This window comes from Sorex fumeus, unplaced genomic scaffold (genome assembly GCF_029834395.1).
Source record: "Sorex fumeus unplaced genomic scaffold, SorFum_2.1 ptg000196l, whole genome shotgun sequence".
In the NCBI taxonomy this organism is placed as follows: Eukaryota; Metazoa; Chordata; class Mammalia; order Eulipotyphla; family Soricidae; genus Sorex; species Sorex fumeus.
The window spans coordinates 1,372-139,529 of record NW_026606253.1 but is presented as its reverse complement, the minus strand read 5'-3'; the positions used below and the strand labels follow the sequence as shown (position 1 = coordinate 139,529).

The window sequence follows — 138,158 nt, the reverse complement described above, 5'->3', positions numbered from 1 at the left end:
ATGACTCTGAAGTCAGTGGGCCCTCATGGGGGGCTGATGAGAAGCAGAGGAGAAGATGTCACTCCCCCGGGACTGGCTGGAGCGCTGGCACTGATGAGCGCGACGAGCCCTACCAGCCACACGACACCCACTAGGCCTTCCCGGGGTCTCGGGCCGGAGTGAGGGGTTGCCCTTTTCAGGGAAAGGGAGTCGATCCTCGACCTCCTCAGGCCCCCGGGCCTTTGTCCTTCTCGCAGAAAATCATTTCAGGAGATGAGCATGAAGCAGGAACATTTTATTTGGAGGCTTTTAGGAAGGGGAAATGAGGGAGGGAGTAACACGCTCGAGAGAGAGTGCGGCTTCTCCAGAGGCGCAGAAAGCCACTGAACACGTTAGGTTGCCTGGTTGCGTTCGGTCCGAAAGTCCACACCTCAGGAGGGGAGAAGCCCGTGACATGACCGACCTCGTAGGCAAGAGCAGTCCCTGGGCTCGGGCACGCATGAGCGCCCTCCCTTGGTTCAAGGGGGCTAATCTCGGGTTTTCCCCAGGCTGCCCCTGGTGGGAGTTTCTAGCTACCTAGAGTCCGTTGCTAGGGTGGTTGCCAAGGGGGTAGAGTTGAGTGGTCCAAGGTCCTCTTAGAAATTCCTTTCCTGGCCTTTGTTCCTATTCCCTCGGGGGGTCCAGCCTGCTCTGGGCCTCCTAATGTGGGTTAATTTTGACCAGACCTTGGGTCCCGTGCCCTCAGGTGGTCTTTTGGTGGCCATGAAGCTATTGTTGACTTCCTCGGAGTTCCATTGCCATGACGACGCTTCCCCCATCCACATGTCTGCCTCAGTTCTGTGGGTTAAGAAATGCAGTTAATACTGGCTTGTGGTTATCAAACTTGGGCACCGTCACAAGGAACGAAGGAAACGCCAAAACCTCCTTCGCTCCCCTTTGGCGCAATTTTTTTTCTTTTTGGGTCGCACCTGGTGATGCACAGGATTTACTCCTGGGTCTGCACTCAGGAATCAGTCCTGGCAGTGCTCAGGGGACCATATGGGATGCTGGGAATCGAACCTGGGTCGGCCACGTGCAAGGCAAACGCCCTACCCACTGTGCTATCGCTCTCCAGCCCCCCTTTGGCGCAGTCTTGCTGGGCCCTTTTCCCTGGCACTTCTCAGCCCATAGAAAAAAGTGTGCCTGTTGCTTGCCTTAGCTTCTGTGTGTAACCCCGGGCCTCTCACACACATACATACGCACACATGCACACACAAGACCAGCCATCACTGCTGAGTCGCCTCCCGGCTAGTCAGTGTCTGGACGGGAAGGTGGTCAGTGGCACTCACAGTGCACAGGGACGATTTCTGGCTCCTGAATGTGTTTGGGGGTGGGTGTGATGCCAGGGAGGGCGTGAGGGTCAGCTGCCCGCAGGGCAAGTACCTGTCCCCTCTGCCCTCTGGCCCTGAATCTGCTGTTGTTTGTTTGTCTGTTTGGGATTGAGTTTTTGTGCAGGAATGGCACTTGGTGGGCTCAGGGGGCTGTGCGGGAGGCTGGGGGTCGCACTCGGGGTGGCGAGTGTCAGACTGGCAGCTCTCTGGGCTCCGGAAGCTGCTGTGGTCACTCCCGTGAGACAGACTCTCTCCTCTGCTCTTCAGAGATTTATCCCTGAGAACGAGTGCGCCTCAGAAGGCCCCACAGTGGGCTCGACAGTCAGGGCCCGGTAGTGGCCGCGGCAGCGTCTGACCACCTGACCATGAGTCTGCTGAGGCCCAGCGGGCTGAAGGCCCCCACCAAGATCCTCAAGCATGGGAGCTGGGCCCTGAAGGTGCCCTCGGCCGGTAAGTGCGCTCAGCCCGGGCCAGGGGAGACTCATTTCCACCCGGGAACCCCCTCCCGAGTCCTCGCCCGGGAAGGGCTCCCTGAGCTGTAGGCACGTTCATGGCTCTGGGGACAGCTCTCACACACGAGTCTCACGTTCTGTGACTTTCGTGTCACGGCAACTGGTGACAGATGAGGCGACCAACACGCTCCCTCCTAACTGCTAGCCCCCTCGCCCGGGCTTGGGGACAGGCTGAGGGAGGTGGACTCACCTGGACTAAAGGGCCTCATTGCCGGCCGTAGCCACAGTACAGTGGGGAGGGCAACCGGCACCCCATGGGACTCTCCAGCCTCAACCTCACATGAGTGACCCTGAGCGCAGAGCCAGAAATAGGCCCTGCGGACTGGCTGGAGTGCTCCCCCCCTAAAAGAAAAAGAAGATGGGCCAGTGGACACAGCAGAAATAAGACACTGTGTTGGAGCTTTCTCCTGGCTTGGTCCGTAGCATCACGGGGTGTGTCCAAAGATTTCCCCTCAGCTGCCCAAATATGACTGTGGCCTGGGATGCTGCAGTAGGTAGGCACGTCCCCTTCACGGCGGGCCCGGCCAGGCTTCACCACAAGCAGCCCCCGGCATTGGCTGGGAGTAGTCCCAAGCACTGCTGGGTGTGGCCACCCCCAACCACACTTTAACTGGACCTGGACAGGCCCTTCCTGACCCTTCTGACCCTTCTGACCCTTTCTGCTGTTCCAGCGGCTGCTCCCGTTGAGAAGTCCGTGCCTGGGGAGAAAACCCCCAGCGCCCCCTCCTCGGAGACGCAGGAGGAGTTTGTGGACGACTTCCAGGTCGGGGAACGAGTCTGGGTGAAGGGGAACAAGCCTGGATTCATCCAGTTCCTCGGGGAGACCCAGTTTGCCCCTGGTCAGTGGGCCGGGATCGTCTTGGACGAGCCCATCGGCAAGAACGACGGCTCGGTGGCGGGTGTGCGCTACTTCCAGTGCGAGCCGCTGAAGGGCATCTTCATCCGGCCGTCCAAGCTGAGCAGGAGCTGGCAGGCCGACGATGAGACCAACGGCCTGCAGCCAGCGCCTGCTGCCCAGGCCACACCGCCCCTGTCGGCCGCCCCGGCCCCTGCGGCCGCCCCGAAGGCACCCCAGCCCTCCGCGAAGGAGGCACCGGCCACCCCTCACATCAGCAACCTGACCAGGACGGCCAGCGAGTCCATCTCCAACCTCTCGGAGGCTGGCTCCCTCAAGAACGGGGAGCAGGAGCTGAAGCTCGGGGACCGGGTGCTGGTGAGTGCCGAGGGCAGCGGTCGCGGGTGGGTGTCCATTCGCCTGTCTGGTCCATCAGCTTTCCCAGACTCGCGGTTTGGGTGGAAGCACGAGCAGCCAGGACACCTGGTCCTGCAGTTTCCAGCGTGATGGATGCGTGCGGGGATGCTGCCAGTTTTACCAGTTTAGCCAAAACAGGGTGGAGGGGTCATGCCGTGGGGAGGCCGTGTGCTTTGGATGCCTCTGACCCGGGGTTTAAGTCTTGGTCCCATGTACAGTCCCCCAAGCACATCCCGGAGTGATCCCTGAGCACCAAGCCAGAAGTAAGCCCTGAGCACTCTGACTGTGACTCAAAAAACAAACCAATGAACAAAGTTGGAAATCGGTTCCATTGCTCTGGTTTGTGATGTTTGTGTTTGGGGCGTCACAGGGCTCACCCCGAGCCGCTCCAGGCCATTCCGTGCGCAAGCCCTGAGCCGTCTCTCCAGACGTGTGTGGTTTGGTGTTTGGGCCACACCTGGCCATGCTCAGGGCTTCCTCCTGGTGCTGAACTCAGGGATCTGGTAGGGCTCAGGGGACCATCTGGGGTGTCGGGGATGGACCCTGGGTAGGCCACGGGTAGGGACCCGTCTCCGGAACATTCTCAAGAGTATGTTTTGCTGTCTTGGTTGCTCGATCTTCAGACTCAGCACCTGCTCTTGGGTTTCTCTGAGCAGCTCCTGGAAGGCCTTCGGTGGGGGCGAGGGGGCACCCTTTGTGAGATGAGTTTCTGGTGGGGGTCACCAGGTCCCTGCACATGGCATCCTCAGTCCACCCCAAGCCCATTCCTCTGCACAGCTCCCCTAAGCAGAGGCGCTTGGCTGTAGACAACTGTTCTCCCCAGCAGAAGCACTCAATAACGCTTTCAGAACCCGTGGGAAGCGGCCGGGAAAAGTCACCTCGGGGACGTCTGAGGCGGGCGGCTCTGACCAGACAGACTGGGGGCTGGCCCGGAGCCAGTGGCTTCCCGGGGACCACAGGGATGGCCATCGCCAGGCCGGTGTCAGAGCTGTGGAGGCCGGAGAGGAGAGCTGTGCAGGCGCAGGGTGGCCCTCGGAGGGTCCTGGAGGGTCACGGTCAGGGTTCAGGGATGGCCAAAGAGTAACACGGGGAGGGAATTGGAGCTGGAGGAGACTCACGGTTTAAAGACTGTTTGGGGGGCTGGAGCAGTAGTACAGCAGAGAGGGCGTTTGCCTTGCACTCAGCAAACTGGGTTCCCCGGTATCCCATAGGGTCCCCTAAGCATCGCAGGAATGATTCCTGAATGCAGAGCCACGACTCACCCCTCAGCATCGCCAGGTGTGACCCAAAGACCCAAAGAAGAAAAAAGACTTTTTTTTTTTAACTTGCATTCACAACCGTCCACACCCGGACATAGGGACACCAGTGTCGTTGGAACAAGGGAGCGGGGACACTGCCACTGGCTCTGCGGTGAATAACTCTGATCAGTTATTCATTTATTGGTGGTGGTGCTCAGGGCTGAGTCCTGGCCCTGTGCTCAGGGACCACATCCGGGCAGGTGTGTGCAAGGCCAACGCCCTGCCCGCTGTGCTGTTCCATCGCTCCATACCTCAGCTCGAGCACGCCTTTCAAAATGAAGTTTTTGAGGGTTTTTTTGGGGGACCACAACCAGCATAATGGCTGTTTTCTGAAAGAAGAAGGGGGAAAAAAGAAAACCCAAACACTTTCTTTGGTCTTTTTCCTAATTCAAGGAAGGTTTGCTTGGCGCTCCACGGCCTAACGCAGCCGTGGTCAGGAGGCCGTGGCGAGTGGGGGCTGGCCTCGGGGCACCGAGGCGAAGCTCCCGTGCAGGGCTGGCGCCCTCCCGGCTCTCCAAAGGGCCTCCTGCCCTTTGCCCCATTCTTCCCTGCGCACAGGAAGTCCAGGTTCTGCGCCAGCTGGCCCCGATGTTTACGTGACTGACCTCGGAGGAGCCCTTCGGAGGCTCTGAGACGGCTGTTCCAGCCTTAGGCCTGTGGAAGGCGGTCCCCTGCCCCTGGCACTCCCTGTCACTGGCAGTGGACAGACTGCCCCCATGCTTGTGCTACTTTGGTTCTCTCTGGAGACTCAGGGACCCTCAGTGGGCTCACTGGAAATGCCCAGCTCTGACCTCAAGTCCCGTCTGTGCTCGCAAGTAGGCAGGGGTCGCAGAGCGGGACAGTCAGTCTTATGGTGTCTCAGAGCGGGAGGTCACTCTGTCCGTCCTGTGGCGTCTCAGAGCCCAACCGTGAAGAGCTTCTCCGGGCTGATGTGCGGTGGTTCTCCTGACCTTGGGAGATCACTTCCCTTCTCTCCAGCTGAGCTCTGACAGAATGTTCTGGAGACAGGCTTGCGGCAGTTTTGGGCAGATGATATTTCCAGGATATGAAGTCAGGGTCTTGAGAGACGTGACTGGCTTCCAGCTGTGCTGTTCCAGGAGGCTGTTTCCGGGTCAGGGACGGCATGTTCTGTGCCAAATTCTTCGCCGATGAACTTTGCAGCCTCTTCTCAGCCCAGGGCCGCCACCCCAGCCACCTGTCTCTTGTTCTTTTATTCCTTGTCACACTCACAGTGCCCAGGGCCCACGCCTGGCCACGGAGGCTGTGCCAGGGCCTTTGCACATGGCACTTCAGGACTCACAGAGACAGTCCTGGGTGACGCTGCTACCCCTCGTGCTGCGAGTGACCCCCGAGCACGTGAACCCAGTCCTGCCCCAGACCCGAAAAAAGAAAACCGCGCTCTCAGGCATTATTAGTTGAGGTCTCTCTCTCTCTCTCTCTCTCTCTCTCTCTCTCTCTCTCTCTCTCTCTCTCTCTCTCTCCCCCCCCCCCTTTCTGTTTTGACTTTTTGGTTTTGGGGCCACTCCTGGCAGTGCTTATGGGTCACTCAGGCTTTGCACTCAGGAATCAGTCTTGGCGGGCTAGGGGGACCATCTTGGGTGCTGAAGATTGAACCCAGGGTGGCCACACACAAAGCCAGTGCCCTTCCCCCGGTGCTCTGGCCCTTTTTGTCAGCATTCCCGTCAGTGTCCAGCGCTGTGATTCTGTTTTGCTCTGCGTCCCGGGGGCCAAGCATCAAGCCAAGGCATAGTGAAGGAGAACTGGAAAATCGAACTCCGCTAAGATATGAGAACAGTCATTTTCCTCTAGCTGGTTTCTGGCTTAATTGTTCTCCAGCGGTGGGGTTGCCACGGCTCTGCTCCCACACCCACGGGGCAGCGACCCCCTCGCCACACCAGGTGGCTGGCCTGGGTCAGAGATTCCCAGGGGTGTGGTCAGCCAGGCCACCGGTGTAAGCGAGTGGGCGTGAACGCCGCTGCCTTGCATGGACACTGAGCAGCAGCGTCTGCTCACCCTGTAGGGGTTGCAGGGGGAAATGGCACCTTGACCTTTGGGGTTTCTTCCGGAAATCCCTACTCTGAAGCCAGAATGTTCCTTCGCGGGGGTGGGGGCGCTTTGCGCAGTCCAGAGTGCCTGACCCGGTCCCTCTGGCAGGTGGGAGGCGTGGAGGCCGGTGTGGTGCGCTTCCTCGGGGAGACGAACTTCGCCAAGGGGGATTGGTGCGGCGTGGAGCTGGACAAGCCGCTGGGCAAGAACGATGGCGCCGTGGCCGGAACGAGGTGGGTCCTCCTGCCCCCCCCAGACAGCCTGGGGCAATGCACGGTGCCCGGGAGGCGCTGAGGAGACTGCAGGCCACTTCACTTGGTTCTTAGGCGGGGCCACTTCCGGTGGCACTCGGGGACCCTGCAGGGATGTGGGGACAGCCTGGGGCTCCCACATGCAGCTGTGCTTGCCCGCAGGAACCCCCGGGCCTGCTGTCGCCCTTCAGATGCCGGGGAGGCTGCTTGGAATCGCCCTTGGTTTGCGCGGTGGGGGTGGGAGGCGTGCGAGGGAGTGTGTGTGTGAATGTATGAATGTGTGTGCTTCGGAGTATGGATATGTATGTAGGAGGGTGTGTGTATGTGAGCGTGTGAGTGTGGGGCTGTGAATGTTGGTGAGGGCATGAGCATGTGAGTGTTGTTGGGGGTGTGAGCATGTTTGTGAGGGAATGAGAGCGTGTCATTGTTGGTTTGAGAGCGTGCAAGTGTTGGTTGGGTGTGCGTGTGTGTGACTGGGGCTGTGGGAGTGTGGGAGTGTTTGTTGGGGTTTGAGTGTAAGTGTGTTTTTGTTGGGGTGTGAGTGTGAGTGTGGGACGTTGGGAGTGTGGGAGTGTTGGTTGGGGTGTGAGTGTGTGGGAGTGTGGGAATATCGGTTGGGGTGTGAGTGTGTGTGTTAGTTGGGGTGTGAGTGTGTGAGTGTGGGGCTGTGGGAGTGTTGGTTGGTGTGTGAGTGTGTAGGAGTGTGGGAATATCGGTTGGGGTGTGAGTGTGTGTGTTAGTTGGGATGTGAGTGTGTGAGTGTGGGGCTGTGGGAGTGTTGGTTGGGGTGTGAGTGTGTAGGAGTGTGGGAATATCGGTTGGGGTGTGAGTGTGTGTGTTAGTTGGGGTGTGAGTGTGTGAGTGTGGGGCTGTGGGAGGGTATGAGTGCTTGTTGGGGAGTGAGTGTGTGTGAGTTTGGGGCTGTGGAAATGTGGGTGTGTTTGTTGTGCTCTGAGTGTGTGTATGTTGGGGTGGGAGTGTGAGAGTGTGGGAGTGTTGGTTGGGGTGTGAGTGTGTGTGTTTCTTGGGGTGAGTGTGGGAGTGTTTATTGGGGTGAGAGTGTTTGGGAGTGTTGGTTGGGGTGTAAGTGTGTGTTAGTTGGGGTTTGAGTATGTGTGAGTGTGGGGCTGTGGGAGGGTATGAGTGTTTGTTGGGGAGTGAGTGTGTGTGAGTGTGGGGCTCTGGAAATGTGGGAGTGTTTGTTGGGGTGTGAGTGTGTGTATTTGTTGGGGTGGAAGTGTGAGAGTGTGGGAGTATTGTTTGCGATGTCAGTGTGTGTGTTCCTTGGGGTGAGTCTGGGAGTGTTTGTTGGGGTGTGAGTGTGTGTTGGTTGGGGTGTGAGTGTGTGGGAGTGTTGGTTGTGTGTGAATGGGTGTTTCTAGGGGAGTGAGTGTGTGCGAGTGTGGGGCGGCTGTGAGCATGTGGGAGTGTTTGTTGGGGTGTGAGTGTGTGTGTGTGTTGGGGTTTGAGTTTGTGGGAGTGTGGGAGTGTTGGTTTGGGTGTGAATGTGAGTGTTTGTTTTGGTGGAAGTGTGAGAGTGTGGGAGTGTTGGTTGCGATGTGAGTGTGTGTGTTTCTTCGGGTGAGTCTGGGAGTGTTTGTTGGGGAGTGAGTGTATGTGAGTGTGGGGCTGTGGAAATGTGGGAGTGTTGGTTGGGGTGCGAGTGTGTTTGTTGGGGTGAGTGGGAGTGTGAGAGTGTGGGAGTGTTTGTTGGGGTGTGAGTGTGTGTGAGTGTGGGGCTGTGGAAATGTGGGAGTCTTGGTTGGGGTGTGAGTGTGAGTGTGTGTTGGTTGGCGTGAGTGTGTGGGAGTGTTGGTTGGGGTGTGTGAGTGTGTGTGTTTGTTGGGGAGTGAGTGTATGTGAGTGTGGGGCTGTGGAAATGTGGGAGTCTTGGTTGGGGTGTGAGTGTGTTTGTTGGGGTGAGTGGGAGTGTGAGAGTGTGGGAGAGTTGGTTGGGGTGTGACTGTGTGGGAGTGTGGGGCTGTGGGAGCGTGTTAGTTTGTGGGGGTGTGAGACTGTGGGACTCAGTGGACTCCGCGGTCGGCGCCTGTCTCTCTTGCCAAAGGTGTCTTTTGTCCCCCCCTCCTCGTTGTCCGCAGGTACTTCCAGTGTCAGCCCAAGTACGGCTTGTTTGCTCCCATTCACAAAGTCACCAAGATCGGCTTCCCCTCCACGACGCCGGCCAAGGCCAAGGCGGCCCCCGCGAGGCGTGTGATGGCCACCACCCCCGCCAGCCTGAAGCGCCGCCCGTCGGCCTCCTCGCTCAGCTCCGTGAGCTCCGTGGCCTCATCCGTGAGCAGCAGGCCCAGCCACACGGGACTAGTAAGCAGCCCCCTCCCCGCCCTGTGCGATACTCAGGCCCCCACAGACTCCCAGGCCCCAGGGGCGAGAGGCGGAACAGGACCGGGTGGGCTGGGCAGCTCCGGGGGGCAGGCGAGTGGCTTCCCAGCCACCACCGGTGACAGGAGCAGGGATGGGCCTTTCCTCCGGTGCTCAGGGCTCGTCTCCGGCCCCAGGCTGCCGTAGCGATGAAGTGGGGAAGCTGAAGGGGGCGTCGGAGGGTCAGAGCGGGACCCAGGGACTCTGGGGAACGCTTGGCGCTTGGCGTTGCTTGTTTGCTCTCTCCGTCCCTCCCTGCTCCCTCCTGTCCCTCTGCACCCCTGTCGACACAGAGGGGCCTCGACTTCTGTCCATTGCGGGGCCGCAAGTCAAAGCTGGGGCCTCGTGGCTTCTCCCCTCACGTCTCTCTGAGTCCTAAACACTAAAGTGTGTCCGACTGTGCAAGGGTGTCCTGAGATATTGTCCACAGGGAAACGGGCCCACGATGGAGACGTGTCCCGGGGGGCTGGCTTTGCTGGGGGCTGCGCTTCCTGCCGCCCCCTCTGCTCCCTGCATTGACCCTCGATGCGGAAGAGGAGGGAGTGAGTGTGTGTGCAACGGAAGATACAAAACAGGTGACACGGAAACGGGAGCCAGGAGGCCGCGCGCCGTGGGCACAGGCCTGGGGCCAGTCCTGTCTTGCTCGACCACCACCAGGTTTCCCTGCCCTGCCTCCATCCTCACTTCCGACTCCTCCTTCCCCTCGCCTCGCCATTCAGGAGGGGAGCAGACTCAGAAGCCCCTCTCCTTCCCTCGCGAGCCAGCCCGTTTGTGGAATTCGGTTTTGTTTTTCTGCTTGACTGTGGGCCACACCCTGCAGTGCTTGAAGGGGCCGTTTGCAGTGCTGGGGTTGAGCCGGGCCTCCCACCTCCGAGCAAGAGCCCCACGCCTGAGCCGTATCTCCAGCCTCCCCCCGCTGTCTTGTTTTGTTCTGTTCTGGGGTCACACCTGGCAGAGCCCAGGGCTTTCTCCCGCCTCTGTGCTCGGGATTATTCCTGGCGGGCCTCCGGGATTGAGCCTGGGCAGCGCTGGGGCTTCGCTCTCCAGCTCTTTGGCCCCTGCCTTGCATATCTTTACGCAGGGTGGAGCTCACTCCTACACTGCACATCACCGTTAGCACATATGACAGGAATATAGAATGAGTCTGTGTGGCTTCATGGAAGTATACACCCACAACGTAATTCCATACGTGCACACACAAGCGTTCACACACACACAGGCACTCATACATGTACACGTAGTGCATACCGTATATACACAGGCTGATGGGTGTATACACACAGGCACGTACCTGCATAGACAGAACGCGCGCACGCACACAGCTGTGTGTAGACATGCCCACAGGAACGTACGTGCACGCATACATACATGCACACAGGTCCGTGCGTGCCCTGGGGGAGCCTCCCGGTTCGCGTGTTGGCTGAGTTGCTCTTCTGAGGTACCAGGCTCCCACAGAGGGTCCGGCCTTGCTGGCATGGAGCCTGGGGCCTCACACACCATGCGCAGGGCAGAGGCTTTGGCATCAACATCCTGAGTTCAGCTCGTGGCCCCGACCTTGCCCAGCCCCTCAGCACTGCCTCCCCCCATACCAGGGGTGCTGCTTTCTCCCTGCTCCGGCGCCTGAACCTCGCAGTCTGGTCTCCACGGTTGGCTGAAAGAAGCCGTTCGCTCCCGTGCTCGTTTCCTCAGGGAGCTGTCTCGGGCCCAGGAAGCGCGTGCGTCCAGCCGGCCCCACCCGCTCAGGCCAGGAGGCTCGGGGAACACCGCCGCCCACCTTTCCTAGTTTATTTTTGCTCTTTGGTTTTGGGGCTCACCTGGCAGTGCTCAGGGACTCCAGGCGTGGTGCTTGGGGGCTGCTCCCGGTGGAGGGGGTTTGAGCCCAGGTCTTGGTGGAGACCCCCAAGGCTGTCAAGCTCTTCCCAGCCACCCCTTGAAATCAGAGTTGACTGCAGTTCCCGGCAGCACTGCACATGGCTGGGCCCGAGAGCTCGTGTGCTCCTAGAAATTTTATTTATTTATTATTTGGTTTTGGGGCCACACTCAGGGGTGCTCAGGGCTTATTCCTGGCTCTCTGCTCTTGGGGTCACTCCTGACAGTGCTGGATCTTGAACCTCTGAAAGCACCTTCCATCCCCCAAAAAAGAAATCTCTTTGGCCCTGGGGAGAGCATTTAATCTGACCAATATACTTTAAGTGTATTGGGGAGTCACGGCCAGATCCTTACGCAGAGGCAAGGATGACCCGCTCCCCGGACAGAACCAGGTAGCTCGAGAGTTCGCAGCAGGCAAAGCAGCAGTGGACAGCCTGGGCCCTGCTGGGCCTGTCAGTCAGCAGGCAATTGGCAGCAGCTCAGATGATGCAGGGAAGCGGCAAGAGCAGGGCGATGGGTCAGGCGTGGCCTGGCAGAAGGAGCAGACGTCCTCGGCCACCCCCGCCCCAGCGCCCGCCACCGTGTGCCTGAAGAATGAAGACCAGGTCCCGCTGTGTCCCCGCCTGCAGGGGCCGTTGTGCCGCAAGGAAACTGGTCTGCAGAGCGACCATGAGTGACCACGAGCCCAGGACAGAACGGACAGGACCCCCGGTCCCCGCGGCCCTCCAGCCCACTCCCCTCCCCTCCTCACTGTCTTTGCCTCTTCTCTCCTTCCCTTTGTGCTTGGTCTTCCCCTGAGCTGCCCTTGCTGTCCTGCTCGCTGGGCGTGAGCCTTCACACATGCTCACCCACCACTTGTTCCTTTTTTTCCTGGATTTTGGGCCACACCCCAGCAATGCTCAGGACTTACTCCGGGCTCTGCACTCAGGAGTCACTCCTGGTGGGCTCGGGACCCTATGGGGTGGGTACCTGGGATCCAGTTCGGGCAGCGGCGTGCAAGGCCAGCGCCTTCCCCGCAACTTTACCATTCTAGCCTCTCATCCCCCCTTTCGAAGGCAGATGGCACAGGGGTCTTTTATGGGGTCACACCCAGTGACCCTCAGGGGCACGGGGCCATTCCCAGAGACAAGAGTCTCTGGTTACTGCTATTCAGGCCTGGGGCGGGTGCTGGGGAGAGCGAGGTGAGCTGGAAGGAAGAGGAAGAGAGAAGGGCCAGGCTGCCCTGGGAGACCCTGACGGACCTGCAAGGCTGAAGATGCTGGAGCCGGCCTCAAGCTCATGCCAAGGGCTCAGCCTTAAGGAAGCTCAGGCCAGAGCGGGCTGTGGAGGGGGCTGCCTCCGGCTCTGCAGAAGAGTCTCTGGATTCCCACGAGGCCCGAGGTCAGTGGAGCCCAGGTCCCGTCCAAGGACCTTCGGGAAGGTTTCAAGACGCTTCTGCTGAGAGTCGCTGGCCCATATGCACGGATGCAGCGCTGCTCCATCTGCTTTGCTGAGGATAGCCGTGTGCATGCCCGCGTCCGCCACCCCCACCCCCTTCACGTCTCTTTTTCCTTTGCAGTTGCCAGAAACCTCCTCTCGCTATGCCTGCAAGATCTCCAGCACAACCGCCCTCCAGGAGGTGCTGAAGGAGAAGCAGCAGCACATTGAGCAGCTGCTGGCCGAGCGAGACCTGGAGCGGGTGGAGGTGGCCAAGGCCACGAGCCATGTGGGGGAGATAGAGCAGGAGCTGGCCCTGGCTGGGACGGGCACGACCAGGTGACGTCTGTGCAGACGGCAGTGCCGGGGCCAAGAGACGCTTGCGGCAAATGCTGGGCGCGACCTTGGTGCAGGCGGTGCAGGGAGAGGCCGTGGGTCCCCGTCTGCCGTCGTTGCGGTGGCATCCGGCGCGTGGTTTGATCGCATGCACCTTCTGCTCACCCCGTGGGGGTTCAGGGAGCGCCGAGTTATCCCCGCTGGTGCTTTCGTGGTGTGGTTCCCCCCCGGCCTTCCAGAAACGCTGCAGCTTAGGTGGGAGACGTGTTCAGCATGCCGCGGTGGCAGGTGGCGGTGCCAGCCCACAGAGGGCTGTCGGGGGCGGGCGAGGACACTCACGCGCAGTTGCCTCCACAGCACGTCCTGGAGCTGGAGGCCAAGATGGACGAGCTGCGGGCCATGCTGGAAGCGACCGACTGGGAGAAGGTGGAGCTGCTGAACCAGCTGGAGGAGGAGAAGAGGTGAGGCCGTGCCAGGAGCTGGGGGGCTGCCTCGGGTGGGGTGCTCCTGGCCTTCCAGGGCTGTGAGAACCACAAACTAGCGGGTGCCCAGTCCTGAGAGTGGCCTCATTGGGGGGGATGGGGGGAGCTCACTGGAGCCCAGCCACCCCCGGCCCTCCCTGCTGTGTCCACGTGGCCTGGTGTTCAGGAGACCTGTGCTGGGTGGCCGGGAACTGTCGTATCCCAGTGGGGCCCTGTGGGAGTCCCTGGGGTTAATCCTGGGCGGGAGGAAACCCGCAGCACCCATGGGGCACGGCAGCAGACAGGCAGGGCTCAGGCCAGGCTGCAGACAGACGGACACGGGGTGCCGGCCAAGACGGTCTTCTCAGATGGGCTCCCGGCAGTGTGGTGCCCAGGGGCACTGCCAGTGCCCGGCTCAGCCCCTCAGCTCCACATGCCGAACTCGCCACGTCCCCTGGGAGCCCCTCCTGCCCCCCCGCCCTGGCCCCGAGTCATTTGCTGCTTCTCCCCCAGGGGCTCAGTTGTTGTCCCGATGCGGGGACAGGCGCTGGCTGGGAGGGACTGGCACGCGCACCTGGTCAGTCTCTAACCACCTCTGTTAGCTGCGAGGCAGAAAAGGCTGATATGACAGTGCGCCTGGCGTTGGCTCGACAGAGCTTCCTCCTGTAGCCTGCGGGTACCACCCAGTGCTCACAGCCGAGGGGACTCGCTGACTTTTTTTTTTTTCTTTTTGGGTCAATCCAGCGATGCTCCCTGCCTCGGCACTCAGGAATTACTCCTGGCATTGCCTAGGGGACCATAATGGGATGCTGGGAATTGAACCCGGGAAGGCCACGTGCCAAGACAAATGCCCTGTCCGCTGTACTCTCGCTCTGGCCCTCGCTGACTCTCTCAGCCCTCCTGTGTGTGGAGGCGGGGGCTGGGTCAGGCGCGCATCTACAGGATGGTGGCCCTCATGGGGGGCAGCAGTGACGCCCCTCACAACTCTCCCTCTCCCCCACAGGAAAGTGGAGGACCTCCAGTTCCGAGTCGAAGAGGAGTCCATCACCAAAGGCGACCTGGAGGTAAAGCCCGGGCAGGTCCCAGAGGCTTGCAGGGTGCAGGCAAGGATGCGGGGTGGCCTGGCCGACCCCGCCGGGACCACTTCTGCTGGAGACTCCGAATCAGACAGGGATACCAGGGGTCATGCACCTGGCAGGGCCCGGCGGAGGCACCTCTGCTCCTTGGGGCCGGAGGCTGCTGTTGATGAGCGTTTTCCTCTCGTTCTGACAGTTGGGTCTACGCCTTTGCCTCAGCTTTGATTTTCAGTCGAGCAGCACAAATCAAATCCTTTAGAACCCCAGTTTATTGGAAGGTATTCCTTAAAACAAGAAAAAGCAAACAGTCAGTTTGCAAAAGAATAATTTCTATTTCTGCTTCTTTTCCTTCCTGTTTTAAGTTCATGGAAATTTTGTTTTCCCACCAGAAGGAGGTGAAGGCCCTGCAGGCGGCCTCCGAGAAGCTCGCCAAGGAGAACGAGGGGCTGAGAACTAAGCTGGACCATGCCAACGAGGAAAACACGGACGTGATCGCCCCGTGGAAGTCCAAGCTGGAGACGGCCATCGCCCCGCACCAACAGGCCATGGGCGAGCCGAAGGCGTCCGTGAGCCGGGGCGTGGGCGCCGAGGCGGCCGAGCTGGCCGAGCTCAAGATGCAGATGGAGAGGCTGCAGTTCGAGTACCAGCAGGAGGTAGAGAACTCGAAGGCCCAGCAGGTGGCTGAGCGTGCAGCGCACGCCTTTGAGCTGCAGACGCTCAGGTCGCGGCTGGTCAGGACAGCCCAGGAGCAGAAGAACAGCCTGGAGGCCGCGCGGGCCAAGCTCGACCAGACCGAGGACCAGCACCTGGTGGAGATGGAGGACGCCCTGAACAAGCTGCAGGAGGCGGAGACGAAGGTAACGCACCTGGAGGGGTTGCGGGCCATGTGTAGGCAGCAAGCCCAGGCCCTGGCCGACGCCACGGCGCAGCTGGAGGCCACCCAGCAGAAGCTCTTGCAGCTCGATGGGCTCCGAAAGGCCAGTTCCGAGGTCAATTGGGAATGGAGAAGCTCAGGCAGCAGCTCCAGGTGGCTGAGCAGCAGATTCAGGAGTTAGAGAATGCAAAGCGGGCCGAGAGTGGCAGGTTGGTACCCGGGTGCCCTCGCCCACTTCCACGCTCGCTCCCTGCATGCTGTGTGTCTGTCTGCTCGCCGCCGTGTTCCGGCTTGGTGCTGACAGGTCTCCCGGTCACGTCCCGTGCGGTTCCCTCTGATGGGACTGAGAACGTGTCGGCACGATTCTGGGACTGTCATTGGTCCCCAGCACCCAGAGGCCGTGCAAGCCTTGGCCCCGGCTAATCGGGCCCGTCTGGGGTCTTTCTGAAACTGAGAACTCTTCACAAGGCCAGTGAGAAAACAAGATAGGAGCCCCCAAAGCAAACCTCTGCCCCCCCCTTAGGCCCCCTGCGTACTCGCCGAGTCCGCCCAGACCCTTGGGCTCAAGTTCAGGCCTTCGTGTTTTCACTTGACTGCTCAAAGGCATTTTTTCATGTATCAAAGAAATGTTAAGGTTCGAAGCTCAGTGGGGAGAAATAAAGCGGCTGGAACTAGTGCAGTGAGAGGGCACTTGCTGTGCACGTGACCCACCGGGGGATCCCCAGCATCCCCCATGGTCCCCCAAGCACCCAGGAGGAAGCCGTGACCTCTGCCGGGTGTGAACCCCAAAACAAGAAGGAAAATAATGTACACACACATATATGTGTGTACATACATAACATGTACATATGTGTACATCTTTATATCCATATAATAAGTGTATTTTAATTCATATGTACATATTTTGATACATTTTCAGTTTTACACACTTGGTCCCATGTATAGTTTATACATATATGTGTATGCCTATACATATATGTGCTTGTATGTATATGTGTGTGTATACATATCTATAAGCCAGTGGAAAGAAAACGGAACCGAGCTTACATCAGAGGAAACCAGGGCTGCTGAGCGGCGGCCATGGCCCGCGTGTGTGTTGGTGCCCGGCCTCTTTCCACCACGCACCAGAGCCAGGGCTACGTCTCCTCCCTGGACCACCTGCACGGCCCAGTTCTGTGGCCAGCAGCCTCGTGTGCATGCTCAGGTCAGTCCCATTCCAGTAACCTGACCGTCAGCGGTCAGCTGCCCAGCGCAGCGCACGCCAGTAGCCTGCTGCGGCTCATGGCTGCTGAGCTGGACAGAGAAGATAGCCCTTGCTGCAGAAAGTTCTGGAAAGTACATGGCGGTTAAACTATGGTGTGCATTGAGACTCAGAAACGAAGACGCACAACCCGTTGCTGACGGGCAGGGAGAGCAGGTGAGGGAGACTCTGGCCCGTGTGCGGCCACTCCTCCTGGAGCCCCTGGGCCCCTCCCAAATTTCTGCAAACACTGCCCTCCCATTGTTCATCGATTTGCTCGAGCGGGCCCACTAATGTCTCCATTTTGAGACTTGTTGTTACTGTGTTTGGCAAGCAAAACCTGTTGGCTTCAGTCTCCAAAGCTTGGTGGATTAGTCTGGATTTTCTATAAAGTGTAAAACTTTTGGGACTAAGTCCATTTCCTGCCTCTGTTTGTCCCTGTGAAAGTCGTTTTGCAAGCAATGGTTGCTTTTCCCTTCCCCTCCTGCACAAAGTTCAACAACAAAATACTTTTTGTAGTTCTTTGAATTGTACTGGAAACTAGTTTTTTAATGCATCCCTTCTATGACAGAGTGATGGATTTTGTAATGGAATAATTGAAGTGGGGGGAAAAATCTTATGCCCCAATGTCAAGATCCAACTGTACTTAAAACTTCCGGGGAGCTGTCAGGAATAATTTCAGACGGCATTTCAAAAATAAAATGGCTGATAGTAGAATGGGTAGTGCTGCCTTGTACTTGGCCAACCCGGGTTGATCCCCAGCATCCCGTATGGTCCTCCGGCCCTGCCAGCAGTGATCCCTGAGCACAGAACCCTGAGCGAGACCCGAACACCACCAGGTGTGGGGCCCCCATCCACAAAATAGGCAGGTAGATATGTTGACCCTGTGAAGCTAACTGCGTTTGAGCCTCTCCATCCTGCGAGTGTGTGTGTGTGTGTGTGTGCGTGTGTGTGCGTTTGTGTGCGCGCACGTGTTTGTGTGTTTGTGTGTGCATGCACGTATGCACGCGTGTGCAGGTAAGACTACTCTGCCATTTTCATTTCTGGTGTTTAGGCCACATTAAGTGCTTGGCTTGCTTGTGCCTGCTTGATCTCATTCTTGTTTCCGTTCTTGCCCGCTTTTGTTTCTGTAGTCATTAACTTACCTAATAACATCAGAGGAAATTGAGCTGATGTCGGAGGATCGCAGGGCCCTGAGGTCAGAGAATCAATTGCTGGCGAAGGAGAAGCTCTCTCTGAAGTCAGAGAGAGAGTCATTGCTATTGAAGTTGAAGGAAGCGGAGGCCAAAAACTCTTCGCTGCGGGAAGAGCAGAGGAAGCTCTGGCTGTTGAACCAAGCGATTCTTTTCGATAAAGAGAAGGTCATCGAGGCCAGGCGGGCCGCAGAGAAGCTCTGGCAGGAGGAGCGGCTCGGCCAAGAAGCCCTCGAGGCAGAGAAAGAGAAAGTGCTGGAAGAAGCCAGGGCGGTGCAGGAGGAGCTCCAGAGGGTGGGCGCGGAGAACGACGCCCTGCAGGTCGCCAAGGTGGGGCTGCAGGCCCTGGTGGAGGAGCTGCAGATGAGCAAGAGCAGCCTGGTGGCTGAGTGTAAGAAGGGCCTGGAGGAGAGGGGCCAGCTGGAGGAGCATGTCAAGAAGCTGGTTCTGGAGAACCTATCCCTGGCCAAGGACAAGGACAACATCATCCAGAAGCTGCAGTGCTCCTATCATGAGCTGGCTTGGGATCAGAAGTCGCTGGCGCAAGAGATCGAGGAGCTCACGGCCGAGAAAGAGTCGGCCCTCGAGAAGCAGTTGGAGCTCGACAGCCTGTGCGTGGCCCTGAAGCTGGAGCGTGACGGCCTGGCTCAGAGGAACAAGGAGCTGCAGCTCGAGAAGGACCTGCTGCGCCAGGAGCAGGAGAAGCTGGGCGCCAGCCTGGAGGCGGCGCTGCAGGCCAAGGAGCTGCTGGGCACCGAGGCCAGCTGCCTGCGCACGCAGCTGGACGAGGCCACCAAGACCGTGCACAAGGCCGAGCTGGAGGCGCTGCAGCAGGAGCTCCAGGGGCTGGCGGCCAGCCAGGGCACCCTCGAGGCGGCGCTGCAGGAGGCCAGGGACGCAGCCCGCAGCCTGGAGAAGACACACGCCAGCGTGCTGCAGGCCAAGGAGGCGCTTGACGCCGAGCGGCAGGAGGAGTGCCGGCGGCTGGCGGAGGACAGGCTCGCGGCACAGCAGGCCCTGGCGCAGGAGCGGGAGGCCCGCGCCAAGGAGACCCAGGCGGCCGCCCACGAGGCCAGCCAGCTGCGAGGCCGCCTGGGGCTGCTGGAGCAGGAGGCGGAGGAGCTGCGGGCGCGTGCCCAGGGGCTGCAGGCCGAGCACCTGGACCTGCTGGAGGAGAAGGCGCGGTCAGAAGAGAAGGTGGCCGAGATCCTGCGGGAGAAGGAGCAGCTGGCCGGCAGTTACTTCCTCCTCCAGAAGGAGGTCAGTCGGCTGGCCCAGACCAGCAGCCACGTCTCGGCCAACCTCCTGGAGGCCCAGAAGGAGAACCGCATACTGAGGAAGGACAAGATCAGGCTCACCTTCAAGATCAGAGAGCTCAAGACGCTGCACTCTTTTACGGTAAAGTGGAGCAGGCCCGACCCCCGTTGGCCCCGGGCACCCCCTTTTAGCGGTTAAGAGGATTGCTCTTCGTCGGCACAAGGAGCGGTGGATCCCCACGGAACCCGTGTGTCACGGGCTGTTTGCTGCGGGCGCAGGGACAGCTCGTCACCACGTGCCTGCTGACCTCTAGGACAAGGCATAAGCTGTGAATAAAACCAAGAAAGGACAGTATGTTCATTTCCGGGGGGAGTTCTCACGGAAGATTGCACTGTGGCTCTTCAAGACGTAAGGGAAGGCATGAGAGAGGCACTAAGTTGTAAAGCAAAGCATTGTCTTCCGGGGGGACTTTGAGCGGTTGCCCTGAGTCTGCTCACTTGGGTCTCGGGGGTGCCCTGTGCCACCAGCAGTGTGCCCGGTGCAGGGCAGCCTGGACTCGAGGGTGCCTGGTGCCGGGCAGGTGTTCTCTCTTCCCACCTCACTCAGGGTTTACCTTTCTCCCATTCCCACACCTGTGCTCACTGCTCACATCTCCTCTCCTTCCCCCCCCCCCCCCCCACGCTTTCCACCCAGGCCTGCTTAGCTGTCCGCTCATGTCATTTTTATTCTGTGTGAGGAATGGAGGCTCTTGGGAGCCCTGGGCTGTTTCTGGGTGTCAGTCTTGCTGCTGAGCGGCTCAGACGTGAGTCCCCGCAGGATGAACCGGCGGCCAGCGGGGCCGGAGCCACTGTGGCAGGTGTGGGTGGTTTGTGGGGCGTTTCGCGCTGTGTTGTGCCACTGTTGCCAACCCCTCCCTGCCCCCCCCCCCCCCCGGCGTGGCTCAACGAGGTTTCTCTCTCCAGGCTGTGCAGACAGCGGAAGATGCCAGGCATTTTATGCAGCAACTGTCCCAGGAGAAGACAGAGACCCTGGCCTCCCTGGAGGACACCAGGAACACCAATGCAAACTTGCAGAATGAGGTGGGTGATGGTGGTGACCAGGGCGTGTAGGCCCGGCCTCAGCCTTGAGAGAAACTATATCCTGGGCCAGAGCGATAGCACAGCGGGGAGGGCGTTTGACTTACACACGCCAGACCCAGGTTCAATCCCCGGCATCCTATCTGGTCCCCTGAGCACTGCCAGGAGTAATTGGTCCCTGGTTCTCGCATGGGACAGGAGGGGAAGTGTACCCCTGCATGACCCCTGTATGACCCCTGGGGAGGTGCTGCGCGGAGTGACCACACAGAATCTGGGGGACATGGGGCGGCCTGGCGAGATCACTGAACAGCTGACCACTCCCAGACTGCTCGGCGGAGCAAGGAGCCCGGCAGGGACTGGACGCCCCAGTTAGCTCGCCCAGAGCCTGGGCCGGGACAGGAAGAGAAGCCACATGTGTTGACATACGCAGCATTTCAAGGCTCTTTGATGACCGTGAGAAGGCGAGCCAGTGCCCTCTGACCACACAGCCCCACTTTCCCGGGCTCGAGTGACTGCTGACGGCCTGGGCTGCTCCTCCCTCGCCAGGAGTGATCCCTGAGCACAGAGCCAGGGCATAGTCCCCACCGCACCAAACAAACCAAACTGACTACCCACAAAGGTTATAGATGAGCGTGTATACATACACAGACATGTACATATGTATATATGTGTGTATGCTTCAAAAGAGTCGGGGAATACCTACCATTTAAAATATCCGAGAGTGGGGCCGGAGCTACAGCACAGCAGGTAGGGTGTTTGCCTTGCACGTGGCCAAGCCAGGTTCCATCTCCGGCATCCCATATGGTCCCTGAGTGCAGAGCCAGGAGTCACTCCTGAGCAACGATGGGTTGTAACCCAAAAGCCCCCCCCCCAAATGAATTGATTAATCACAATAAAAGAAGCCAAAAAGAAGGAAGCTGAGGAAGAAGGGGCGGTGCTCACCTGGCGCACGTGAGAACCAGGGGCTGGGCACACGCTGCCGGAACCCCATCCCCACATGCTCCCAGCACAAGAGGTGATGCTTACGGAGTGAAAGGCCCCATGGACAAGGACACATCCCTTCAGTCAAGGGGTCACGTCCTTGCCAGAGCCGAGAAGCCAGACCCCTCCACAGCCCTTACTCCTGCTGCTCTCCCAGAACCTGGGCTTCGGGCTCCCATAAAATTGGCAAATCTTCACTTTGCCAGAGTCGAACACCACTTTGGAGGGCCTCCTTCCCATCAGGAAGGTCCGGTCGCAAACGGAAACGTCCACCAACATGTGGCTGTCCCGGCCACGTTGTGCATGCTCTGGGCGCAGAGCTGGGGAGTCTGGTCCTCTGGGCCGCCTTCCTGCTTCTTGCTCCTGTCGAGGGAGACAGCTGGGTGGGGTCTTCTGGGGTGTGCACACTTGGCTGCAGACCCCAGTGCCCGCACCTACCATCACCAGGCTTGCGTCTGGCCTGCGGCAGGAGTCAGCCTTGGGGCCTCCTTGATGTCTCTCCTTCCCAAACCCCCTTCCATCCCACCTGGCCTGCAACACTTTATAATTTGAATCCTCTCCAAGGAAGGGGACCATCTGGGTCCCAGTGCCCTGTGGAGTTCCCGCACACCCTCACTTCCTGCACTTCTGTACTTAACAGCCGTTGTCCTGGACGGCACATGTGGGCTGAAGTGAACTTTGCATGTGGGCTGTGGAGGTGGACCCTGCATGGGCTTGTTGGGAACTGAACATTTCCATGTTTTTTTGTGTTTGTTTTCTTCACCTGGAGGAAGAGAGATCTGTGTTTCTTGGCTCCAGTGTGGGAGGGCCTGGGCACTCTCAGAGACTCCTCATCAGAACTTGCCCCGAGGGAGAAAAAGAATCAGTCAGCTTTATGGTTTTCTTTCTTCTTTCTTTGGGGGCCACACCTGGCGATACTCCGGGCTTCCTCCTGGCTCTGCACTCAGGAATCACTCCTGGCTGCTCTCCAGTGGCCCCTATGGGATGCCAGGGATCAAACCTGGGTTGGCTGCGTGCGAGGCAAGCACCTTTCCCGCTGTGCTATCACTCAGACCCAAACCTGCCAGTTTTTAAGTGAAACATGAATGTTTGTGCCTATAGTCATGCTTACCTTTGTAAAGTGGGATTCCCCCCCCCCCGCCCCGTGGATTTTAAAGAAGTGAGTCTGTCTTTGTAGGAGAGGGAAGGCCCTCTTGACTCCCTGCTCTGAGAGGAACCGAGGGGGCCCAGCATGTCCTCCTGGGGTCTTCCCTGGGGCACCCGGGAGCTTGCGCTCAGGAAGGGAAAGGGGAGCTCTGGCTGCCTCCAACCCTGGGGCGGGGACTGGAAGCGGGGCCCAGCCTCCTCTGTGGCGGGCTCCGATGGCTCCCGCAGATGGCTCACCGTCTCACGCTCTCCTTTAACACAGATCGATTTCCTGAATTCCGTGATCGTGGACCTCCAAAGAAAGAATCAGGACCTCAAGATGAAAGTGGAGATGATATCCGAGGTGGCTCTCGACGGGAACGGGGACGACTCAACAATTACGACGACAACTTCGGCCCGGCCACCCCATTCTCTGCACTGTGCAGCAATCACCAGCACTTGAAGGATGACATAACCAGCTATTTGTGAAACACCGAGAATAACCATTTTACTGTCTTTACAAGGTTTACATTTTTCACTGTGGTTTTAGATGAATGTATGATGAGAAATTCAACATTACTAATTTTGGATTTTCTTACCACAAAAAGATTGAATGAAGGACCTCAACCATCAGAAGTTTATCATCCAGTTTCAATCTATTTTTCTTTATTTGAATGTTTTCTAGTTCTGTCAAAAGTGATAATGTACCATCCAGGCTACATGTATAATAAGAACTTCTATAATTATATGTATGATTTTGATGTATTTTCCTCTGGAGATTATCAGCTGTCTGACAAGTGAAAGATCTGGATCCATTGAAATTTTTAGTAATGACCATTATTGAAATTGTTTCACAAACTATGTAAAGCAGTATTAAAATTTGAGCAAACAAGTGTTCTATATCTACTTTAATAAAATTATTTATTTTTTGCCAGTGATAACTGATTATTCTCAGGTTTATTTAGAAAAGATTTTTGGCTAGCAGTGAAGAACTATAGAGTCAAATGAGTCAAACAGTTTCTACAATGGAATTCTGATACACCAATTTCTTTTTGTTTCTTTATGTTTGTGCCACCCCTGGTGATGTCTTAGGGCTTATTCATGGCTCTGCACTCAGGAATCACTCCTGACAGTGCTTGGGCAGACTATATGGAATTACAGGGATTGAAGCCAGATTGGCCAAAGCAAATGCCCTACCAGCTGCACTATTGCTCTGGACCTGTAAACCATTTTCTTAAAAGTGTTTATCTTGGGCTAAAGAGATAGTGCAGTGAGTAGGGTACTTGCATGTGGCTGATCTGGGTTCAATGGCAGGAATCCCATCCAGTCATCAGTGCCCTGGCAGGAGCAATCTCTAAGTGCAGAGGCAGGAGTAAACCCTAAGAAGCACTGGGTTGGGGGTATGGTGCCACCAGCAGGTCAGTCTGTACCTGTGAGGCGAGAGCATCAGCAGCCTGATGGCGCCTTCAGACTTCCAGGTACCCCCAAATTGCTGCCGTGCGTTTGGCCAGACCCCAAAAACTTGAGGCAGAGTTGACCAAGAAAGTAAACAGGTAAAAGATATGTGGGAGATATACCCACAAACCACCTCCAGTTCAGCTATATAATTGGAGACATGGCCTCTCTGGTTCCTGATTGAACTGCTTAACAGCCATGATCCCAGAGACTCAGAAACAAATCTCAAAACCCAATGTTTTTTGGCAGAGATGTGTCCAGTCCCTGCAGTAGGTTAGAGGCGCTGGGCCACCCCAGGTGGGAATAGATTTCGTGCCCTGGCCTGTTCTCCCTGGCAGCCCACTGGTCGCCATCCTCCAGAGGCCACAGGACAATCAGGTTTGGGCCCAAAGTGACAAGACACGTAGAGCCTCATGGGATGGGGGTGGAGCTGGCCCTTTTCTCCCCAACAAGACCCCCAAGTCGTCACCCACAAACGGCCTCTCTGGCTTCTGATCGAGCTGTTTTACGGCCATGATCTCAGAGACTCAGAAACAAATCTCGAAACTCAGCAACTTTTGGCAGAAATGCGTCCAGATCGCACAATAGGTTACTGTTGCCGGGCCACCCCAGGGGGGAAAGGGTGCTCTCCCTCCGCCTGCTCTCCCGTGGTGGCTCATTGGCCACCATCCGCCAGAGGCCATTGGACAGTCAGGTTTGGGCCCACAGTGACGAGACACGTAGGGCCTCATGGGATGGGGGTGGAGCTAGCCCTTTCCTAAACAAAAAGACCCCAAGTTGTCACCCACAAACGGCCTCTCTGGCTTCTGATCAAGCTGTTTAACGGCCATGATCCCAGAGACTTAGACACAAATCTCGGAATCCAGTGGCTTTTGGCAGAAATGCATCTGGACCCTGCCGTAGTTTACTGTCGCTGGGCCATTCCAGGGAGGAAAGGGTGCTGTCCCTCCACCTGCTCCCCCTTGGCGGCTCTGTGGCCACCATCCTCCAGAGGCCATTGGACAGTCAGGTTTGGGCCCTCAGTGATGAGACAAGGGGGACCTCATGGGATGGGGGTGGAGCCAGCCTTTTCCTCCCCGTCTCAACGTGACATCAAGTCGCCGCCCATGAACGGCCTCTCTGGGTCCTGATTAAGGTGCTGAATGACTATGATCCCAGAGACTCAGACACAAATCTCGGAATCCAGTGGCTTTTGGCAGAAATGCATCTGGACCCTGCAGTAGGTTACTGTCGCTGGGCCATTCCAGGGAGGAAAGGGTGCTGTCCCTCCACCTGCTCCCCCTTGGCGGCTCGGTGGCCGCCATCCTCCAGAGGCCATTGGACAGTCAGGTTTGGGCCCTCAGTGATGAGACATGTGGGGCCTCACGGGATGGGGGTGGGACCAGCCCTTTCCTCCCCATCCCAGCAAGACCCCTAGTCACCGCCCACTAATGGCCTTTCTGGCTCCCGATCAATCTACTTAACGGCCATGATCCCACAGACTCAGGAACAAATCTTGGAACCCAGCAGGTTTTGGCAAGAAATCCCTCCAGATTTAATTGTTAAAATTTTGGAATTTCAAAATCGCGCAGCCACTACTACAACCACGCGACATCATATGTTATTCATAACCAGGAATAGAAAACAAATTGTCTACTGTTGCCTTTTCAGCAGCTCTGTGTGTTGGGGTAAAATCCCAAATAATAATGGTGGGTCCAGTGTCAAAATATTGAATGTGATCAAAGTAGAGAGAGTGTAATGTGAAAATCATCTCTCCACAGGTAGGGGGAGGGTGTGGGATGGGGGCATACTGGGGTTTTGGGTGGTGGAGAATGGCACTGGTGAAGGTACGGGTCTTTCATTTTATAACCAAGATTTAAACCCGAAAGCTTCGTAACTGCTCTCATGGTGATTCAATAAATAAAATTATAAAAGATGAAAAATAATAGAACCACTGGGTGAGGTTTAATGGCAAAAAAAAACCCAAAACAAATAAAACCTTTATTGCATTATTGCAAAGCTTCCTAACCAATGTAGCCTAAAATGAATACCTTCAGTGATTCTCCATAGCTATTTGACAAGACGAAAATAAAGGGACACCATGCAGTACAGACACCATCAATCCATAAAGTCTGGGAAAGAAACTGGAAGTTGCTATATTATTAACCCAAAATTAACAGAACCAACGATGTTTATAAGCACCAACTCCTGTACGTTTGAAGCACACGTGTCCTCAGGTTGATTTTTCCTGAAAAAGAGCTTGAGCAAGAACGTTACTTTTAGCCTACATAAGCCCCAATAGCAGTCCTTGACTTTAGAATCTATGGTAGGGAATTCAAACGGTCTATACGTGAATCATGGTTACTTTGCAGGATATCCAAATATTACATCGTACTGTGAATATTCTGTAATACTAGGTTGTAAGTCAGTAAACTGTAGATTGGAGAGAGAGCCCTGGGGCAAGGCTGATGCCTAGCAAGCAGCAAACCCAGAGTCTTTTCCCTGGCACTTCCTATGGTCCCCAGCATCCCCTCCAGGAGTGATGCCTGCGCAGTTAGGAGGAGCCTCAGCACTGCTGGATATGGTTCCCAACTCCCTTGACAAATACAAGCACCCATTTCGTGGAATATAATATGTATGGTCACGGTGCTCCTGTTGTTCATCGATTTGCTCGAGCGGGCCCAGTAACGTCTCCATAGTGAGACTTCTTGTTACTGCGTTGGGCATATCGAAAATGCCACGGGTAGCTTGCCAGGCTTTACGTGCGAGCGAGATACTCTCCGTAGCTTGCCGGGCTCTCCGAGAGGGGCAGAGGAATCGAACTTGGGTCGGCCATGTTGGCTGCGTGCAAGCAAACACCCTACCCGCTGTGCTATTGCTCCAGCCCATAATATACACACACACACACACACACACACACACACACACACACAGATATACAGGGGATTGATATCCAAGGCTAGGAAAATGGAGGCCAGGAGGACTGGTCAATGGTTGGAAGCTCCCACAAGCATTGGGGACAGAGTAGGGACCAGTCTGGCAATAATGCTTGGAAATGGTTGGAAATCACTTTGGACGGGAACTGGGTGTTGAAAGTAGGTAAAGAGATACACATAATAACCTTTCCATATCTGTATTGTAAACCGAAAGGCGTTGTTAGGGCACGGATCGTGATCTCCCTTTAACGACAAAGAAACTCCAGAGACTGCAAACAGCAAGCAAGGTTTATTGTAAGACTGGCTAGCCAGGGTCAAGCCGCCTACACAGACACGCAGGTCAGTTAGGTGAGGCAAGACCCCGAACCTCTTCAAAGGGGATCTTATATAGGCCTTCACTGGCCGTTACAGCAAAGCCCGCGCATTTCATAGCCAATAGATTTGTAACAACATATGCTTTCTTAACCAATCCAATTAAGGGTACATCACTTCTTAGCCTATAGATTCAAAGATCAGCATTTACGTACATAGGCATTGTGACTAGTGGGCATCAGGTAACTTGGACATTTGGTTATCACCTTGCTTCCTCTGATTCTCAGCCCTGCATTCCGGAGGTGGATAAGGGAAGAGTTCTTAAGGGAGGTAACAGATAAGGAGGGCAGGAAAGGGAGAGTTACTAATTTATAGAGTTTTAACTCTGGAATCTCCCTCAGGGTCCCTAGGGACCTAACATTCCTCCCTTTCTCTACTTCATATTGAGGAATCTTCCTCAGTGGGCTCTTCATACAGAGGAGTAATTTCCTCAGTGGGCAGGGTCCAGTATTGTTACCCAGAATTAGGAGGATTTTCAAGACTCAAACCAATTCTCCCAGGCCTCCCTTTCTCTCCGACGTTGTTCAAGGCCCTCCCCGAGCTTGGCCGTGGAGTCTCAGACCATCCCTGTGTGATCAGTATAGAGTAGCAGCATTTTTCTCCCAACACCACACATAAATCCCCATTCTTCATTGCCTTGGGAGGGGGCCTTCCCTATCTACCTGCCTACATCCTATTGCCCCCCCCCCCAGAGATTCCACCACCTTGAATCTTTAAGGGAGAATGGCAGAAGGTCCATCTTCTGGAGCTGCTTCATGCTGACAATGGGGCGCTGGCCCTGCCTACACAAGGGGTGAAATCTCATGCTACCTCAGCTTTTTAGTGGCCCTCAGCAATGAATTGGTTGGGTTCCTGAAGTTATCTGAAAGAAAAGATCAGTTCGATTAGACTGAAGGATATCACTTTGAAATGGTTAGACCCTGGAGGAGTAGAAGTTCCTTTCTGACCCAGTAAGGACAGAGTTCTCTACCCACAGGTTTGGCTGATAGAAAAATGACTTCCTGTGTCCAGATTTTTCTACTGGACACAGAAACACCAAGCCATTCTCTGACTTTCTCAGTGCAGATTGGAAAAGCTTCTGCCCATACACTGAAGCTATCAATAAGAACCAACAGATATTTATACCTTGAACATATGAGCATTTGATCATTTGCATAAAGCCAAGCTGCGATACTCCTCTAAGTTCCTTGATGCTGAACAGGTGTTAGGAGAGAAGGATCAAGATTTCCACTAGGTTCATTAATGGCACAGAAAGCACAGTTCTGAGTTACTTCTACCTTACTTGCTATTGAGTCCCTTTAATAATATTCCACTGCATTGGTCCAGGAGTTAGCAACTTTCCTTGTTGGTAAATCATCCATCATCTTCCTTTTGGAAACCTCCAATGTCCATCGTTCCTCTTCTGCAGAGCATTCTGGCTTAGAGGAAACATTCTCTGGTGTTAATCCCATGATGCATCAAAAATTAAGAGCTGTTAACATCCTTGTTCTCTCCAAATGACTGTTCACAGAAAATGAGATGCAATACAGAAAGTATAGAAAGAAAATTCACAGTATTTTAGAACTAGATATTAATCCACTCTAATTTAACCATTTTAGATGGCCTTTCTTGACACTTTTGCCAATTCACAAACTGGGGGAAAGCAATTCTGCACTTTGAGATGAGCTTCACCCTAGTAAAGCTCTGACTTCCAATGCTCGTATCAGACAAGTGACAGCATGTATAACATTGAGTTCCTTTATAGATTAGGCTGTTTTCCTACAGAGAGTAACCAGGTTTTATCTAAATTTCCCAAAGAGGGTTACCTTTTAGACCAAGATTAAATACATTTATTCAATCACCTTTGTAGAATTAGAATCTGATTCTTACAAAAAGCAAGTTACAGAAACATGGTTTTCTCTCCACCTTCATTTCAAAACGTTGCAAGATAGTTTAACAAACCTGGCTTGTTCTTTTGCATAAACACAGTTAAGCTTAGAGAACTCTCCATTTGGGATACCCCATTATTTACTGAGAAGTCCTGGGGATCGACTAAAGACAGGAGACACACCAATAGTGGCATTAATCTGATTTGGCACATCAGAGCTACCCAGGCCTAGCCAGAAGATGTCCCACGACGAACTGGATGGCCTCGAGCCTTCGGGCCTCATTTTACACAGAGATGTCCTGGCAGAAAGGAGTCCATCCCATCCCTTCTTCAGGGGTGGGAGAAATCCTGGTTTCCAGGTTTTTTTTTTCCTTGACACTGAGAGTAGGCCCAGACTGAGTTAGTCATTGCAGAGTCCTAGATTCCTCATTCTCTATAGCAGTGATAATTTCCAGTTTTTTTCTTGAGCCGGCCTGCCTCTAGGGTCGCCCTGAGGTTTGTAGGGTACTTGAAACAGTACCTGTTTAGTCCCTGCTCCTGTCATTTAGACAGATTCCCTGACTGTTTCCCTGAAAGAGGGCTTTGGGGTCCCATGGCTGGTTTTTCCTGTCTGCATGAGGGGTAGACCCTATTACAGAGAGGAAAGACTTATCTGTATTTATGCAAACCAACGTAGTGCCATAAAGCATCAAAAACATCTGAAGGTACAAAAGAAGAGAAAAGCAAGCTTTTCACCTTACTCACAGTGAGGTGTAATACACCCATTTGCTGTGGGTCCTAGTCAAAATAAGCTTAAATCTGTAGCGATAAAGGGTACAATTTAGCAGCATTTTTAAACCTTGACTAACCATTTAAACCTTGACTTCCCATTTTCTAAGAGCACTGTACCAGGAGTCTGGACAATCTGTCCAATATCTTTTCAATAAGAGCTTACCAAACAGGCACCAGAACAATTCTGCAGGTGTAATTTAAAGTTTCTTATAACAATACAATTTGATCAGTTCCTTTTCTTAAAACACAACCTCAAACCCTCTGCACATTCCTTAACATTCATTCTGTCCTGTTTTCCCACTGACGATATCTCCATCCATTATCTCTCTGACTTATGACATACATCTACAGTAGTACAATGTACAATGTGATCTCCCAAATTTAGACACAAGTTACCAACCATCTCACTTAACATGCTGTACTCTGCATTGCTATTTCAGAAGCATTAGATCAGTTCTATAGATATTCAAAAAGCCTTTAAAATGCTCACAATTAAGGCTCTTACAAGTTATATTCACTGGGCAAAAGATCACTTTACATTAGAAATTAACCAGAAGACATCTTAAAATTCTGATTTACAGGAAAACACAAATACAAAAAGATTAAAACACTCATAGATTATCATGAAACAGAAAGCATTTCACATTTAGGTACAAAGTTCTCAGGTCAGGACTAGTTTGATATCTGGAGACAAAGCTTGGCATGAAATAAAATTATCAAAATAATAGCATGCACTTTTAAGCACTAGACAGGCTGATCAACAACATAGTAAAATTTCCCACATTTTCCATGCAATTCTCCATTCTCAGAAACTATTACAGAAGGCTGACATCTGAGGTGAACCCATTTTATAACTCTTAGTAGTTCTAGAAATTTTAGTTACCAAGAGTCTCAGAGATCATATAGAGCACTGGTAGGACAAACTTTGCAATCAATTTTATAACTCTAGAAACTCAAGTTTAAACTAAACCATTATTTTTTGAACCTGTTTTCATGTGTCATTTTAACTCCTACTATGTCAAATATTCTAATCCAACCCAGATACGAATATGTACATTAACATAACAGCAAAAGACCTATAAGCAATCAATTTTTATAGAACATGATAAAACTTTCTTTGGCTTAATTTCAATAGTTCTTGTACCTTAATTATTTAAAATCATGAGCTCTCTATACCAGACATTTTTAACAATTCCACAAAAATACAAACATGCTTTCAGACACAGAAAAAGCCCTTTGGATTTTTTTTTAACCAAACTTTGATATCAGCATAAGAAATATTTGAATTGCTGTGTGAGCACAAAAAGGATGGCAACAATCTATCTTTCCCACCGCCCGCGTTCGGTAGTTTCCCCCACTCCAGGGAGGTAGATGGAGATGGGCAAGAAAAGGAAGGAAATCTTATGGCCAGGTTGCTTGATCTTAGTTGCAGTTTATTCCAATCCTCTCTCCATTCACTCCCGTATCTCTCCTGCCTCTCCTAGCCACCCATTCTTACAGTCTCATTATATCCCATAAAAGGAACTCAGGTTCTCTCAAGCATGTTTTCCCCTGTTCTCTCAGACCTAGTAGAGAGCCCCAAAATCTCATGGTACTTCTAAAGGGGCAAAAAGGAGAAAGAACATTGAGGCAGCAAAACATACATTGCTTCTTTACATCTGCAGGCCAGTACCAAAGACTAGCCTGGCTAGAGCTGGGAATCTACATCCCAAAGATCAGGCCTGGCTAGCACCTGAGATCTGCTCTGTAAGATAAGGGAAGCTGCCTCTTGCAGTATACTGAAATTATTTACTGAAGGCAGTTTGAAAGGGAAAAATGTTTAACCTCATCCAAACTAGTCAGGACATTCTTCTAGGACAGATTCTTACTTAACAGATCGACTCACAATTTACAATACAAGTTCAGTGTCCTGGAAGGATCTGATCTTACAAAATAACAGATTCTGACTAGGGTGAAAGCTGATTATCTGGTTGGGGAGGAGAGCATAGAGAAGTGGTTACAGAAAAACAAAGGAATGGAAGTGACTCAGGAGCACTGTGATGGGTGTAACATGATAAACCTTAGCTCCTTGTGTCAAGGGAGAATGGACAGATCCAATTGTTATCCTATAAATTGCCACTGTTCGCCCGCTCCTCTCTGGAAAGAAAGATGGCGGCCGCACGGGAGCCTTGTGGAAAGCGGGTTTGAGCCGGGCTCGGGGAAGCGGCGGGGACCTCATGGGAAGGGGGGCTTTGTGGGCCGTCCCCCACGCCCCACCGAGGTCGCCAGCTGCCCCCCACGAGCGGCTCTCCGGCACGGCCACGGCCCCGGAGGCACAAGGACTTAGCACAGAGAACCAGCCGCTTGGAGCAGAAAAGCAAATGGACTTGTGTTGATCCGCGCCACCAAGCCTGCCCGGAGGGGGAAGGGTGTTGACCAGCCCGCCCGCTCCTCTCTGGAAAGAAAGATGGCGGCCGCACGGGAGCCTTGTGGAAAGCGGGTTTGAGCCGGGCTCGGGGGAGCGGCGGGGACCTCATGGGAAGGGGGGCTTTGTGGGCCGTCCCCCACGCCCCACCGAGGTCGCCAGCTGCCCCCCACGAGCGGCTCTCCGGCACGGCCACGGCCCCGGAGGCACAAGGACTTAGCACAGAGAACCAGCCGCTTGGAGCAGAAAAGCAAATGGACTTGTGTTGATCCGCGCCACCAAGCCTGCCCGGAGGGGGAAGGGCGTTGACCGGCCCGCCCGCTCCTCTCTGGAAAGAAAGATGGCGGCCGCACGGGAGCCTTGTGGAAAGCGGGTTTGAGCCGGGCTCGGGGGAGCGGCGGGGACCTCATGGGAAGGGGGGCTTTGTGGGCCGTCCCCCACGCCCCACCGAGGTCGCCAGCTGCCCCCCACGAGCGACTCTCCGGCACGGTCACGGCCCCGGAGGCACAAGGACTTAGCACAGAGAACCAGCCGCTTGGAGCAGAAAAGCAAATGGACTTGTGTTGATCCGCGCCACCAAGCCTGCCCGGAGGGGGAAGGGCGTTGACCGGCCCGCCCGCTCCTCTCTGGAAAGAAAGATGGCGGCCGCACGGGAGCCTTGTGGAAAGCGGGTTTGAGCCGGGCTCGGGGAAGCGGCGGGGACCTCATGGGAAGGGGGGCTTTGTGGGCCGTCCCCCACGCCCCACCGAGGTCGCCAGCTGCCCCCCACGAGCGGCTCTCCGGCACGGCCACGGCCCCGGAGGCACAAGGACTTAGCACAGAGAACCAGCTGCTTGGAGCAGAAAAGCAAATGGACTTGTGTTGATCCGCGCCACCAAGCCTGCCCGGAGGGGGAAGGGCGTTGACCGGCCCGCCCGCTCCTCTCTGGAAAGAAAGATGGCGGCCGCACGGGAGCCTTGTGGAAAGCGGGTTTGAGCCGGGCTCGGGGAAGCGGCGGGGACCTCATGGGAAGGGGGGCTTTGTGGGCCGTCCCCCACGCCCCACCGAGGTCGCCAGCTGCCCCCCACGAGCGGCTCTCCGGCACGGCCACGACTCCAGGGCACAGAAATCAATCTCTTAACTAGCTAACTTTTAATAGAAATTCTTCCAGGGTCAATAAGTAAAATAGCAGAAATTCAAAACCGCGCGGCCGCTATCGCGGTCGCGCGACATCATTTTATTCTTAAACCAAGTTGTAGAAAGCAAATCATTTCACAACGCTGTTTCAGCATGTCTGATTGGGGGGGGGGGGGGGGTCGTAAACTCTAAACAATAATTGTGCATCTTCTATCGAAATAATCTATCTAGTCAAAGTAGATAGAGTATTAACTAGAACTCATCTGCCTCATAAGAATTGGGAGGGGTGGGAGGTGGGGGTCTATTGGGGTTCGGGGTTAAAAATGAGTATTGGTAAAGGGAAATGTGTTCGGTATCTACATGACTGAGACCTAAACCCGAAAGCTCTGTAACTTTTCCCACAGTGATTCAATAAATAAATAAATTATAAAAAAAAAATAAATAAATAAATAAATAAATTGCCACTGTTTAGGAAAATAAGGAAACTTCATTTTAATGGCTTCTGTACCTCTGTAGTTTGTAAAAGCGGCCTAATTTTCCATTAAAGTTAGCTGAGGCTTATAAGATAAGGTCTTGCTTTCTCTGAACTCTTATTTCACTTAAGTTTCAGGCTCTAGTTCCATAGCTCTTCTAGATAGTACAAGATTCTTAAGTTCAAAAGGATTTCAACTGTTAATCACATAATCATTAACGTTCTTCTAATAAGAAATCAAGATTGAGAATTCTGCTTTCTCTGTAGGCTCAAACTTCTGATAAGAAATCTTCGTTTAAACCACCTTCTCTAGCAAGTTCCAAAAACAACTGCATTCCTTAAATCACTGAGTTGCATATCACTGACTTCTCTAGAATTTCTACTTCTGATTTCAGCCTGGTCCCAACACTCTAGCGTTTCACATAGAGAGACAGATAGACAGACACAGACAGACAGACAGACAAACAAGACAATGAACTGACTAAAACACCACACATACATGTGCACATATCTGTAGTTGATCGATCAATCTGACCCTTCAAAAAAATGGCAGGGAGAAACTGATGGACTGAGAAAGGAAGCGACTGTCCCCAGGGCGAAGAAACCTTATCGCTGATTGGGAACTCTGCTCCCCATTTCCCAGTCTCCCGCTTGTTAAAAATGGGTCAAGAAAGCGCTTTTGTTGATATAAGCCGGCAAAATAAACTATGACAAAGATGTTACCATATTTTGGCCAAGGCTAAATCTGAGGCAGGGAGCTAGTATCATGATCTTGCATTTTCCTGCCTCCTCTGCTTTGATAATCCTATTTCTTTTGTTACCTATGAAGATCTGACTGCAGAATGATCTGGTAATGCAAACTGCCATTCACTGTATATCCTTCCCAATATTCTAACTTATACTCAGGCCACGTGGTGTTACAGAGGTCAACAAGATATTCCTTATCTAAACTATCTACTTGGAAGCTCTTCCGGTGTTTTAAGAGCAACCCAAAGGAGAATATTTAGGTACTGATGTAGAATTTCCCATATCTCCTAAGTGTCAGCAATAACCTATGAAAGGGAGGGAAAAGAAAAATCTAGGGTAGGATAAGTCCTTAGCATGCTCTCCTCCTAATAGTTTCTAGTGTTGTGGTTCTAGAGAGAGCACGGACACGACCACAACTGCATGCCAGCCCATCAGAAAAATCTCTCTTTAAAGGATGTCTCCTTTAGAGATTTCTGAGTCACCCTAGGAATCCCTGGGTCCTGCCTCCCGAGCGTCCACACAACCATGGTTTACACGTGTGGAGCCATACCTAGAGTGCCATGGGTTTCCAATAAGCCTATTAAGGGGAGAAGAGAAAAGTTCTGCCTTTCTTAGCTTGCCACATATTCCAATGTTCCCTGCTGACACTTTCTTCCACAAACTTCTTGTCTGTCTTTTTACCTTTTTTTTTCTCTGCTTCACTTTGCCTAGGGCTAAACCTGCTGACTGCCTCCATTAGCATTTGAATTGACCTCTAGCTGATTCTGCTGGTTAGAATGCTTAAGAAAGGGATTTCTAACTAGAAATTGATCTGCCTTAGTTTACCAGGATCTTCTCACTAGTGGGCTCTCCTCCCATAGTGGACAGTGATGCGAGACAGACAAAGGAGGGGTGCCTCTTTGCAGAGACCATTCAGATGCTTGCCTGGCCGGAGGAGAACTTAGCCTTAGTGGTTCAGCGTTGTGACTTGCGACCGGTAGCTATACCAGTGCCACCATTGACCGTATGTTCTCCGTGGAGTCGCAGGCAGCCCACTCGAGCTCCGTGACTTTAGAGGGACTTTAAGAGTGCCAGGTCGTGGAGCTACAAAATCACGCCCGATAGGAGGACCTATCAGGGTGCTCAGACACACACACATTCACACAGAGGTTATCACATTCCTCCCCCAGTCCCCCTAGAGATTTCCAAGGGAGCATACCTTCACAGCAGATCTTCCACAGATTGCCTCCTTTATCCGAGCCACAAGGTTTGGAGAGAAGGAACCTCCTGGGGGCCAATCCACACCAAAGGAAGGCCATTCTGATGAACAATAATTGGCAAACTTACCTTTCTTGATCATCAAGCCCAGATTCTGAGCTTTCCTGTGGATCTCAGAGAAGTGATCAAGAATTAAAGCTTTGGGGGTCGATTGATTCTGACCCATATTAAACAATCTCAATAAACAGAACTAAGAGAAGGATAATAAGACAAATACACACACGAAGGACACACGCACAGATCACACTCCTGCACTCGCTCGGACCGGTCCACTCTCTCACACGGGTGCGCACCACACTCACCAGTCACCCTGGGACTCCCGAATATGCCCAAAGGGCGTGCACGTGATTTTCACCTCCGGAGGGTTCAGCTCTTCCAGGTCTTCTCCCGGCGCCGGATTTTCCAGAACAGATGAGGCCTCCAGAACAGACAGACGAGGACCCGAGGAAACCCTATGTCCCCCCAAGTCCTCCCAGTCAGGGTTGGCCACTTCCCTGCCGCGGTCCAGAACAGACGAGGCCTCCAGAACAGACAGACGAGGACCCGAGGAAACCCTATGTCCCCCCAAGTCCTCACAGGGTTAGCTACTTCCCTGCCGCGGTCCAGAAGGGGACACTGTCCCCCCACAGAACAGACGGAATATTCCCCAGAAATTTTTTTTTTTTTAAGGCCTTTTCAAAACCCGCTCTCTGGGCCCGTTTGCCGTCGGGAGATCTCACTGGGGCCTCCAAATGTTAGGGCACGGATCGTGATCTCCCTTTAACGACAAAGAAACTCCAGAGACTGCAAACAGCAAGCAAGGTTTATTGTAAGACTGGCTAGCCAGGGTCAAGCCGCCTACACAGACACGCAGGTCAGTTAGGTGAGGCAAGACCCCGAACCTCTTCAAAGGGGATCTTATATAGGCCTTCACTGGCCGTTACAGCAAAGCCCGCGCATTTCATAGCCAATAGATTTGTAACAACATATGCTTTCTTAACCAATCCAATTAAGGGTACATCACTTCTTAGCCTATAGATTCAAAGATCAGCATTTACGTACATAGGCATTGTGACTAGTGGGCATCAGGTAACTTGGACATTTGGTTATCACCTTGCTTCCTCTGATTCTCAGCCCTGCATTCCGGAGGTGGATAAGGGAAGAGTTCTTAAGGGAGGTAACAGATAAGGAGGGCAGGAAAGGGAGAGTTACTAATTTATAGAGTTTTAACTCTGGAATCTCCCTCAGGGTCCCTAGGGACCTAACAGCGTGTGTCAGAGAGAGGGGGAGACAGAAAAGAGGGAGAGAGGGAGGAGAGAGAGAGCACTGCAGAAAGGAGGAGGGAGAGAGAAGTGCCTTGCCTGCCTGGGGGAGTAGGGAGACCGGGAAGATTCATGGTGAGCGATGTACACTGGTGAAGGGACAGGTGTTGGGACATGATATGACTGAAATCCAACAATCATGATCAACTCCGTGTATTTCACTAGGATTGAAAAAATTCACAAAGAAAACAACATTTCTAAAAAGACAAAACAAATTTCAGTCGACCTTGAAATTTTGAGCGAGCAGTAGTGCAGTGGGCTGGTGAGCGGTGCTAGCAGAGCCTCACCTGGCAGCGGTGGTGGAGTCAGCTCCCAGGCTCCAGAAGCTTCCGAAGCTGGGCGCCTCTCCCTGGCCAACACTGAGCCTTACTCATCAGCGTTCTTTGGGGGGCTGCAGGGGCTGGAGCACAGGAAGCACATCCCTCCTGCAGGCAAATGCCTGCATCCCGGAGCTATCTCCGGCCCCGAAGGTGAGACTTTCCAGCAGGCCGAGGACCAATTTTGTCCTTAGTCACTTTGCGTCTTTTATTTATTTATTTATTTTGCTTTTGGGGTCACATCGAGGGGTGCTCGGGGGTTCCTCCTGGCTCTGCACTCGGGAACCACGCCTGGCGGTGCTCGGGGGACCCTAGGGGACGCTGGGGATCGAACCCGGGTCGGCCGTGTGCCAGGTGACCGTCCGGACCCCTGCGCTGCCCCTCGGTCCCTTCGCTTTATTTTATCTCGACCAAAGGGACAAACAAAACCAACGTTCTGGCCCCACGCGGCGGTGTCCAGGGGCTGCCCAGGGAGGGGTCGCCCCGACGGCTTAGCACCACCACTGCCGGCTCTAAGGCCAGTCTCGGCGCCCGGGGGCTCCCGGGCCGCGCCGGGGCCACGCGAGACCCTCGGACCCGGGCGGGATGCGCGGGGCTGGGCGGAACCAAGAGGCGGAACCCGGACCGGAAAGAGGCGCGGGGTCCCCGGCCGCTTCGGCTTCCGGCGGCGGCGTGACGTCACGGAGTTCACGTGACCCGCGCGTCACGTGGCGGCGGGCCTGAGCGGCGCCGAGGCCGCAGCTGTCCCCTGCGCCGGAGACCCTGGACGCCCTGCGCGATTCCCGGGCGATTCCCGGGCAGCGAGGGGAGGGCCGGGGCGGGCGGCGGCCTCTGGAGCCGGGGGCGCCCCCAGTGCGGCCCGAGCGAGGGGGCGTTGCGCTCCCGCCCTGCGGCCCGGCCCTGGGAGGGAAACGGGGCGACTCGAGTCCCTCTGGCAGGCCGAGCGCAGCCCCGCGTCCAGGCCCTCCCCGCTGTCCCGCGTGCGGGTGTCGCCGCCTGCGACCCTGGAGCCACTTTCCCAGCTGCCTGCTCCTCCACGGTCTCCTTGGCAGTTCACCCGGGGGTCCATGACCACAGTCTGACCCCAGGACCCTGCAGTCTTTGTGGAGGACAGTGATTGCTTCCGTGGCCAGTCGCACCCCTTGCCCTGATGCTGTTTTTCTTCAGGCCCCGGAATATGAGTGTGTCAGCTGTTGCTCACTGCAAGCTTTGTTTGTCCGGAGTTTGCAAATGACTGTTTGCTGCTGGCCGTTATTGAAATTCCTTTCACTCAAAGGACGGGATGCTTCTCCCTCCCACAGGCAGTAGTTTGGGATGAGCATCTCACAGGACCGTTTGGCTTGCTTGCACAGTGCTCACTTCTAAAGCTAAAAGGGTTTTGGTTATTAGTATTTTTTTGAAACTGTCATTCTGGACTCTAGCAAGAGTAATGTGATGTTCCACTTCTGGAGTAACTGGTGTGCAGAGCTGTCTGGCTTTTAGAATCACTGACGCTGTTAGGAGTGGTAAATGTTTTATCTTCTGTGGACCTTTTGTTTATTTATTTGAAGGAAAAAACCTTTTATTTGGTGACTTTTAGGAAGAGGACGAGCGGAGAGAGAGAAACATTTCAAGAGAGACCGTGGGCTTCTCCAAAGGCAGAGAGAGCCCCTACACACATCCCAAGATTAGGAAAGCACAAAAGCCCCCATGTCAAGGAGAGCTGCGGGCACCGCATTGGCTCGGCTACATGGGCACAGGCAGCTCAGGGGCTCGGGCAGCATAGGAGCCTTCAGTGGACCTTTCAAGGGTGGGTGTGCTCCCCCCTCTTCTCCTCGACGGAGCGGCATGTCTTCTGATTGTTACCTAATGTGGCTCAAAGTTTTTCAGACACAGGATTGGTTACTTCAGCCTGAATTTATAGACCTGGCTTTGGGGAATCTAAATTTTTGTACTAAAGTGGTTTTGAATTTTATTTGGAGGCTCGTGCCAGGCAGTGCTCAGGACTTACTCCTGGCTTTGCACTCAGGATCACTCCTGGCAGTGCTCAGTGGACAGTATGGGGTGCTGGGGATAGAACCCCGGGTCAGCTGAATGCAAAGCAAGCACCTTACACGCTCTACTTTCTCCCTGGCCCCGGGTCTCCTGAGCACTGCCCCAGGGCACCTCCTGGTGGTGATTCTTAGCAGTTCGATGGTGCTTGGTGCTGTGGTGGCAGGGATATCCCAGGCCACTCCAGTGGCCTCTCTTGGGATGCACATGGCAATGCTCGAGACCCTGGTGGTGCCAGGGGGCGAAGTTGGCAGTCATGTGTCAGGCATATACCTTAGCCCCTGCACTCTCTGACTCAACACTAAAGTATACTGTGCTTTGGAGCGGGAGTGTTACAACACCTGAGTTTTTGTTGTTGGTCTGTTTTGTTTGGGCCTCCCCTGGCAGTGCTCAGTCTTACCCCTGGCTCTGCACTCACGATTGACTCCTGGTGGTGTTTGGGGACGGTGTGGGACGCCAGCAGTCCAACCCAGGTTGGCTGCCTGCAGTGATGCCCAAGGTTGGGTCGGCTGGTAAGTTTTAGGGGTTCTGTTCACCATTTGTATGTGTGCTTTCCTAGGAACATGAGGTGGAGAAAATGTTCACACTCAAAGGAAGCCTCTTGCCAGCAGCCGATGTCAAAAATATCAATTTTTTCGTCAGACCCCGGCTAGAACTGATGGATATAATGGCTGAAAATGTGCTTAGGTATCTCAGAGCTGATGCTGGGTCCATACGGAATCATTCCTCTAGTGGTTTGAGTGCTCATCAGGACACCTTTGCTTGCCAGCGCTTTAGGAAGTGGATCTTTGGACAGATGTGAGAGTGTGTCGGAGGAGAATGGGGGGTCAGGAGCAGGATACTCTACAGTCAGCCAAGGATAGATCCTCGGAACCCAGTGCGGTCCCCAAGTCTCCCGGGAGTGACTTCTGAGTGCATAGCCAGGAGTTATCCCTGAGCACCTGCCGGGGTGGCCCAAAAACTATAAATAGAGAATGGGAAACTTTGTGTATTGGGGCTTGGGGAGGCAGGGCAAACCACATAAACCCCCTGTCTCAGGACAGTAGAAAGCTCCGGCCTGTCTCAGTAGAAGGACCCAAATTTCTTTATAAAAAGAAAAACAGCTAATGGTTCTTTTTCAAGTACTGAATACCATATGCTCAAACTTCATAAGCAAAGTCAGGAGAAGCTGATTAAAATTTAATGCTGCAGCATCTATGGAGGAGTGCACCAGTCCAGTCTGCATTACGTTTGATCGACGTGGCCCCTAAGGACTTAAAAGCATGCGAGGTATTTGCGCAAGATCAGGCACGGTGTGGAGCAAACTTTTATTTTCCTAGAGACATCGCTTGATTAAATAGAAACATTATTTTTTCTGCAAGAAACAGATGTTCGTTGCAATAACCCTGAGAGGTTTTTCTTTTTTTCTTTCCTCTTTTTGGGTGACACCCGGCAATGCACAGGGGTTACTCCTGGCTCTGTACTCAGGAATTACCCCCGGTGGTGCTCACGGGACCATATGGGATGTTGGGAACTAGGATTCCAACCCGGGTCGGCCGCGTGCAAGGCAAACGCCCTACCCGCTGTGCTGTTGCTCCAGCCCCAACCCTGAGAGTTTTCATGTCCCATCAATGGCCCATGAGAAAGTAACACTGCCCCTTGGCAGAGCACAGGTCAGCGGTTTCCAGAAAAGGCATCAAAATCAAGAGAGCAAGAAAACTAGAATCTTGGGCCGAGTCAGTGGTGGGGGCTTAGCTCATAAGCGTCTCTTTAGAGCCCACTGTGTGTCAGGCACAGGGGGGGCCCTGGGGAGCAGTCCTCGCCTCGGGGCCTCGGGCTAACGCATGGTCCTTCTCTTGCAGTGAAGAGAGACGTGGCCTCACAAGAGATTTCCACATCTTGTTTGTACCCCAGCGTAGCCTGCTGTGTGAGCAGCGGCTGAAGGACCTGGGCGTCCTGGGCTCCTTCATCCACAGGGAGGAGTACAGCCTGGACCTCTTTCCCTTCGACGGGGACCTTCACTCCATGGAGCCGGAGGGCGCCTTCAGAGTAAGTTCAGTGTTTGCTCTTTGAACTTGACGCTCGTTTCTGCCTCGTTTGTGATGGTGACACTGACACTGGCATTTCAGTGATTCCTGGAAGCCTCCAGTTTCTTCCTTTTGGGGAGAGACGGGAGTTGGGCCACACCCAGCAGTGCTCAAGGTTTACTCCTGGTTCTGTGCTCAAGGATCACTCCTGCCCATGCTCGGGGACCATATGTGCTGCCAGGGATAGAACCCAGGTTGGCTGCGTGCAAGACCAGCGCCTTCCCCTGTGCTGTCTCTCGGGCCTCTGCTCCTCTTGCTTATGGAGACCCTCCTGTTTCAACGAATTTGCTTAAAATTGTTAATGCCGTTAATGAATTCTCAAAACTCAGTTGTCCTTAAATGTGTTTATTTCTGGTGTTTCTCTGCTGCTGGTCGATCTTTGTCCTTGTGCCCGTCCCACCCTGACTTGACTGTGGCTGTGGAGGAAGCTTCGAGAGTGGAAGGCAGGGCCGCTCCAGCCAGAAATAGTCAAGTCTGTCACTGCGTTTTTCCAGTTAGCCACTTGTGAGGGATTTTGTTTTAGTGACCGCCTTTCCCCTTGATTGAGTCTTGGCAAGACCTGAAGACTCTAATCTTACATTCTCATTTTCTAGAAATACAATTGCCTACATTTTTCATTCAAACTCTTGAGGTTCTGCAGTGTGACCTCAGGGCTGGGTGCAGGGTGTGCGGGAAATTCTGTTTCTCCCACACGCCCATCCCAGCCTGTTTCCTACTGGTTATTTTCAGCACATATTTATTTGTTTGCTTTGCTTTGGTTTTTGCTTGGAGCCTCACCTGGTGATGCTCAGGGATTACTCTTGGGGGTCCTCAGGGGTCCATATTTGACTCTTTGATGCCAGGGAAGCACCTTCGCACTGAACTATATATCTGACCACCCGGACTATTTCTTTTTTAAATGTTGTCTTTTTCTGAAAGGTGGTTTTTTGTTTGCAAATATGATTTTATATGTTTTGTTTACTATCTTTATGACAGGGAGCACTTCTGAAATATTTCTCTTTCAAAGTGTCAGCTTGGCTCTTAGGGGCGCCCGGGCCAGATCTCTGGCTCTTTCTTCTGTGCGGTGAGGTTTCTCCATGCTTAGTCCCTTAAGACAATCTGTAGACCCCAAAGCATTGATTTATGTGAGTTTTCAACCAGATGCTTTTCCTATGACGTACTTTTTACTGGAAATAGGGAAAATTGGGCATGGCTGGAGTTCTGGCAGGCCGAGTGAGACCCCCCCCCGCCCCCAAGTGGGTAACCACCACCTAGAGTGTGCGACCCTCAGCCTCAGCGAGAAAGGGAGGGAAAGGGAAAATAAATACTGGAATGAAGGGGAAGATGCAAGGGGAAACACATCAGCTTGATAATGTCCTCTAAAAACGGCGTACCAGGGCCAGAGAGATAGTAAGGTGGGTAGGGCACTTGCCTTGCCCCTGGCCGACCCGGGTTCGTTCCCTGGCACCCCATATGGTCCTCCAAGCCCCGACTGGTGTGACCCCCAGTGCCAAGCCCGGGAGTCAGCTTGAACCTGTGCACGGCCCCAGCGCTCCCGGTGCCTGTCTGCGCCCTCTGCGCCCTCTGCTGTTCGTTGGAAGCTTGTACAGGTGTGTTTGAGACGCGATCACGTTTCCCTGAGTTCTTGGGCATGTGAGTTGATTTGTGGTACTGCTGCTGGTCTCAAGACACGACCTTTCGAGAACGCAGGTGCATCACCAGATTTCCAGGCCCCCTTTCCCCTCAGCATGTTGGTCTCAGCAGCACCTTAAGAGAAAGAACCTGGGGCTCGCTTGGTTTCTGGGCTGCTGTCACCCAGCTCCCCGTGGGTTTGCTCACGTCCCTGGGCTTCGGCCTGTGGAATCCAGAACTTTCCTGGGCTCCCCCGATGGCCTCTCCCCACCCCAGTCTTGGAGCAGGAAAGGGCTTGCATGCCATGTGTGGTGACAGGACAGGGGCCTGCCCGGCCCTGTGTGGTGACAGGACTCGGGGTTCACCTTCCATACGAGTCACTGCGGGTCTGGGAGAGGCCTCTCTGCTCCTTCTGTTCCCAGTCAGCAGTGCATAAGCTTTGAGGAAGCGGCTTGGTCACCCCAGCTGAGGGTAGGGGCCGTCTCGGTCACACCCAGGGTCGCTCCTGGCCCTGTGCGGTCGGGGTGGGGCCATCCCAACAGGCAGACCCGACACAGGTCAGAACCAAGGGCCCCACATCCCCCCACATCCACCCATAATTCCGTATTAAAAAAATACAGAATTATGGGTGGTGGGGATATAGCTTAGAGGGCTAGAGCCCCAGCATCACCTGGGGAGCCCCGAGTTCAGGACAGGAGGGACCCACACACCACCAGATATGACCCTAGGGGCTTTTAAAGAGGAATTACAAGGGCTGGAGCAATATACATTGGGAGGGCATTTGCCTTGCACGCAGCTGACCCAGGTTCAATCCCCGGCATTCCATATGGTTCCCAAAGCACCACCAGAATAATTCCTGAGTGCAGAGCCTATCCCTTGAGCCTCGCCGGGTGGGAGTTGTTAGAGGTGTCTCTGTAGTAATACGCCGTTTTTAAACATGAATGTTTTGTTTGGGTGCTCGGGGCTGGGCAGGGCCGGGCAGGAGCCGGCTTAGCTGTCCGCAGGCAGACACAGTTCCCGCTCTGAACAGTCACCTGGGCCCCTGAGCAGTTCGAAAGAGGACCCCTAATGCTTTCCTTCCCCTGCATCAGCCTCTGTGGTCTGCTCCAATGCAGAGTATTCCGTTCTTTTCTGAGGACTCTTTGGACATCCTGACCAGGGTGGCTTAGACTCAAGTGTGAGGCTGCACCCCAGACCTGGCGGAGCCATCCTACGGGGTCTTTGGGGATGTTATGCTCACTCTGGGCCAGGCTCTCTGGGAGGTCTCCCTCTGCACCCCGCCCCCAGTCTGCACACCTCCACAGTGTTATCTTTTTATTGTTAATTTTTTCACCCGGAGAGGCACGGGGGTTACTCCTGGCTGTGCAGTCAGGATTTACTCCTGGCGGTGCTCAGGGGACCATATGGGATGCCGGGATTTGAACCCAGGTTGGCTGCATGCAAGGCAAATGCCCTCCCCGCTGTACTATCTCGTTCCAGCCCTGACACTAGAAGCTTCGACCTGGGGATCCTTGTTCCTTCAGCTCTTTTGCATGGAAGGGCGGGTGTGAGTCAGACCTGAGCAGCTGTGAGCGTTGGAGGGATTCCATGGCATGTGGGGTGTCCGTGAGTTTTCCGAGGCATGTGGGGTGTCCCCTGGTGGGTTCTGCAGGGCAGCTGGGGCTGGGACCCGGGTTAGGCCAGAGACCGGCCTCACCTCCGCTCACCTTCTCTTAGTCCTGTTTGCCGGCTTGCTCTTCTCTTCGAGCTCTTGCTAACTCTGATTTCCCCCCCTGACACATAAAAATTTCCTCTATCTGGATATTTTGAAGTTGAATGCCAGCATGAGACGGGTGACGGGGCTCGCTGATGACAGTGAATAGATGCCGTTTGCATATGTCCTGTGCCTTCAGGCTGTATATAGTCTTGAACTGTGTCTACAGCTCCTGAAATTTTGTTTCGAACGGAAGACTGATTTTTATGTAACTTCCTGATAGAATGCCGTGCGGCGCTGCCCGAGGGGTAAGGGGTCCTCGGAGTCCTAAGGGGGGAAAATGACCCAAATTGAGGTGCTTCCTGTGTGCCAGTGTCCCATCACGCCACACCTCCCAGGGCTGGTGTTTCCCTGTCCAGAAGACGCTGGACAGACGTGAGCCAAAGCTCTAGCAGGGAGGAAGCATTTGTGCTGCGGGATGAAATAGAACTGCCTTCGGAAACCCCAGCTTTGAGTCCAGCTGACATTTTCAAGAAATCCAAAACAGACTTTTTTCCCCCCATTTTTAGTACCAGAGTAGATAATCCCCTAAGGTTATTTGCTTCCCTGAGAGATATTTAGCTTACCCTTTCAAGGTTCGTTTAGAGCAGATCTTGGCGTTAAATCAGAGTTGGGTGCTAACCGAGTTCAGAGTGTTTGCCTATTTGCGGCCTTCTTTGTCTCTTAAGAGGAGCCGTAGTTAGAGGCCTCCAGAGAAAACAAAACACAAGCACCCACTTCCTCCAGGCTTGGTTCCTCTGTTCTCAACCCCTGGCCACTTGTCTATGCATCGTCCCCAGAGCAGGCGGGGGACAGAGGCAGAGAAGGTCTGAGCAGCCCCTGTATGGTGCTCCCCGAGCAGTGCTCCCCATCTTTGTGGCTTCTGTTGAGGTTCTGAAGTGAGTCATCAGGTTCTAGTGACAAATGTCTCACGTACGGCGTGACACAAAGATGGAGTTTGTGCCATCAGTCCCCGGGGTGGGAGGAGGGAGCGTCGCGTTTTGGGGGCCAGAGGCAGGAGGATGTGACCCATAGCATGTCGGCTTTATCTCGGGTGGGGGAAAATGGATCGTTTGGGGAGGAGTGCGCTTGGGGTACAGATTTGCTGTGTTTTTCTGGATTTCTCTCTCTCTCTTTTTTTTTATTTAGGAGTACTGCTATTTATCCAGCCACTGATTAGCTGATTGAATTGTGCATGAACTCCACCTTACTTTTTTTTCATTTTTTATGATTTTATTTATTGAGTCACCATGAGAGCAGTTACAAAGCTTTCGGGTCTAAATCTCGGTCATACAATGAAACAACCGTACCTTCACCAGTGCCCATTCTCCACCACCAACAACCCCAGTATATCCCCATCCCACACCCTCCCCCTACGTGTGGGGCAGATGATTTCCAAATTATTTTCTCTCGACTTTGATCACATTCGATATTTTGACACCAGACCCACAATTATTGTTTGAGATTTTACCCCAACACTCAGATCTGCTGAAAAGGCAACAGTAGACAGTTTGTTTTCTATTGCTGGTTATGAATAACCTATGATGTTGTGTGGCTGCAGTAGTGGCCACGTGATTTTGAAATTCCAAATTTGAACACTTCAATCTGGAGGGATTTCTGCCCAAACCTGCTGGGTTCCGAGATTTGCTCCTGAGTCTCTGGCATCCTGGTCATTAAGCAGCTTGATCAGGAGTCAGAGAGGCTGTTCATGGACGATGACTTGGGGTCTCGTTGGGACGGGGAGGACAGGACTGGCTCCACCCCCATCCTGTGAGGCCCAACAAGTTTTGTCACTGAGGGCCCAAGCCTGACTGTCCAGTGACCTCTGGAGGATGGCGGCCACCTGGCCGCCAGGGGGAACAGGCCAAGGCATGAACCCATGGGCCCAGCACTGCAGGGACCAGACGCCTTTCTGCCAAAAGCCACTGGGTTTCGAGATGTGTTTCTGAGTCTCTGGGATCATGGCCATTAAGCAGTTCAATCAGGAACCAGAGAGGCCATGCCTCCAAGGATATAGCTGAGCCGGAGGGGGCTTGTGGGTGTGTTTCCCACATACCTAACTTTTGGCCGTTTACTTTCTTGGTAAACTTTGCCCAAGTTTTTGGGGTCTGGCCAAAGGCACAGCAGCAATTTTGGGGTATCTGGAGTCTGAAGGTGCCATCAGGCTGCTGATGCACTCGCCTCACAAGTACAGTGTTTTTCGTTTGTTTGTTTGTTTGTTTGTTTCTTTTTAATGTAGGAGTACTGCTATTTATTCAGCCACTGATTAGCTGATTGAATTGGGCTTGAACTCCACCTTACTTTTTTTGTTTTTCATAATTTTATTTATTTATTTATTTTTTCTTCTTCTATTTATTTATTGAATCACCGTGGGAAAAGTTACAAAGCTTTCAGATTTAAGTCTCGGTCATGCAATGATCAAACACCTTTCCCTTCACCCTTCACCAGTGCTCATTTTTCACCACCAAGAACCCCAATATACCCCAGCTCCCACCCACCCAATGCCTGTGAGGCAGATGATTTCTCCTTAACTATCCTCTACATTGATTGCATTCATTACTTCAACAAAAGATGCACCATGATTGTTTAGAATTTACCCCCCAACAATCAGAATGGCTGAAAAGGCATTGTGAAATACGTTGTTTTCTATATAAAGTTTGGAGTTCCGGGGCTGGAGAGATACACAGTGGGTAGGGCGTGTGTCTTTCACGTGGCCATCCCGGGTTTGAGTCCCAGCATCCATATGGTCTCCTGAGTGCAGAGCCAGGAGTAACCCCTGTGAGTGCAGAGCCAGGAATAACCCTTGTGCATCGCCAGGTGTGATCCAAAAAGCCAAAAAAAAAAAGTTTGGTGTTCCTCCCCTCCAAACACAGGTGTGAGGTGCTGCGTCTCGCTGAGCAAGCAGAAGGAAAGCAGAGAGCTCGGGCCCAGTGGTTGATGCAGATTGCTGGGCCGGGCCGTCGAGCAAGGGAAATTTGGGGATCTCTGGGACCCTTCCTCGGGCCCAGTGCTCTCCGGGGCCCCTAGCTTGGTCGTGTCCTACGAGTTGGGGGCGAGCCTGGCTTTGTGCTTGCTTTGCGTTTGGACGGGCAGGTGGGGTGTTCAGGGCCCAGCTGCTGACACCTGATCCCGCCCTGGCCAGGTGGGAGGACGGAGATTGGCGGCTGGCCCCTGAGATGCCCAAGATAACCAGTCAAGGAGATAACCAGAGTCAATCCCAGTCGAGTTGGGTGATAGGCTGAGATAACGCACCGAGCCGCTGAGGCAGATCCTGTCTGGAGACGCTCGGGCACCTTGATCCCAGGCCGGCCTGGCCTGGCAGGGGGCGGAGGCGAGCGGGCACCAACCAACCTCGGCGTTTCCGTGGCTCAGAGCTTCCGGGCCCTTCCGCTTGCTCTGCTGTTGTTTTGATTTTGGGTCACACCTGGACATGTTCCGGGGTCACTCCTGGCTCTGCACTCAGGACTTACTCCTGGAGGTGCTCTGGGGTCCCTATGGGATGCCGGGATTGAACCCAGGTCAGTTGTGTGCAAGGCAAACGCCCTCCCCGCTGTACTAGAGTTCTGGCCCCGTGGCCCAAAACTTAAAGAAAAATCCTTGCTGGGGTTGCCCCGTCGCTGGCGCCCTGTCAGCCTCGTGGGTCTGCACACGGCCTCGAGTGGCCAGTGACAAGGTGCGCCCTCCTGGCCTCCTGCTCCCCAGGGCTGCTCTCTGCCCGGTGCTCCCGGCCCTGCAGCCCTCAACTCCTGCCCTGTGTTCCCTCCTCCTTTCTGTGGTGTCCCCCTCCTCTCTCGGTGGCCCTCCCCCTGGGGTCACCCCCCTTCCTGCGTGGTGCTGGGACAGCAGAGCTGCCTGGTTTGTGCCGGCTTTGTGCCAGGTGCACATGTGACCCCTGGGACTTGGACTCAGGACCTCATGCTTGTGAGGCAGTGCTCAAAACCCCCTCTCGGACATTCCTCCCCTCCAGGCTGAAGGAACGTACTTGACCCACGTTCAGGCTCACACCTCTGCTTCCTGCCAAATCACTGCCGGCCACTAGCAGGCCAGGACCCGTGTGCCACGCCTGTGTGAAGCAGGGACGTTCTGGGGCGTGAGCCTGCTAGCGTCTTTGTCATGGACACATGTGGTCCCATCACAGGATTTAGGGTCACGGTCCAAACACAGGAGCATGGGGGTGAGGGGGTCGGGGCATGTTTAGGCCGGAGACTCTACTGGGCTCACACACGGCACTGAGTGCTCAAGTCTCAGGGAGACAGTGAGGCTCAAACACATTTTCTTTCGCGCTGTTTTTTTTCTTTTTTTTGGCTTTTTGGGTCACACTCAGGGATGCTCAGGAATTACTCCTGGCAGTGCTCAGGACTGGTGATCGAATCTTGGTCAGCCGTGAGCAAGGCAAACCCCTCCCCACTGTGCTCTCACTTCAGCCCCTCCTTTTGCATCTTTTTGTGTTTTTTTCAGAATTGATTGACTTCCTCGTAGCGTTTGCTGGCCCTGACGTTCTCTGTAGAGTCCCTTGTTGCACACTGTGTTTCGTGGGCACCTTGGCATCAAGACTTGGCGCTTGCCTGGTGCATGGCTCACCCCATAGGTCCCCCTGAGCACCGCCAGGAGTGATTCCCGAGAGCAGACCCAGGAGTAACCCTGAGCACTGCCGGGTGTCCCATAAAACAAAAGGAAAGAAAGAAAATAGGTATCCTTGACCGGAAAGGTAGCCCAGGGCCAAGGAGCCTGCCTTGCCTGCGGCTGACCCCACCCCACCCTGTACGTCACCCCCCCCCCCCCCCCGCCAGGTCCTGCCAGCATGAGCCCCGATGACTGGATCAAAGTCGGCCCTGAGCACGGCCAGGTGTCCCGTCCAAGTGTCCCGACCTGAGCCCCCAGGTTAGGTCACTCCACCCTCCCCACCTCCCCACCACTCCCCCGTTCCTGCTCACTCATCCTCGAGGGGACCCGCACTCATTCAGCTTGTGCTCCCATCCGAGCAGGCCAGGCCAGACTCCTCTGTACAGCTCTCAGGCCTTAGTGGGCTGGGCCACGCCCTGGCCACAGTGCGGCAGGTGTTGCTCACAGCACTGGGGTCACAGAGAGCAGGGCTATCAGGGTCGGGCTCAGGGCCTCTGCCCTGTCACTCTGCCCCTCCGCCCCCGCCCCCGCCCGCCCATAGATTTTATGGCCCAGCTCCTGAGGAGGGCCCTGGGCACAGTCACTGGGTCCAGGTCACACTCGGGGGACGCCGAATGACCTCAGTTGGAGATCTGTAACTGCCAAACATTTGTCAAACGTTTTCTGAAACCACTTTCTCAGGGCCCAGGAGTCCAGAACTGGGCCCCGCAGGGACCAGAGGCACATTGGCCAGCTAGTGCTGGCATCTGCAGGGCAGCCCTCCGGAGCCTCAGCCGGACCCTGGCATCACGAAGGGTGGCGCCTGCCCCTTTAAGAAGGGCCCATGATGCCCTCCTCCTTGCGGAATTCTCATTCTACCTTGGAACATTCTAGACTCCAAGTGCCATTTTCAGTCTCTGTAGGAGACTGGCACGAGCCTGTTTGGCAGAGCTCAGTTCTTTAAGCTGCGAGTGCAGTGTGACACAGGTGAATCTGAGTCTCTGGGCTTTTTGCCCGCGTGCGGGTGGCTTTTTTCTCTAACAGTTCTTTAGTGTATGATAGTTTTTAATCTGTAGTTCGTTTAAGTTTTTTTAGTAGTTATATATATATATATTTTTGGGGGGTGGGGGTGGGGTGGGGTGGGGTGGCCATACCTGGCTGTGCCCAGGGGTCACCCTGGCCGGCTAACGTCCCTGTGCTGACGGAGATCGAGCCCAGGACAACTGGATAGAAGGCAAGTGCCCTCCCCACTGTCCTGCCTCTCTGCCCCCTGCGGACTTTTCTATTAAATACGGAATGACTCTGAAGTCAGTGGGCCCTCATGGGGGGCTGATGAGAAGCAGAGGAGAAGATGTCACTCCCCCGGGACTGGCTGGAGCGCTGGCACTGATGAGCGCGACGAGCCCTACCAGCCACACGACACCCACTAGGCCTTCCCGGGGTCTCGGGCCGGAGTGAGGGGTTGCCCTTTTCAGGGAAAGGGAGTCGATCCTCGACCTCCTCAGGCCCCCGGGCCTTTGTCCTTCTCGCAGAAAATCATTTCAGGAGATGAGCATGAAGCAGGAACATTTTATTTGGAGGCTTTTAGGAAGGGGAAATGAGGGAGGGAGTAACACGCTCGAGAGAGAGTGCGGCTTCTCCAGAGGCGCAGAAAGCCACTGAACACGTTAGGTTGCCTGGTTGCGTTCGGTCCGAAAGTCCACACCTCAGGAGGGGAGAAGCCCGTGACATGACCGACCTCGTAGGCAAGAGCAGTCCCTGGGCTCGGGCACACATGAGCGCCCTCCCTTGGTTCAAGGGGGCTAATCTCGGGTTTTCCCCAGGCTGCCCCTGGTGGGAGTTTCTAGCTACCTAGAGTCCGTTGCTAGGGTGGTTGCCAAGGGGGTAGAGTTGAGTGGTCCAAGGTCCTCTTAGAAATTCCTTTCCTGGCCTTTGTTCCTATTCCCTCGGGGGGTCCAGCCTGCTCTGGGCCTCCTAATGTGGGTTAATTTTGACCAGACCTTGGGTCCCGTGCCCTCAGGTGGTCTTTTGGTGGCCATGAAGCTATTGTTGACTTCCTCGGAGTTCCATTGCCATGGCGATGCTTCCCCCATCCACATGTCTGCCTCAGTTCTGTGGGTTAAGAAATGCAGTTAATACTGGCTTGTGGTTATCAAACTTGGGCACCGTCACAAGGAACGAAGGAAACGCCAAAACCTCCTTCGCTCCCCTTTGGCGCAATTTTTTTTCTTTTTGGGTCGCACCTGGTGATGCACAGGATTTACTCCTGGGTCTGCACTCAGGAATCAGTCCTGGCAGTGCTCAGGGGACCATATGGGATGCTGGGAATCGAACCTGGGTCGGCCACGTGCAAGGCAAACGCCCTACCCACTGTGCTATCGCTCTCCAGCCCCCCTTTGGCGCAGTCTTGCTGGGCCCTTTTCCCTGGCACTTCTCAGCCCATAGAAAAAAGTGTGCCTGTTGCTTGCCTTAGCTTCTGTGTGTAACCCCGGGCCTCTCACACACATACATACGCACACATGCACACACAAGACCAGCCATCACTGCTGAGTCGCCTCCCGGCTAGTCAGTGTCTGGACGGGAAGGTGGTCAGTGGCACTCACAGTGCACAGGGACGATTTCTGGCTCCTGAATGTGTTTGGGGGTGGGTGTGATGCCAGGGAGGGCGTGAGGGTCAGCTGCCCGCAGGGCAAGTACCTGTCCCCTCTGCCCTCTGGCCCTGAATCTGCTGTTGTTTGTTTGTCTGTTTGGGATTGAGTTTTTGTGCAGGAATGACACTTGGTGGGCTCAGGGGGCTGTGCGGGAGGCTGGGGGTCGCACTCGGGGTGGCGAGTCTCAGACTGGCAGCTCTCTGGGCTCCGGAAGCTGCTGTGGTCGCTCCCGTGAGACAGACTCTCTCCTCTGCTCTTCAGAGATTTATCCCTGAGAACGAGTGCGCCTCAGAAGGCCCCACAGTGGGCTCGACAGTCAGGGCCCGGTAGTGGCCGCGGCAGCGTCTGACCACCTGACCATGAGTCTGCTGAGGCCCAGCGGGCTGAAGGCCCCCACCAAGATCCTCAAGCATGGGAGCTGGGCCCTGAAGGCGCCCTCGGCCGGTAAGTGCGCTCAGCCCGGGCCAGGGGAGACTCATTTCCACCCGGGAACCCCCTCCCGAGTCCTCGCCCGGGAAGGGCTCCCTGAGCTGTAGGCACGTTCATGGCTCTGGGGACAGCTCTCACACACGAGTCTCACGTTCTGTGACTTTCGTGTCACGGCAACTGGTGACAGCTGAGGCGACCAACACGCTCCCTCCTAACTGCTAGCCCCCTCGCCCGGGCTTGGGGACAGGCTGAGGGAGGTGGACTCACCTGGACTAAAGGGCCTCATTGCCGGCCGTAGCCACAGTACAGTGGGGAGGGCAACCGGCACCCCATGTGACTCTCCAGCCTCAACCTCACATGAGTGACCCTGAGCGCAGAGCCAGAAATAGGCCCTGCGGACTGGCTGGAGTGCTCCCCCCCTAAAAGAAAAAGAAGATGGGCCAGTGGACACAGCAGAAATAAGACACTGTGTTGGAGCTTTCTCCTGGCTTGGTCCGTAGCATCACGGGGTGTGTCCAAAGATTTCCCCTCAGCTGCCCAAATATGACTGTGGCCTGGGATGCTGCAGTAGGTAGGCACGTCCCCTTCACGGCGGGCCCGGCCAGGCTTCACCACAAGCAGCCCCCGGCATTGGCTGGGAGTAGTCCCAAGCACTGCTGGGTGTGGCCACCCCCAACCACACTTTAACTGGACCTGGACAGGCCCTTCCTGACCCTTCTGACCCTTCTGACCCTTTCTGCTGTTCCAGCGGCTGCTCCCGTTGAGAAGTCCGTGCCTGGGGAGAAAACCCCCAGCGCCCCCTCCTCGGAGACGCAGGAGGAGTTTGTGGACGACTTCCAGGTCGGGGAACGAGTCTGGGTGAAGGGGAACAAGCCTGGATTCATCCAGTTCCTCGGGGAGACCCAGTTTGCCCCTGGTCAGTGGGCCGGGATCGTCTTGGACGAGCCCATCGGCAAGAACGACGGCTCGGTGGCGGGTGTGCGCTACTTCCAGTGCGAGCCGCTGAAGGGCATCTTCATCCGGCCGTCCAAGCTGAGCAGGAGCTGGCAGGCCGACGATGAGACCAACGGCCTGCAGCCAGCGCCTGCTGCCCAGGCCACACCGCCCCTGTCGGCCGCCCCGGCCCCTGCGGCCGCCCCGAAGGCACCCCAGCCCTCCGCGAAGGAGGCACCGGCCACCCCTCACATCAGCAACCTGACCAGGACGGCCAGCGAGTCCATCTCCAACCTCTCGGAGGCTGGCTCCCTCAAGAACGGGGAGCAGGAGCTGAAGCTCGGGGACCGGGTGCTGGTGAGTGCCGAGGGCAGCGGTCGCGGGTGGGTGTCCATTCGCCTGTCTGGTCCATCAGCTTTCCCAGACTCGCGGTTTGGGTGGAAGCACGAGCAGCCAGGACACCTGGTCCTGCAGTTTCCAGCGTGATGGATGCGTGCGGGGATGCTGCCAGTTTTACCAGTTTAGCCAAAACAGGGTGGAGGGGTCATGCCGTGGGGAGGCCGTGTGCTTTGGATGCCTCTGACCCGGGGTTTAAGTCTTGGTCCCATGTACAGTCCCCCAAGCACATCCCGGAGTGATCCCTGAGCACCAAGCCAGAAGTAAGCCCTGAGCACTCTGACTGTGACTCAAAAAACAAACCAACGAACAAAGTTGGAAATCGGTTCCATTGCTCTGGTTTGTGATGTTTGTGTTTGGGGCGTCACAGGGCTCACCCCGAGCCGCTCCAGGCCATTCCGTGCGCAAGCCCTGAGCCGTCTCTCCAGACGTGTGTGGTTTGGTGTTTGGGCCACACCTGGCCATGCTCAGGGCTTCCTCCTGGTGCTGAACTCAGGGATCTGGTAGGGCTCAGGGGACCATCTGGGGTGTCGGGGATGGACCCTGGGTAGGCCACGGGTAGGGACCCGTCTCCGGAACATTCTCAGGAGTATGTTTTGCTGTCTTGGTTGCTCGATCTTCAGACTCAGCACCTGCTCTTGGGTTTCTCTGAGCAGCTCCTGGAAGGCCTTCGGTGGGGGCGAGGGGGCACCCTTTGTGAGATGAGTTTCTGGTGGGGGTCACCAGGTCCCTGCACATGGCATCCTCAGTCCACCCCAAGCCCATTCCTCTGCACAGCTCCCCTAAGCAGAGGCGCTTGGCTATAGACAACTGTTCTCCCCAGCAGAAGCACTCAATAACGCTTTCAGAACCCGTGGGAAGCGGCCGGGAAAAGTCACCTCGGGGACGTCTGAGGCGGGCGGCTCTGACCAGACAGACTGGGGGCTGGCCCGGAGCCAGTGGCTTCCCGGGGACCACAGGGATGGCCATCGCCAGGCCGGTGTCAGAGCTGTGGAGGCCGGAGAGGAGAGCTGTGCAGGCGCAGGGTGGCCCTCGGAGGGTCCTGGAGGGTCACGGTCAGGGTTCAGGGATGGCCAAAGAGTAACACGGGGAGGGAATTGGAGCTGGAGGAGACTCACGGTTTAAAGACTGTTTGGGGGGCTGGAGCAGTAGTACAGCAGAGAGGGCGTTTGCCTTGCACTCAGCAAACTGGGTTCCCCGGTATCCCATAGGGTCCCCTAAGCATCGCAGGAATGATTCCTGAATGCAGAGCCACGACTCACCCCTCAGCATCGCCAGGTGTGACCCAAAGACCCAAAGAAGAAAAAAGACTTTTTTTTTTTAACTTGCATTCACAACCGTCCACACCCGGACATAGGGACACCAGTGTCGTTGGAACAAGGGAGCGGGGACACTGCCACTGGCTCTGCGGTGAATAACTCTGATCAGTTATTCATTTATTGGTGGTGGTGCTCAGGGCTGAGTCCTGGCCCTGTGCTCAGGGACCACATCCGGGCAGGTGTGTGCAAGGCCAACGCCCTGCCCGCTGTGCTGTTCCATCGCTCCATACCTCAGCTCGAGCACGCCTTTCAAAATGAAGTTTTTGAGGGTTTTTTTGGGGGACCACAACCAGCATAATGGCTGTTTTCTGAAAGAAGAAGGGGGAAAAAAGAAAACCCAAACACTTTCTTTGGTCTTTTTCCTAATTCAAGGAAGGTTTGCTTGGCGCTCCACGGCCTAACGCAGCCGTGGTCAGGAGGCCGTGGCGAGTGGGGGCTGGCCTCGGGGCACCGAGGCGAAGCTCCCGTGCAGGGCTGGCGCCCTCCCGGCTCTCCAAAGGGCCTCCTGCCCTTTGCCCCATTCTTCCCTGCGCACAGGAAGTCCAGGTTCTGCGCCAGCTGGCCCCGATGTTTACGTGACTGACCTCGGAGGAGCCCTTCGGAGGCTCTGAGACGGCTGTTCCAGCCTTAGGCCTGTGGAAGGCGGTCCCCTGCCCCTGGCACTCCCTGTCACTGGCAGTGGACAGACTGCCCCCATGCTTGTGCTACTTTGGTTCTCTCTGGAGACTCAGGGACCCTCAGTGGGCTCACTGGAAATGCCCAGCTCTGACCTCAAGTCCCGTCTGTGCTCGCAAGTAGGCAGGGGTCGCAGAGTGGGACAGTCAGTCTTATGGTGTCTCAGAGCGGGAGGTCACTCTGTCCGTCCTGTGGCGTCTCAGAGCCCAACCGTGAAGAGCTTCTCCGGGCTGATGTGCGGTGGTTCTCCTGACCTTGGGAGATCACTTCCCTTCTCTCCAGCTGAGCTCTGACAGAATGTTCTGGAGACAGGCTTGCGGCAGTTTTGGGCAGATGATATTTCCAGGATATGAAGTCAGGGTCTTGAGAGACGTGACTGGCTTCCAGCTGTGCTGTTCCAGGAGGCTGTTTCCGGGTCAGGGACGGCATGTTCTGTGCCAAATTCTTCGCCGATGAACTTTGCAGCCTCTTCTCAGCCCAGGGCCGCCACCCCAGCCACCTGTCTCTTGTTCTTTTATTCCTTGTCACACTCACAGTGCCCAGGGCCCACGCCTGGCCACGGAGGCTGTGCCAGGGCCTTTGCACATGGCACTTCAGGACTCGCAGAGACAGTCCTGGGTGACGCTGCTACCCCTCGTGCTGCGAGTGACCCCCGAGCACGTGAACCCAGTCCTGCCCCAGACCCGAAAAAAGAAAACCGCGCTCTCAGGCATTATTAGTTGAGGTCTCTCTCTCTCTCTCTCTCTCTCTCTCTCTCCCCCCCCTTTCTGTTTTGACTTTTTGGTTTTGGGGCCACTCCTGGCAGTGCTTATGGGTCACTCAGGCTTTGCACTCAGGAATCAGTCTTGGCGGGCTAGGGGGACCATCTTGGGTGCTGAAGATTGAACCCAGGGTGGCCACACACAAAGCCAGTGCCCTTCCCCCGGTGCTCTGGCCCTTTCTGTCAGCATTCCCGTCAGTGTCCAGCGCTGTGATTCTGTTTTGCTCTGCGTCCCGGGGGCCAAGCATCAAGCCAAGGCATAGTGAAGGAGAACTGGAAAATCGAACTCCGCTAAGATATGAGAACAGTCATTTTCCTCTAGCTGGTTTCTGGCTTAATTGTTCTCCAGCGGTGGGGTTGCCACGGCTCTGCTCCCACACCCACGGGGCAGCGACCCCCTCGCCACACCAGGTGGCTGGCCTGGGTCAGAGATTCCCAGGGGTGTGGTCAGCCAGGCCACCGGTGTAAGCGAGTGGGTGTGAACGCCGCTGCCTTGCATGGACACTGAGCAGCAGCGTCTGCTCACCCTGTAGGGGTTGCAGGGGGAAATGGCACCTTGACCTTTGGGGTTTCTTCCGGAAATCCCTACTCTGAAGCCAGAATGTTCCTTCGCGGGGGTGGGGGCGCTTTGCGCAGTCCAGAGTGCCTGACCCGCGTCCCTCTGGCAGGTGGGAGGCGTGGAGGCCGGTGTGGTGCGCTTCCTCGGGGAGACGTACTTCGCCAAGGGGGATTGGTGCGGCGTGGAGCTGGACAAGCCGCTGGGCAAGAACGATGGCGCCGTGGCCGGAACGAGGTGGGTCCTCCTGCCCCCCCCCCCAGACAGCCTGGGGCAATGCACGGTGCCCGGGAGGCGCTGAGGAGACTGCAGGCCACTTCACTTGGTTCTTAGGCGGGGCCACTTCCGGTGGCACTCGGGGACCCTGCAGGGATGTGGGGACAGCCTGGGGCTCCCACATGCAGCTGTGCTTGCCCGCAGGAACCCCCGGGCCTGCTGTCGCCCTTCAGATGCCGGGGAGGCTGCTTGGAATCGCCCTTGGTTTGCGCGGTGGGGGTGGGAGGCGTGCGAGGGAGTGTGTGTGTGAATGTATGAATGTGTGTGCTTCGGAGTGTGGATATGTATGTATGAGGGTGTGTGTATGTGAGCGTGTGAGTGTGGGGCTGTGAATGTTGGTGAGGGCATGAGCATGTGAGTGTTGGTGGGGGTGTGAGCATGTTTGTGAGGGAATGAGAGCGTGTCATTGTTGGTTTGAGAGCGTGCAAGTGTTGGTTGGGTGTGCGTGTGTGTGACTGGGGCTGTGGGAGTGTGGGAGTGTTTGTTGGGGTTTGAGTGTAAGTGTGTTTTTTTTTGGGGTGTGAGTGTGAGTGTGAGTGTGGGACGTTGGGAGTGTGGGAGTGTTGGTTGGGGTGTGAGTGTGTGGGAGCGTGGGAATATCGGTTGGGGTGTGAGTGTGTGTGTTAGTTGGGGTGTGAGTGTGTGAGTGTGGGGCTGTGGGAGTGTTGGTTGGTGTGTGAGTGTGTAGGAGTGTGGGAATATCGGTTGGGGTGTGAGTGTGTGTGTTAGTTGGGATGTGAGTGTGTGAGTGTGGGGCTGTGGGAGTGTTGGTTGGGGTGTGAGTGTGTAGGAGTGCGGGAATATCGGTTGGGGTGTGAGTGTGTGTGTTAGTTGGGGTGTGAGTGTGTGAGTGTGGGGCTGTGGGAGGGTATGAGTGCTTGTTGGGGAGTGAGTGTGTGTGAGTTTGGGGCTGTGGAAATGTGGGTGTGTTTGTTGTGCTCTGAGTGTGTGTATGTTGGGGTGGGAGTGTGAGAGTGTGGGAGTGTTGGTTGGGGTGTGAGTGTGTGTGTTTCTTGGGGTGAGTGTGGGAGTGTTTATTGGGGTGAGAGTGTTTGGGAGTGTTGGTTGGGGTGTAAGTGTGTGTTAGTTGGGGTTTGAGTATGTGTGAGTGTGGGGCTGTGGGAGGGTATGAGTGTTTGTTGGGGAGTGAGTGTGTGTGAGTGTGGGGCTCTGGAAATGTGGGAGTGTTTGTTGGGGTGTGAGTGTGTGTATTTGTTGGGGTGGAAGTGTGAGAGTGTGGGAGTATTGTTTGCGATGTCAGTGTGTGTGTTTCTTGGGGTGAGTCTGGGAGTGTTTGTTGGGGTGTGAGTGTGTGTTGGTTGGGGTGTGAGTGTGTGGGAGTGTTGGTTGTGTGTGAATGGGTGTTTCTAGGGGAGTGAGTGTGTGCGAGTGTGGGGCGGCTGTGAGCATGTGGGAGTGTTTGTTGGGGTGTGAGTGTGTGTGTGTGTTGGGGTTTGAGTTTGTGGGAGTGTGGGAGTGTTGGTTTGGGTGTGAATGTGAGTGTTTGTTTTGGTGGAAGTGTGAGAGTGTGGGAGTGTTGGTTGCGATGTGAGTGTGTGTGTTTCTTCGGGTGAGTCTGGGAGTGTTTGTTGGGGAGTGAGTGTATGTGAGTGTGGGGCTGTGGAAATGTGGGAGTGTTGGTTGGGGTGTGAGTGTGTTTGTTGGGGTGAGTGGGAGTGTGAGAGTGTGGGAGTGTTTGTTGGGGTGTGAGTGTGTGTGAGTGTGGGGCTGTGGAAATGTGGGAGTCTTGGTTGGGGTGTGAGTGTGAGTGTGTGTTGGTTGGCGTGAGTGTGTGGGAGTGTTGGTTGGGGTGTGTGAGTGTGTGTGTTTGTTGGGGAGTGAGTGTATGTGAGTGTGGGGCTGTGGAAATGTGGGAGTCTTGGTTGGGGTGTGAGTGTGTTTGTTGGGGTGAGTGGGAGTGTGAGAGTGTGGGAGAGTTGGTTGGGGTGTGACTGTGTGGGAGTGTGGGGCTGTGGGAGCGTGTTAGTTTGTGGGGGTGTGAGACTGTGGGACTCAGTGGACTCCGCGGTCGGCGCCTGTCTCTCTTGCCAAAGGTGTCTTTTGTCCCCCCCTCCTCGTTGTCCGCAGGTACTTCCAGTGTCAGCCCAAGTACGGCTTGTTTGCTCCCATTCACAAAGTCACCAAGATCGGCTTCCCCTCCACGACGCCGGCCAAGGCCAAGGCGGCCCCCGCGAGGCGTGTGATGGCCACCACCCCCGCCAGCCTGAAGCGCCGCCCGTCGGCCTCCTCGCTCAGCTCCGTGAGCTCCGTGGCCTCATCCGTGAGCAGCAGGCCCAGCCACACGGAACTAGTAAGCAGCCCCCTCCCCCGCCCTGTGCGATACTCAGGCCCCCACAGACTCCCAGGCCCCAGGGGCGAGAGGCGGAACAGGACCGGGTGGGCTGGGCAGCTCCGGGGGGCAGGCGAGTGGCTTCCCAGCCACCACCGGTGACAGGAGCAGGGATGGGCCTTTCCTCCGGTGCTCAGGGCTCGTCTCCGGCCCCAGGCTGCCGTAGCGATGAAGTGGGGAAGCTGAAGGGGGCGTCGGAGGGTCAGAGCGGGACCCGGGACTCTGGGGAACGCTTGGCACTTGGCGTTGCTTGTTTGCTCTCTCCGTCCCTCCCTGCTCCCTCCTGTCCCTCTGCACCCCTGTCGACACAGAGGGGCCTTGACTTCTGTCCATTGCGGGGCCGCAAGTCAAAGCTGGGGCCTCGTGGCTTCTCCCCTCACGTCTCTCTGAGTCCTAAACACTAAAGTGTGTCCGACTGTGCAAGGGTGTCCTGAGATATTGTCCACAGGGAAACGGGCCCACGATGGAGACGTGTCCCGGGGGGCTGGCTTTGCTGGGGGCTGCGGTTCCTGCCGCCCCCTCTGCTCCCTGCATTGACCCTCGATGCGGAAGAGGAGGGAGTGAGTGTGTGTGCAACGGAAGATACAAAACAGGTGACACGGAAACGGGAGCCAGGAGGCCGCGCGCCGTGGGCACAGGCCTGGGGCCAGTCCTGTCTTGCTCGACCACCACCAGGTTTCCCTGCCCTGCCTCCATCCTCACTTCCGACTCCTCCTTCCCCTCGCCTCGCCATTCAGGAGGGGAGCAGACTCAGAAGCCCCTCTCCTTCCCTCGCGAGCCAGCCCGTTTGTGGAATTCGGTTTTGTTTTTCTGCTTGACTGTGGGCCACACCCTGCAGTGCTTGAAGGGGCCGTTTGCAGTGCTGGGGTTGAGCCGGGCCTCCCACCTCCGAGCAAGAGCCCCACGCCTGAGCCGTATCTCCAGCCTCCCCCCGCTGTCTTGTTTTGTTCTGTTCTGGGGTCACACCTGGCAGAGCCCAGGGCTTTCTCCCGCCTCTGTGCTCGGGATTATTCCTGGCGGGCCTCCGGGATTGAGCCTGGGCAGCGCTGGGGCTTCGCTCTCCAGCTCTTTGGCCCCTGCCTTGCATATCTTTACGCAGGGTGGAGCTCACTCCTACACTGCACATCACCGTTAGCACATATGACAGGAATATAGAATGAGTCTGTGTGGCTTCATGGAAGTATACCTCCACAACGTAATTCCATACGTGCACACACAAGCGTTCACACACACACAGGCACTCATACATGTACACGTAGTGCATACCGTATATACACAGGCTGATGGGTGTATACACACAGGCACGTACTGCATAGACACAACGCGCGCACGCACACAGCTGTGTGTAGACATGCCCACAGGAACGTACGTGCACGCATACATACATGCACACAGGTCCGTGCGTGCCCTGGGGGAGCCTCCCGGTTCGCGTGTTGGCTGAGTTGCTCTTCTGAGGTACCAGGCTCCCACAGAGGGTCCGGCCTTGCTGGCATGGAGCCTGGGGCCTCACACACCATGCGCAGGGCAGAGGCTTTGGCATCAACATCCTGAGTTCAGCTCGTGGCCCCGACCTTGCCCAGCCCCTCAGCACCGCCTCCCCCCATACCAGGGGTGCTGCTTTCTCCCTGCTCCGGCGCCTGAACCTCGCAGTCTGGTCTCCACGGTTGGCTGAAAGAAGCCGTTCGCTCCCGTGCTCGTTTCCTCAGGGAGCTGTCTCGGGCCCAGGAAGCGCGTGCGTCCAGCCGGCCCCACCCGCTCAGGCCAGGAGGCTCGGGGAACACCGCCGCCCACCTTTCCTAGTTTATTTTTGCTCTTTGGTTTTGGGGCTCACCTGGCAGTGCTCAGGGACTCCAGGCGTGGTGCTTGGGGGCTGCTCCCGGTGGAGGGGGTTTGAGCCCAGGTCTTGGTGGAGACCCCCAAGGCTGTCAAGCTCTTCCCAGCCACCCCTTGAAATCAGAGTTGACTGCAGTTCCCGGCAGCACTGCACATGGCTGGGCCGGAGAGCTCGTGTGCTCCTAGAAATTTTATTTATTTATTATTTGGTTTTGGGGCCACACTCAGGGGTGCTCAGGGCTTATTCCTGGCTCTCTGCTCTTGGGGTCACTCCTGACAGTGCTGGATCTTGAACCTCTGAAAGCACCTTCCACCCCCCAAAAAAGAAATCTCTTTGGCCCTGGGGAGAGCATTTAATCTGACCAATATACTTTAAGTGTATTGGGGAGTCACGGCCAGATCCTTACGCAGAGGCAAGGATGACCCGCTCCCCGGACAGAACCAGGTAGCTCGAGAGTTCGCAGCAGGCAAAGCAGCAGTGGACAGCCTGGGCCCTGCTGGGCCCGTCAGTCAGCAGGCAATTGGCAGCAGCTCAGATGATGCAGGGAAGCGGCAAGAGCAGGGCGATGGGTCAGGCGTGGCCGGGCAGAAGGAGCGGACGTCCTCGGCCACCCCCGCCCCAGCGCCCGCCACCGTGTGCCTGAAGAATGAAGACCAGGTCCCGCTGTGTCCCCGCCTGCAGGGGCCATTGTGCCGCAAGGAAACTGGTCTGCAGAGCGACCATGAGTGACCACGAGCCCAGGACAGAACGGACAGGACCCCCGGTCCCCGCGGCCCTCCAGCCCACTCCCCTCCCCTCCTCACTGTCTTTGCCTCTTCTCTCCTTCCCTTTGTGCTTGGTCTTCCCCTGAGCTGCCCTTGCTGTCCTGCTCGCTGGGCGTGAACCCTCACACATGCTCACCCACCACTTGTTCCTTTTTTTCCTGGATTTTGGCCCACACCCCAGCAATGCTCAGGACTTCCTCCGGGCTCTGCACTCAGGACTCACTCCTGGTGGGCTCGGGACCCTATGGGGTGGGTACCTGGGATCCAGTTCGGGCAGCGGCGTGCAAGGCCAGCGCCTTCCCCGCAACTTTACCATTCTAGCCTCTCATCCCCCCTTTCGAAGGCAGATGGCACAGGGGTCTTTTATGGGGTCACACCCAGTGACCCTCAGGAGCACGGGGCCATTCCCAGAGACAAGAGTCTCTGGTTACTGCTATTCAGGCCTGGGGCGGGTGCTGGGGAGAGCGAGGTGAGCTGGAAGGAAGAGGAAGAGAGAAGGGCCAGGCTGCCCTGGGAGACCCTGACGGACCTGCAAGGCTGAAGATGCTGGAGCCGGCCTCAAGCTCATGCCAAGGGCTCAGCCTTAAGGAAGCTCAGGCCAGAGCGGGCTGTGGAGGGGGCTGCCTCCGGCTCTGCAGAAGAGTCTCTGGATTCCCACGAGGCCCGAGGTCAGTGGAGCCCAGGTCCCGTCCAAGGACCTTCGGGAAGGTTTCAAGACGCTTCTGCTGAGAGTCGCTGGCCCATATGCACGGATGCAGCGCTGCTCCATCTGCTTTGCTGAGGATAGCCGTGTGCATGCCCGCGTCCGCCACCCCCACCCCCTTCACGTCTCTTTTTCCTTTGCAGTTGCCAGAAACCTCCTCTCGCTATGCCTGCAAGATCTCCAGCACAACCGCCCTCCAGGAGGCGCTGAAGGAGAAGCAGCAGCACATTGAGCAGCTGCTGGCCGAGCGAGACCTGGAGCGGGTGGAGGTGGCCAAGGCCACGAGCCATGTGGGGGAGATAGAGCAGGAGCTGGCCCTGGCTGGGACGGGCACGACCAGGTGACGTCTGTGCAGACGGCAGTGCCGGGGCCAAGAGACGCTTGCGGCAAATGCTGGGCGCGACCTTGGTGCAGGCGGTGCAGGGAGAGGCCGTGGGTCCCCGTCTGCCGTCGTTGCGGTGGCATCCGGCGCGTGGTTTGATCGCATGCACCTTCTGCTCACCCCGTGGGGGTTCAGGGAGCGCCGAGTTATCCCCGCTGGTGCTTTCGTGGTGTGGTTCCCCCCCGGCCTTCCAGAAACGCTGCAGCTTAGGTGGGAGACGTGTTCAGCATGCCGCGGTGGCAGGTGGCGGTGCCAGCCCACAGAGGGCTGTCGGGGGCGGGCGAGGACACTCACGCGCAGTTGCCTCCACAGCACGTCCTGGAGCTGGAGGCCAAGATGGACGAGCTGCGGGCCATGCTGGAAGCGACCGACTGGGAGAAGGTGGAGCTGCTGAACCAGCTGGAGGAGGAGAAGAGGTGAGGCCGTGCCAGGAGCTGGGGGGCTGCCTCGGGTGGGGTGCTCCTGGCCTTCCAGGGCTGTGAGAACCACAAACTAGCGGGTGCCCAGTCCTGAGAGTGGCCTCATTGGGGGGGATGGGGGGAGCTCACTGGAGCCCAGCCACCCCCGGCCCTCCCTGCTGTGTCCACGTGGCCTGGTGTTCAGGAGACCTGTGCTGGGTGGCCGGGAACTGTCGTATCCCAGTGGGGCCCTGTGGGAGTCCCTGGGGTTAATCCTGGGCGGGAGGAAACCCGCAGCACCCATGGGGCACGGCAGCAGACAGGCAGGGCTCAGGCCAGGCTGCAGACAGACGGACACGGGGTGCCGGCCAAGACGGTCTTCTCAGATGGGCTCCCGGCAGTGTGGTGCCCAGGGGCACTGCCAGTGCCCGGCTCAGCCCCTCAGCTCCACATGCCGAACTCGCCACGTCCCCTGGGAGCCCCTCCTGCCCCCCCGCCCTGGCCCCGAGTCATTTGCTGCTTCTCCCCCAGGGGCTCAGTTGTTGTCCCGATGCGGGGACAGGCGCTGGCTGGGAGGGACTGGCACGCGCACCTGGTCAGTCTCTAACCACCTCTGTTAGCTGCGAGGCAGAAAAGGCTGATATGACAGTGCGCCTGGCGTTGGCTCGACAGAGCTTCCTCCTGTAGCCTGCGGGTACCACCCAGTGCTCACAGCCGAGGGGACTCGCTGACTTTTTTTTTTTCTTTTTGGGTCAATCCAGCGATGCTCCCTGCCTCGGCACTCAGGAATTACTCCTGGCATTGCCCAGGGGACCATAATGGGATGCTGGGAATTGAACCCGGGACGGCCACGTGCCAAGACAAATGCCCTGCCCGCTGTACTCTCGCTCTGGCCCTCGCTGACTCTCTCAGCCCTCCTGTGTGTGGAGGCGGGGGCTGGGTCAGGCGTGCATCTACAGGATGGTGGCCCTCAAGGGGGGCAGCAGTGACGCCCCTCACAACTCTCCCTCTCCCCCACAGGAAAGTGGAGGACCTCCAGTTCCGAGTCGAAGAGGAGTCCATCACCAAGGGCGACCTGGAGGTAAAGCCCGGGCAGGTCCCAGAGGCTTGCAGGGTGCAGGCAAGGATGCGGGGTGGCCTGGCCGACCCCGCCGGGACCACTTCTGCTGGAGACTCCGAATCAGACAGGGATACCAGGGGTCATGCACCTGGCAGGGCCCGGCGGAGGCACCTCTGCTCCTTGGGGCCGGAGGCTGCTGTTGATGAGCGTTTTCCTCTCGTTCTGACAGTTGGGTCTACGCCTTTGCCTCAGCTTTGATTTTCAGTCGAGCAGCACAAATCAAATCCTTTAGAACCCCAGTTTATTGGAAGGTATTCCTTAAAACAAGAAAAAGCAAACAGTCAGTTTGCAAAAGAATAATTTCTATTTCTGCTTCTTTTCCTTCCTGTTTTAAGTTCATGGAAATTTTGTTTTCCCACCAGAAGGAGGTGAAGGCCCTGCAGGCGGCCTCCGAGAAGCTCGCCAAGGAGAACGAGGGGCTGAGAACTAAGCTGGACCATGCCAACGAGGAGAACACAGACGTGATCGCCCCGTGGAAGTCCAAGCTGGAGACGGCCATCGCCCCGCACCAACAGGCCATGGGCGAGCCGAAGGCGTCCGTGAGCCGGGGCGTGGGCGCCGAGGCGGCCGAGCTGGCCGAGCTCAAGATGCAGATGGAGAGGCTGCAGTTCGAGTACCAGCAGGAGGTAGAGAACTCGAAGGCCCAGCAGGTGGCTGAGCGTGCAGCGCACGCCTTTGAGCTGCAGACGCTCAGGTCGCGGCTGGTCAGGACAGCCCAGGAGCAGAAGAACAGCCTGGAGGCCGCGCGGGCCAAGCTCGACCAGACCGAGGACCAGCACCTGGTGGAGATGGAGGACGCCCTGAACAAGCTGCAGGAGGCGGAGACGAAGGTAACGCACCTGGAGGGGTTGCGGGCCATGTGTAGGCAGCAAGCCCAGGCCCTGGCCGACGCCACGGCGCAGCTGGAGGCCACCCAGCAGAAGCTCTTGCAGCTCGATGGGCTCCGAAAGGCCAGTTCCGAGGTCAATTGGGAATGGAGAAGCTCAGGCAGCAGCTCCAGGTGGCTGAGCAGCAGATTCAGGAGTTAGAGAATGCAAAGCGGGCCGAGAGTGGCAGGTTGGTACCCGGGTGCCCTCGCCCACTTCCACGCTCGCTCCCTGCATGCTGTGTGTCTGTCTGCTCGCCGCCGTGTTCCGGCTTGGTGCTGACAGGTCTCCCGGTCACGTCCCGTGCGGTTCCCTCTGATGGGACTGAGAACGTGTCGGCACGATTCTGGGACTGTCATTGGTCCCCAGCACCCAGAGGCCGTGCAAGCCTTGGCCCCGGCTAATCGGGCCCGTCTGGGGTCTTTCTGAAACTGAGAACTCTTCACAAGGCCAGTGAGAAAACAAGATAGGAGCCCCCAAAGCAAACCTCTGCCCCCCCCTTAGGCCCCCTGCGTACTCGCCGAGTCCGCCCAGACCCTTGGGCTCAAGTCTGGCCGCAGGGTTCTTTCCCTGACCTTGCTGACCACCTGCTCGTGTGACTGGCTTTGCCAACCTCTCCCCGAGGCGCCTCAGTTTCCAGCTGGTGCTCAATGCCTCTGAGCCTCTGAGCTCCCTCAGGGCTGGTGACGTGGCCCATCTTGGTATTTCTCATTGCCGGCCCCTCCCTGCCTGCAGCACAAGCCCCTGCCCAGCCCTGCAGAGATTTCATCCCTTTCAGCCTCTAAGGGGTGCTTGGGCCAAGTCCGCCTTCCAGCATGGCCTCCTGCTGGCCACGGACATGGACTCTCATGGTAGCCCTGACCCTGGGGAAGGACAAGACAGTGAGATCTGGGCCAAGCCGAGGAAGCTGCAGTTCTCACCCAGGAGCCCCTTGGAAAAATGCCCTTTAACTCCTATAGGATTGTGGTGGCAGGACGCACCCTCCCAGCCGCCCCCCACCGACCCCCATGGCGCTGTGCGCTTTGTTGAAGAAACTTCTCTGTTGGCCAAGATGGAAGGGCTGTGGGATTTGTAGACAGGACTGACAGACATAACAGAAGGACCCAGAGACCCCCGGGAGTTCCTCTCAGGACTCAGGACTCCTTAGCTGACATTCCAGAAACAAACAGAATCAATTCCTAGGACACAGCAGGGCATAGTTGAACCACTTGTTCGCATCAAGATGTAACAAACGTCACGTTCTGCTGTCTAGTGGATTAGAGGTTCTTCAATTTAAATTTCATATTGAAACCCCTCAAACTTTTAAAGTCACAGACAAGAAACTACAAGAAAGTAAATCTTGGGGGCCAGAGTGATAGTACAGTGGGAAGGGCATTTGCCTTGCACACGGCCTACGTGAGTTCGATCTCCAGCATCCCATAGGGTCACTGTCATTGTCACTGTCCTCCCTTTGTTCATCAATTAGCTCAAGCGGGCCAAAAAAAAAAAAAAAGATAACATTTTCTTCCCTCCCTTCCCTCCCTTTCCCTTTCTTCCCTGTTTCCTCCCTCCCTCCTTCGTATCCTTAGCCTCCCTCCTCCCTTGCTTACGTCCTTCTTCCTCGCCAAGCCATGCTCTCGGCTCTGGGGTCCTCCCGCCCAGCAGTAGTGGGTCTTTCAGCTTGTGGACCGATCTCAGGCTCGCCCAGTGGTGCTGCAGTTCCAACTCGGGCCTGGTGTGTACTCCAGCCCTTTGTGCCGTCTCCCCGCCCCTGGAAAGTCAGTCTTTCTCATAGGCTTTCTTATTTTCTGGTCACTCCAAATGTAGGTCTAGAAAACGCCTCTGTTTGAGCCGTTTTCAGTAACCACTAGACAGTCATCACCAGAACTGACGGCGCCAAGGCCTTGGCTTTGAGAACTTCAGGCAATCGCACTCACCTCACGTCTCTGTTTTTCGGGGTTGTGTTGGGTCATGGGCTTCTCATACGTGCTTTCTGTTTTGTTTTCCCCTTCCTGTTCCTGTTCGTCCCCTTGGTCCATTCACTCCATCCTTGTCTCTCTGGTAGGCCGAGAGCCTGGCCGAGGAGCTGCAGGGGAAGGAGCTAGCGCTTCGTAGTCTTCAGGAGAACTTGAACGAAGTCAGTCGAGTGAAGGAGGCTTTGGAGAAAGAGCTTCGGAGTTTGGTGAGTACCAGGGGAGTCGGACGCTGATCTTTACATTGCTGAGGGCAAAGCGAAGCCTCCTCAGGCGAGCTCGGCCCTATCGCCTCTGAGGCTCACATTGTGTGTGTGTGTGTGTGCTGGTGAGCAGAGTCGCCGTGTGTGTGCGGGTATGTTTGTGTGTTTGTGTGTTTGTGTGCATTGTATGCGTTGTGTGTGTGTGTGCGCGCGTGTGTGCTGGGGGCAGGCAGGGGGCCCACAGCTGATGGTGGCCCCCGGCTCCCCGCAGGGGGAGAAGGTGGACGTGAGCCGCAGCCAGTCCCAGGCTCTGCAGGCCGAGCACGCCAAGTCCACCACGGAGAGCCAGGCGCAGCACGAGGAGGCGCTGCAGGCCCTGCAGAAGCTGCGGCTGCAGGCGGAGGAGAAGCTGCAGGCGGTGCAGGCGGAGAACGGGAGCCTGCTGCGGGAGGTGGCCGAGCTGAAGACGCAAGCCGACAAGGCCAAGGTGTGTGGGCGCAGGGCCGCCGTCTCGGGGTCGGGCTCTGTTGGGGGCCTCGGCCTGCAGCCTCAGACACTTCCTCCGTCCGTCGGCGCCTGTGAGAGCCAGAAGGGGGTTGCTCCCGGGGCGCCCGGCAGAGCACATAGAAGCCCAGGGACCCCAGCTTGGGTTGTCTGTTTTGTTTTTAGCTTGCTCAGTAAGTTCAGGCCTTCGTGTTTTCACTTGACTGCTCAAAGGCATTTTTTCATGTATCAAAGAAATGTTAAGGTTCGAAGCTCAGTGGGGAGAAATAAAGCGGCTGGAACTAGTGCAGTGAGAGGGCACTTGCTGTGCACGTGACCCACCGGGGGATCCCCAGCATCCCCCGTGGTCCCCCAAGCACCCAGGAGGAAGCCGTGACCTCTGCCGGGTGTGAACCCCAAAACAAGAAGGAAAATAATGTACACACACATATATGTGTGTACATACATAACATGTACATATGTGTACATCTTTATATCCATATAATAAGTGTATTTTAATTCATATGTACATATTTTGATACATTTTCAGTTTTACACACTTGGTCCCATGTATAGTTTATACATATATGTGTATGCCTATACATATATGTGCTTGTATGTATATGTGTGTGTATACATATCTATAAGCCAGTGGAAAGAAAACGGAACCGAGCTTACATCAGAGGAAACCAGGGCTGCTGAGCGGCGGCCATGGCCCGCGTGTGTGTTGGTGCCCGGCCTCTTTCCACCACGCACCAGAGCCAGGGCTACGTCTCCTCTCTGGACCACCTGCACGGCCCAGTTCTGTGGCCAGCAGCCTCGTGTGCATGCTCAGGTCAGTCCCATTCCAGTAACCTGACCGTCAGCGGTCAGCTGCCCAGCGCACGCCAGTAGCCTGCTGCGGCTCATGGCTGCTGAGCTGGACAGAGAAGATAGCCCTTGCTGCAGAAAGTTCTGGAAAGTACATGGCGGTTAAACTATGGTGTGCATTGAGACTCAGAAACGAAGACGCACAACCCGTTGCTGACGGGCAGGGAGAGCAGGTGAGGGAGACTCTGGCCCGTGTGCGGCCACTCCTCCTGGAGCCCCTGGGCCCCTCCCAAATTTCTGCAAACACTGCCCTCCCATTGTTCATCGATTTGCTCGAGCGGGCCCACTAATGTCTCCATTTTGAGACTTGTTGTTACTGTGTTTGGCAAGCAAAACCTGTTGGCTTCAGTCTCCAAAGCTTGGTGGATTAGTCTGGATTTTCTATAAAGTGTAAAACTTTTGGGACTAAGTCCATTTCCTGCCTCTGTTTGTCCCTGTGAAAATCGTTTTGCAAGCAATGGTTGCTTTTCCCTTCCCCTCCTGCACAAAGTTCAACAACAAAATACTTTTTGTAGTTCTTTGAATTGTACTGGAAACTAGTTTTTTAATGCATCCCTTCTATGACAGAGTGATGGATTTTGTAATGGAATAATTGAAGTGGGGGGAAAAATCTTATGCCCCAATGTCAAGATCCAACTGTACTTAAAACTTCCGGGGAGCTGTCAGGAATAATTTCAGACGGCATTTCAAAAATAAAATGGCTGATAGTAGAATGGGTAGTGCTGCCTTGTACTTGGCCAACCCGGGTTGATCCCCAGCATCCCGTATGGTCCTCCGGCCCTGCCAGCAGTGATCCCTGAGCACAGAACCCTGAGCGAGACCCGAACACCACCAGGTGTGGGGCCCCCATCCACAAAATAGGCAGGTAGATATGTTGACCCTGTGAAGTTAACTGTGTTTGAGCCTCTCCATCCTGCGAGTGTGTGTGTGTGTGCGTGTGTGTGCGTTTGTGTGCGCGCACGTGTTTGTGTGCTTGTGTGTGCATGCACGTATGCACGCGTGTGCAGGTAAGACTACTCTGCCATTTTCATTTCTGGTGTTTAGGCCACATTAAGTGCTTGGCTTGCTTGTGCCTGCTTGATCTCATTCTTGTTTCCGTTCTTCCCCGCTTTTGTTTCTGTAGTCATTAACTTCCCTAATAACATCAGAGGAAATTGAGCTGATGTCGGAGGATCTCAGGGCCCTGAGGTCAGAGAATCAATTGCTGGCGAAGGAGAAGCTCTCTCTGAAGTCAGAGAGAGAGTCATTGCTATTGAAGTTGAAGGAAGCGGAGGCCAAAAACTCTTCGCTGCGGGAAGAGCAGAGGAAACTCTGGCTGTTGAACCAAGCCATACGCTGCGACAAGGAGAAGGTCATCGAGGCCAGGCGGGCCGCAGAGAAGCTCTGGCAGGAGGAGCAGCTCGGCCGAGAAGCCCTCGAGGCGGAGAAAGAGAAAGTGCTGGAAGAAGCCAGGGCGGTGCAGGAGGAGCTCCAGAGGGTGGGCGCGGAGAACGACGCCCTGCAGGTCGCCAAGGTGGGGCTGCAGGCCCTGGTGGAGGAGCTGCAGATGAGCAAGAGCAGCCTGGTGGCTGAGTGTAAGAAGGGCCTGGAGGAGAGGGGCCAGCTGGAGGAGCATGTCAAGAAGCTGGTTCTGGAGAACCTATCCCTGGCCAAGGACAAGGACAACATCATCCAGAAGCTGCAGTGCTCCTATCATGAGCTGGCTTGGGATCAGAAGTCGCTGGTGCAAGAGATCGAGGAGCTCACGGCCGAGAAAGAGTCGGCCCTCGAGAAGCAGTTGGAGCTCGACAGCCTGTGCGTGGCCCTGAAGCTGGAGCGTGACGGCCTGGCTCAGAGGAACAAGGAGCTGCAGCTCGAGAAGGACCTGCTGCGCCAGGAGCAGGAGAAGCTGGGCGCCAGCCTGGAGGCGGCGCTACAGGCCAAGGAGCTGCTGGGCACCGAGGCCAGCTGCCTGCGCACGCAGCTGGACGAGGCCACCAAGACCGTGCACAAGGCCGAGCTGGAGGTGCTGCAGCAGGAGCTCCAGGGGCTGGCGGCCAGCCAGGGCGCCCTCGAGGCGGCGCTGCAGGAGGCCAGGGACGCAGCCCGCAGCCTGGAGAAGACACACGCCAGCGTGCTGCAGGCCAAGGAGGCGCTTGACGCCGAGCGGCAGGAGGAGTGCCTGCGGGAGAAGGAGCAGCTGGCCGGCAGTTACTTCCTCCTCCAGAAGGAGGTCAGTCGGCTGGCCCAGACCAGCAGCCACGTCTCGGCCAACCTCCTGGAGGCCCAGAAGGAGAACCGCATGCTGAAGAAGGACAAGATCAGGCTCACCTTCAAGATCAGAGAGCTCAAGACGCTGCAGTCTTTTACGGTAAAGTGGAGCAGGCCCGACCCCCGTTGGCCCTGGGCACCCCCTTTTAGCGGTTAAGAGGATTGCTCTTCGTCGGCACAAGGAGAGGTGCACCCCCACGGAACCCGTGTGTCACGGGCTGTTTGCTGCGGGCACAGGGACAGCTCGTCACCACGTGCCTGGTGACCTCTAGGACAAGGCATAAGCTGTGAATAAAACCGAGAAAGGACAGTATGTTCATTTCCGGGGGGAGTTCTCACGGAAGATTGCACTGTGGCTCTTCAAGACGTAAGGGAAGGCATGAGAGAGGCACTAAGTTGTAAAGCAAAGCAGTGTCTTCCGGGGGGACTTTGAGCGGTTGCCCTGAGTCTGCTCACTTGGGACTCGGGGGTGCCCTGTGCCACCAGCAGTGTGCCCGGTGCAGGGCAGCCTGGACTCGAGGGTGCCTGGTGCCGGGCAGGTGTTCTCTCTTCCCACCTCACTCAGGGTTTACCTTTCTCCCACTCCCACACCTGTGCTCACTGCTCACATCTCCTCTCCTTCCCCCCCGCCCCCACGCTTTCCACCCAGGCCTGCTTAGCTGTCCGCTCATGTCATTTTTATTCTGTGTGAGGAATGGAGGCTCTTGGGAGCCCTGGGCTGTTTCTGGGTGTCAGTCTTGCTGCTGAGCGGCTCAGACGTGAGTCCCCGCAGGATGAACCGGCGGCCAGCGGGGCCGGAGCCACTGTGGCAGGTGTGGGTGGTTTGTGGGGCATTTCGCGCTGTGTTGTGCCACTGTTGCCAACCCCTCCCTGCCCCCCCCCCCCCGGCCTGGCTCAACGAGGTTTCTCTCTCCAGGCTGTGCAGACAGCGGAAGATGCCAGGCATTTTATGCAGCAACTGTCCCAGGAGAAGACAGAGACCCTGGCCTCCCTGGAGGACACCAGGAACACCAATGCAAACTTGCAGAATGAGGTGGGTGATGGTGGTGACCAGGGCGTGTAGGCCCGGCCTCAGCCTTGAGAGAAACTATATCCTGGGCCAGAGCGATAGCACAGCGGGGAGGGCGTTTGACTTACACACGCCAGACCCAGGTTCAATCCCCGGCATCCTATCTGGTCCCCTGAGCACTGCCAGGAGTAATTGGTCCCTGGTTCTCGCATGGGACAGGAGGGGAAGTGTACCCCTGCATGACCCCTGTATGACCCCTGGGGAGGTGCTGCGTGGAGTGACCACACAGAATCTGGGGGACATGGGGCGGCCTGGCGAGATCACTGAACAGCTGACCACTCCCAGACTGCTCGGCGGAGCAAGGAGCCCGGCAGGGACTGGACGCCCCAGTTAGCTCGCCCAGAGCCTGGGCCGGGACAGGAAGAGAAGCCACATGTGTTGACATACGCAGCATTTCAAGGCTCTTTGATGACCGTGAGAAGGCGAGCCAGTGCCCTCTGACCACACAGCCCCACTTTCCCGGGCTCGAGTGACTGCTGACGGCCTGGGCTGCTCCTCCCTCGCCAGGAGTGATCCCTGAGCACAGAGCCAGGGCATAGTCCCCACCGCACCAAACAAACCAAACTGACGACCCACAAAGGTTATAGATGAGCATGTATACATACACAGACATGTACATATGTATATATGCGTGTATGCTTCAAAAGAGTCGGGGAATACCTACCATTTAAAATATCCGAGAGTGGGGCCGGAGCTACAGCACAGCAGGTAGGGTGTTTGCCTTGCACGTGGCCAAGCCAGGTTCCATCTCCGGCATCCCATATGGTCCCTGAGTGCAGAGCCAGGAGTCACTCCTGAGCAACGATGGGTTGTAACCCAAAAGCCCCCCCCCCCAAATGAATTGATTAATCACAATAAAAGAAGCCAAAAAGAAGGAAGCTGAGGAAGAAGGGGCGGTGCTCACCTGGCGCGCGTGAGAACCAGGGGCTGGGCACACGCTGCCGGAACCCCATCCCCACATGCTCCCAGCACAAGAGGTGATGCTTACGGAGTGAAAGGCCCCATGGACAAGGACACATCCCTTCAGTCAAGGGGTCACGTCCTTGCCAGAGCCGAGAAGCCAGACCCCTCCACAGCCCTTACTCCTGCTGCTCTCCCAGAACCTGGGCTTCGGGCTCCCATAAAATTGGCAAATCTTCACTTTGCCAGAGTCGAACACCACTTTGGAGGGCCTCCTTCCCATCAGGAAGGTCCGGTCGCAAACGGAAACGTCCACCAACATGTGGCTGTCCCGGCCACGTTGTGCATGCTCTGGGCGCAGAGCTGGGGAGTCTGGTCCTCTGGGCCGCCTTCCTGCTTCTTGCTCCTGTCGAGGGAGACAGCTGGGTGGGGTCTTCTGGGGTGTGCACACTTGGCTGCAGACCCCAGTGCCCGCACCTACCATCACCAGGCTTGCGTCTGGCCTGCGGCAGGAGTCAGCCTTGGGGCCTCCTTGATGTCTCTCCTTCCCAAACCCCCTTCCATCCCACCTGGCCTGCAACACTTTATAATTTGAATCCTCTCCAAGGAAGGGGACCATCTGGGTCCCAGTGCCCTGTGGAGTTCCCGCACACCCTCACTTCCTGCACTTCTGTACTTAACAGCCGTTGTCCTGGACGGCACATGTGGGCTGAAGTGAACTTTGCATGTGGGCTGTGGAGGTGGACCCTGCATGGGCTTGTTGGGAACTGAACATTTCCATGTTTTTTTGTGTTTGTTTTCTTCACCTGGAGGAAGAGAGATCTGTGTTTCTTGGCTCCAGTGTGGGAGGGCCTGGGCACTCTCAGAGACTCCTCATCAGAACTTGCCCCGAGGGAGAAAAAGAATCAGTCAGCTTTATGGTTTTCTTTCTTCTTTCTTTGGGGGCCACACCTGGCGATACTCCGGGCTTCCTCCTGGCTCTGCACTCAGGAATCACTCCTGGCTGCTCTCCAGTGGCCCCTATGGGATGCCAGGGATCAAACCTGGGTTGGCTGCGTGCGAGGCAAGCACCTTTCCCGCTGTGCTATCACTCAGACCCAAACCTGCCAGTTTTTAAGTGAAACATGAATGTTTGTGCCGACAGTCATGCTTACCTTTGTAAAGTGGGATTCCCCCCCCCCCCCGCCCCGTGGATTTTAAAGAAGTGAGTCTGTCTTTGTAGGAGAGGGAAGGCCCTCTTGACTCCCTGCTCTGAGAGGAACCGAGGGGGCCCAGCATGTCCTCCTGGGGTCTTCCCTGGGGCACCCGGGAGCTTGCGCTCAGGAAGGGAAAGGGGAGCTCTGGCTGCCTCCAACCCTGGGGCGGGGACTGGAAGCGGGGCCCAGCCTCCTCTGTGGCGGGCTCCGATGGCTCCCGCAGATGGCTCACCGTCTCACGCTCTCCTTTAACACAGATCGATTTCCTGAATTCCGTGATCGTGGACCTCCAAAGAAAGAATCAGGACCTCAAGATGAAAGTGGAGATGATATCCGAGGTGGCTCTCGACGGGAACGGGGACGACTCAACAATTACGACGACAACTTCGGCCCGGCCACCCCATTCTCTGCACTGTGCAGCAATCACCAGCACTTGAAGGATGACATAACCAGCTATTTGTGAAACACCTAGAATAACCATTTTACTGTCTTTACAAGGTTTACATTTTTCACTGTGGTTTTAGATGAATGTATGATGAGAAATTCAACATTACTAATTTTGGATTTTCTTACCACAAAAAGATTGAATGAAGGACCTCAACCATCAGAAGTTTATCATCCAGTTTCAATCTATTTTTCTTTATTTGAATGTTTTCTAGTTCTGTCAAAAGTGATAATGTACCATCCAGGCTACATGTATAATAAGAACTTCTATAATTATATGTATGATTTTGATGTATTTTCCTCTGGAGATTATCAGCTGTCTGACAAGTGAAAGATCTGGATCCATTGAAATTTTTAGTAATGACCATTATTGAAATTGTTTCACAAACTATGTAAAGCAGTATTAAAATTTGAGCAAGCAAGTGTTCTATATCTACTTTAATAAAATTATTTATTTTTTGCCAGTGATAACTGATTATTCTCAGGTTTCTTTAGAAAAGATTTTTGGCTAGCAGTGAAGAACTATAGAGTCAAATGAGTCAAACAGTTTCTACAATGGAATTCTGATACACCAATTTCTTTTTGTTTCTTTATGTTTGTGCCACCCCTGGTGATGTCTTAGGGCTTATTCATGGCTCTGCACTCAGGAATCACTCCTGACAGTGCTTGGGCAGACTATATGGAATTACAGGGATTGAAGCCAGATTGGCCAAAGCAAATGCCCTACCAGCTGCCCAATTGCTCTGGGCCTGTAAACCATTTTCTTAAAAGCGTTTATCTTGGGCTAAAGAGATAGTGCAGTGAGTAGGGTACTTGCATGTGGCTGATCTGGGTTCAATGGCAGGAATCCCATCCAGTCATCTGTGTCCTGGCAGGAGCAATCTCTAAGTGCAGAGGCAGGAGTAAACCCTAAGAAGCACTGGGTTGGGGGTATGGTGCCACCAGCAGGTCAGTCTGTACCTGTGAGGCGAGAGCATCAGCAGCCTGATGGCGCCTTCAGACTTCCAGGTACCCCCAAATTGCTGCCGTGCGTTTGGCCAGACCCCAAAAACTTGAGGCAGAGTTGACCAAGAAAGTAAACAGGTAAAAGATATGTGGGAGATATACCCACAAACCACCTCCAGTTCAGCTATATAATTGGAGACATGGCCTCTCTGGTTCCTGATTGAACTGCTTAACAGCCATGATCCCAGAGACTCAGAAACAAATCTCAAAACCCAATGTTTTTTGGCAGAGATGTGTCCAGTCCCTGCAGTAGGTTAGAGGCGCTGGGCCACCCCAGGTGGGAATAGATTTCGTGCCCTGGCCTGTTCTCCCTGGCAGCCCACTGGTCGCCATCCTCCAGAGGCCACAGGACAATCAGGTTTGGGCCCAAAGTGACAAGACACGAAGAGCCTCATGGGATGGGGGTGGAGCTGGCCCTTTTCTCCCCAACAAGACCCCCAAGTCGTCACCCACAAACGGCCTCTCTGGCTTCTGATCGAGCTGTTTTACGGCCATGATCTCAGAGACTCAGAAACAAATCTCGAAACTCAGCAACTTTTGGCAGAAATGCGTCCAGATCGCACAATAGGTTACTGTTGCCGGGCCACCCCGGGGGGGAAAGGGTGCTCTCCCTCCGCCTGCTCTCCCGTGGTGGCTCATTGGCCACCATCCGCCAGAGGCCAGTGGACAGTCAGGTTTGGGCCCACAGTGACGAGACACGTAGGGCCTCATGGGATGGGGGTGGAGCTAGCCCTTTCCTAAACAAAAAGACCCCAAGTTGTCACCCACAAACGGCCTCTCTGGCTTCTGATCAAGCTGTTTAACGGCCATGATCCCAGAGACTTAGACACAAATCTCGGAATCCAGTGGCTTTTGGCAGAAATGCATCTGGACCCTGCAGTAGTTTACTGTCGCTGGGCCATTCCAGGGAGGAAAGGGTGCTGTCCCTCCACCTGCTCCCCCTTGGCGGCTCTGTGGCCACCATCCTCCAGAGGCCATTGGACAGTCAGGTTTGGGCCCTCAGTGATGAGACAAGGGGGACCTCATGGGATGGGGGTGGAGCCAGCCTTTTCCTCCCCGTCTCAACGTGACATCAAGTCGCCGCCCATGAACAGCCTCTCTGGGTCCTGATTAAGGTGCTGAATGACTATGATCCCAGAGACTCAGACACAAATCTCGGAATCCAGTAGCTTTTGGCAGAAATGCATCTGGACCCTGCAGTAGGTTACTGTCGCTGGGCCATTCCAGGGAGGAAAGGGTGCTGTCCCTCCACCTGCTCCCCCTTGGCGGCTCGGTGGCCGCCATCCTCCAGAGGCCATTGGACAGTCAGGTTTGGGCCCTCAGTGATGAGACATGTGGGGCCTCACGGGATGGGGGTGGGACCAGCCCTTTCCTCCCCATCCCAGCAAGACCCCTAGTCACCGCCCACTAATGGCCTTTCTGGCTCCCGATCAATCTGCTTAACGGCCATGATCCCACAGACTCAGGAACAAATCTTGGAACCCAGCAGGTTTTGGCAAGAAATCCCTCCAGATTTAATTGTTAAAATTTTGGAATTTCAAAATCGCGCAGCCACTACTACAACCACGCGACATCATATGTTATTCATAACCAGGAATAGAAAACAAATTGTCTACTGTTGCCTTTTCAGCAGCTCTGTGTGTTGGGGTAAAATCCCAAATAATAATGGTGGGTCCAGTGTCAAAATATTGAATGTGATCAAAGTAGAGAGAGTGTAATGTGAAAATCATCTCTCCACAGGTAGGGGGAGGGTGTGGGATGGGGGCATACTGGGGTTTTGGGTGGTGGAGAATGGCACTGGTGAAGGTACGGGTCTTTCATTTTATAACCAAGATTTAAACCCGAAAGCTTCGTAACTGCTCTCATGGTGATTCAATAAATAAAATTATAAAAGATGAAAAATAATAGAACCACTGGGTGAGGTTTAATGGCAAAAAAAACCCAAAACAAATAAAACCTTTATTGCATTATTGCAAAGCTTCCTAACCAATGTAGCCTAAAATGAATACCTTCAGTGATTCTCCATAGCTATTTGACAAGACGAAAATAAAGGGACACCATGCAGTACAGACACCATCAATCCATAAAGTCTGGGAAAGAAACTGGAAGTTGCTATATTATTAACCCAAAATTAACAGAACCAACGATGTTTATAAGCACCAACTCCTGTACGTTTGAAGCACACGTGTCCTCAGGTTGATTTTTCCTGAAAAAGAGCTTGAGCAAGAACGTTACTTTTAGCCTACATAAGCCCCAATAGCAGTCCTTGACTTTAGAATCTATGGTAGGGAATTCAAACGGTCTATACGTGAATCATGGTTACTTTGCAGGATATCCAAATATTACATCGTACTGTGAATATTCTGTAATACGAGGTTGTAAGTCAGTAAACTCTAGATTGGAGAGAGAGCCCTGGGGCAAGGCTGATGCCTAGCAAGCAGCAAACCCAGAGTCTTTTCCCTGGCACTTCCTATGGTCCCCAGCATCCCCTCCAGGAGTGATGCCTGCGCAGTTAGGAGGAGCCTCAGCACTGCTGGATATGGTTCCCAACTCCCTTGACAAATACAAGCACCCATTTCGTGGAATATAATATGTATGGTCACGGTCCTCCTGTTGTTCATCGATTTGCTCGAGCGGGCCCAGTAACGTCTCCATAGTGAGACTTCTTGTTACTGCGTTGGGCATATCGAAAATGCCACGGGTAGCTTGCCAGGCTTTACGTGCGAGCGAGATACTCTCCGTAGCTTGCCGGGCTCTCCGAGAGGGGCAGAGGAATCGAACTTGGGTCGGCCATGTTGGCTGCGTGCAAGCAAACACCCTACCCGCTGTGCTATTGCTCCAGCCCATAATACACACACACACACACACACACACACACACACACACACACACACAGATATACAGGGGATTGATATCCAAGGCTAGGAAAATGGAGGCCAGGAGGACTGGTCAATGGTTGGAAGCTCCCACAAGCATTGGGGACAGAGTAGGGACCAGTCTGGCAATAATGCTTGGAAATGGTTGGAAATCACTTTGGACGGGAACTGGGTGTTGAAAGTAGGTAAAGAGATACACATAATAACCTTTCCATATCTGTATTGTAAACCGAAAGGCGTGTGTCAGAGAGAGGGGGAGACAGAAAAGAGGGAGAGAGGGAGGAGAGAGAGAGCACTGCAGAAAGGAGGAGGGAGAGAGAAGTGCCTTGCCTGCCTGGGGGAGTAGGGAGACCGGGAAGATTCATGGTGAGCGATGTACACTGGTGAAGGGACAGGTGTTGGGACATGATATGACTGAAATCCAACAATCATGATCAACTCCGTGTATTTCACTAGGATTGAAAAAATTCACAAAGAAAACAACATTTCTAAAAAGACAAAACAAATTTCAGTCGACCTTGAAATTTTGAGCGAGCAGTAGTGCAGTGGGCTGGTGAGCGGTGCTAGCAGAGCCTCACCTGGCAGCGGTGGTGGAGTCAGCTCCCAGGCTCCAGAAGCTTCCGAAGCTGGGCGCCTCTCCCTGGCCAACACTGAGCCTTACTCATCAGCGTTCTTTGGGGGGCTGCAGGGGCTGGAGCACAGGAAGCACATCCCTCCTGCAGGCAAATGCCTCCATCCCGGAGCTATCTCCGGCCCCGAAGGTGAGACTTTCCAGCAGGCCGAGGACCAATTTTGTCCTTAGTCACTTTGCGTCTTTTATTTATTTATTTATTTTGCTTTTGGGGTCACATCGAGGGGTGCTCGGGGGTTCCTCCTGGCTCTGCACTCGGGAACCACGCCTGGCGGTGCTCGGGGGACCCTAGGGGACGCTGGGGATCGAACCCGGGTCGGCCGTGTGCCAGGTGACCGTCCGGACCCCTGCGCTGCCCCTCGGTCCCTTCGCTTTATTTTATCTCGACCAAAGGGACAAACAAAACCAACGTTCTGGCCCCACGCGGCGGTGTCCAGGGGCTGCCCAGGGAGGGGTCGCCCCGACGGCTTAGCACCACCACTGCCGGCTCTAAGGCCAGTCTCGGCGCCCGGGGGCTCCCGGGCCGCGCCGGGGCCACGCGAGACCCTCGGACCCGGGCGGGATGCGCGGGGCTGGGCGGAACCAAGAGGCGGAACCCGGACCGGAAAGAGGCGCGGGGTCCCCGGCCGCTTCGGCTTCCGGCGGCGGCGTGACGTCACGGAGTTCACGTGACCCGCGCGTCACGTGGCGGCGGGCCTGAGCGGCGCCGAGGCCGCAGCTGTCCCCTGCGCCGGAGACCCTGGACGCCCTGCGCGATTCCCGGGCGATTCCCGGGCAGCGAGGGGAGGGCCGGGGCGGGCGGCGGCCTCTGGAGCCGGGGGCGCCCCCAGTGCGGCCCGAGCGAGGGGGCGTTGCGCTCCCGCCCTGCGGCCCGGCCCTGGGAGGGAAACGGGGCGACTCAAGTCCCTCTGGCAGGCCGAGCGCAGCCCCGCGTCCAGGCCCTCCCCGCTGTCCCGCGTGCGGGTGTCGCCGCCTGCGACCCTGGAGCCACTTTCCCAGCTGCCTGCTCCTCCACTGTCTCCTTGGCAGTTCACCCGGGGGTCCATGACCACAGTCTGACCCCAGGACCCTGCAGTCTTTGTGGAGGACAGTGATTGCTTCCGTGGCCAGTCGCACCCCTTGCCCTGATGCTGTTTTTCTTCAGGCCCCGGAATATGAGTGTGTCAGCTGTTGCTCACTGCAAGCTTTGTTTGTCCGGAGTTTGCAAATGACTGTTTGCTGCTGGCCGTTATTGAAATTCCTTTCACTCAAAGGACGGGATGCTTCTCCCTCCCACAGGCAGTAGTTTGGGATGAGCATCTCACAGGACCGTTTGGCTTGCTTGCACAGTGCTCACTTCTAAAGCTAAAAGGGTTTTGGTTATTAGTATTTTTTTGAAACTGTCATTCTGGACTCTAGCAAGAGTAATGTGATGTTCCACTTCTGGAGTAACTGGTGTGCAGAGCTGTCTGGCTTTTAGAATCACTGACGCTGTTAGGAGTGGTAAATGTTTTATCTTCTGTGGACCTTTTGTTTATTTATTTGAAGGAAAAAACCTTTTATTTGGTGACTTTTAGGAAGAGGACGAGCGGAGAGAGAGAAACATTTCAAGAGAGACCGTGGGCTTCTCCAAAGGCAGAGAGAGCCCCTACACACATCCCAAGATTAGGAAAGCACAAAAGCCCCCATGTCAAGGAGAGCTGCGGGCACCGCATTGGCTCGGCTACATGGGCACAGGCAGCTCAGGGGCTCGGGCAGCATAGGAGCCTTCAGTGGACCTTTCAAGGGTGGGTGTGCTCCCCCCTCTTCTCCTCGACGGAGCGGCATGTCTTCTGATTGTTACCTAATGTGGCTCAAAGTTTTTCAGACACAGGATTGGTTACTTCAGCCTGAATTTATAGACCTGGCTTTGGGGAATCTAAATTTTTGTACTAAAGTGGTTTTGAATTTTATTTGGAGGCTCGTGCCAGGCAGTGCTCAGGACTTACTCCTGGCTTTGCACTCAGGATCACTCCTGGCAGTGCTCAGTGGACAGTATGGGGTGCTGGGGATAGAACCCCGGGTCAGCTGAATGCAAAGCAAGCACCTTACACGCTCTACTTTCTCCCTGGCCCCGGGTCTCCTGAGCACTGCCCCAGGGCACCTCCTGGTGGTGATTCTTAGCAGTTCGATGGTGCTTGGTGCTGTGGTGGCAGGGATATCCCAGGCCACTCCAGTGGCCTCTCTTGGGATGCACATGGCAATGCTCGAGACCCTGGTGGTGCCAGGGGGCGAAGTTGGCAGTCATGTGTCAGGCATATACCTTAGCCCCTGCACTCTCTGACTCAACACTAAAGTATACTGTGCTTTGGAGCGGGAGTGTTACAACACCTGAGTTTTTGTTGTTGGTCTGTTTTGTTTGGGCCTCCCCTGGCAGTGCTCAGTCTTACCCCTGGCTCTGCACTCACGATTGACTCCTGGTGGTGTTTGGGGACGGTGTGGGACGCCAGCAGTCCAACCCAGGTTGGCTGCCTGCAGTGATGCCCAAGGTTGGGTCGGCTGGTAAGTTTTAGGGGTTCTGTTCACCATTTGTATGTGTGCTTTCCTAGGAACATGAGGTGGAGAAAATGTTCACACTCAAAGGAAGCCTCTTGCCAGCAGCCGATGTCAAAAATATCAATTTTTTCGTCAGACCCCGGCTAGAACTGATGGATATAATGGCTGAAAATGTGCTTAGGTATCTCAGAGCTGATGCTGGGTCCATACGGAATCATTCCTCTAGTGGTTTGAGTGCTCATCAGGACACCTTTGCTTGCCAGCGCTTTGGGAAGTGGATCTTTGGACAGATGTGAGAGTGTGTCGGAGGAGGAGAATGGGGGGTCAGGAGCAGGATACTCTGCAGTCACCCAAGGATAGATCCTCGGAACCCAGTGCGGTCCCCAAGTCTCCCGGGAGTGACTTCTGAGTGCATAGCCAGGAGTTATCCCTGAGCACCTGCCGGGGTGGCCCAAAAACTATAAATAGAGAATGGGAAACTTTGTGTATTGGGGCTTGGGGAGGCAGGGCAAACCACATAAACCCCCTGTCTCAGGACAGTAGAAAGCTCCGGCCTGTCTCAGTAGAAGGACCCAAATTTCTTTATAAAAAGAAAAACAGCTAATGGTTCTTTTTCAAGTACTGAATACCATATGCTCAAACTTCATAAGCAAAGTCAGGAGAAGCTGATTAAAATTTAATGCTGCAGCATCTATGGAGGAAGTGCACCAGTCCAGTCTGCATTACGTTTGATCGACGTGGCCCCTAAGGACTTAAAAGCATGCGAGGTATTTGCGCAAGATCAGGCACAGTGTGGAGCAAACTTTTATTTTCCTAGAGACATCGCTTGATTAAATAGAAACATTATTTTTTCTGCAAGAAACAGATGTTCGTTGCAATAACCCTGAGAGGTTTTTCTTTTTTTCTTTCCTCTTTTTGGGTGACACCCGGCAATGCACAGGGGTTACTCCTGGCTCTGTACTCAGGAATTACCCCCGGTGGTGCTCACGGGACCATATGGGATGTTGGGAACTAGGATTCCAACCCGGGTCGGCCGCGTGCAAGGCAAACGCCCTACCCGCTGTGCTGTTGCTCCAGCCCCAACCCTGAGAGTTTTCATGTCCCATCAATGGCCCATGAGAAAGTAACACTGCCCCTTGGCAGAGCACAGGTCAGCGGTTTCCAGAAAAGGCATCAAAATCAAGAGAGCAAGAAAACTAGAATCTTGGGCCGAGTCAGTGGTGGGGGCTTAGCTCATAAGCGTCTCTTTAGAGCCCACTGTGTGTCAGGCACAGGGGGGGCCCTGGGGAGCAGTCCTCGCCTCGGGGCCTCGGGCTAACGCACGGTCCTTCTCTTGCAGTGAAGAGAGACGTGGCCTCACAAGAGATTTCCACATCTTGTTTGTACCCCGGCGTAGCCTGCTGTGTGAGCAGCGGCTGAAGGACCTGGGCGTCCTGGGCTCCTTCATCCACAGGGAGGAGTACAGCCTGGACCTCTTTCCCTTCGACGGGGACCTTCTCTCCATGGAGCCGGAGGGCGCCTTCCGAGTAAGTTCAGTGTTTGCCCTTTGAATTTGACGCTCGTTTCTGCCTCGTTTGTGATGGTGACACTGACACTGGCATTTCAGTGATTCCTGGAAGCCTCCAGTTTCTTCCTTTTGGGGAGAGACGGGAGTTGGGCCACACCCAGCAGTGCTCAAGGTTTACTCCTGGTTCTGTGCTCAAGGATCACTCCTGCCCATGCTCGGGGACCATATGTGCTGCCAGGGATAGAACCCAGGTTGGCTGCGTGCAAGACCAGCGCCTTCCCCTGTGCTGTCTCTCGGGCCTCTGCTCCTCTTGCTTATGGAGACCCTCCTGTTTCAACGAATTTGCTTAAAATTGTTAATGCCGTTAATGAATTCTCAAAACTCAGTTGTCCTTAAATGTGTTTATTTCTGGTGTTTCTCTGCTGCTGGTCGATCTTTGTCCTTGTGCCCGTCCCACCCTGACTTGACTGTGGCTGTGGAGGAAGCTTCGAGAGTGGAAGGCAGGGCCGCTCCAGCCAGAAATAGTCAAGTCTGTCACTGCGTTTTTCCAGTTAGCCACTTGTGAGGGATTTTGTTTTAGTGACCGCCTTTCCCCTTGATTGAGTCTTGGCAAGACCTGAAGACTCTAATCTTACATTCTCATTTTCTAGAAATACAATTGCCTACATTTTTCATTCAAACTCTTGAGGTTCTGCAGTGTGACCTCAGGGCTGGGTGCAGGGTGTGCGGGAAATTCTGTTTCTCCCACACGCCCATCCCAGCCTGTTTCCTACTGGTTATTTTCAGCACATATTTATTTGTTTGCTTTGCTTTGGTTTTTGCTTGGAGCCTCACCTGGTGATGCTCAGGGATTACTCTTGGGGGTCCTCAGGGGTCCATATTTGACTCTTTGATGCCAGGGAAGCACCTTCGCACTGAACTATATATCTGACCACCCGGACTATTTCTTTTTTAAATGTTGTCTTTTTCTGAAAGGTGGTTTTTTGTTTGCAAATATGATTTTATATGTTTTGTTTACTATCTTTATGACAGGGAGCACTTCTGAAATATTTCTCTTTCAAAGTGTCAGCTTGGCTCTTAGGGGCGCCCGGGCCAGATCTCTGGCTCTTTCTTCTGTGCGGTGAGGTTTCTCCATGCTTAGTCCCTTAAGACAATCTGTAGACCCCAAAGCATTGATTTATGTGAGTTTTCAACCAGATGCTTTTCCTATGACGTACTTTTTACTGGAAATAGGGAAAATTGGGCATGGCTGGAGTTCTGGCAGGCCGAGTGAGACCCCCCCCCCGCCCCCAAGTGGGTAACCACCACCTAGAGTGTGCGACCCTCAGCCTCAGCGAGAAAGGGAGGGAAAGGGAAAATAAATACTGGAATGAAGGGGAAGATGCAAGGGGAAACACATCAGCTTGATAATGTCCTCTAAAAACGGCGTACCAGGGCCAGAGAGATAGTAAGGTGGGTAGGGCACTTGCCTTGCCCCTGGCCGACCCGGGTTCGTTCCCTGGCACCCCATATGGTCCTCCAAGCCCCGACTGGTGTGACCCCCAGTGCCAAGCCCGGGAGTCAGCTTGAACCTGTGCACGGCCCCAGCGCTCCCGGTGCCTGTCTGCGCCCTCTGCGCCCTCTGCTGTTCGTTGGAAGCTTGTACAGGTGTGTTTGAGACGCGATCACGTTTCGCTGAGTTCTTGGGCATGTGAGTTGATTTGTGGTACTGCTGCTGGTCTCAAGACACGACCTTTCGAGAACGCAGGTGCATCACCAGATTTCCAGGCCCCCTTTCCCCTCAGCATGTTGGTCTCAGCAGCACCTTAAGAGAAAGAACCTGGGGCTCGCTTGGTTTCTGGGCTGCTGTCACCCAGCTCCCCGTGGGTTTGCTCACGTCCCTGGGCTTCGGCCTGTGGAATCCAGAACTTTCCTGGGCTCCCCCGATGGCCTCTCCCCACCCCAGTCTTGGAGCAGGAAAGGGCTTGCATGCCATGTGTGGTGACAGGACAGGGGCCTGCCCGGCCCTGTGTGGTGACAGGACTCGGGGTTCACCTTCCATACGAGTCACTGCGGGTCTGGGAGAGGCCTCTCTGCTCCTTCTGTTCCCAGTCAGCAGTGCATAAGCTTTGAGGAAGCGGCTTGGTCACCCCAGCTGAGGGTAGGGGCCGTCTCGGTCACACCCAGGGTCGCTCCTGGCCCTGTGCGGTCGGGGTGGGGCCATCCCAACAGGCAGACCCGACACAGGTCAGAACCAAGGGCCCCACATCCCCCCACATCCACCCATAATTCCGTATTAAAAAAATACAGAATTATGGGTGGTGGGGATATAGCTTAGAGGGCTAGAGCCCCAGCATCACCTGGGGAGCCCCGAGTTCAGGACAGGAGGGACCCACACACCACCAGATATGACCCTAGGGGCTTTTAAAGAGGAATTACAAGGGCTGGAGCAATATACATTGGGAGGGCATTTGCCTTGCACGCAGCTGACCCAGGTTCAATCCCCGGCATTCCATATGGTTCCCAAAGCACCACCAGAATAATTCCTGAGTGCAGAGCCTATCCCTTGAGCCTCGCCAGGTGGGAGTTGTTAGAGGTGTCTCTGTAGTAATACGCCGTTTTTAAACATGAATGTTTTGTTTGGGTGCTCGGGGCTGGGCAGGGCCGGGCAGGAGCCGGCTTAGCTGTCCGCAGGCAGACACAGTTCCCGCTCTGAACAGTCACCTGGGCCCCTGAGCAGTTCGAAAGAGGACCCCTAATGCTTTCCTTCCCCTGCATCAGCCTCTGTGGTCTGCTCCAATGCAGAGTTTCCGGTTCTTTTCTGAGGACTCTTTGGACATCCTGACCAGGGTGGCTTAGACTCAAGTGTGAGGCTGCACCCCAGACCTGGCGGAGCCATCCTACGGGGTCTTTGGGGATGTTATGCTCACTCTGGGCCAGGCTCTCTGGGAGGTCTCCCTCTGCACCCCGCCCCCAGTCTGCACACCTCCACAGTGTTATCTTTTTATTGTTAATTTTTTCACCCGGAGAGGCACGGGGGTTACTCCTGGCTGTGCAGTCAGGATTTACTCCTGGCGGTGCTCAGGGGACCATATGGGATGCCGGGATTTGAACCCAGGTTGGCTGCATGCAAGGCAAATGCCCTCCCCGCTGTACTATCTCGTTCCAGCCCTGACACTAGAAGCTTCGACCTGGGGATCCTTGTTCCTTCAGCTCTTTTGCATGGAAGGGCGGGTGTGAGTCAGACCTGAGCAGCTGTGAGCGTTGGAGGGATTCCATGGCATGTGGGGTGTCCGTGAGTTTTCCGAGGCATGTGGGGTGTCCCCTGGTGGGTTCTGCAGGGCAGCTGGGGCTGGGACCCGGGTTAGGCCAGAGACCGGCCTCACCTCCGCTCACCTTCTCTTAGTCCTGTTTGCCGGCTTGCTCTTCTCTTCGAGCTCTTGCTAACTCTGATTTCCCCCCCTGACACATAAAAATTTCCTCTATCTGGATATTTTGAAGTTGAATGCCAGCATGAGACGGGTGACGGGGCTCGCTGATGACAGTGAATAGATGCCGTTTGCATATGTCCTGTGCCTTCAGGCTGTATATAGTCTTGAACTGTGTCTACAGCTCCTGAAATTTTGTTTCGAACGGAAGACTGATTTTTATGTAACTTCCTGATAGAATGCCGTGCGGCGCTGCCCGAGGGGTAAGGGGTCCTCGGAGTCCTAAGGGGGGAAAATGACCCAAATTGAGGTGCTTCCTGTGTGCCAGTGTCCCATCACGCCACACCTCCCAGGGCTGGTGTTTCCCTGTCCAGAAGACGCTGGACAGACGTGAGCCAAAGCTCTAGCAGGGAGGAAGCATTTGTGCTGCGGGATGAAATAGAACTGCCTTCGGAAACCCCAGCTTTGAGTCCAGCTGACATTTTCAAGAAATCCAAAACAGACTTTTTTCCCCCCATTTTTAGTACCAGAGTAGATAATCCCCTAAGGTTATTTGCTTCCCTGAGAGATATTTAGCTTACCCTTTCAAGGTTCGTTTAGAGCAGATCTTGGCGTTAAATCAGAGTTGGGTGCTAACCGAGTTCAGAGTGTTTGCCTATTTGCGGCCTTCTTTGTCTCTTAAGAGGAGCCGTAGTTAGAGGCCTCCAGAGAAAACAAAACACAAGCACCCACTTCCTCCAGGCTTGGTTCCTCTGTTCTCAACCCCTGGCCACTTGTCTATGCATCGTCCCCAGAGCAGGCGGGGGACAGAGGCAGAGAAGGTCTGAGCAGCCCCTGTATGGTGCTCCCCGAGCAGTGCTCCCCATCTTTGTGGCTTCTGTTGAGGTTCTGAAGTGAGTCATCAGGTTCTAGTGACAAATGTCTCACGTACGGCGTGACACAAAGATGGAGTTTGTGCCATCAGTCCCCGGGGTGGGAGGAGGGAGCGTCGCGTTTTGGGGGCCAGAGGCAGGAGGATGTGACCCATAGCATGTCGGCTTTATCTCGGGTGGGGGAAAATGGATCGTTTGGGGAGGAGTGCGCTTGGGGTACAGATTTGCTGTGTTTTTCTGGATTTCTCTCTCTCTCTTTTTTTTTATTTAGGAGTACTGCTATTTATCCAGCCACTGATTAGCTGATTGAATTGTGCATGAACTCCACCTTACTTTTTTTTCATTTTTTATGATTTTATTTATTGAGTCACCATGAGAGCAGTTACAAAGCTTTCGGGTCTAAATCTCGGTCATACAATGAAACAACCGTACCTTCACCAGTGCCCATTCTCCACCACCAACAACCCCAGTATATCCCCATCCCACACCCTCCCCCTACGTGTGGGGCAGATGATTTCCAAATTATTTTCTCTCGACTTTGATCACATTCGATATTTTGACACCAGACCCACAATTATTGTTTGAGATTTTACCCCAACACTCAGATCTGCTGAAAAGGCAACAGTAGACAGTTTGTTTTCTATTGCTGGTTATGAATAACCTATGATGTTGTGTGGCTGCAGTAGTGGCCACGTGATTTTGAAATTCCAAATTTGAACACTTCAATCTGGAGGGATTTCTGCCCAAACCTGCTGGGTTCCGAGATTTGCTCCTGAGTCTCTGGCATCCTGGTCATTAAGCAGCTTGATCAGGAGTCAGAGAGGCTGTTCATGGACGATGACTTGGGGTCTCGTTGGGACGGGGAGGACAGGACTGGCTCCACCCCCATCCTGTGAGGCCCAACAAGTTTTGTCACTGAGGGCCCAAGCCTGACTGTCCAGTGACCTCTGGAGGATGGCGGCCACCTGGCCGCCAGGGGGAACAGGCCAAGGCATGAACCCATGGGCCCAGCACTGCAGGGACCAGACGCCTTTCTGCCAAAAGCCACTGGGTTTCGAGATGTGTTTCTGAGTCTCTGGGATCATGGCCATTAAGCAGTTCAATCAGGAACCAGAGAGGCCATGCCTCCAAGGATATAGCTGAGCCGGAGGGGGCTTGTGGGTGTGTTTCCCACATACCTAACTTTTGGCCGTTTACTTTCTTGGTAAACTTTGCCCAAGTTTTTGGGGTCTGGCCAAAGGCACAGCAGCAATTTTGGGGTATCTGGAGTCTGAAGGTGCCATCAGGCTGCTGATGCACTCGCCTCACAAGTACAGTGTTTTTCGTTTGTTTGTTTGTTTGTTTGTTTCTTTTTAATGTAGGAGTACTGCTATTTATTCAGCCACTGATTAGCTGATTGAATTGGGCTTGAACTCCACCTTACTTTTTTTGTTTTTCATAATTTTATTTATTTATTTATTTTTTCTTCTTCTATTTATTTATTGAATCACCGTGGGAAAAGTTACAAAGCTTTCAGATTTAAGTCTCGGTCATGCAATGATCAAACACCTTTCCCTTCACCCTTCACCAGTGCTCATTTTTCACCACCAAGAACCCCAATATACCCCAGCTCCCACCCACCCAATGCCTGTGAGGCAGATGATTTCTCCTTAACTATCCTCTACATTGATTGCATTCATTACTTCAACAAAAGATGCACCATGATTGTTTAGAATTTACCCCCCAACAATCAGAATGGCTGAAAAGGCATTGTGAAATACGTTGTTTTCTATATAAAGTTTGGAGTTCCGGGGCTGGAGAGATACACAGTGGGTAGGGCGTGTGTCTTTCACGTGGCCATCCCGGGTTTGAGTCCCAGCATCCATATGGTCTCCTGAGTGCAGAGCCAGGAGTAACCCCTGTGAGTGCAGAGCCAGGAATAACCCTTGTGCATCACCAGGTGTGACCCAAAAAGCCAAAAAAAAAAAGTTTGGTGTTCCTCCCCTCCAAACAAAGGTGTGAGGTGCTGCGTCTCGCTGAGCAAGCAGAAGGAAAGCAGAGAGCTCGGGCCCAGTGGTTGATGCAGATTGCTGGGCCGGGCCGTCGAGCAAGGGAAATTTGGGGATCTCTGGGACCCTTCCTCGGGCCCAGTGCTCTCCGGGGCCCCTAGCTTGGTCGTGTCCTACGAGTTGGGGGCGAGCCTGGCTTTGTGCTTGCTTTGCGTTTGGACGGGCAGGTGGGGTGTTCAGGGCCCAGCTGCTGACACCTGATCCCGCCCTGGCCAGGTGGGAGGACGGAGTTTGGCGGCTGGCCCCTGAGATGCCCAAGATAACCAGTCAAGGAGATAACCAGAGTCAATCCCAGTCGAGTTGGGTGATAGGCTGAGATAACGCACCGAGCCGCTGAGGCAGATCCTGTCTGGAGACGCTCGGGCACCTTGATCCCAGGCCGGCCTGGCCTGGCAGGGGGCGGAGGCGAGTGGGCACCAACCAACCTCGGCGTTTCCGTGGCTCAGAGCTTCCGGGCCCTTCCGCTTGCTCTGCTGTTGTTTTGATTTTGGGTCACACCTGGACATGTTCCGGGGTCACTCCTGGCTCTGCACTCAGGACTTACTCCTGGAGGTGCTCTGGGGTCCCTATGGGATGCCGGGATTGAACCCAGGTCAGTTGTGTGCAAGGCAAACGCCCTCCCCGCTGTACTAGAGTTCTGGCCCCGTGGCCCAAAACTTAAAGAAAAATCCTTGCTGGGGTTGCCCCGTCGCTGGCGCCCTGTCAGCCTCGTGGGTCTGCACACGGCCTCGAGTGGCCAGTGACAAGGTGCGCCCTCCTGGCCTCCTGCTCCCCAGGGCTGCTCTCTGCCCGGTGCTCCCGGCCCTGCAGCCCTCAACTCCTGCCCTGTGTTCCCTCCTCCTTTCTGTGGTGTCCCCCTCCTCTCTCGGTGGCCCTCCCCCTGGGGTCACCCCCCTTCCTGCGTGGTGCTGGGACAGCAGAGCTGCCTGGTTTGTGCCGGCTTTGTGCCAGGTGCACATGTGACCCCTGGGACTTGGACTCAGGACCTCATGCTTGTGAGGCAGTGCTCAAAACCCCCTCTCGGACATTCCTCCCCTCCAGGCTGAAGGAACGTACTTGACCCACGTTCAGGCTCACACCTCTGCTTCCTGCCAAATCACTGCCGGCCACTAGCAGGCCAGGACCCGTGTGCCACGCCTGTGTGAAGCAGGGACGTTCTGGGGCGTGAGCCTGCTAGCGTCTTTGTCATGGACACATGTGGTCCCATCACAGGATTTAGGGTCACGGTCCAAACACAGGAGCATGGGGGTGAGGGGGTCGGGGCATGTTTAGGCCGGAGACTCTACTGGGCTCACACACGGCACTGAGTGCTCAAGTCTCAGGGAGACAGTGAGGCTCAAACACATTTTCTTTCGCGCTGTTTTTTTCTTTTTTTTGGCTTTTTGGGTCACACTCAGGGATGCTCAGGAATTACTCCTGGCAGTGCTCAGGACTGGTGATCGAATCTTGGTCAGCCGTGAGCAAGGCAAACCCCTCCCCACTGTGCTCTCACTTCAGCCCCTCCTTTTGCATCTTTTTGTGTTTTTTTCAGAATTGATTGACTTCCTCGTAGCGTTTGCTGGCCCTGACGTTCTCTGTAGAGTCCCTTGTTGCACACTGTGTTTCGTGGGCACCTTGGCATCAAGACTTGGCGCTTGCCTGGTGCATGGCTCACCCCATAGGTCCCCCTGAGCACCGCCAGGAGTGATTCCCGAGAGCAGACCCAGGAGTAACCCTGAGCACTGCCGGGTGTCCCATAAAACAAAAGGAAAGAAAGAAAATAGGTATCCTTGACCGGAAAGGTAGCCCAGGGCCAAGGAGCCTGCCTTGCCTGCGGCTGACCCCACCCCACCCTGTACGTCACCCCCCCCCCCCCCCCGCCAGGTCCTGCCAGCATGAGCCCCGATGACTGGATCAAAGTCGGCCCTGAGCACGGCCAGGTGTCCCGTCCAAGTGTCCCGACCTGAGCCCCCAGGTTAGGTCACTCCACCCTCCCCACCTCCCCACCACTCCCCCGTTCCTGCTCACTCATCCTCGAGGGGACCCGCACTCATTCAGCTTGTGCTCCCATCCGAGCAGGCCAGGCCAGACTCCTCTGTACAGCTCTCAGGCCTTAGTGGGCTGGGCCACGCCCTGGCCACAGTGCGGCAGGTGTTGCTCACAGCACTGGGGTCACAGAGAGCAGGGCTATCAGGGTCGGGCTCAGGGCCTCTGCCCTGTCACTCTGCCCCTCCGCCCCCGCCCCCGCCCGCCCATAGATTTTATGGCCCAGCTCCTGAGGAGGGCCCTGGGCACAGTCACTGGGTCCAGGTCACACTCGGGGGACGCCGAATGACCTCAGTTGGAGATCTGTAACTGCCAAACATTTGTCAAACGTTTTCTGAAACCACTTTCTCAGGGCCCAGGAGTCCAGAACTGGGCCCCGCAGGGACCAGAGGCACATTGGCCAGCTAGTGCTGGCATCTGCAGGGCAGCCCTCCGGAGCCTCAGCCGGACCCTGGCATCACGAAGGGTGGCGCCTGCCCCTTTAAGAAGGGCCCATGATGCCCTCCTCCTTGCGGAATTCTCATTCTACCTTGGAACATTCTAGACTCCAAGTGCCATTTTCAGTCTCTGTAGGAGACTGGCACGAGCCTGTTTGGCAGAGCTCAGTTCTTTAAGCTGCGAGTGCAGTGTGACACAGGTGAATCTGAGTCTCTGGGCTTTTTGCCCGCGTGCGGGTGGCTTTTTTCTCTAACAGTTCTTTAGTGTATGATAGTTTTTAATCTGTAGTTCGTTTAAGTTTTTTTAGTAGTTATATATATATATATTTTTGGGGGGTGGGGGTGGGGTGGGGTGGGGTGGCCATACCTGGCTGTGCCCAGGGGTCACCCTGGCCGGCTAACGTCCCTGTGCTGACGGAGATCGAGCCCAGGACAACTGGATAGAAGGCAAGTGCCCTCCCCACTGTCCTGCCTCTCTGCCCCCTGCGGACTTTTCTATTAAATACGGAATGACTCTGAAGTCAGTGGGCCCTCATGGGGGGCTGATGAGAAGCAGAGGAGAAGATGTCACTCCCCCGGGACTGGCTGGAGCGCTGGCACTGATGAGCGCGACGAGCCCTACCAGCCACACGACACCCACTAGGCCTTCCCGGGGTCTCGGGCCGGAGTGAGGGGTTGCCCTTTTCAGGGAAAGGGAGTCGATCCTCGACCTCCTCAGGCCCCCGGGCCTTTGTCCTTCTCGCAGAAAATCATTTCAGGAGATGAGCATGAAGCAGGAACATTTTATTTGGAGGCTTTTAGGAAGGGGAAATGAGGGAGGGAGTAACACGCTCGAGAGAGAGTGCGGCTTCTCCAGAGGCGCAGAAAGCCACTGAACACGTTAGGTTGCCTGGTTGCGTTCGGTCCGAAAGTCCACACCTCAGGAGGGGAGAAGCCCGTGACATGACCGACCTCGTAGGCAAGAGCAGTCCCTGGGCTCGGGCACACATGAGCGCCCTCCCTTGGTTCAAGGGGGCTAATCTCGGGTTTTCCCCAGGCTGCCCCTGGTGGGAGTTTCTAGCTACCTAGAGTCCGTTGCTAGGGTGGTTGCCAAGGGGGTAGAGTTGAGTGGTCCAAGGTCCTCTTAGAAATTCCTTTCCTGGCCTTTGTTCCTATTCCCTCGGGGGGTCCAGCCTGCTCTGGGCCTCCTAATGTGGGTTAATTTTGACCAGACCTTGGGTCCCGTGCCCTCAGGTGGTCTTTTGGTGGCCATGAAGCTATTGTTGACTTCCTCGGAGTTCCATTGCCATGGCGATGCTTCCCCCATCCACATGTCTGCCTCAGTTCTGTGGGTTAAGAAATGCAGTTAATACTGGCTTGTGGTTATCAAACTTGGGCACCGTCACAAGGAACGAAGGAAACGCCAAAACCTCCTTCGCTCCCCTTTGGCGCAATTTTTTTTCTTTTTGGGTCGCACCTGGTGATGCACAGGATTTACTCCTGGGTCTGCACTCAGGAATCAGTCCTGGCAGTGCTCAGGGGACCATATGGGATGCTGGGAATCGAACCTGGGTCGGCCACGTGCAAGGCAAACGCCCTACCCACTGTGCTATCGCTCTCCAGCCCCCCTTTGGCGCAGTCTTGCTGGGCCCTTTTCCCTGGCACTTCTCAGCCCATAGAAAAAAGTGTGCCTGTTGCTTGCCTTAGCTTCTGTGTGTAACCCCGGGCCTCTCACACACATACATACGCACACATGCACACACAAGACCAGCCATCACTGCTGAGTCGCCTCCCGGCTAGTCAGTGTCTGGACGGGAAGGTGGTCAGTGGCACTCACAGTGCACAGGGACGATTTCTGGCTCCTGAATGTGTTTGGGGGTGGGTGTGATGCCAGGGAGGGCGTGAGGGTCAGCTGCCCGCAGGGCAAGTACCTGTCCCCTCTGCCCTCTGGCCCTGAATCTGCTGTTGTTTGTTTGTCTGTTTGGGATTGAGTTTTTGTGCAGGAATGACACTTGGTGGGCTCAGGGGGCTGTGCGGGAGGCTGGGGGTCGCACTCGGGGTGGCGAGTCTCAGACTGGCAGCTCTCTGGGCTCCGGAAGCTGCTGTGGTCGCTCCCGTGAGACAGACTCTCTCCTCTGCTCTTCAGAGATTTATCCCTGAGAACGAGTGCGCCTCAGAAGGCCCCACAGTGGGCTCGACAGTCAGGGCCCGGTAGTGGCCGCGGCAGCGTCTGACCACCTGACCATGAGTCTGCTGAGGCCCAGCGGGCTGAAGGCCCCCACCAAGATCCTCAAGCATGGGAGCTGGGCCCTGAAGGCGCCCTCGGCCGGTAAGTGCGCTCAGCCCGGGCCAGGGGAGACTCATTTCCACCCGGGAACCCCCTCCCGAGTCCTCGCCCGGGAAGGGCTCCCTGAGCTGTAGGCACGTTCATGGCTCTGGGGACAGCTCTCACACACGAGTCTCACGTTCTGTGACTTTCGTGTCACGGCAACTGGTGACAGCTGAGGCGACCAACACGCTCCCTCCTAACTGCTAGCCCCCTCGCCCGGGCTTGGGGACAGGCTGAGGGAGGTGGACTCACCTGGACTAAAGGGCCTCATTGCCGGCCGTAGCCACAGTACAGTGGGGAGGGCAACCGGCACCCCATGTGACTCTCCAGCCTCAACCTCACATGAGTGACCCTGAGCGCAGAGCCAGAAATAGGCCCTGCGGACTGGCTGGAGTGCTCCCCCCCTAAAAGAAAAAGAAGATGGGCCAGTGGACACAGCAGAAATAAGACACTGTGTTGGAGCTTTCTCCTGGCTTGGTCCGTAGCATCACGGGGTGTGTCCAAAGATTTCCCCTCAGCTGCCCAAATATGACTGTGGCCTGGGATGCTGCAGTAGGTAGGCACGTCCCCTTCACGGCGGGCCCGGCCAGGCTTCACCACAAGCAGCCCCCGGCATTGGCTGGGAGTAGTCCCAAGCACTGCTGGGTGTGGCCACCCCCAACCACACTTTAACTGGACCTGGACAGGCCCTTCCTGACCCTTCTGACCCTTCTGACCCTTTCTGCTGTTCCAGCGGCTGCTCCCGTTGAGAAGTCCGTGCCTGGGGAGAAAACCCCCAGCGCCCCCTCCTCGGAGACGCAGGAGGAGTTTGTGGACGACTTCCAGGTCGGGGAACGAGTCTGGGTGAAGGGGAACAAGCCTGGATTCATCCAGTTCCTCGGGGAGACCCAGTTTGCCCCTGGTCAGTGGGCCGGGATCGTCTTGGACGAGCCCATCGGCAAGAACGACGGCTCGGTGGCGGGTGTGCGCTACTTCCAGTGCGAGCCGCTGAAGGGCATCTTCATCCGGCCGTCCAAGCTGAGCAGGAGCTGGCAGGCCGACGATGAGACCAACGGCCTGCAGCCAGCGCCTGCTGCCCAGGCCACACCGCCCCTGTCGGCCGCCCCGGCCCCTGCGGCCGCCCCGAAGGCACCCCAGCCCTCCGCGAAGGAGGCACCGGCCACCCCTCACATCAGCAACCTGACCAGGACGGCCAGCGAGTCCATCTCCAACCTCTCGGAGGCTGGCTCCCTCAAGAACGGGGAGCAGGAGCTGAAGCTCGGGGACCGGGTGCTGGTGAGTGCCGAGGGCAGCGGTCGCGGGTGGGTGTCCATTCGCCTGTCTGGTCCATCAGCTTTCCCAGACTCGCGGTTTGGGTGGAAGCACGAGCAGCCAGGACACCTGGTCCTGCAGTTTCCAGCGTGATGGATGCGTGCGGGGATGCTGCCAGTTTTACCAGTTTAGCCAAAACAGGGTGGAGGGGTCATGCCGTGGGGAGGCCGTGTGCTTTGGATGCCTCTGACCCGGGGTTTAAGTCTTGGTCCCATGTACAGTCCCCCAAGCACATCCCGGAGTGATCCCTGAGCACCAAGCCAGAAGTAAGCCCTGAGCACTCTGACTGTGACTCAAAAAACAAACCAACGAACAAAGTTGGAAATCGGTTCCATTGCTCTGGTTTGTGATGTTTGTGTTTGGGGCGTCACAGGGCTCACCCCGAGCCGCTCCAGGCCATTCCGTGCGCAAGCCCTGAGCCGTCTCTCCAGACGTGTGTGGTTTGGTGTTTGGGCCACACCTGGCCATGCTCAGGGCTTCCTCCTGGTGCTGAACTCAGGGATCTGGTAGGGCTCAGGGGACCATCTGGGGTGTCGGGGATGGACCCTGGGTAGGCCACGGGTAGGGACCCGTCTCCGGAACATTCTCAGGAGTATGTTTTGCTGTCTTGGTTGCTCGATCTTCAGACTCAGCACCTGCTCTTGGGTTTCTCTGAGCAGCTCCTGGAAGGCCTTCGGTGGGGGCGAGGGGGCACCCTTTGTGAGATGAGTTTCTGGTGGGGGTCACCAGGTCCCTGCACATGGCATCCTCAGTCCACCCCAAGCCCATTCCTCTGCACAGCTCCCCTAAGCAGAGGCGCTTGGCTATAGACAACTGTTCTCCCCAGCAGAAGCACTCAATAACGCTTTCAGAACCCGTGGGAAGCGGCCGGGAAAAGTCACCTCGGGGACGTCTGAGGCGGGCGGCTCTGACCAGACAGACTGGGGGCTGGCCCGGAGCCAGTGGCTTCCCGGGGACCACAGGGATGGCCATCGCCAGGCCGGTGTCAGAGCTGTGGAGGCCGGAGAGGAGAGCTGTGCAGGCGCAGGGTGGCCCTCGGAGGGTCCTGGAGGGTCACGGTCAGGGTTCAGGGATGGCCAAAGAGTAACACGGGGAGGGAATTGGAGCTGGAGGAGACTCACGGTTTAAAGACTGTTTGGGGGGCTGGAGCAGTAGTACAGCAGAGAGGGCGTTTGCCTTGCACTCAGCAAACTGGGTTCCCCGGTATCCCATAGGGTCCCCTAAGCATCGCAGGAATGATTCCTGAATGCAGAGCCACGACTCACCCCTCAGCATCGCCAGGTGTGACCCAAAGACCCAAAGAAGAAAAAAGACTTTTTTTTTTTAACTTGCATTCACAACCGTCCACACCCGGACATAGGGACACCAGTGTCGTTGGAACAAGGGAGCGGGGACACTGCCACTGGCTCTGCGGTGAATAACTCTGATCAGTTATTCATTTATTGGTGGTGGTGCTCAGGGCTGAGTCCTGGCCCTGTGCTCAGGGACCACATCCGGGCAGGTGTGTGCAAGGCCAACGCCCTGCCCGCTGTGCTGTTCCATCGCTCCATACCTCAGCTCGAGCACGCCTTTCAAAATGAAGTTTTTGAGGGTTTTTTTGGGGGACCACAACCAGCATAATGGCTGTTTTCTGAAAGAAGAAGGGGGAAAAAAGAAAACCCAAACACTTTCTTTGGTCTTTTTCCTAATTCAAGGAAGGTTTGCTTGGCGCTCCACGGCCTAACGCAGCCGTGGTCAGGAGGCCGTGGCGAGTGGGGGCTGGCCTCGGGGCACCGAGGCGAAGCTCCCGTGCAGGGCTGGCGCCCTCCCGGCTCTCCAAAGGGCCTCCTGCCCTTTGCCCCATTCTTCCCTGCGCACAGGAAGTCCAGGTTCTGCGCCAGCTGGCCCCGATGTTTACGTGACTGACCTCGGAGGAGCCCTTCGGAGGCTCTGAGACGGCTGTTCCAGCCTTAGGCCTGTGGAAGGCGGTCCCCTGCCCCTGGCACTCCCTGTCACTGGCAGTGGACAGACTGCCCCCATGCTTGTGCTACTTTGGTTCTCTCTGGAGACTCAGGGACCCTCAGTGGGCTCACTGGAAATGCCCAGCTCTGACCTCAAGTCCCGTCTGTGCTCGCAAGTAGGCAGGGGTCGCAGAGTGGGACAGTCAGTCTTATGGTGTCTCAGAGCGGGAGGTCACTCTGTCCGTCCTGTGGCGTCTCAGAGCCCAACCGTGAAGAGCTTCTCCGGGCTGATGTGCGGTGGTTCTCCTGACCTTGGGAGATCACTTCCCTTCTCTCCAGCTGAGCTCTGACAGAATGTTCTGGAGACAGGCTTGCGGCAGTTTTGGGCAGATGATATTTCCAGGATATGAAGTCAGGGTCTTGAGAGACGTGACTGGCTTCCAGCTGTGCTGTTCCAGGAGGCTGTTTCCGGGTCAGGGACGGCATGTTCTGTGCCAAATTCTTCGCCGATGAACTTTGCAGCCTCTTCTCAGCCCAGGGCCGCCACCCCAGCCACCTGTCTCTTGTTCTTTTATTCCTTGTCACACTCACAGTGCCCAGGGCCCACGCCTGGCCACGGAGGCTGTGCCAGGGCCTTTGCACATGGCACTTCAGGACTCACAGAGACAGTCCTGGGTGACGCTGCTACCCCTCGTGCTGCGAGTGACCCCCGAGCACGTGAACCCAGTCCTGCCCCAGACCCGAAAAAAGAAAACCGCGCTCTCAGGCATTATTAGTTGAGGTCTCTCTCTCTCTCTCTCTCTCTCTCTCTCTCTCTCTCTCTCTCTCTCTCTCTCTCCCCCCCCCCTTTCTGTTTTGACTTTTTGGTTTTGGGGCCACTCCTGGCAGTGCTTATGGGTCACTCAGGCTTTGCACTCAGGAATCAGTCTTGGCGGGCTAGGGGGACCATCTTGGGTGCTGAAGATTGAACCCAGGGTGGCCACACACAAAGCCAGTGCCCTTCCCCCGGTGCTCTGGCCCTTTCTGTCAGCATTCCCGTCAGTGTCCAGCGCTGTGATTCTGTTTTGCTCTGCGTCCCGGGGGCCAAGCATCAAGCCAAGGCATAGTGAAGGAGAACTGGAAAATCGAACTCCGCTAAGATATGAGAACAGTCATTTTCCTCTAGCTGGTTTCTGGCTTAATTGTTCTCCAGCGGTGGGGTTGCCACGGCTCTGCTCCCACACCCACGGGGCAGCGACCCCCTCGCCACACCAGGTGGCTGGCCTGGGTCAGAGATTCCCAGGGGTGTGGTCAGCCAGGCCACCGGTGTAAGCGAGTGGGTGTGAACGCCGCTGCCTTGCATGGACACTGAGCAGCAGCGTCTGCTCACCCTGTAGGGGTTGCAGGGGGAAATGGCACCTTGACCTTTGGGGTTTCTTCCGGAAATCCCTACTCTGAAGCCAGAATGTTCCTTCGCGGGGGTGGGGGCGCTTTGCGCAGTCCAGAGTGCCTGACCCGCGTCCCTCTGGCAGGTGGGAGGCGTGGAGGCCGGTGTGGTGCGCTTCCTCGGGGAGACGTACTTCGCCAAGGGGGATTGGTGCGGCGTGGAGCTGGACAAGCCGCTGGGCAAGAACGATGGCGCCGTGGCCGGAACGAGGTGGGTCCTCCTGCCCCCCCCCCAGACAGCCTGGGGCAATGCACGGTGCCCGGGAGGCGCTGAGGAGACTGCAGGCCACTTCACTTGGTTCTTAGGCGGGGCCACTTCCGGTGGCACTCGGGGACCCTGCAGGGATGTGGGGACAGCCTGGGGCTCCCACATGCAGCTGTGCTTGCCCGCAGGAACCCCCGGGCCTGCTGTCGCCCTTCAGATGCCGGGGAGGCTGCTTGGAATCGCCCTTGGTTTGCGCGGTGGGGGTGGGAGGCGTGCGAGGGAGTGTGTGTGTGAATGTATGAATGTGTGTGCTTCGGAGTGTGGATATGTATGTATGAGGGTGTGTGTATGTGAGCGTGTGAGTGTGGGGCTGTGAATGTTGGTGAGGGCATGAGCATGTGAGTGTTGGTGGGGGTGTGAGCATGTTTGTGAGGGAATGAGAGCGTGTCATTGTTGGTTTGAGAGCGTGCAAGTGTTGGTTGGGTGTGCGTGTGTGTGACTGGGGCTGTGGGAGTGTGGGAGTGTTTGTTGGGGTTTGAGTGTAAGTGTGTTTTTTTTTGGGGTGTGAGTGTGAGTGTGAGTGTGGGACGTTGGGAGTGTGGGAGTGTTGGTTGGGGTGTGAGTGTGTGGGAGCGTGGGAATATCGGTTGGGGTGTGAGTGTGTGTGTTAGTTGGGGTGTGAGTGTGTGAGTGTGGGGCTGTGGGAGTGTTGGTTGGTGTGTGAGTGTGTAGGAGTGTGGGAATATCGGTTGGGGTGTGAGTGTGTGTGTTAGTTGGGATGTGAGTGTGTGAGTGTGGGGCTGTGGGAGTGTTGGTTGGGGTGTGAGTGTGTAGGAGTGCGGGAATATCGGTTGGGGTGTGAGTGTGTGTGTTAGTTGGGGTGTGAGTGTGTGAGTGTGGGGCTGTGGGAGGGTATGAGTGCTTGTTGGGGAGTGAGTGTGTGTGAGTTTGGGGCTGTGGAAATGTGGGTGTGTTTGTTGTGCTCTGAGTGTGTGTATGTTGGGGTGGGAGTGTGAGAGTGTGGGAGTGTTGGTTGGGGTGTGAGTGTGTGTGTTTCTTGGGGTGAGTGTGGGAGTGTTTATTGGGGTGAGAGTGTTTGGGAGTGTTGGTTGGGGTGTAAGTGTGTGTTAGTTGGGGTTTGAGTATGTGTGAGTGTGGGGCTGTGGGAGGGTATGAGTGTTTGTTGGGGAGTGAGTGTGTGTGAGTGTGGGGCTCTGGAAATGTGGGAGTGTTTGTTGGGGTGTGAGTGTGTGTATTTGTTGGGGTGGAAGTGTGAGAGTGTGGGAGTATTGTTTGCGATGTCAGTGTGTGTGTTTCTTGGGGTGAGTCTGGGAGTGTTTGTTGGGGTGTGAGTGTGTGTTGGTTGGGGTGTGAGTGTGTGGGAGTGTTGGTTGTGTGTGAATGGGTGTTTCTAGGGGAGTGAGTGTGTGCGAGTGTGGGGCGGCTGTGAGCATGTGGGAGTGTTTGTTGGGGTGTGAGTGTGTGTGTGTGTTGGGGTTTGAGTTTGTGGGAGTGTGGGAGTGTTGGTTTGGGTGTGAATGTGAGTGTTTGTTTTGGTGGAAGTGTGAGAGTGTGGGAGTGTTGGTTGCGATGTGAGTGTGTGTGTTTCTTCGGGTGAGTCTGGGAGTGTTTGTTGGGGAGTGAGTGTATGTGAGTGTGGGGCTGTGGAAATGTGGGAGTGTTGGTTGGGGTGTGAGTGTGTTTGTTGGGGTGAGTGGGAGTGTGAGAGTGTGGGAGTGTTTGTTGGGGTGTGAGTGTGTGTGAGTGTGGGGCTGTGGAAATGTGGGAGTCTTGGTTGGGGTGTGAGTGTGAGTGTGTGTTGGTTGGCGTGAGTGTGTGGGAGTGTTGGTTGGGGTGTGTGAGTGTGTGTGTTTGTTGGGGAGTGAGTGTATGTGAGTGTGGGGCTGTGGAAATGTGGGAGTCTTGGTTGGGGTGTGAGTGTGTTTGTTGGGGTGAGTGGGAGTGTGAGAGTGTGGGAGAGTTGGTTGGGGTGTGACTGTGTGGGAGTGTGGGGCTGTGGGAGCGTGTTAGTTTGTGGGGGTGTGAGACTGTGGGACTCAGTGGACTCCGCGGTCGGCGCCTGTCTCTCTTGCCAAAGGTGTCTTTTGTCCCCCCCTCCTCGTTGTCCGCAGGTACTTCCAGTGTCAGCCCAAGTACGGTTTGTTTGCTCCCATTCACAAAGTCACCAAGATTGGCTTCCCCTCCACGACGCCGGCCAAGGCCAAGGCGGCCCCCGCGAGGCGTGTGATGGCCACCACCCCCGCCAGCCTGAAGCGCCGCCCGTCGGCCTCCTCGCTCAGCTCCGTGAGCTCCGTGGCCTCATCCGTGAGCAGCAGGCCCAGCCACACGGAACTAGTAAGCAGCCCCCTCCCCCGCCCTGTGCGATACTCAGGCCCCCACAGACTCCCAGGCCCCAGGGGCGAGAGGCGGAACAGGACCGGGTGGGCTGGGCAGCTCCGGGGGGCAGGCGAGTGGCTTCCCAGCCACCACCGGTGACAGGAGCAGGGATGGGCCTTTCCTCCGGTGCTCAGGGCTCGTCTCCGGCCCCAGGCTGCCGTAGCGATGAAGTGGGGAAGCTGAAGGGGGCGTCGGAGGGTCAGAGCGGGACCCAGGGACTCTGGGGAACGCTTGGCACTTGGCGTTGCTTGTTTGCTCTCTCCGTCCCTCCCTGCTCCCTCCTGTCCCTCTGCACCCCTGTCGACACAGAGGGGCCTCGACTTCTGTCCATTGCGGGGCCGCAAGTCAAAGCTGGGGCCTCGTGGCTTCTCCCCTCACGTCTCTCTGAGTCCTAAACACTAAAGTGTGTCCGACTGTGCAAGGGTGTCCTGAGATATTGTCCACAGGGAAACGGGCCCACGATGGAGACGTGTCCCGGGGGGCTGGCTTTGCTGGGGGCTGCGGTTCCTGCCGCCCCCTCTGCTCCCTGCATTGACCCTCGATGCGGAAGAGGAGGGAGTGAGTGTGTGTGCAACGGAAGATACAAAACAGGTGACACGGAAACGGGAGCCAGGAGGCCGCGCGCCGTGGGCACAGGCCTGGGGCCAGTCCTGTCTTGCTCGACCACCACCAGGTTTCCCTGCCCTGCCTCCATCCTCACTTCCGACTCCTCCTTCCCCTCGCCTCGCCATTCAGGAGGGGAGCAGACTCAGAAGCCCCTCTCCTTCCCTCGCGAGCCAGCCCGTTTGTGGAATTCGGTTTTGTTTTTCTGCTTGACTGTGGGCCACACCCTGCAGTGCTTGAAGGGGCCGTTTGCAGTGCTGGGGTTGAGCCGGGCCTCCCACCTCCGAGCAAGAGCCCCACGCCTGAGCCGTATCTCCAGCCTCCCCCCGCTGTCTTGTTTTGTTCTGTTCTGGGGTCACACCTGGCAGAGCCCAGGGCTTTCTCCCGCCTCTGTGCTCGGGATTATTCCTGGCGGGCCTCCGGGATTGAGCCTGGGCAGCGCTGGGGCTTCGCTCTCCAGCTCTTTGGCCCCTGCCTTGCATATCTTTACGCAGGGTGGAGCTCACTCCTACACTGCACATCACCGTTAGCACATATGACAGGAATATAGAATGAGTCTGTGTGGCTTCATGGAAGTATACCTCCATAACGTAATTCCATACGTGCACACACAAGCGTTCACACACACACAGGCACTCATACATGTACACGTAGTGCATACCGTATATACACAGGCTGATGGGTGTATACACACAGGCACGTACTGCATAGACACAACGCGCGCACGCACACAGCTGTGTGTAGACATGCCCACAGGAACGTACGTGCACGCATACATACATGCACACAGGTCCGTGCGTGCCCTGGGGGAGCCTCCCGGTTCGCGTGTTGGCTGAGTTGCTCTTCTGAGGTACCAGGCTCCCACAGAGGGTCCGGCCTTGCTGGCATGGAGCCTGGGGCCTCACACACCATGCGCAGGGCAGAGGCTTTGGCATCAACATCCTGAGTTCAGCTCGTGGCCCCGACCTTGCCCAGCCCCTCAGCACCGCCTCCCCCCATACCAGGGGTGCTGCTTTCTCCCTGCTCCGGCGCCTGAACCTCGCAGTCTGGTCTCCACGGTTGGCTGAAAGAAGCCGTTCGCTCCCGTGCTCGTTTCCTCAGGGAGCTGTCTCGGGCCCAGGAAGCGCGTGCGTCCAGCCGGCCCCACCCGCTCAGGCCAGGAGGCTCGGGGAACACCGCCGCCCACCTTTCCTAGTTTATTTTTGCTCTTTGGTTTTGGGGCTCACCTGGCAGTGCTCAGGGACTCCAGGCGTGGTGCTTGGGGGCTGCTCCCGGTGGAGGGGGTTTGAGCCCAGGTCTTGGTGGAGACCCCCAAGGCTGTCAAGCTCTTCCCAGCCACCCCTTGAAATCAGAGTTGACTGCAGTTCCCGGCAGCACTGCACATGGCTGGGCCGGAGAGCTCGTGTGCTCCTAGAAATTTTATTTATTTATTATTTGGTTTTGGGGCCACACTCAGGGGTGCTCAGGGCTTATTCCTGGCTCTCTGCTCTTGGGGTCACTCCTGACAGTGCTGGATCTTGAACCTCTGAAAGCACCTTCCACCCCCCAAAAAAGAAATCTCTTTGGCCCTGGGGAGAGCATTTAATCTGACCAATATACTTTAAGTGTATTGGGGAGTCACGGCCAGATCCTTACGCAGAGGCAAGGATGACCCGCTCCCCGGACAGAACCAGGTAGCTCGAGAGTTCGCAGCAGGCAAAGCAGCAGTGGACAGCCTGGGCCCTGCTGGGCCCGTCAGTCAGCAGGCAATTGGCAGCAGCTCAGATGATGCAGGGAAGCGGCAAGAGCAGGGCGATGGGTCAGGCGTGGCCGGGCAGAAGGAGCGGACGTCCTCGGCCACCCCCGCCCCAGCGCCCGCCACCGTGTGCCTGAAGAATGAAGACCAGGTCCCGCTGTGTCCCCGCCTGCAGGGGCCATTGTGCCGCAAGGAAACTGGTCTGCAGAGCGACCATGAGTGACCACGAGCCCAGGACAGAACGGACAGGACCCCCGGTCCCCGCGGCCCTCCAGCCCACTCCCCTCCCCTCCTCACTGTCTTTGCCTCTTCTCTCCTTCCCTTTGTGCTTGGTCTTCCCCTGAGCTGCCCTTGCTGTCCTGCTCGCTGGGCGTGAACCCTCACACATGCTCACCCACCACTTGTTCCTTTTTTTCCTGGATTTTGGCCCACACCCCAGCAATGCTCAGGACTTCCTCCGGGCTCTGCACTCAGGACTCACTCCTGGTGGGCTCGGGACCCTATGGGGTGGGTACCTGGGATCCAGTTCGGGCAGCGGCGTGCAAGGCCAGCGCCTTCCCCGCAACTTTACCATTCTAGCCTCTCATCCCCCCTTTCGAAGGCAGATGGCACAGGGGTCTTTTATGGGGTCACACCCAGTGACCCTCAGGGGCACGGGGCCATTCCCAGAGACAAGAGTCTCTGGTTACTGCTATTCAGGCCTGGGGCGGGTGCTGGGGAGAGCGAGGTGAGCTGGAAGGAAGAGGAAGAGAGAAGGGCCAGGCTGCCCTGGGAGACCCTGACGGACCTGCAAGGCTGAAGATGCTGGAGCCGGCCTCAAGCTCATGCCAAGGGCTCAGCCTTAAGGAAGCTCAGGCCAGAGCGGGCTGTGGAGGGGGCTGCCTCCGGCTCTGCAGAAGAGTCTCTGGATTCCCACGAGGCCCGAGGTCAGTGGAGCCCAGGTCCCGTCCAAGGACCTTCGGGAAGGTTTCAAGACGCTTCTGCTGAGAGTCGCTGGCCCATATGCACGGATGCAGCGCTGCTCCATCTGCTTTGCTGAGGATAGCCGTGTGCATGCCCGCGTCCGCCACCCCCACCCCCTTCACGTCTCTTTTTCCTTTGCAGTTGCCAGAAACCTCCTCTCGCTATGCCTGCAAGATCTCCAGCACAACCGCCCTCCAGGAGGCGCTGAAGGAGAAGCAGCAGCACATTGAGCAGCTGCTGGCCGAGCGAGACCTGGAGCGGGTGGAGGTGGCCAAGGCCACGAGCCATGTGGGGGAGATAGAGCAGGAGCTGGCCCTGGCTGGGACGGGCACGACCAGGTGACGTCTGTGCAGACGGCAGTGCCGGGGCCAAGAGACGCTTGCGGCAAATGCTGGGCGCGACCTTGGTGCAGGCGGTGCAGGGAGAGGCCGTGGGTCCCCGTCTGCCGTCGTTGCGGTGGCATCCGGCGCGTGGTTTGATCGCATGCACCTTCTGCTCACCCCGTGGGGGTTCAGGGAGCACCGAGTTATCCCCGCTGGTGCTTTCGTGGTGTGGTTCCCCCCCGGCCTTCCAGAAACGCTGCAGCTTAGGTGGGAGACGTGTTCAGCATGCCGCGGTGGCAGGTGGCGGTGCCAGCCCACAGAGGGCTGTCGGGGGCGGGCGAGGACACTCACGCGCAGTTGCCTCCACAGCACGTCCTGGAGCTGGAGGCCAAGATGGACGAGCTGCGGGCCATGCTGGAAGCGACCGACTGGGAGAAGGTGGAGCTGCTGAACCAGCTGGAGGAGGAGAAGAGGTGAGGCCGTGCCAGGAGCTGGGGGGCTGCCTCGGGTGGGGTGCTCCTGGCCTTCCAGGGCTGTGAGAACCACAAACTAGCGGGTGCCCAGTCCTGAGAGTGGCCTCATTGGGGGGGATGGGGGGAGCTCACTGGAGCCCAGCCACCCCCGGCCCTCCCTGCTGTGTCCACGTGGCCTGGTGTTCAGGAGACCTGTGCTGGGTGGCCGGGAACTGTCGTATCCCAGTGGGGCCCTGTGGGAGTCCCTGGGGTTAATCCTGGGCGGGAGGAAACCCGCAGCACCCATGGGGCACGGCAGCAGACAGGCAGGGCTCAGGCCAGGCTGCAGACAGACGGACACGGGGTGCCGGCCAAGACGGTCTTCTCAGATGGGCTCCCGGCAGTGTGGTGCCCAGGGGCACTGCCAGTGCCCGGCTCAGCCCCTCAGCTCCACATGCCGAACTCGCCACGTCCCCTGGGAGCCCCTCCTGCCCCCCCGCCCTGGCCCCGAGTCATTTGCTGCTTCTCCCCCAGGGGCTCAGTTGTTGTCCCGATGCGGGGACAGGCGCTGGCTGGGAGGGACTGGCACGCGCACCTGGTCAGTCTCTAACCACCTCTGTTAGCTGCGAGGCAGAAAAGGCTGATATGACAGTGCGCCTGGCGTTGGCTCGACAGAGCTTCCTCCTGTAGCCTGCGGGTACCACCCAGTGCTCACAGCCGAGGGGACTCGCTGACTTTTTTTTTTTCTTTTTGGGTCAATCCAGCGATGCTCCCTGCCTCGGCACTCAGGAATTACTCCTGGCATTGCCCAGGGGACCATAATGGGATGCTGGGAATTGAACCCGGGACGGCCACGTGCCAAGACAAATGCCCTGTCCGCTGTACTCTCGCTCTGGCCCTCGCTGACTCTCTCAGCCCTCCTGTGTGTGGAGGCGGGGGCTGGGTCAGGCGCGCATCTACAGGATGGTGGCCCTCATGGGGGGCAGCAGTGACGCCCCTCACAACTCTCCCTCTCCCCCACAGGAAAGTGGAGGACCTCCAGTTCCGAGTCGAAGAGGAGTCCATCACCAAGGGCGACCTGGAGGTAAAGCCCGGGCAGGTCCCAGAGGCTTGCAGGGTGCAGGCAAGGATGCGGGGTGGCCTGGCCGACCCCGCCGGGACCACTTCTGCTGGAGACTCCGAATCAGACAGGGATACCAGGGGTCATGCACCTGGCAGGGCCCGGCGGAGGCACCTCTGCTCCTTGGGGCCGGAGGCTGCTGTTGATGAGCGTTTTCCTCTCGTTCTGACAGTTGGGTCTACGCCTTTGCCTCAGCTTTGATTTTCAGTCGAGCAGCACAAATCAAATCCTTTAGAACCCCAGTTTATTGGAAGGTATTCCTTAAAACAAGAAAAAGCAAACAGTCAGTTTGCAAAAGAATAATTTCTATTTCTGCTTCTTTTCCTTCCTGTTTTAAGTTCATGGAAATTTTGTTTTCCCACCAGAAGGAGGTGAAGGCCCTGCAGGCGGCCTCCGAGAAGCTCGCCAAGGAGAACGAGGGGCTGAGAACTAAGCTGGACCATGCCAACGAGGAGAACACAGACGTGATCGCCCCGTGGAAGTCCAAGCTGGAGACGGCCATCGCCCCGCACCAACAGGCCATGGGCGAGCCGAAGGCGTCCGTGAGCCGGGGCGTGGGCGCCGAGGCGGCCGAGCTGGCCGAGCTCAAGATGCAGATGGAGAGGCTGCAGTTCGAGTACCAGCAGGAGGTAGAGAACTCGAAGGCCCAGCAGGTGGCTGAGCGTGCAGCGCACGCCTTTGAGCTGCAGACGCTCAGGTCGCGGCTGGTCAGGACAGCCCAGGAGCAGAAGAACAGCCTGGAGGCCGCGCGGGCCAAGCTCGACCAGACCGAGGACCAGCACCTGGTGGAGATGGAGGACGCCCTGAACAAGCTGCAGGAGGCGGAGACGAAGGTAACGCACCTGGAGGGGTTGCGGGCCATGTGTAGGCAGCAAGCCCAGGCCCTGGCCGACGCCACGGCGCAGCTGGAGGCCACCCAGCAGAAGCTCTTGCAGCTCGATGGGCTCCGAAAGGCCAGTTCCGAGGTCAATTGGGAATGGAGAAGCTCAGGCAGCAGCTCCAGGTGGCTGAGCAGCAGATTCAGGAGTTAGAGAATGCAAAGCGGGCCGAGAGTGGCAGGTTGGTACCCGGGTGCCCTCGCCCACTTCCACGCTCGCTCCCTGCATGCTGTGTGTCTGTCTGCTCACCGCCGTGTTCCGGCTTGGTGCTGACAGGTCTCCCGGTCACGTCCCGTGCGGTTCCCTCTGATGGGACTGAGAACGTGTCGGCACGATTCTGGGACTGTCATTGGTCCCCAGCACCCAGAGGCCGTGCAAGCCTTGGCCCCGGCTAATCGGGCCCGTCTGGGGTCTTTCTGAAACTGAGAACTCTTCACAAGGCCAGTGAGAAAACAAGATAGGAGCCCCCAAAGCAAACCTCTGCCCCCCCCTTAGGCCCCCTGCGTACTCGCCGAGTCCGCCCAGACCCTTGGGCTCAAGTCTGGCCGCAGGGTTCTTTCCCTGACCTTGCTGACCACCTGCTCGTGTGACTGGCTTTGCCAACCTCTCCCCGAGGCGCCTCAGTTTCCAGCTGGTGCTCAATGCCTCTGAGCCTCTGAGCTCCCTCAGGGCTGGTGACGTGGCCCATCTTGGTATTTCTCATTGCCGGCCCCTCCCTGCCTGCAGCACAAGCCCCTGCCCAGCCCTGCAGAGATTTCATCCCTTTCAGCCTCTAAGGGGTGCTTGGGCCAAGTCCGCCTTCCAGCATGGCCTCCTGCTGGCCACGGACATGGACTCTCATGGTAGCCCTGACCCTGGGGAAGGACAAGACAGTGAGATCTGGGCCAAGCCGAGGAAGCTGCAGTTCTCACCCAGGAGCCCCTTGGAAAAATGCCCTTTAACTCCTATAGGATTGTGGTGGCAGGACGCACCCTCCCAGCCGCCCCCCACCGACCCCCATGGCGCTGTGCGCTTTGTTGAAGAAACTTCTCTGTTGGCCAAGATGGAAGGGCTGTGGGATTTGTAGACAGGACTGACAGACATAACAGAAGGACCCAGAGACCCCCGGGAGTTCCTCTCAGGACTCAGGACTCCTTAGCTGACATTCCAGAAACAAACAGAATCAATTCCTAGGACACAGCAGGGCATAGTTGAACCACTTGTTCGCATCAAGATGTAACAAACGTCACGTTCTGCTGTCTAGTGGATTAGAGGTTCTTCAATTTAAATTTCATATTGAAACCCCTCAAACTTTTAAAGTCACAGACAAGAAACTACAAGAAAGTAAATCTTGGGGGCCAGAGTGATAGTACAGTGGGAAGGGCATTTGCCTTGCACACGGCCTACGTGAGTTCGATCTCCAGCATCCCATAGGGTCACTGTCATTGTCACTGTCCTCCCTTTGTTCATCAATTAGCTCAAGCGGGCCAAAAAAAAAAAAAAAGATAACATTTTCTTCCCTCCCTTCCCTCCCTTTCCCTTTCTTCCCTGTTTCCTCCCTCCCTCCTTCGTATCCTTAGCCTCCCTCCTCCCTTGCTTACGTCCTTCTTCCTCGCCAAGCCATGCTCTCGGCTCTGGGGTCCTCCCGCCCAGCAGTAGTGGGTCTTTCAGCTTGTGGACCGATCTCAGGCTCGCCCAGTGGTGCTGCAGTTCCAACTCGGGCCTGGTGTGTACTCCAGCCCTTTGTGCCGTCTCCCCGCCCCTGGAAAGTCAGTCTTTCTCATAGGCTTTCTTATTTTCTGGTCACTCCAAATGTAGGTCTAGAAAACGCCTCTGTTTGAGCCGTTTTCAGTAACCACTAGACAGTCATCACCAGAACTGACGGCGCCAAGGCCTTGGCTTTGAGAACTTCAGGCAATCGCACTCACCTCACGTCTCTGTTTTTCGGGGTTGTGTTGGGTCATGGGCTTCTCATACGTGCTTTCTGTTTTGTTTTCCCCTTCCTGTTCCTGGTCGTCCCCTTGGTCCATTCACTCCATCCTTGTCTCTCTGGTAGGCCGAGAGCCTGGCCGAGGAGCTGCAGGGGAAGGAGCTAGCGCTTCGTAGTCTTCAGGAGAACTTGAACGAAGTCAGTCGAGTGAAGGAGGCTTTGGAGAAAGAGCTTCGGAGTTTGGTGAGTACCAGGGGAGTCGGACGCTGATCTTTACATTGCTGAGGGCAAAGCGAAGCCTCCTCAGGCGAGCTCGGCCCTATCGCCTCTGAGGCTCACATTGTGTGTGTGTGTGTGTGCTGGTGAGCAGAGTCGCCGTGTGTGTGCGGGTATGTTTGTGTGTTTGTGTGTTTGTGTGCATTGTATGCGTTGTGTGTGTGTGTGCGCGCGTGTGTGCTGGGGGCAGGCAGGGGGCCCACAGCTGATGGTGGCCCCCGGCTCCCCGCAGGGGGAGAAGGTGGACGTGAGCCGCAGCCAGTCCCAGGCTCTGCAGGCCGAGCACGCCAAGTCCACCACGGAGAGCCAGGCGCAGCACGAGGAGGCGCTGCAGGCCCTGCAGAAGCTGCGGCTGCAGGCGGAGGAGAAGCTGCAGGCGGTGCAGGCGGAGAACGGGAGCCTGCTGCGGGAGGTGGCCGAGCTGAAGACGCAAGCCGACAAGGCCAAGGTGTGTGGGCGCAGGGCCGCCGTCTCGGGGTCGGGCTCTGTTGGGGGCCTCGGCCTGCAGCCTCAGACACTTCCTCCGTCCGTCGGCGCCTGTGAGAGCCAGAAGGGGGTTGCTCCCGGGGCGCCCGGCAGAGCACATAGAAGCCCAGGGACCCCAGCTTGGGTTGTCTGTTTTGTTTTTAGCTTGCTCAGTAAGTTCAGGCCTTCGTGTTTTCACTTGACTGCTCAAAGGCATTTTTTCATGTATCAAAGAAATGTTAAGGTTCGAAGCTCAGTGGGGAGAAATAAAGCGGCTGGAACTAGTGCAGTGAGAGGGCACTTGCTGTGCACGTGACCCACCGGGGGATCCCCAGCATCCCCCGTGGTCCCCCAAGCACCCAGGAGGAAGCCGTGACCTCTGCCGGGTGTGAACCCCAAAACAAGAAGGAAAATAATGTACACACACATATATGTGTGTACATACATAACATGTACATATGTGTACATCTTTATATCCATATAATAAGTGTATTTTAATTCATATGTACATATTTTGATACATTTTCAGTTTTACACACTTGGTCCCATGTATAGTTTATACATATATGTGTATGCCTATACATATATGTGCTTGTATGTATATGTGTGTGTATACATATCTATAAGCCAGTGGAAAGAAAACGGAACCGAGCTTACATCAGAGGAAACCAGGGCTGCTGAGCGGCGGCCATGGCCCGCGTGTGTGTTGGTGCCCGGCCTCTTTCCACCACGCACCAGAGCCAGGGCTACGTCTCCTCTCTGGACCACCTGCACGGCCCAGTTCTGTGGCCAGCAGCCTCGTGTGCATGCTCAGGTCAGTCCCATTCCAGTAACCTGACCGTCAGCGGTCAGCTGCCCAGCGCACGCCAGTAGCCTGCTGCGGCTCATGGCTGCTGAGCTGGACAGAGAAGATAGCCCTTGCTGCAGAAAGTTCTGGAAAGTACATGGCGGTTAAACTATGGTGTGCATTGAGACTCAGAAACGAAGACGCACAACCCGTTGCTGACGGGCAGGGAGAGCAGGTGAGGGAGACTCTGGCCCGTGTGCGGCCACTCCTCCTGGAGCCCCTGGGCCCCTCCCAAATTTCTGCAAACACTGCCCTCCCATTGTTCATCGATTTGCTCGAGCGGGCCCACTAATGTCTCCATTTTGAGACTTGTTGTTACTGTGTTTGGCAAGCAAAACCTGTTGGCTTCAGTCTCCAAAGCTTGGTGGATTAGTCTGGATTTTCTATAAAGTGTAAAACTTTTGGGACTAAGTCCATTTCCTGCCTCTGTTTGTCCCTGTGAAAATCGTTTTGCAAGCAATGGTTGCTTTTCCCTTCCCCTCCTGCACAAAGTTCAACAACAAAATACTTTTTGTAGTTCTTTGAATTGTACTGGAAACTAGTTTTTTAATGCATCCCTTCTATGACAGAGTGATGGATTTTGTAATGGAATAATTGAAGTGGGGGGAAAAATCTTATGCCCCAATGTCAAGATCCAACTGTACTTAAAACTTCCGGGGAGCTGTCAGGAATAATTTCAGACGGCATTTCAAAAATAAAATGGCTGATAGTAGAATGGGTAGTGCTGCCTTGTACTTGGCCAACCCGGGTTGATCCCCAGCATCCCGTATGGTCCTCCGGCCCTGCCAGCAGTGATCCCTGAGCACAGAACCCTGAGCGAGACCCGAACACCACCAGGTGTGGGGCCCCCATCCACAAAATAGGCAGGTAGATATGTTGACCCTGTGAAGTTAACTGTGTTTGAGCCTCTCCATCCTGCGAGTGTGTGTGTGTGTGCGTGTGTGTGCGTTTGTGTGCGCGCACGTGTTTGTGTGCTTGTGTGTGCATGCACGTATGCACGCGTGTGCAGGTAAGACTACTCTGCCATTTTCATTTCTGGTGTTTAGGCCACATTAAGTGCTTGGCTTGCTTGTGCCTGCTTGATCTCATTCTTGTTTCCGTTCTTCCCCGCTTTTGTTTCTGTAGTCATTAACTTCCCTAATAACATCAGAGGAAATTGAGCTGATGTCGGAGGATCTCAGGGCCCTGAGGTCAGAGAATCAATTGCTGGCGAAGGAGAAGCTCTCTCTGAAGTCAGAGAGAGAGTCATTGCTATTGAAGTTGAAGGAAGCGGAGGCCAAAAACTCTTCGCTGCGGGAAGAGCAGAGGAAACTCTGGCTGTTGAACCAAGCCATACGCTGCGACAAGGAGAAGGTCATCGAGGCCAGGCGGGCCGCAGAGAAGCTCTGGCAGGAGGAGCAGCTCGGCCGAGAAGCCCTCGAGGCGGAGAAAGAGAAAGTGCTGGAAGAAGCCAGGGCGGTGCAGGAGGAGCTCCAGAGGGTGGGCGCGGAGAACGACGCCCTGCAGGTCGCCAAGGTGGGGCTGCAGGCCCTGGTGGAGGAGCTGCAGATGAGCAAGAGCAGCCTGGTGGCTGAGTGTAAGAAGGGCCTGGAGGAGAGGGGCCAGCTGGAGGAGCATGTCAAGAAGCTGGTTCTGGAGAACCTATCCCTGGCCAAGGACAAGGACAACATCATCCAGAAGCTGCAGTGCTCCTATCATGAGCTGGCTTGGGATCAGAAGTCGCTGGTGCAAGAGATCGAGGAGCTCACGGCCGAGAAAGAGTCGGCCCTCGAGAAGCAGTTGGAGCTCGACAGCCTGTGCGTGGCCCTGAAGCTGGAGCGTGACGGCCTGGCTCAGAGGAACAAGGAGCTGCAGCTCGAGAAGGACCTGCTGCGCCAGGAGCAGGAGAAGCTGGGCGCCAGCCTGGAGGCGGCGCTACAGGCCAAGGAGCTGCTGGGCACCGAGGCCAGCTGCCTGCGCACGCAGCTGGACGAGGCCACCAAGACCGTGCACAAGGCCGAGCTGGAGGTGCTGCAGCAGGAGCTCCAGGGGCTGGCGGCCAGCCAGGGCGCCCTCGAGGCGGCGCTGCAGGAGGCCAGGGACGCAGCCCGCAGCCTGGAGAAGACACACGCCAGCGTGCTGCAGGCCAAGGAGGCGCTTGACGCCGAGCGGCAGGAGGAGTGCCTGCGGGAGAAGGAGCAGCTGGCCGGCAGTTACTTCCTCCTCCAGAAGGAGGTCAGTCGGCTGGCCCAGACCAGCAGCCACGTCTCGGCCAACCTCCTGGAGGCCCAGAAGGAGAACCGCATGCTGAAGAAGGACAAGATCAGGCTCACCTTCAAGATCAGAGAGCTCAAGACGCTGCAGTCTTTTACGGTAAAGTGGAGCAGGCCCGACCCCCGTTGGCCCTGGGCACCCCCTTTTAGCGGTTAAGAGGATTGCTCTTCGTCGGCACAAGGAGAGGTGCACCCCCACGGAACCCGTGTGTCACGGGCTGTTTGCTGCGGGCACAGGGACAGCTCGTCACCACGTGCCTGGTGACCTCTAGGACAAGGCATAAGCTGTGAATAAAACCGAGAAAGGACAGTATGTTCATTTCCGGGGGGAGTTCTCACGGAAGATTGCACTGTGGCTCTTCAAGACGTAAGGGAAGGCATGAGAGAGGCACTAAGTTGTAAAGCAAAGCAGTGTCTTCCGGGGGGACTTTGAGCGGTTGCCCTGAGTCTGCTCACTTGGGACTCGGGGGTGCCCTGTGCCACCAGCAGTGTGCCCGGTGCAGGGCAGCCTGGACTCGAGGGTGCCTGGTGCCGGGCAGGTGTTCTCTCTTCCCACCTCACTCAGGGTTTACCTTTCTCCCACTCCCACACCTGTGCTCACTGCTCACATCTCCTCTCCTTCCCCCCCGCCCCCACGCTTTCCACCCAGGCCTGCTTAGCTGTCCGCTCATGTCATTTTTATTCTGTGTGAGGAATGGAGGCTCTTGGGAGCCCTGGGCTGTTTCTGGGTGTCAGTCTTGCTGCTGAGCGGCTCAGACGTGAGTCCCCGCAGGATGAACCGGCGGCCAGCGGGGCCGGAGCCACTGTGGCAGGTGTGGGTGGTTTGTGGGGCATTTCGCGCTGTGTTGTGCCACTGTTGCCAACCCCTCCCTGCCCCCCCCCCCCCCCGGCCTGGCTCAACGAGGTTTCTCTCTCCAGGCTGTGCAGACAGCGGAAGATGCCAGGCATTTTATGCAGCAACTGTCCCAGGAGAAGACAGAGACCCTGGCCTCCCTGGAGGACACCAGGAACACCAATGCAAACTTGCAGAATGAGGTGGGTGATGGTGGTGACCAGGGCGTGTAGGCCCGGCCTCAGCCTTGAGAGAAACTATATCCTGGGCCAGAGCGATAGCACAGCGGGGAGGGCGTTTGACTTACACACGCCAGACCCAGGTTCAATCCCCGGCATCCTATCTGGTCCCCTGAGCACTGCCAGGAGTAATTGGTCCCTGGTTCTCGCATGGGACAGGAGGGGAAGTGTACCCCTGCATGACCCCTGTATGACCCCTGGGGAGGTGCTGCGTGGAGTGACCACACAGAATCTGGGGGACATGGGGCGGCCTGGCGAGATCACTGAACAGCTGACCACTCCCAGACTGCTCGGCGGAGCAAGGAGCCCGGCAGGGACTGGACGCCCCAGTTAGCTCGCCCAGAGCCTGGGCCGGGACAGGAAGAGAAGCCACATGTGTTGACATACGCAGCATTTCAAGGCTCTTTGATGACCGTGAGAAGGCGAGCCAGTGCCCTCTGACCACACAGCCCCACTTTCCCGGGCTCGAGTGACTGCTGACGGCCTGGGCTGCTCCTCCCTCGCCAGGAGTGATCCCTGAGCACAGAGCCAGGGCATAGTCCCCACCGCACCAAACAAACCAAACTGACGACCCACAAAGGTTATAGATGAGCATGTATACATACACAGACATGTACATATGTATATATGCGTGTATGCTTCAAAAGAGTCGGGGAATACCTACCATTTAAAATATCCGAGAGTGGGGCCGGAGCTACAGCACAGCAGGTAGGGTGTTTGCCTTGCACGTGGCCAAGCCAGGTTCCATCTCCGGCATCCCATATGGTCCCTGAGTGCAGAGCCAGGAGTCACTCCTGAGCAACGATGGGTTGTAACCCAAAAGCCCCCCCCCCCCCAAATGAATTGATTAATCACAATAAAAGAAGCCAGAAAGAAGGAAGCTGAGGAAGAAGGGGCGGTGCTCACCTGGCGCGCGTGAGAACCAGGGGCTGGGCACACGCTGCCGGAACCCCATCCCCACATGCTCCCAGCACAAGAGGTGATGCTTACGGAGTGAAAGGCCCCATGGACAAGGACACATCCCTTCAGTCAAGGGGTCACGTCCTTGCCAGAGCCGAGAAGCCAGACCCCTCCACAGCCCTTACTCCTGCTGCTCTCCCAGAACCTGGGCTTCGGGCTCCCATAAAATTGGCAAATCTTCACTTTGCCAGAGTCGAACACCACTTTGGAGGGCCTCCTTCCCATCAGGAAGGTCCGGTCGCAAACGGAAACGTCCACCAACATGTGGCTGTCCCGGCCACGTTGTGCATGCTCTGGGCGCAGAGCTGGGGAGTCTGGTCCTCTGGGCCGCCTTCCTGCTTCTTGCTCCTGTCGAGGGAGACAGCTGGGTGGGGTCTTCTGGGGTGTGCACACTTGGCTGCAGACCCCAGTGCCCGCACCTACCATCACCAGGCTTGCGTCTGGCCTGCGGCAGGAGTCAGCCTTGGGGCCTCCTTGATGTCTCTCCTTCCCAAACCCCCTTCCATCCCACCTGGCCTGCAACACTTTATAATTTGAATCCTCTCCAAGGAAGGGGACCATCTGGGTCCCAGTGCCCTGTGGAGTTCCCGCACACCCTCACTTCCTGCACTTCTGTACTTAACAGCCGTTGTCCTGGACGGCACATGTGGGCTGAAGTGAACTTTGCATGTGGGCTGTGGAGGTGGACCCTGCATGGGCTTGTTGGGAACTGAACATTTCCATGTTTTTTTGTGTTTGTTTTCTTCACCTGGAGGAAGAGAGATCTGTGTTTCTTGGCTCCAGTGTGGGAGGGCCTGGGCACTCTCAGAGACTCCTCATCAGAACTTGCCCCGAGGGAGAAAAAGAATCAGTCAGCTTTATGGTTTTCTTTCTTCTTTCTTTGGGGGCCACACCTGGCGATACTCCGGGCTTCCTCCTGGCTCTGCACTCAGGAATCACTCCTGGCTGCTCTCCAGTGGCCCCTATGGGATGCCAGGGATCAAACCTGGGTTGGCTGCGTGCGAGGCAAGCACCTTTCCCGCTGTGCTATCACTCAGACCCAAACCTGCCAGTTTTTAAGTGAAACATGAATGTTTGTGCCTATAGTCATGCTTACCTTTGTAAAGTGGGATTTCCCCCCCCCCCCCCGCCCCGTGGATTTTAAAGAAGTGAGTCTGTCTTTGTAGGAGAGGGAAGGCCCTCTTGACTCCCTGCTCTGAGAGGAACCGAGGGGGCCCAGCATGTCCTCCTGGGGTCTTCCCTGGGGCACCCGGGAGCTTGCGCTCAGGAAGGGAAAGGGGAGCTCTGGCTGCCTCCAACCCTGGGGCGGGGACTGGAAGCGGGGCCCAGCCTCCTCTGTGGCGGGCTCCGATGGCTCCCGCAGATGGCTCACCGTCTCACGCTCTCCTTTAACACAGATCGATTTCCTGAATTCCGTGATCGTGGACCTCCAAAGAAAGAATCAGGACCTCAAGATGAAAGTGGAGATGATATCCGAGGTGGCTCTCGACGGGAACGGGGACGACTCAACAATTACGACGACAACTTCGGCCCGGCCACCCCATTCTCTGCACTGTGCAGCAATCACCAGCACTTGAAGGATGACATAATCAGCTATTTGTGAAACACCTAGAATAACCATTTTACTGTCTTTACAAGGTTTACATTTTTCACTGTGGTTTTAGATGAATGTATGATGAGAAATTCAACATTACTAATTTTGGATTTTCTTACCACAAAAAGATTGAATGAAGGACCTCAACCATCAGAAGTTTATCATCCAGTTTCAATCTATTTTTCTTTATTTGAATGTTTTCTAGTTCTGTCAAAAGTGATAATGTACCATCCAGGCTACATGTATAATAAGAACTTCTATAATTATATGTATGATTTTGATGTATTTTCCTCTGGAGATTATCAGCTGTCTGACAAGTGAAAGATCTGGATCCATTGAAATTTTTAGTAATGACCATTATTGAAATTGTTTCACAAACTATGTAAAGCAGTATTAAAATTTGAGCAAGCAAGTGTTCTATATCTACTTTAATAAAATTATTTATTTTTTGCCAGTGATAACTGATTATTCTCAGGTTTCTTTAGAAAAGATTTTTGGCTAGCAGTGAAGAACTATAGAGTCAAATGAGTCAAACAGTTTCTACAATGGAATTCTGATACACCAATTTCTTTTTGTTTCTTTATGTTTGTGCCACCCCTGGTGATGTCTTAGGGCTTATTCATGGCTCTGCACTCAGGAATCACTCCTGACAGTGCTTGGGCAGACTATATGGAATTACAGGGATTGAAGCCAGATTGGCCAAAGCAAATGCCCTACCAGCTGCCCAATTGCTCTGGGCCTGTAAACCATTTTCTTAAAAGCGTTTATCTTGGGCTAAAGAGATAGTGCAGTGAGTAGGGTACTTGCATGTGGCTGATCTGGGTTCAATGGCAGGAATCCCATCCAGTCATCTGTGTCCTGGCAGGAGCAATCTCTAAGTGCAGAGGCAGGAGTAAACCCTAAGAAGCACTGGGTTGGGGGTATGGTGCCACCAGCAGGTCAGTCTGTACCTGTGAGGCGAGAGCATCAGCAGCCTGATGGCGCCTTCAGACTTCCAGGTACCCCCAAATTGCTGCCGTGCGTTTGGCCAGACCCCAAAAACTTGAGGCAGAGTTGACCAAGAAAGTAAACAGGTAAAAGATATGTGGGAGATATACCCACAAACCACCTCCAGTTCAGCTATATAATTGGAGACATGGCCTCTCTGGTTCCTGATTGAACTGCTTAACAGCCATGATCCCAGAGACTCAGAAACAAATCTCAAAACCCAATGTTTTTTGGCAGAGATGTGTCCAGTCCCTGCAGTAGGTTAGAGGCGCTGGGCCACCCCAGGTGGGAATAGATTTCGTGCCCTGGCCTGTTCTCCCTGGCAGCCCACTGGTCGCCATCCTCCAGAGGCCACAGGACAATCAGGTTTGGGCCCAAAGTGACAAGACACGAAGAGCCTCATGGGATGGGGGTGGAGCTGGCCCTTTTCTCCCCAACAAGACCCCCAAGTCGTCACCCACAAACGGCCTCTCTGGCTTCTGATCGAGCTGTTTTACGGCCATGATCTCAGAGACTCAGAAACAAATCTCGAAACTCAGCAACTTTTGGCAGAAATGCGTCCAGATCGCACAATAGGTTACTGTTGCCGGGCCACCCCGGGGGGGAAAGGGTGCTCTCCCTCCGCCTGCTCTCCCGTGGTGGCTCATTGGCCACCATCCGCCAGAGGCCAGTGGACAGTCAGGTTTGGGCCCACAGTGACGAGACACGTAGGGCCTCATGGGATGGGGGTGGAGCTAGCCCTTTCCTAAACAAAAAGACCCCAAGTTGTCACCCACAAACGGCCTCTCTGGCTTCTGATCAAGCTGTTTAACGGCCATGATCCCAGAGACTTAGACACAAATCTCGGAATCCAGTGGCTTTTGGCAGAAATGCATCTGGACCCTGCAGTAGTTTACTGTCGCTGGGCCATTCCAGGGAGGAAAGGGTGCTGTCCCTCCACCTGCTCCCCCTTGGCGGCTCTGTGGCCACCATCCTCCAGAGGCCATTGGACAGTCAGGTTTGGGCCCTCAGTGATGAGACAAGGGGGACCTCATGGGATGGGGGTGGAGCCAGCCTTTTCCTCCCCGTCTCAACGTGACATCAAGTCGCCGCCCATGAACAGCCTCTCTGGGTCCTGATTAAGGTGCTGAATGACTATGATCCCAGAGACTCAGACACAAATCTCGGAATCCAGTAGCTTTTGGCAGAAATGCATCTGGACCCTGCAGTAGGTTACTGTCGCTGGGCCATTCCAGGGAGGAAAGGGTGCTGTCCCTCCACCTGCTCCCCCTTGGCGGCTCGGTGGCCGCCATCCTCCAGAGGCCATTGGACAGTCAGGTTTGGGCCCTCAGTGATGAGACATGTGGGGCCTCACGGGATGGGGGTGGGACCAGCCCTTTCCTCCCCATCCCAGCAAGACCCCTAGTCACCGCCCACTAATGGCCTTTCTGGCTCCCGATCAATCTGCTTAACGGCCATGATCCCACAGACTCAGGAACAAATCTTGGAACCCAGCAGGTTTTGGCAAGAAATCCCTCCAGATTTAATTGTTAAAATTTTGGAATTTCAAAATCGCGCAGCCACTACTACAACCACGCGACATCATATGTTATTCATAACCAGGAATAGAAAACAAATTGTCTACTGTTGCCTTTTCAGCAGCTCTGTGTGTTGGGGTAAAATCCCAAATAATAATGGTGGGTCCAGTGTCAAAATATTGAATGTGATCAAAGTAGAGAGAGTGTAATGTGAAAATCATCTCTCCACAGGTAGGGGGAGGGTGTGGGATGGGGGCATACTGGGGTTTTGGGTGGTGGAGAATGGCACTGGTGAAGGTACGGGTCTTTCATTTTATAACCAAGATTTAAACCCGAAAGCTTCGTAACTGCTCTCATGGTGATTCAATAAATAAAATTATAAAAGATGAAAAATAATAGAACCACTGGGTGAGGTTTAATGGCAAAAAAAACCCAAAACAAATAAAACCTTTATTGCATTATTGCAAAGCTTCCTAACCAATGTAGCCTAAAATGAATACCTTCAGTGATTCTCCATAGCTATTTGACAAGACGAAAATAAAGGGACACCATGCAGTACAGACACCATCAATCCATAAAGTCTGGGAAAGAAACTGGAAGTTGCTATATTATTAACCCAAAATTAACAGAACCAACGATGTTTATAAGCACCAACTCCTGTACGTTTGAAGCACACGTGTCCTCAGGTTGATTTTTCCTGAAAAAGAGCTTGAGCAAGAACGTTACTTTTAGCCTACATAAGCCCCAATAGCAGTCCTTGACTTTAGAATCTATGGTAGGGAATTCAAACGGTCTATACGTGAATCATGGTTACTTTGCAGGATATCCAAATATTACATCGTACTGTGAATATTCTGTAATACGAGGTTGTAAGTCAGTAAACTCTAGATTGGAGAGAGAGCCCTGGGGCAAGGCTGATGCCTAGCAAGCAGCAAACCCAGAGTCTTTTCCCTGGCACTTCCTATGGTCCCCAGCATCCCCTCCAGGAGTGATGCCTGCGCAGTTAGGAGGAGCCTCAGCACTGCTGGATATGGTTCCCAACTCCCTTGACAAATACAAGCACCCATTTCGTGGAATATAATATGTATGGTCACGGTCCTCCTGTTGTTCATCGATTTGCTCGAGCGGGCCCAGTAACGTCTCCATAGTGAGACTTCTTGTTACTGCGTTGGGCATATCGAAAATGCCACGGGTAGCTTGCCAGGCTTTACGTGCGAGCGAGATACTCTCCGTAGCTTGCCGGGCTCTCCGAGAGGGGCAGAGGAATCGAACTTGGGTCGGCCATGTTGGCTGCGTGCAAGCAAACACCCTACCCGCTGTGCTATTGCTCCAGCCCATAATACACACACACACACACACACACACACACACACACACACACACACAGATATACAGGGGATTGATATCCAAGGCTAGGAAAATGGAGGCCAGGAGGACTGGTCAATGGTTGGAAGCTCCCACAAGCATTGGGGACAGAGTAGGGACCAGTCTGGCAATAATGCTTGGAAATGGTTGGAAATCACTTTGGACGGGAACTGGGTGTTGAAAGTAGGTAAAGAGATACACATAATAACCTTTCCATATCTGTATTGTAAACCGAAAGGCGTGTGTCAGAGAGAGGGGGAGACAGAAAAGAGGGAGAGAGGGAGGAGAGAGAGAGCACTGCAGAAAGGAGGAGGGAGAGAGAAGTGCCTTGCCTGCCTGGGGGAGTAGGGAGACCGGGAAGATTCATGGTGAGCGATGTACACTGGTGAAGGGACAGGTGTTGGGACATGATATGACTGAAATCCAACAATCATGATCAACTCCGTGTATTTCACTAGGATTGAAAAAATTCACAAAGAAAACAACATTTCTAAAAAGACAAAACAAATTTCAGTCGACCTTGAAATTTTGAGCGAGCAGTAGTGCAGTGGGCTGGTGAGCGGTGCTAGCAGAGCCTCACCTGGCAGCGGTGGTGGAGTCAGCTCCCAGGCTCCAGAAGCTTCCGAAGCTGGGCGCCTCTCCCTGGCCAACACTGAGCCTTACTCATCAGCGTTCTTTGGGGGGCTGCAGGGGCTGGAGCACAGGAAGCACATCCCTCCTGCAGGCAAATGCCTGCATCCCGGAGCTATCTCCGGCCCCGAAGGTGAGACTTTCCAGCAGGCCGAGGACCAATTTTGTCCTTAGTCACTTTGCGTCTTTTATTTATTTATTTATTTTGCTTTTGGGGTCACATCGAGGGGTGCTCGGGGGTTCCTCCTGGCTCTGCACTCGGGAACCACGCCTGGCGGTGCTCGGGGGACCCTAGGGGACGCTGGGGATCGAACCCGGGTCGGCCGTGTGCCAGGTGACCGTCCGGACCCCTGCGCTGCCCCTCGGTCCCTTCGCTTTATTTTATCTCGACCAAAGGGACAAACAAAACCAACGTTCTGGCCCCACGCGGCGGTGTCCAGGGGCTGCCCAGGGAGGGGTCGCCCCGACGGCTTAGCACCACCACTGCCGGCTCTAAGGCCAGTCTCGGCGCCCGGGGGCTCCCGGGCCGCGCCGGGGCCACGCGAGACCCTCGGACCCGGGCGGGATGCGCGGGGCTGGGCGGAACCAAGAGGCGGAACCCGGACCGGAAAGAGGCGCGGGGTCCCCGGCCGCTTCGGCTTCCGGCGGCGGCGTGACGTCACGGAGTTCACGTGACCCGCGCGTCACGTGGCGGCGGGCCTGAGCGGCGCCGAGGCCGCAGCTGTCCCCTGCGCCGGAGACCCTGGACGCCCTGCGCGATTCCCGGGCGATTCCCGGGCAGCGAGGGGAGGGCCGGGGCGGGCGGCGGCCTCTGGAGCCGGGGGCGCCCCCAGTGCGGCCCGAGCGAGGGGGCGTTGCGCTCCCGCCCTGCGGCCCGGCCCTGGGAGGGAAACGGGGCGACTCGAGTCCCTCTGGCAGGCCGAGCGCAGCCCCGCGTCCAGGCCCTCCCCGCTGTCCCGCGTGCGGGTGTCGCCGCCTGCGACCCTGGAGCCACTTTCCCAGCTGCCTGCTCCTCCACGGTCTCCTTGGCAGTTCACCCGGGGGTCCATGACCACAGTCTGACCCCAGGACCCTGCAGTCTTTGTGGAGGACAGTGATTGCTTCCGTGGCCAGTCGCACCCCTTGCCCTGATGCTGTTTTTCTTCAGGCCCCGGAATATGAGTGTGTCAGCTGTTGCTCACTGCAAGCTTTGTTTGTCCGGAGTTTGCAAATGACTGTTTGCTGCTGGCCGTTATTGAAATTCCTTTCACTCAAAGGACGGGATGCTTCTCCCTCCCGCAGGCAGTAGTTTGGGATGAGCATCTCACAGGACCGTTTGGCTTGCTTGCACAGTGCTCACTTCTAAAGCTAAAAGGGTTTTGGTTATTAGTATTTTTTTGAAACTGTCATTCTGGACTCTAGCAAGAGTAATGTGATGTTCCACTTCTGGAGTAACTGGTGTGCAGAGCTGTCTGGCTTTTAGAATCACTGACGCTGTTAGGAGTGGTAAATGTTTTATCTTCTGTGGACCTTTTGTTTATTTATTTGAAGGAAAAAACCTTTTATTTGGTGACTTTTAGGAAGAGGACGAGCGGAGAGAGAGAAACATTTCAAGAGAGACCGTGGGCTTCTCCAAAGGCAGAGAGAGCCCCTACACACATCCCAAGATTAGGAAAGCACAAAAGCCCCCATGTCAAGGAGAGCTGCGGGCACCGCATTGGCTCGGCTACATGGGCACAGGCAGCTCAGGGGCTCGGGCAGCATAGGAGCCTTCAGTGGACCTTTCAAGGGTGGGTGTGCTCCCCCCTCTTCTCCTCGACGGAGCGGCATGTCTTCTGATTGTTACCTAATGTGGCTCAAAGTTTTTCAGACACAGGATTGGTTACTTCAGCCTGAATTTATAGACCTGGCTTTGGGGAATCTAAATTTTTGTACTAAAGAGGTTTTGAATTTTATTTGGAGGCTCGTGCCAGGCAGTGCTCAGGACTTACTCCTGGCTTTGCACTCAGGATCACTCCTGGCAGTGCTCAGTGGACAGTATGGGGTGCTGGGGATAGAACCCCGGGTCAGCTGAATGCAAAGCAAGCACCTTACACGCTCTACTTTCTCCCTGGCCCCGGGTCTCCTGAGCACTGCCCCAGGGCACCTCCTGGTGGTGATTCTTAGCAGTTCGATGGTGCTTGGTGCTGTGGTGGCAGGGATATCCCAGGCCACTCCAGTGGCCTCTCTTGGGATGCACATGGCAATGCTCGAGACCCTGGTGGTGCCAGGGGGCGAAGTTGGCAGTCATGTGTCAGGCATATACCTTAGCCCCTGCACTCTCTGACTCAACACTAAAGTATACTGTGCTTTGGAGCGGGAGTGTTACAACACCTGAGTTTTTGTTGTTGGTCTGTTTTGTTTGGGCCTCCCCTGGCAGTGCTCAGTCTTACCCCTGGCTCTGCACTCACGATTGACTCCTGGTGGTGTTTGGGGACGGTGTGGGACGCCAGCAGTCCAACCCAGGTTGGCTGCCTGCAGTGATGCCCAAGGTTGGGTCGGCTGGTAAGTTTTAGGGGTTCTGTTCACCATTTGTATGTGTGCTTTCCTAGGAACATGAGGTGGAGAAAATGTTCACACTCAAAGGAAGCCTCTTGCCAGCAGCCGATGTCAAAAATATCAATTTTTTCGTCAGACCCCGGCTAGAACTGATGGATATAATGGCTGAAAATGTGCTTAGGTATCTCAGAGCTGATGCTGGGTCCATACGGAATCATTCCTCTAGTGGTTTGAGTGCTCATCAGGACACCTTTGCTTGCCAGCGCTTTGGGAAGTGGATCTTTGGACAGATGTGAGAGTGTGTCGGAGGAGGAGAATGGGGGGTCAGGAGCAGGATACTCTGCAGTCACCCAAGGATAGATCCTCGGAACCCAGTGCGGTCCCCAAGTCTCCCGGGAGTGACTTCTGAGTGCATAGCCAGGAGTTATCCCTGAGCACCTGCCGGGGTGGCCCAAAAACTATAAATAGAGAATGGGAAACTTTGTGTATTGGGGCTTGGGGAGGCAGGGCAAACCACATAAACCCCCTGTCTCAGGACAGTAGAAAGCTCCGGCCTGTCTCAGTAGAAGGACCCAAATTTCTTTATAAAAAGAAAAACAGCTAATGGTTCTTTTTCAAGTACTGAATACCATATGCTCAAACTTCATAAGCAAAGTCAGGAGAAGCTGATTAAAATTTAATGCTGCAGCATCTATGGAGGAAGTGCACCAGTCCAGTCTGCATTACGTTTGATCGACGTGGCCCCTAAGGACTTAAAAGCATGCGAGGTATTTGCGCAAGATCAGGCACAGTGTGGAGCAAACTTTTATTTTCCTAGAGACATCGCTTGATTAAATAGAAACATTATTTTTTCTGCAAGAAACAGATGTTCGTTGCAATAACCCTGAGAGGTTTTTCTTTTTTTCTTTCCTCTTTTTGGGTGACACCCGGCAATGCACAGGGGTTACTCCTGGCTCTGTACTCAGGAATTACCCCCGGTGGTGCTCACGGGACCATATGGGATGTTGGGAACTAGGATTCCAACCCGGGTCGGCCGCGTGCAAGGCAAACGCCCTACCCGCTGTGCTGTTGCTCCAGCCCCAACCCTGAGAGTTTTCATGTCCCATCAATGGCCCATGAGAAAGTAACACTGCCCCTTGGCAGAGCACAGGTCAGCGGTTTCCAGAAAAGGCATCAAAATCAAGAGAGCAAGAAAACTAGAATCTTGGGCCGAGTCAGTGGTGGGGGCTTAGCTCATAAGCGTCTCTTTAGAGCCCACTGTGTGTCAGGCACAGGGGGGGCCCTGGGGAGCAGTCCTCGCCTCGGGGCCTCGGGCTAACGCACGGTCCTTCTCTTGCAGTGAAGAGAGACGTGGCCTCACAAGAGATTTCCACATCTTGTTTGTACCCCGGCGTAGCCTGCTGTGTGAGCAGCGGCTGAAGGACCTGGGCGTCCTGGGCTCCTTCATCCACAGGGAGGAGTACAGCCTGGACCTCTTTCCCTTCGACGGGGACCTTCTCTCCATGGAGCCGGAGGGCGCCTTCCGAGTAAGTTCAGTGTTTGCCCTTTGAATTTGACGCTCGTTTCTGCCTCGTTTGTGATGGTGACACTGACACTGGCATTTCAGTGATTCCTGGAAGCCTCCAGTTTCTTCCTTTTGGGGAGAGACGGGAGTTGGGCCACACCCAGCAGTGCTCAAGGTTTACTCCTGGTTCTGTGCTCAAGGATCACTCCTGCCCATGCTCGGGGACCATATGTGCTGCCAGGGATAGAACCCAGGTTGGCTGCGTGCAAGACCAGCGCCTTCCCCTGTGCTGTCTCTCGGGCCTCTGCTCCTCTTGCTTATGGAGACCCTCCTGTTTCAACGAATTTGCTTAAAATTGTTAATGCCGTTAATGAATTCTCAAAACTCAGTTGTCCTTAAATGTGTTTATTTCTGGTGTTTCTCTGCTGCTGGTCGATCTTTGTCCTTGTGCCCGTCCCACCCTGACTTGACTGTGGCTGTGGAGGAAGCTTCGAGAGTGGAAGGCAGGGCCGCTCCAGCCAGAAATAGTCAAGTCTGTCACTGCGTTTTTCCAGTTAGCCACTTGTGAGGGATTTTGTTTTAGTGACCGCCTTTCCCCTTGATTGAGTCTTGGCAAGACCTGAAGACTCTAATCTTACATTCTCATTTTCTAGAAATACAATTGCCTACATTTTTCATTCAAACTCTTGAGGTTCTGCAGTGTGACCTCAGGGCTGGGTGCAGGGTGTGCGGGAAATTCTGTTTCTCCCACACGCCCATCCCAGCCTGTTTCCTACTGGTTATTTTCAGCACATATTTATTTGTTTGCTTTGCTTTGGTTTTTGCTTGGAGCCTCACCTGGTGATGCTCAGGGATTACTCTTGGGGGTCCTCAGGGGTCCATATTTGACTCTTTGATGCCAGGGAAGCACCTTCGCACTGAACTATATATCTGACCACCCGGACTATTTCTTTTTTAAATGTTGTCTTTTTCTGAAAGGTGGTTTTTTGTTTGCAAATATGATTTTATATGTTTTGTTTACTATCTTTATGACAGGGAGCACTTCTGAAATATTTCTCTTTCAAAGTGTCAGCTTGGCTCTTAGGGGCGCCCGGGCCAGATCTCTGGCTCTTTCTTCTGTGCGGTGAGGTTTCTCCATGCTTAGTCCCTTAAGACAATCTGTAGACCCCAAAGCATTGATTTATGTGAGTTTTCAACCAGATGCTTTTCCTATGACGTACTTTTTACTGGAAATAGGGAAAATTGGGCATGGCTGGAGTTCTGGCAGGCCGAGTGAGACCCCCCCCCCCGCCCCCAAGTGGGTAACCACCACCTAGAGTGTGCGACCCTCAGCCTCAGCGAGAAAGGGAGGGAAAGGGAAAATAAATACTGGAATGAAGGGGAAGATGCAAGGGGAAACACATCAGCTTGATAATGTCCTCTAAAAACGGCGTACCAGGGCCAGAGAGATAGTAAGGTGGGTAGGGCACTTGCCTTGCCCCTGGCCGACCCGGGTTCGTTCCCTGGCACCCCATATGGTCCTCCAAGCCCCGACTGGTGTGACCCCCAGTGCCAAGCCCGGGAGTCAGCTTGAACCTGTGCACGGCCCCAGCGCTCCCGGTGCCTGTCTGCGCCCTCTGCGCCCTCTGCTGTTCGTTGGAAGCTTGTGCAGGTGTGTTTGAGACGCGATCACATTTCCCTGAGTTCTTGGGCATGTGAGTTGATTTGTGGTACTGCTGCTGGTCTCAAGACACGACCTTTCGAGAACGCAGGTGCATCACCAGATTTCCAGGCCCCCTTTCCCCTCAGCATGTTGGTCTCAGCAGCACCTTAAGAGAAAGAACCTGGGGCTCGCTTGGTTTCTGGGCTGCTGTCACCCAGCTCCCCGTGGGTTTGCTCACGTCCCTGGGCTTCGGCCTGTGGAATCCAGAACTTTCCTGGGCTCCCCCGATGGCCTCTCCCCACCCCAGTCTTGGAGCAGGAAAGGGCTTGCATGCCATGTGTGGTGACAGGACAGGGGCCTGCCCGGCCCTGTGTGGTGACAGGACTCGGGGTTCACCTTCCATACGAGTCACTGCGGGTCTGGGAGAGGCCTCTCTGCTCCTTCTGTTCCCAGTCAGCAGTGCATAAGCTTTGAGGAAGCGGCTTGGTCACCCCAGCTGAGGGTAGGGGCCGTCTCGGTCACACCCAGGGTCGCTCCTGGCCCTGTGCGGTCGGGGTGGGGCCATCCCAACAGGCAGACCCGACACAGGTCAGAACCAAGGGCCCCACATCCCCCCACATCCACCCATAATTCCGTATTAAAAAAATACAGAATTATGGGTGGTGGGGATATAGCTTAGAGGGCTAGAGCCCCAGCATCACCTGGGGAGCCCCGAGTTCAGGACAGGAGGGACCCACACACCACCAGATATGACCCTAGGGGCTTTTAAAGAGGAATTACAAGGGCTGGAGCAATATACATTGGGAGGGCATTTGCCTTGCACGCAGCTGACCCAGGTTCAATCCCCGGCATTCCATATGGTTCCCAAAGCACCACCAGAATAATTCCTGAGTGCAGAGCCTATCCCTTGAGCCTCGCCAGGTGGGAGTTGTTAGAGGTGTCTCTGTAGTAATACGCCGTTTTTAAACATGAATGTTTTGTTTGGGTGCTCGGGGCTGGGCAGGGCCGGGCAGGAGCCGGCTTAGCTGTCCGCAGGCAGACACAGTTCCCGCTCTGAACAGTCACCTGGGCCCCTGAGCAGTTCGAAAGAGGACCCCTAATGCTTTCCTTCCCCTGCATCAGCCTCTGTGGTCTGCTCCAATGCAGAGTTTCCGGTTCTTTTCTGAGGACTCTTTGGACATCCTGACCAGGGTGGCTTAGACTCAAGTGTGAGGCTGCACCCCAGACCTGGCGGAGCCATCCTACGGGGTCTTTGGGGATGTTATGCTCACTCTGGGCCAGGCTCTCTGGGAGGTCTCCCTCTGCACCCCGCCCCCAGTCTGCACACCTCCACAGTGTTATCTTTTTATTGTTAATTTTTTCACCCGGAGAGGCACGGGGGTTACTCCTGGCTGTGCAGTCAGGATTTACTCCTGGCGGTGCTCAGGGGACCATATGGGATGCCGGGATTTGAACCCAGGTTGGCTGCATGCAAGGCAAATGCCCTCCCCGCTGTACTATCTCGTTCCAGCCCTGACACTAGAAGCTTCGACCTGGGGATCCTTGTTCCTTCAGCTCTTTTGCATGGAAGGGCGGGTGTGAGTCAGACCTGAGCAGCTGTGAGCGTTGGAGGGATTCCATGGCATGTGGGGTGTCCGTGAGTTTTCCGAGGCATGTGGGGTGTCCCCTGGTGGGTTCTGCAGGGCAGCTGGGGCTGGGACCCGGGTTAGGCCAGAGACCGGCCTCACCTCCGCTCACCTTCTCTTAGTCCTGTTTGCCGGCTTGCTCTTCTCTTCGAGCTCTTGCTAACTCTGATTTCCCCCCCTGACACATAAAAATTTCCTCTATCTGGATATTTTGAAGTTGAATGCCAGCATGAGACGGGTGACGGGGCTCGCTGATGACAGTGAATAGATGCCGTTTGCATATGTCCTGTGCCTTCAGGCTGTATATAGTCTTGAACTGTGTCTACAGCTCCTGAAATTTTGTTTCGAACGGAAGACTGATTTTTATGTAACTTCCTGATAGAATGCCGTGCGGCGCTGCCCGAGGGGTAAGGGGTCCTCGGAGTCCTAAGGGGGGAAAATGACCCAAATTGAGGTGCTTCCTGTGTGCCAGTGTCCCATCACGCCACACCTCCCAGGGCTGGTGTTTCCCTGTCCAGAAGACGCTGGACAGACGTGAGCCAAAGCTCTAGCAGGGAGGAAGCATTTGTGCTGCGGGATGAAATAGAACTGCCTTCGGAAACCCCAGCTTTGAGTCCAGCTGACATTTTCAAGAAATCCAAAACAGACTTTTTTCCCCCCATTTTTAGTACCAGAGTAGATAATCCCCTAAGGTTATTTGCTTCCCTGAGAGATATTTAGCTTACCCTTTCAAGGTTCGTTTAGAGCAGATCTTGGCGTTAAATCAGAGTTGGGTGCGAACCGAGTTCAGAGTGTTTGCCTATTTGCGGCCTTCTTTGTCTCTTAAGAGGAGCCGTAGTTAGAGGCCTCCAGAGAAAACAAAACACAAGCACCCACTTCCTCCAGGCTTGGTTCCTCTGTTCTCAACCCCTGGCCACTTGTCTATGCATCGTCCCCAGAGCAGGCGGGGGACAGAGGCAGAGAAGGTCTGAGCAGCCCCTGTATGGTGCTCCCCGAGCAGTGCTCCCCATCTTTGTGGCTTCTGTTGAGGTTCTGAAGTGAGTCATCAGGTTCTAGTGACAAATGTCTCACGTACGGCGTGACACAAAGATGGAGTTTGTGCCATCAGTCCCCGGGGTGGGAGGAGGGAGCGTCGCGTTTTGGGGGCCAGAGGCAGGAGGATGTGACCCATAGCATGTCGGCTTTATCTCGGGTGGGGGAAAATGGATCGTTTGGGGAGGAGTGCGCTTGGGGTACAGATTTGCTGTGTTTTTCTGGATTTCTCTCTCTCTCTTTTTTTTTATTTAGGAGTACTGCTATTTATCCAGCCACTGATTAGCTGATTGAATTGTGCATGAACTCCACCTTACTTTTTTTTCATTTTTTATGATTTTATTTATTGAGTCACCATGAGAGCAGTTACAAAGCTTTCGGGTCTAAATCTCGGTCATACAATGAAACAACCGTACCTTCACCAGTGCCCATTCTCCACCACCAACAACCCCAGTATATCCCCATCCCACACCCTCCCCCTACGTGTGGGGCAGATGATTTCCAAATTATTTTCTCTCGACTTTGATCACATTCGATATTTTGACACCAGACCCACAATTATTGTTTGAGATTTTACCCCAACACTCAGATCTGCTGAAAAGGCAACAGTAGACAGTTTGTTTTCTATTGCTGGTTATGAATAACCTATGATGTTGTGTGGCTGCAGTAGTGGCCACGTGATTTTGAAATTCCAAATTTGAACACTTCAATCTGGAGGGATTTCTGCCCAAACCTGCTGGGTTCCGAGATTTGCTCCTGAGTCTCTGGCATCCTGGTCATTAAGCAGCTTGATCAGGAGTCAGAGAGGCTGTTCATGGACGATGACTTGGGGTCTCGTTGGGACGGGGAGGACAGGACTGGCTCCACCCCCATCCTGTGAGGCCCAACAAGTTTTGTCACTGAGGGCCCAAGCCTGACTGTCCAGTGACCTCTGGAGGATGGCGGCCACCTGGCCGCCAGGGGGAACAGGCCAAGGCATGAACCCATGGGCCCAGCACTGCAGGGACCAGACGCCTTTCTGCCAAAAGCCACTGGGTTTCGAGATGTGTTTCTGAGTCTCTGGGATCATGGCCATTAAGCAGTTCAATCAGGAACCAGAGAGGCCATGCCTCCAAGGATATAGCTGAGCCGGAGGGGGCTTGTGGGTGTGTTTCCCACATACCTAACTTTTGGCCGTTTACTTTCTTGGTAAACTTTGCCCAAGTTTTTGGGGTCTGGCCAAAGGCACAGCAGCAATTTTGGGGTATCTGGAGTCTGAAGGTGCCATCAGGCTGCTGATGCACTCGCCTCACAAGTACAGTGTTTTTCGTTTGTTTGTTTGTTTGTTTGTTTCTTTTTAATGTAGGAGTACTGCTATTTATTCAGCCACTGATTAGCTGATTGAATTGGGCTTGAACTCCACCTTACTTTTTTTGTTTTTCATAATTTTATTTATTTATTTATTTTTTCTTCTTCTATTTATTTATTGAATCACCGTGGGAAAAGTTACAAAGCTTTCAGATTTAAGTCTCGGTCATGCAATGATCAAACACCTTTCCCTTCACCCTTCACCAGTGCTCATTTTTCACCACCAAGAACCCCAATATACCCCAGCTCCCACCCACCCAATGCCTGTGAGGCAGATGATTTCTCCTTAACTATCCTCTACATTGATTGCATTCATTACTTCAACAAAAGATGCACCATGATTGTTTAGAATTTACCCCCCAACAATCAGAATGGCTGAAAAGGCATTGTGAAATACGTTGTTTTCTATATAAAGTTTGGAGTTCCGGGGCTGGAGAGATACACAGTGGGTAGGGCGTGTGTCTTTCACGTGGCCATCCCGGGTTTGAGTCCCAGCATCCATATGGTCTCCTGAGTGCAGAGCCAGGAGTAACCCCTGTGAGTGCAGAGCCAGGAATAACCCTTGTGCATCACCAGGTGTGACCCAAAAAGCCAAAAAAAAAAAGTTTGGTGTTCCTCCCCTCCAAACAAAGGTGTGAGGTGCTGCGTCTCGCTGAGCAAGCAGAAGGAAAGCAGAGAGCTCGGGCCCAGTGGTTGATGCAGATTGCTGGGCCGGGCCGTCGAGCAAGGGAAATTTGGGGATCTCTGGGACCCTTCCTCGGGCCCAGTGCTCTCCGGGGCCCCTAGCTTGGTCGTGTCCTACGAGTTGGGGGCGAGCCTGGCTTTGTGCTTGCTTTGCGTTTGGACGGGCAGGTGGGGTGTTCAGGGCCCAGCTGCTGACACCTGATCCCGCCCTGGCCAGGTGGGAGGACGGAGTTTGGCGGCTGGCCCCTGAGATGCCCAAGATAACCAGTCAAGGAGATAACCAGAGTCAATCCCAGTCGAGTTGGGTGATAGGCTGAGATAACGCACCGAGCCGCTGAGGCAGATCCTGTCTGGAGACGCTCGGGCACCTTGATCCCAGGCCGGCCTGGCCTGGCAGGGGGCGGAGGCGAGTGGGCACCAACCAACCTCGGCGTTTCCGTGGCTCAGAGCTTCCGGGCCCTTCCGCTTGCTCTGCTGTTGTTTTGATTTTGGGTCACACCTGGACATGTTCCGGGGTCACTCCTGGCTCTGCACTCAGGACTTACTCCTGGAGGTGCTCTGGGGTCCCTATGGGATGCCGGGATTGAACCCAGGTCAGTTGTGTGCAAGGCAAACGCCCTCCCCGCTGTACTAGAGTTCTGGCCCCGTGGCCCAAAACTTAAAGAAAAATCCTTGCTGGGGTTGCCCCGTCGCTGGCGCCCTGTCAGCCTCGTGGGTCTGCACACGGCCTCGAGTGGCCAGTGACAAGGTGCGCCCTCCTGGCCTCCTGCTCCCCAGGGCTGCTCTCTGCCCGGTGCTCCCGGCCCTGCAGCCCTCAACTCCTGCCCTGTGTTCCCTCCTCCTTTCTGTGGTGTCCCCCTCCTCTCTCGGTGGCCCTCCCCCTGGGGTCACCCCCCTTCCTGCGTGGTGCTGGGACAGCAGAGCTGCCTGGTTTGTGCCGGCTTTGTGCCAGGTGCACATGTGACCCCTGGGACTTGGACTCAGGACCTCATGCTTGTGAGGCAGTGCTCAAAACCCCCTCTCGGACATTCCTCCCCTCCAGGCTGAAGGAACGTACTTGACCCACGTTCAGGCTCACACCTCTGCTTCCTGCCAAATCACTGCCGGCCACTAGCAGGCCAGGACCCGTGTGCCACGCCTGTGTGAAGCAGGGACGTTCTGGGGCGTGAGCCTGCTAGCGTCTTTGTCATGGACACATGTGGTCCCATCACAGGATTTAGGGTCACGGTCCAAACACAGGAGCATGGGGGTGAGGGGGTCGGGACATGTTTAGGCCGGAGACTCTACTGGGCTCACACACGGCACTGAGTGCTCAAGTCTCAGGGAGACAGTGAGGCTCAAACACATTTTCTTTCGCGCTGTTTTTTTCTTTTTTTTGGCTTTTTGGGTCACACTCAGGGATGCTCAGGAATTACTCCTGGCAGTGCTCAGGACTGGTGATCGAATCTTGGTCAGCCGTGAGCAAGGCAAACCCCTCCCCACTGTGCTCTCACTTCAGCCCCTCCTTTTGCATCTTTTTGTGTTTTTTTCAGAATTGATTGACTTCCTCGTAGCGTTTGCTGGCCCTGACGTTCTCTGTAGAGTCCCTTGTTGCACACTGTGTTTCGTGGGCACCTTGGCATCAAGACTTGGCGCTTGCCTGGTGCATGGCTCACCCCATAGGTCCCCCTGAGCACCGCCAGGAGTGATTCCCGAGAGCAGACCCAGGAGTAACCCTGAGCACTGCCGGGTGTCCCAAAAAACAAAAGGAAAGAAAGAAAATAGGTATCCTTGACCGGAAAGGTAGCCCAGGGCCAAGGAGCCTGCCTTGCCTGCGGCTGACCCCACCCCACCCTGTACGTCACCCCCCCCCCCCCCCGCCAGGTCCTGCCAGCATGAGCCCCGATGACTGGATCAAAGTCGGCCCTGAGCACGGCCAGGTGTCCCGTCCAAGTGTCCCGACCTGAGCCCCCAGGTTAGGTCACTCCACCCTCCCCACCTCCCCACCACTCCCCCGTTCCTGCTCACTCATCCTCGAGGGGACCCGCACTCATTCAGCTTGTGCTCCCATCCGAGCAGGCCAGGCCAGACTCCTCTGTACAGCTCTCAGGCCTTAGTGGGCTGGGCCACGCCCTGGCCACAGTGCGGCAGGTGTTGCTCACAGCACTGGGGTCACAGAGAGCAGGGCTATCAGGGTCGGGCTCAGGGCCTCTGCCCTGTCACTCTGCCCCTCCGCCCCCGCCCCCGCCCGCCCATAGATTTTATGGCCCAGCTCCTGAGGAGGGCCCTGGGCACAGTCACTGGGTCCAGGTCACACTCGGGGGACGCCGAATGACCTCAGTTGGAGATCTGTAACTGCCAAACATTTGTCAAACGTTTTCTGAAACCACTTTCTCAGGGCCCAGGAGTCCAGAACTGGGCCCCGCAGGGACCAGAGGCACATTGGCCAGCTAGTGCTGGCATCTGCAGGGCAGCCCTCCGGAGCCTCAGCCGGACCCTGGCATCACGAAGGGTGGCGCCTGCCCCTTTAAGAAGGGCCCATGATGCCCTCCTCCTTGCGGAATTCTCATTCTACCTTGGAACATTCTAGACTCCAAGTGCCATTTTCAGTCTCTGTAGGAGACTGGCACGAGCCTGTTTGGCAGAGCTCAGTTCTTTAAGCTGCGAGTGCAGTGTGACACAGGTGAATCTGAGTCTCTGGGCTTTTTGCCCGCGTGCGGGTGGCTTTTTTCTCTAACAGTTCTTTAGTGTATGATAGTTTTTAATCTGTAGTTCGTTTAAGTTTTTTTAGTAGTTATATATATATATATTTTTGGGGGGTGGGGGTGGGGTGGGGTGGGGTGGCCATACCTGGCTGTGCCCAGGGGTCACCCTGGCCGGCTAACGTCCCTGTGCTGACGGAGATCGAGCCCAGGACAACTGGATAGAAGGCAAGTGCCCTCCCCACTGTCCTGCCTCTCTGCCCCCTGCGGACTTTTCTATTAAATACGGAATGACTCTGAAGTCAGTGGGCCCTCATGGGGGGCTGATGAGAAGCAGAGGAGAAGATGTCACTCCCCCGGGACTGGCTGGAGCGCTGGCACTGATGAGCGCGACGAGCCCTACCAGCCACACGACACCCACTAGGCCTTCCCGGGGTCTCGGGCCGGAGTGAGGGGTTGCCCTTTTCAGGGAAAGGGAGTCGATCCTCGACCTCCTCAGGCCCCCGGGCCTTTGTCCTTCTCGCAGAAAATCATTTCAGGAGATGAGCATGAAGCAGGAACATTTTATTTGGAGGCTTTTAGGAAGGGGAAATGAGGGAGGGAGTAACACGCTCGAGAGAGAGTGCGGCTTCTCCAGAGGCGCAGAAAGCCACTGAACACGTTAGGTTGCCTGGTTGCGTTCGGTCCGAAAGTCCACACCTCAGGAGGGGAGAAGCCCGTGACATGACCGACCTCGTAGGCAAGAGCAGTCCCTGGGCTCGGGCACACATGAGCGCCCTCCCTTGGTTCAAGGGGGCTAATCTCGGGTTTTCCCCAGGCTGCCCCTGGTGGGAGTTTCTAGCTACCTAGAGTCCGTTGCTAGGGTGGTTGCCAAGGGGGTAGAGTTGAGTGGTCCAAGGTCCTCTTAGAAATTCCTTTCCTGGCCTTTGTTCCTATTCCCTCGGGGGGTCCAGCCTGCTCTGGGCCTCCTAATGTGGGTTAATTTTGACCAGACCTTGGGTCCCGTGCCCTCAGGTGGTCTTTTGGTGGCCATGAAGCTATTGTTGACTTCCTCGGAGTTCCATTGCCATGGCGATGCTTCCCCCATCCACATGTCTGCCTCAGTTCTGTGGGTTAAGAAATGCAGTTAATACTGGCTTGTGGTTATCAAACTTGGGCACCGTCACAAGGAACGAAGGAAACGCCAAAACCTCCTTCGCTCCCCTTTGGCGCAATTTTTTTTCTTTTTGGGTCGCACCTGGTGATGCACAGGATTTACTCCTGGGTCTGCACTCAGGAATCAGTCCTGGCAGTGCTCAGGGGACCATATGGGATGCTGGGAATCGAACCTGGGTCGGCCACGTGCAAGGCAAACGCCCTACCCACTGTGCTATCGCTCTCCAGCCCCCCTTTGGCGCAGTCTTGCTGGGCCCTTTTCCCTGGCACTTCTCAGCCCATAGAAAAAAGTGTGCCTGTTGCTTGCCTTAGCTTCTGTGTGTAACCCCGGGCCTCTCACACACATACATACGCACACATGCACACACAAGACCAGCCATCACTGCTGAGTCGCCTCCCGGCTAGTCAGTGTCTGGACGGGAAGGTGGTCAGTGGCACTCACAGTGCACAGGGACGATTTCTGGCTCCTGAATGTGTTTGGGGGTGGGTGTGATGCCAGGGAGGGCGTGAGGGTCAGCTGCCCGCAGGGCAAGTACCTGTCCCCTCTGCCCTCTGGCCCTGAATCTGCTGTTGTTTGTTTGTCTGTTTGGGATTGAGTTTTTGTGCAGGAATGACACTTGGTGGGCTCAGGGGGCTGTGCGGGAGGCTGGGGGTCGCACTCGGGGTGGCGAGTCTCAGACTGGCAGCTCTCTGGGCTCCGGAAGCTGCTGTGGTCGCTCCCGTGAGACAGACTCTCTCCTCTGCTCTTCAGAGATTTATCCCTGAGAACGAGTGCGCCTCAGAAGGCCCCACAGTGGGCTCGACAGTCAGGGCCCGGTAGTGGCCGCGGCAGCGTCTGACCACCTGACCATGAGTCTGCTGAGGCCCAGCGGGCTGAAGGCCCCCACCAAGATCCTCAAGCATGGGAGCTGGGCCCTGAAGGCGCCCTCGGCCGGTAAGTGCGCTCAGCCCGGGCCAGGGGAGACTCATTTCCACCCGGGAACCCCCTCCCGAGTCCTCGCCCGGGAAGGGCTCCCTGAGCTGTAGGCACGTTCATGGCTCTGGGGACAGCTCTCACACACGAGTCTCACGTTCTGTGACTTTCGTGTCACGGCAACTGGTGACAGCTGAGGCGACCAACACGCTCCCTCCTAACTGCTAGCCCCCTCGCCCGGGCTTGGGGACAGGCTGAGGGAGGTGGACTCACCTGGACTAAAGGGCCTCATTGCCGGCCGTAGCCACAGTACAGTGGGGAGGGCAACCGGCACCCCATGTGACTCTCCAGCCTCAACCTCACATGAGTGACCCTGAGCGCAGAGCCAGAAATAGGCCCTGCGGACTGGCTGGAGTGCTCCCCCCCTAAAAGAAAAAGAAGATGGGCCAGTGGACACAGCAGAAATAAGACACTGTGTTGGAGCTTTCTCCTGGCTTGGTCCGTAGCATCACGGGGTGTGTCCAAAGATTTCCCCTCAGCTGCCCAAATATGACTGTGGCCTGGGATGCTGCAGTAGGTAGGCACGTCCCCTTCACGGCGGGCCCGGCCAGGCTTCACCACAAGCAGCCCCCGGCATTGGCTGGGAGTAGTCCCAAGCACTGCTGGGTGTGGCCACCCCCAACCACACTTTAACTGGACCTGGACAGGCCCTTCCTGACCCTTCTGACCCTTCTGACCCTTTCTGCTGTTCCAGCGGCTGCTCCCGTTGAGAAGTCCGTGCCTGGGGAGAAAACCCCCAGCGCCCCCTCCTCGGAGACGCAGGAGGAGTTTGTGGACGACTTCCAGGTCGGGGAACGAGTCTGGGTGAAGGGGAACAAGCCTGGATTCATCCAGTTCCTCGGGGAGACCCAGTTTGCCCCTGGTCAGTGGGCCGGGATCGTCTTGGACGAGCCCATCGGCAAGAACGACGGCTCGGTGGCGGGTGTGCGCTACTTCCAGTGCGAGCCGCTGAAGGGCATCTTCATCCGGCCGTCCAAGCTGAGCAGGAGCTGGCAGGCCGACGATGAGACCAACGGCCTGCAGCCAGCGCCTGCTGCCCAGGCCACACCGCCCCTGTCGGCCGCCCCGGCCCCTGCGGCCGCCCCGAAGGCACCCCAGCCCTCCGCGAAGGAGGCACCGGCCACCCCTCACATCAGCAACCTGACCAGGACGGCCAGCGAGTCCATCTCCAACCTCTCGGAGGCTGGCTCCCTCAAGAACGGGGAGCAGGAGCTGAAGCTCGGGGACCGGGTGCTGGTGAGTGCCGAGGGCAGCGGTCGCGGGTGGGTGTCCATTCGCCTGTCTGGTCCATCAGCTTTCCCAGACTCGCGGTTTGGGTGGAAGCACGAGCAGCCAGG

The 138,158-nt window shown here is 55.7% G+C and overlaps 3 protein-coding genes across 3 annotated transcripts; all 3 read left to right on the top strand.

Moving 5' to 3' along the window:
- Nucleotides 1–1,714: 1,714 nt before the first annotated feature.
- LOC130017455 (CAP-Gly domain-containing linker protein 1-like) lies at nucleotides 1,715–22,890 on the top strand. The gene is given in 14 exon segments (XM_056108163.1): nucleotides 1,715–1,799; nucleotides 2,533–3,074; nucleotides 6,566–6,690; nucleotides 8,808–9,030; nucleotides 12,515–12,692; nucleotides 12,695–12,711; nucleotides 13,066–13,169; nucleotides 14,173–14,230; nucleotides 14,632–15,229; nucleotides 15,232–15,317; nucleotides 17,493–18,404; nucleotides 18,438–18,950; nucleotides 19,772–19,888; nucleotides 22,275–22,890. Coding segments are annotated over 14 exon segments (3,738 nt in total). The 3' UTR covers nucleotides 22,455–22,890.
- A 29,147-nt stretch (nucleotides 22,891–52,037) lies between these two features.
- On the top strand, nucleotides 52,038–75,262 carry LOC130017454 (CAP-Gly domain-containing linker protein 1-like). The gene is given in 14 exon segments (XM_056108161.1): nucleotides 52,038–52,122; nucleotides 52,856–53,397; nucleotides 56,859–56,983; nucleotides 59,111–59,333; nucleotides 62,817–62,994; nucleotides 62,997–63,013; nucleotides 63,368–63,471; nucleotides 64,474–64,531; nucleotides 64,933–65,530; nucleotides 65,533–65,633; nucleotides 67,484–67,594; nucleotides 67,875–68,081; nucleotides 72,114–72,230; nucleotides 74,620–75,262. Coding segments are annotated over 14 exon segments (2,646 nt in total). The 3' UTR covers nucleotides 74,800–75,262.
- A 19,089-nt stretch (nucleotides 75,263–94,351) lies between these two features.
- Nucleotides 94,352–117,145, top strand: LOC130017453 (CAP-Gly domain-containing linker protein 1-like). The gene is given in 16 exon segments (XM_056108160.1): nucleotides 94,352–94,436; nucleotides 95,170–95,711; nucleotides 99,199–99,323; nucleotides 101,450–101,672; nucleotides 105,157–105,334; nucleotides 105,337–105,353; nucleotides 105,708–105,811; nucleotides 106,814–106,871; nucleotides 107,273–107,870; nucleotides 107,873–107,973; nucleotides 109,824–109,934; nucleotides 110,218–110,421; nucleotides 112,411–113,322; nucleotides 113,455–113,637; nucleotides 114,456–114,572; nucleotides 116,966–117,145. Coding segments are annotated over 16 exon segments (3,738 nt in total).
- Nucleotides 117,146–138,158: the final 21,013 nt, after the last annotated feature.